Source organism: Anser cygnoides, chromosome 2 (genome assembly GCF_040182565.1).
Source record: "Anser cygnoides isolate HZ-2024a breed goose chromosome 2, Taihu_goose_T2T_genome, whole genome shotgun sequence".
NCBI classification, from domain to species: domain Eukaryota; kingdom Metazoa; phylum Chordata; class Aves; order Anseriformes; family Anatidae; genus Anser; species Anser cygnoides.
In genome coordinates this window covers 159,886,398-160,028,937 of record NC_089874.1, presented here as the reverse complement: position 1 = coordinate 160,028,937, position 142,540 = coordinate 159,886,398, and the positions used below count along the sequence as shown (strand labels likewise).

Sequence of the window (142,540 nt, the reverse complement as noted above, 5' to 3'; positions counted from 1 at the left end):
CCACATGTTTATCCTGGAGCATTTCTTGTTTGCACTGTAGTTTAGACAGGGATAATCATAATCATTTATATGTGCATATAGATATTTATATATATAAAGCACCTATCAACACATTGATAAACACTCTTTGGAACCACTCTGATGGCAGTGGTAAGAACAGAAGTTGGCTTGTTGTACCTTAGCACTTCTGTTTCCAAAATTGATTGCAATTTGGAAAAAAAAAAAAAAGCCCCAAAACTTTGCTGTTTTGCTCTGTGTGCTTCACCACATTTCCTTGCTTAGCCAGAGGGTGAGTAAATGAGACATAGTTAGAGTTTACGTTTATAAAGATTCATAGCTTTAAATTTTCCCTTTAATTTCAAGCAATCAAGTAATACTTCTGTTCATTCAGCAGCTGTTCAGTGTCTCTTTGGTGAGGCAGGTATCTGTGCATTTGGGAGCTCAGACCGTATTTCTGGAACATACAAACCAGAAGGATTTTGATATTTACCACTGAGAAGACTTTTTAACGTTTACCTAGTTATACTACCAAGCCATCACTCCTTAATTAATGACTGTTTTCTGGCTGCATCTGAGGTCTGTTTTGTCACTGGGGATGTCTGCAATTAACATTTAATTTAAAACTCAATATCATTATTTGGCTTTACAAGTGGCATCTTAACTGAAAAATGAATTTAAAGAAAAAAAGCCCAATTTTAAGATGTTTGCTTTTTACTTTTTTTTCCCTTGTCGGACTTTTATTGAACACACTCTTTTCTCCTATAGTACAATATTCCAAATGCTACTAACTTTGTTCAAATGCTTGAACTTCAGAAATGGGCAATTTCTGACCTTCCAAAAATGTCTCTGATCCTCTAGGAGCTCATTACAGTTCCTCTTCCATTCAGTCTCTCCAACCACTTTCTCAGTTACTCCATTCTGATGTCACTTGTTAATAAATGTGTGAGGTGTCACGACCACTAGAGCTGGTTATTTAGAATAAAAGGCTATTATGTGTTTTAACAAAGGAGCTAATGAGATAGAGCTTTGATAATGATCTGCTATATTACTGTGAATAGATTCATTCTGTAAAATGTGTAAATTATTTAGGGACAAAAGAGACAAATTATCTACTGGAGCCCCAAATGGCTAGAATGTTGGCACCATTCTCCCTTTGCCAAAGAGTTTTTCCAAATGAAGAAAGGAATATTACTTCAGGACTGTTAATTTCTCTGTTGAGGTGACCATTAAAATATTTCATTACTATTTTCCTTCTCCCTGTGGAGGACATGAGAACATCATTGATCTGGGGATTTCTGACTTCAAATGAAAGACAGCAGTGTTGATGAAGAGATAGAAATGCCAAGGATAAAGCAGGTGTGGTTATAATTAACATGTCTAGTATGTCCATCCTCATTGCTTTTCTGATCTGTGTTACAGCTTTAAGTATTAGTAGATCTCAGCCTTGAATTTACAATTTCAAGGCTTAAAGAGACATGGTTTCCTCTAAATTTTATTAGAGCTTAAAATACAATTATAAATCATGTATTAAATTACATTAGAATCTCTTTATATACACAGAATATTCCAGTTTGCTTTATCAGTATGAAAGATGGAGATGGCTTCAGCGTGATCTCTGAAATCTCCAATATAACAATTAATTCACCCAACACAAGCAACACAGTCAAAACAGCAATCCTTAAGTGCCAGCTGCAGCAATGAACTCCTTGAGAACCAATTTATCCTTAGAACATTTAATTCAAATTTGGCAAGTTTTATTTAAGGGAGAAATGAGAGGAAACATTCTCTTTGCCAGATTGGTGAAGAAGAATAGGGTGAAACCATGCCCTTAGCTCTAAACATAGAATGAGACCCTGTTTACTGCATTTTGCAAGCATAGGATGCAAAGATGGTCTTTGCCCTAGAGATCATACACGTTGCCCAGGGAGGTTCTGGAGTCTCCATCCCTGGAGATATTCAAAGCCTGTCTGGACAATCTGCTGCAGTGGCCCTTCTTGAGCAGTGGATTGGACTACAGGATGTCCAGAGGTAGCTGGCAACCTCACCCATCGAGTGATTCTGTGGCATTATCTATAGCCACAGTACAACACGGAAAACCACTGTGAATTTAAAATAAATTGATGTCTTTGTCACCATCCCTGGGGGTGTTCAGGTGATTAGGTGGTGATTAGGAACACCGTTTAGTGGGTCACATTGGTAGCAGGGGGATGGTTGGACCAGATGATCTTGGAGGGCTTTTCCAACCTTAATGATTCTGTGATTCTATGATTCTATATCACCAAACTGCTGCTCATTTCCCCACAACAGATCTGATGGGCATGAGTCACCTTCATTGAAGGACTCAACGTGTTGCCTTAAACCACACTCGTGGAGTTGATGTGTTGATGTATAGTTGTACAGCTTTTGTACAAAAAAAAAAAAAAAAAACCTATGTAGCTAGTTCTTACAGTTTAGTCGACGATCAGCGATTTATTAAAATGAACCCAATCAGGGCATGTTTGTTGCCCTTACCTGAGAAGAACATACATGAGAAAAATGGAGCATGTGAGTCGTACTCTAAAAACTTGTCAAGCATTGATATGCAAGGGGGAAAACACGAATCTGTTCTAAGAGAATAAAACCTAGAAAGCAGTCTAATATACTTGCAAGAAGATTTTAAGGTAAGAATGAATATATATATGGAACTTATTATTATTATTATTTTGGGGAGTAATTCTGAAGAGATTTTCAATGAGAAATATAACAGATCTGGAAGGAGACTTAAAGAATATTCCTTTTCCAGGACAAGCAGTTATTCTAGTATAAGCAGGTAGAATGAAGCGAGACAAAGAAATAAAAGTTAAATAACAAAAGAATTAACCTTAATTTACCCTAATTAACCTACAGATAAATTGGTCTCTGCAACTATATTCTGCCATCACACTATGGTTTTTAGAAGTTATTTTTATTGGCCAATCCATCTTCACTTTGACTTTCTTTCTCAAGTCCTCATTACTATTCCACAGCTCAATAGCTTTTTTTTCACTGGACATGTTAAATGGTGGAAAAATAAAATGGATCAATACAGCGACTCAATTAATTCCTCATCTTAAATTCTAATAAAATCAATTTGGAGAAGTGGTGTATCATTAAGCTTACATCATAATGCAGTAATTAGAAACAACTTTCATCTTGCCAATTCCTTTGAAGATTTTAATGGCAATCAATTAAACATGCCTTGCTTCTCCATTAAAGATTTTCAAAATGGAAATGGGATGAGACATTAAAGATAAGCTAGCTGATTACACAAGCATACCACCCATCCCCATTTCAAATATTCACCCCAGAATGTGCAAAGTCACCATTAAAAAGTTTGCATAAATTAAATCCCCTTCTCATAATAACCAACAGTACGTTCTCAGTTAATACATCATGTGTTAATAGACAGAATTGCACAGAACTTTGTGATTTGCATATTTACTAAATGGAAATTTTGGTGTGGCTCATTGTGATCAGTCTGGTTTTTAAGTTTACAGCCAGCCTCTTTTAGAAGTTTAGCTGCATACATATTAAAAGGATGCAATTTAAGATTCACTGTCTACTATTTAAATATCTCTGCAGAATTTAAAGAGAAACGGAAAAATAGTGCATATGCAGATTCATTAATACTAACAATTATATTTTCAGTGGTGATTGCCTTTGTACTTGGTGCTGCAAAAACAATGCAAAAAGACAGCACTGGGCTCAGATCACCTACAGTCTAGGCAGAAACCACCAGGTGCCTCCGTTAATTCTTCTGCCAAGGCTTTAAACCCAGTAGGTATTTGCATTCATAAGGAAAACACACACACCTAGTCAGTGGTTGAACATCTAATTAGTGACCACAGCTCTCCCCTGCTTCTCTCTGAAAGCAGAGAAATCCAGCTTCCATCATTGTTCATGTTTCACCTTATTGAAATGCAGCAGCATCATTCTGACGCTGAGATGTCAGCACTGCACATGCTGTTCGTGGTGAAGTCCCAGTAGGACTGAGCACAACAGGCGTCTCCACACCACCATCCCTGTATTAGCACCCCATGCACCCCAGAAACAGCACTTGGCTTTTTTCGTTCTTTGTTTTTTGGGTGGGGGGTGGCTAAGTTGCTCATATCTTACATATTAATGCTTGCACAACAAATCATCATAAGCAGATCAGAAGTATTGCCACTGAGATAATCACAGGAGAATATATGCTTTGAATTAATTCTAAAACCTGAATACCACTTATTGTCAAGCTCACTACATGGTCTTTTTATGTTATTTTTATTAATTTTAAAAAATATGTGTTCTTTCTACAGTGAAAGAAAATAAAGAAGCTACATTTAAGTAAAAACCACTTCCAAGAACTGAACAACTTGTTCTTTAGTCCATGTCATCAAATTTTTATAGATAAAGCTATTTTGGGATATGTCAGTTAAAGAGACCTCATTGTGCCTACATTTGCAGTCAGCCTGAGTATTGATTAAAATATGAAATGTTATAATTAAAGTTCATTGGAGTTAGATTTCATAAAAAGTTATACTTTTGTTGAAAATGTAAACCTAACTTCTGTCTAACAATTTTAAAACTTCTTTCCTGAACATTTTATGAAATATTAGTATGTGTAAACAATTCTATTTTAAAGTTTTCCTGAACCTTCTTGCATTTCAAGCAGAAAGTGAAAACTTTAAAAAGTGTTCTAAGCAGGAGGGATTTAATACAGTGATAGTGAGGGGGAAGAGGGACAAGAACCAAAGAGAAAGAACAAAACCAAAAATGGAGAAGAGGAATATTTCATTTCATTGTTCAAAAGATAGCAACTTCAAAGAAAACAGTTTTAAAAGTATTTATGTAAAACAATTCCAAATAAAATTGCATTCTTCAGTCTAAACAGACAGCAAAAGGAGCTATCCTTCATTTAAGTTTCAGAAACTGGTTTTGGTGTTAACTTAGCCTGGCCTTCATTTGGATTTTAGCAATGCTTCTATTTTTGACACTGAAGGATCAAATGGTAGGAAACCACCTTTCATTCTTCTTGAGTACTGTTTTTTGCACGCAAGAGTGTATTCTACTTTTACTATAGAAAATTGCTCCAGACAGCCACAGGTTTAAAGTCAAGCATGTTGTAGGAGAGTATGCAGATATCTGGCAAACCAACTCCACATGGGTGCCATGGGGTGTTACAAGGAAGCAATGGGCAGAAAGGGCTGTTGGAAAAGGCATTGCAAGACATCAGGAAGGCAAGGAAATTCAAATCAAAGGCAATTCTCCTGGAAACTAGCTTCTCGCTAGAAAGAAACCCAAGTATCCACCCGTGGAAGAGATCAGGATATTAATGGTTTATGGGAGTGGAGCCATTCTCAAAACAGAAAATGTGGGACATGCTATATGACTTGCAGACATTTCCCAGAAATTATTAGCAGCTGCATCTTCTAGGTCATTGCCTATGCTACAGATATGTTAAATAAATGTGCAGCAGGATGTGGCATTGTTAATTAGTGTATTACAACAGGAGGCAGAACTCCTGTGCACTTCTAGAAAGACACAGCACTAATTTGAAAGTGACCACACCCCATGGCAGGTCCATCACTGAGTTAGGATTTTCCAGACAGAGAATAGATAGCTGTTTACCCAGAAACTTCTGGAAAAATCAATTAGACCAAGTTAGCAGCTGAACTTGGTTCAATTAACCCTGATACACAGTCTGCACTCAGAGTGAAAACAATTGCAAGGGGCATTTGTCATCCCTGAAGAAACTATTTGCTTGCAGAAGTCCAACCACAAGTCAGATACTGGATGTACAGCCCTCAACCTCACGACTGACTTGCTGGTCAAGGAATTAATTCAATTCAGACTCAGCTAGAGCACCAAGTTGGTTTTGAATTCCCACTCAAAACAACTTTGTAGGTACTTCTGAAAAAGTCTTTTCTGCAGCTCTGCCCTGCTAATGTTTTTTATTTATTTATTTTTTGTCACAACACAATACCTGCTCTTTGTGAAAAGAGTTGAGACACCCCAGATTTCTCCTGTTGTCCAGCATAATGAAGCTGTTTAAGTGACAACAATTAACTGCTTTGCCATTTCCATGCACACCAACTTCTCCTCCCTGCTCAGCAGCAACATCCCTCAGAGATGCTAGGAGTCAGCACACATCCATATGGTGGTTGCTCTCCAGCAATGATATTAAGGCCTGTTATCGCAGTGAAAAACATATTAATTTGCTAATGAATTGAGTCTGTCACTGCTGCAAGATTTGCAGGATGCTGGTTTCTAGGAGGTTTGAGGAGACCCAAAGACATAGCTTTTCTCATGCCAGGCCTGTTGCATTTTGTTGAATACTGTGGTTGCCCACATCCTTCTTCTAGAAGTAGCTAATGAATACATTCACCAGCTATCCCCTGCAGCTGGGAGCAGGATGGGAGAGAGAGAACTGAAGGCTGGAAAACCGCATGGCTGGGATGCGAGCACCAATAATAGGCCACTTCCAACAGCATACACAGGGATTTGTTGGACTTGAGGTTCACACTAAATATTGTGATAGCAGTCTAGCTGGACAGCATCTAACACAGATGGCCATTAATATATCGAGGAAGGGACAGTTAAAAAATACTGTTCGTTTGCAGAGAAAATAATTGGAGATCTGATATACTGTGTTTCATGCATCTATTCAAGAATTGCAATCTAAGTGGCCTTAATGGTATCATCAGTCACTGCAGACACTAGGAGAGAGGGCAAGATAAGGCTGATACAAAACATAAAGCCATAAATATCTGAGAAATGTTTACCTTCCAAATATCTGCTGTGGGATATTCACCAGAGTCAGAATTTCATGCTGACGTCCCTTAAGAATTTCATAACGGGGCTCACGGGCTATTGGCAGTCCTTTTGTTATGCTCTGGAGAGAAATCAAGCATGAAGGGAAGATTATTTGAAACTAGAAAGAAATACCAGTATTCCTTGCTGTTATTTACATTCCCACTGAGTATCAAAGTACTGTGCATGTACTCTTCTTGTCTGTGGCATTTCCAGCCAGGTTTCTGGGATTTCACTAGTAAAAAAGTGCAACAAGTCTTCTACTCTTCATTAGCAGAAAGAGACAATTCAAATTTTAAAACAGAAGTCTTATAGATAATTAATTATCTAATGTTTAAAAGTCTCACAGGTGCTGTTTCACGCCTCTAACCTAATGGCATATGAGAGTCTCTGATTAGAAGATGAATTTTTATGTATGTAATGACCTGAAAAATATTGGGGGGAAAAAAAGAATAAAGAAAAAAAAAAAAAAAAAAGAGCTTTCTAGTCTGATTTTATCTTCAGATAAACATCCAAGGCTCTTAAAGAAGTCCACATTTTGCAACCATGTAGTCCACTTGTAGCCACGGCACAAATCCTGTTTTCCTGAAGAAGCAACAATACAGGAAAAACAGAGAAGGAAAGGGATTTCAGGGAGGGAAGTAAATTAATGGATTCTTTGAGAAAGGAATGCAAAAGCATTAAAGAGTTTAATTTTGCAAAACACTTACAAAAAGAAAGAAAAAGTCTACAGAAATTATTAAAACATAACTGGGAAGCTGCATTTCCTTTAACAGAGATGTGTAAGAAAAGGCTAGACTGCCATGGCATCAATCCAAGTCAATACCCTCTTGAGGAAACGGCTTGACCAGATGAGCCCTCAAAATCTTTTCTAGCCTAATAATTCTACAGCATTCTCACACTCTTCTTCACCTCCTTTATGCCAACTAAAAAAAAAAAAAAAAAAAACACTGAAGCTGCACAACAACAATTTTACATGTCTGGTTTCCAGCAGAGGAAGGAGTTTTTCCATGCAGGAACTGAAGGAGACCACAGAGGATATTTTCTACAGATCTATGTGCTGTGGAGAGCATTGCACGGATCCAATAAGCCATTCTGAGTGGGGTAACTGCCAGCACCACAACCTGGACAGGTGGCCATAACTCAGCCCTTGGGTCAACTAAATTTTATCTTCCACAGCCATGAACTTGTGGCTGAGATGTCACATTCATATAGGGAAAGATGTTGCCTGCAGGCTGTGAGAGGAGATTTTTCTCTGCTGTCCATGTGAGAGCCTAGGCATAAGGATCAGATTTTTTTCATGTTTTCTTTTAAACAGAACAAATTATGCTCCTTGTCTATTTTCTGCACATGGAGGAATTCTTGTGCCAGGGGATGGCTAAGATAACAGTCAGCCAGAGGGTGCTGAACTATAGAAATGTTAAATATTATAAATTACTTTTATTTATGCCTCCCATTATGATATTCCTTTCACTGTCTCTTACAGCCATGCTATAGTATAGAAGGGTCTAGGGATCCATGGTATAGATCACTTGGTTTTCTCTCTTTGGCCAGGTTTAGTGGGTTAGATCGTGAACTGAGGGACTCAAAAGCAGGAGTGCGGTGAATTTCAAGTGGTAAATCCATCCTGGAAGTAAAAACCAATATTGTGCTCAAGGTCCTCCTTCTCCCCAGTGGTGGTCGATGCACATCCCACCTCACCATTAACATAGTCCATTTAGAAACCAAACCCTCTTGAACAGCAGCTCATTAACATTGCTGAATACTTTTTTTTTATGAGGGCATGTTTGTGTATGATTTACCTGTTCGTGAAGCCTCAGTAGACTTGCACAAGGATTTGGCTGAGGCTAAGGAGCGCAAATGGCTTTATCTGCCCCTAGTAGCCAGTCTTCTTCCCTCACTCTCACACCTTCTCCACTCCTACTGATTTTAGATGCATATTGCGTATCCCTGAGTGAAGATTTAGTGCAGCAGTACAGGTTTGGGAATGAAAAACAGGCACGGAAACAGCTCTGATGCATGGAGGGGGCAGCTTGCTGCATGCTTGTAGGGTTTGCAGTGGGCACCTGAGCTGGGAGTGTTGCTCACTTGTCATCAAATCCTGGGTTAGCCTTCATAAACTGGTCTCTACAGACCTTTGATGGGATGAAGACTGGCCCAACCTCTGTGGCAGTGGCTGTTTTCCTGAGGAAAAAAGAAATATAATTGGGAAACAAAGTCACAAGAATTAGAAGTTTTCCGCTTCCTTCACAATGTAAAAATCTGTGATATTTGTGCCCATGAGGCTTTAAACACCTGTGGCAAGCAGGACTCCAGGAGAAGCCTCTAGAGAAGCCTCTAGTTCTCCCATCTCTCTCCCAGTTTATCAAGAAAAGCAGGAATAGAGCAAGAAAGTGCAAGGAATCTGCTTCTGCCCTGTCCTTCCTGCTATTTGATGGTGTTTGCTTTCCTATGGCTAGCGGACAGAGAGTTTAGGGATATGATAGGAAACAGCTATTGACTCTTCTCGTAATCATTTATATATCACTCAAAGCATACAGATTAGTGAAAATATAGATTTTTGTCAGTGCCTACTTCACAGGCAGAAACAGCCACAGGAACTTCACTATTTTCTGAGATGACAGGAAAAATAAGAGACATCTCATTGTGCCTGCTGAGTCTGTTGCAATGCGCATTTCAATTACTCCTGTCAACGAAAACATCTTATCATGTGTTTAGTAAAGAATGAACAGCTCGCCTCGCCTGACCCCAGATTTCCTTCTCTTTTTCTTAATCAGCACAGTTGGCAGAAATATTCTTGATTTTCTCCATGAGTTCTGATATTGATTTGAATTAAGTGTCTGTATCTGAGGGGGAGCTGAATGGAGAGAATGAAAATCAGTTCAGATCTCCCAGCAGCCAGCTGCTGCTACCCCCTTCTCTGATCCATTGTCAGAGGGTCTGAAATTCATCAAGAGGTACATCACCCCTTTTTAGAGGACAAAATAAAGGAGCTTAAATCCAGAAAGAAACTACGTCCTTTCTCCACCCCACATGGAAATGAAAGAGATTGAAACACTGAAAGCATCAGAAGAATGAAGCTTCTATTTTTCTCTAGTGCAGAGACTGCAACCCCATGAAGTTTCCAGAAGGCATTCAAGCTCATCTTTCTGACCATCTTTGCCAAAAAAAAAAAAAAAAAAAAGTTCTGCTTAAACTAGAGAGATGCAATTATGCTAAATTGTGCTAAGGTAAATGAGACTCAGCCATGCGCGAGGGCCTTAGAAGAAGAAAATGGGGCAGATCCTGTGGTTTCCATGGAATTAGTCTTCACGACAATCAATTTGATCTGAAAAGCTGGGCTGTGAATTCTTTCAGAATTTCATTATTATAGCATCAGGAAATTGCAATGACTTGAGAGGCTATACACAAGCCAAAAACACTTTTACATTCTCAGACATTTTTGCAGCCTTTCAACAAAATTTAGGGATTGAAAAGCACCTGTCTTTGGGTGTGCTATCCATTTTCTGAGTTTTGTTGTAAATGCTGCCAACTGATTAAGCATGCTGCTCTTATTTATTTTTTTCATCAAGTACTGTCAGAAGTCCTGGCTTTTTACCACCACCATCACCTGAAGTTTCTTTGGGTGTTAATAGGTAGAATAGTGAAGAGGTCTTACATGTGACTAGCAGTTAGAGGTCTAGAAGGTGGGATGAAACACTAATGGATCCCTAGAGAAGCAGAGAATAGGGAATAGTGCTGTACTCTGGCCAGCAGAAGAAAACACCATAAAGGCATACGGAAGCTGTAAAATGACCCAAGGTATGTATAACAATAAAGTACAGTTGAAAGCAATGCTGATGGGACGTTGGAGATAAGGACTAGATAGGGCGGTGAAGGATGAAAGAGTGGAAAGAACATTTTTATGAGTGCTTTTGTCCATGTTGATAATTTGCTTAAATTAATCTCTATGTAAATGAAAAGCTCACTATTTTATTTATTTGGAGGAGGTTTCTGATCTCTGTGCGCTCAAAGACATACGTATGCAAACACAAGTACACAGATCCCAGAATCCCAGAACCCCAGACTGGTTGAGGTGGGAAGGGACCTCTGGGGACATCTGGTCCAGCCCCTGCTCAAGCACAGCCACCTCCAGCAGGGTGCCCAGGACCACGTCCTGGTGGCTTTTGAAGGTCTCCAAGGAGGACACTCCACAACCCCTCTGGCAACCTGTGCCAGTGCTCTGTTAGCTGCACAATACAGATGCGATTCCTGATGTTCAGAGGGAACCTCCTGTGCTCCAGTTTGTGCCCATTGCCTCTGGTCCTGGCACTGGGCACCACTGAAAATAGCCTGCCTATGTCTTGCTTTCACCCTCCTTTCTGGTGTTTATAGACAGTGACGAGATCTCCTGCCCCGAGCCTCCTCTTCTCCAGGCTGCATGGTCCCAGCTCTCAGCCTCTCCTCACCACAGAGGTACTCCAGTCCCACCGTCATCTTGGTGGCTCTCTGCTGGACTCTTTCCAGTATGCCCACATCTCTCCTGTAACAGAGGGCCCAGAACTGGGCGCAGTACTGCAGGTGCAGCCTCACCAATGCTGAGTTAGTGGAAGTATCTTAGGAAAGCCAAGGGCAGGGCTGAGCTAAATCTCTGCCTCTTAGGTTTCCAGGGGACTGGAAGTCAATTGAAATAACCTGTCGGTGTCAGTGTCAGCTTACATACTTCCAGAAAAGTAAAAACTGATGAATCCGTGGGGGCTGGAAAGCCTGGAGGACCCTGGAGAGATCTGAAATTTCGGCCACCGCAAGCACAGGTCAACCTGAGCTCAGCTCTGGGACTCAGCTCTGGAGGCCAGCCTGGTAGAGCTGACAAACTATTTATACCCTCTGCTTTCTTCTACCAGCAAAACAACTGGGACTTCCTAGCCCAGGAAGGACTGCTGTTTTACAGTCAGGGAAGCACAACACAGGTATCAGCACAAGGCAGTGTCTCAAAGAAATTAGTTGGTGGCCAGGGTGTGCCATCTCCCCATCCAATCTTCAAAAAAATCTCGAATGGAAGTCAGGACAGATTTTTCTCTATGTGTTATCACACCTGGTCCTTTTTCTTCCAGTCTCCTTGTCTGCCTGTGGCTAGGCTCAGACTGATAATGAGGTCTCCCCCTCTGTATCCTCAATGCTTTGTGCGTCACAGGCTTTGAAGCCACCAAATCTAAGTAGGAGCTGTTGTTTTGAAAGCTCTCTTGTGCTCTTGTGTCTGTTAGCCATCTGTGGGTTCAGCTCACAACTTCCAGGCCATTCTGCACCATTCTCACAGAAAGAAATAAACAGTCTCTGTGACTTTTGTCCATGGCGTGCTGTAAAGGAAAGCAAATGAATTGTGAAAAATAAATAAATAAATAGAATTTTATTCCCTGCAAACCTGAAAAGAGGAGGAATCGTCCAGTTAGGAATGAGGTGAACCTAAGTTCATTAACTTTTTTAAGCCTGATGAAGTCCATGGGAAAGTGGAACTACAAAATAAAATAAAATAATTATTATTATTATTATTATTATTTTCATAATATTTTTTTTTAAAAAAAAAGGTCATAAATGAACGTAATGCTATCAGGAAAATGAAAGAATGAGACACATGGCTAAGTTACTACAGCTCCACAAGCCATAGGCTACTCACAGACAAAAAATGAAGCAAGTTTATGTTGACACAATTTACCTCTCACTTGCATTAAACAAAAGATTGTGTCGTGAGTGAGAATTGCATAGCTAACGCAGGGTGACCTCACTTGGCAGTTGTACCTCCACTTCCTGATGGAGCCTCCAGAATGACCATTTGGACAAATTATTTAAATATTGATACAATGAAATCTGGTCCCAATGTCTGTTTCTTGAAATCATAGAAGAAAAAATAGCAATATCAGCAATATAACCCAAACCCTCTGTCTACATTTTTGCTTTTCATAGGGACCAAACTAGAACCCCACAGGAAAAAAAAAAAAGTCATAATAATGATGCAAAAAGTCCTGCCTGAATGCTACTATTTTTTCAGAAACTATTCACTTGATTTATTTTTTTTCCTGACAAACTGCAAATGCTTTCTGCCTTCCTCAGCCTTCATGCATAGCATATTTGTAGCGAGAGAGATTCCGTGGGCTAGGTCCATTCGGTTGGCCGTACAGCTCCGATCAGAGATTGTTTTAGATGAATAGAGCCTGTCATTTTTAAAGCAACAGCTGTTGCTCCCAAAATTGGACATTTTCCAGCCAACCGCTGGTATGAACGGAAGCGTAAATAGAATCCATTTAGAAGAGGCAAGAAACGAGGCGCTGGTGTCACAGGTGACAGCTGTCCTCAGTGCTGGAAGGAAGGTCAGGTGGCAGAAGTGTCCTCCCAGCTGCTGCTGCTTCAACGATAATTGTCAACCTTATGGTTTGTGCCCGTGATTGCCTCAGGTAAATCGAGCCTTGGCGCTTCTTGTCTGAAGAAAACTCACGGAAGAAATAGCAGAGTTTTTTGCAAGCTGTTTATCCAAGCAGCCAGGAACTGGAGGAGTTCACCCAGGAAAAGGTGCAAACGCTCCCTAAGAAAAGCTTTCAGAAATTAACCCTTTCATGGAGCCACAAAGCAGCTTCTTTACCCCCCAGTATGCTCAGATACTAACTGACTTGCTAATAAATATGAGTATATTAAAATGGTTAATAAATCAGTGGGCCAGTCTTATTCTTCTCTGAGGGGTTTGTATTCAAGGGTCATGTGTTAGCTGAGATACAGGGATTCAGTGTTGTATTAACTGCTGTAAATACGTGTAATGTAAGTGTCAACACTATGGATGTCTGCCTCTCTGGTGTTCTCTCTGGGCAAGATCCATTTACCTACAGTTATGCATCTCATACTATTTTGGGTTGAAATTATCACATTTCTACTTTATCTGTAACTATCTCCACCTGACTGAAGAATGGTCTGCGACATGCTTCTATGCAGATATTAAAAATTTAGAAGCTCCCACACAGTTGTGTGAATTCTGCCCTATACACCCCAGGACACCACAATTTCCAGTGATCTAAACCAGCCTAAAAAGCTGGAGATTTCCTCCTGGAGAGTTACACTCAATGGTAGACTTCACACACTGCAGGAGAGCTCAGGTCAGCCAAGTTTTCCTACCAGGAGGCCTTACTGATCCAAGTCCCCCTGCTGAAGTCAACACTGGGACAGCATCCCTGTGAATGAGATGCTGTATAATACCAGTGGATCATCTGTAAGCCCTGCAAGGTTTATTTCACTTCTGAAAGAAGCCCTACACACCCTGAGGTCCCTCTCTTGGCTTGGCTGCTTCTGACATTCCCCTGAGTTGTCTGCTGTTACCGTTATGTAGAAGTAATTTATCCTACATCCTACCTTACAGGATGTGGCCTGGCGATGTCCTTCCCAAACCTTCCCAAATAAATGTGTGTTATCCCCATACTTTTGGTTTTAGTGCCATTTACTAATAAATCTACACTGAGACTTACAGACCAAATGAGTCTTGAAGTTAACAACTAGGAGGTTAACAAATTTTGGAGGAAAGTGTGAAAGAGGTCAACTGATGTTTTTCTCCGGAGGCTGCTGCCAGCTGACAAATAAAACTGGCCAACCCAAAATATTGCACCTGTTTCAGTCCAACTGCCTCATATTGTGGATGAGGAACTGAAGGTAAACAGCATGTCCAAAAGTGCCATGATCAAACAACTCAAGGAGCTTTTAGGCCCTCCAGTAAATGCCTCTACTATTGAGCCATTGCTAAAGCAGGTTTAACCAAACCTCCCCAGGATTCTCTCTTTTTTATTCCACGTGGAGGTCTTGCTGTCTCCCAGAATAGCACTGCCTACTGTGGGTTCTGACCCATTCTCAGATAAAACACTTGTTCCACTCTGGATCTCCTGGACTTCAAGGACAGTATGTGCTGTCAGTGGTTGCACATACGATGAAAGATTCATGAGCTCTGTTTTGAAAGGACACACCAGCCTCAAGCACAATTCACATCTGGGTTTTGTTTTTGAAAGAGCTGAATTTCAGCATCCAGTAGTTGGTATCTCTACTGCTGAATAGTAATACCAGATACTGTTGAATAATTACCAGATTGCTCCCAAGATCAGATGATAACTTCAAAAACATCAATGGGGAGAGAATCTGCTCACGGCCATGCATCCCAGATGGCTGCTTGCATCTGATCTTAAGGGTTCTCCCTGGAAAACAACCCCTTTTCTCCACTGCATGGGGGTTTGTCTGGCTGCCTCCCAGAAGAGGTCAGAACTGATGTGTGAAGGGTTCACCCCCTTCGTGGACCCAGAGAGCAACAAGCTTCTTCAGCTCACTTCTTGCAAGTGCTGGAGTGCTGTTAAAGTCACAGAGCAAACTCCTTTCTGCCTCGCATGAAAACATTATTAGCTGAATCTCAGCACTCTATGAAACACAATGAGCTGGGTCCCCAGATCATCTTTTCCTTCCCTGTTCTCAGTGACTGAACTATCGTGCCAGCTAATTTAGAAGGAAAATTCACTGCAAACGAAGGGAGCAAAACAAATGATTTTCCTTTCACGTCAGATGGCCTCCAGTTTCTCAATTCAAACCACGTCCAGGATACGCAACAAGTGGAAGCTCTTAGCATGGTCTTACAGCCACACCTGCTGGGGAAGGCTGCAAACAGGAGAGCCCTTATCGTCTCTCCCAATTCATCATGGTCCCACTCCATGGGACCAGCCCATCACTTGCTGGACATGTGTTGGCTCTATGCCTTTTTTTTTCCAGTGAGCTCTTGGAAGTCTTTACATCAAACTATAGGCAGTGTCATATCAGGCAGATATATGGGATAAGAGGTCCAGAACCATAAGGAAAGTGAATGGCACCATGATAGATATTGCAGGTGGAAATTCCTGTTATTGCACATGTCAATAAAGGATTATCTCTGATGTTCCATCTACAGAGCTATTGATTTCCCAAAGCCAACAAGTTTTGGCCACTGCTTCTGCTACTAGGCAAAGGAAAATGAGGCAACATAACCGTGGTCCTGGTGGCACGGTAGCTCTGCTACACAGGAAAAGAAGGCAGCAAGGAGAAATTTGCCCTTCTTGTGCCTTTGACCTGCCAGCTCCTATGCTGTAACAGTGACCGACAACTTCATGTTAGTGTCCGCATAGTCACTCCTGTTTGATTGTGCAATTATAAGCAGCTCTGTGGAAGAGTGAGAAAAGGGAGAAGCGTGGGCAGGAAATGAGAGAGGAGGATTTGTCAAGAGGAAGAATGCTAATGTGCAGCTGGAGACGGATGTGGCTAGAGTAAAACAATGACAGGGAAAAAAGAAAACAAAACAGAACAAAACACAAAGAGTGGTGAGGGGAACAAACTGCATATGGGTTTGTTATTTAATGAATCTTGTGCATGCTGATAATAGTGTTGGTTGGTCTTCATGAGGTCAATGTCCAGCGGGAACCGAAGGGAACCAACCCTTTCATAAAGACCATCAACAGCATTGTCAACTTCCCTCCTTGCATTGAAGGACTCACTGGGAATTTATGAAATCATAGCTCCTGGAGAGAGACCTGTTGTCTGTGCACCTCACTGATGGCTTGAGCATACAGGTGAGGGCATGAGGCTTGCTCCCTCCCTCCCTCCCTCCCTCCCTGCCTCCATCCATCCATCCATCCATCCATCCATCCATCCATCCATCCTTCCATCTGTTGCGACTCAATGGATGAATGCAGTCTTCTGTCAGCCCGTCAGCTACTTTTCCCACTGCTGCATTTAATTCTTTACTGGAGATGAGAATACAGAGAAAGAGTCTTAGAATGGGAAATTGATTTCAAGTCAATCCATGGGTCAAGTTTAAAACAATCCCAAGGAGGTTCATATTGAAGCTGGGGAGATCCACACCATGTTGTAAGTTCTGAAAGTGGAGGGCATTCATGTGCGTTCTCATCCCTAGAGAGCCACTGATTTTACAAAATACTTAGAAACCACCTGCAGGTCAGGAATTCCCTGAACAGAAAGTGGCTGGATGCCAGGAGAGTACTGGAGGAAAATGTACTATATGCTTACCCTGTTCTTATATTTGGTATCACCCTGGGCCACTGTGAGAAACAGGGCACTGGGTTACACAGCAAAAGTAGCCACTGATATTCTTCTGTTATTCCATGACCTGCTACATCCTTCATGTAAGCAACACCCCCTCATCCCTTAGGTGCACACACAAACTCACAGCCCCTCACTCCAACACACTACCTTTGGGCTTTCAGTATGTCCCACCATCACAGTCACGCCTGTCCCTCAGACCCCTCTTTCCTATATTTCTGTATTTTTCTTCTAATATACACTTTTTTTTCTGATTGCCATTGCTGACATGTTCTCAAAAAGATGCTTTTAGAGCTTCTTTTGTTACTTCCTAAACGTTATTTTTGTTGTGAGATGCATTGAGTACCTAGGAAATCTCTTGTACCCTTATCAAAGAAAGAAATCTATCTAAAGAAGATATATTTTCTTAGAAAACAGCTTGTACCCAGTCCAAAATAGGTCTACGGTACAAAATGACTTCCAATACCAAGGCCTATCTTTGTCTCAGAAGCTGTTGGCCTCAGGCATTCTGTATAAACAGGAAACAAGTGTGACATGTAGAGGATGGTTTAGAGCATCTAGTTTGACAGTATATGTGCTAGAATAGACCAAATGGCATTACCACATTTCTTGTGCTGGAAGGGAGGTGTATACCCACCCAGCTATCCATCAGAACACAGTAATTTAGCATTACCATCCTGGCATTGCAGCATGTTCCTTCAGGTTCCTACAAAATTTTCACTCTGGTGGTAAACATCACCAAAGCGGCAAATATTTCCTCTAATGCAGCATTGTTGGGCATGGTTCTTTTTTCCTAAAAATGATTCTCTAAAAAGGACTCTCAGATCCTGAAACCCAGTCAGGGCTGTGTGTGTTGGGAGGGGATGGAGGGCAAGAAGCCACACCAGTTAATGGATCGGTGATGAATTGTGTGTGTGACCCAAGCCATTATTTTTGCCTTTTGTGGCTCAAATCTGAGAGCTGCCCCAGCAGAACAGCCATCCTCCCGGGGCACTGGCAAGTCACAAAGCTCTGAAAAGTGCACTTTCATGTGCAGAAACAATGGTGATTTTTAATCTGCCTAGCACTTCAGGGCTCTGCGCTGCTTTTCCTGCAGCCGGCAGAGGTAGGTGAGACCCTGCTGAGGATCTGATGGCTGTGCTGAGATTGTATATGCAAGTCCACGCACAGCATATTTATTAAACAGGACAAGAGAGAGGAGAGCCAGTACATGACATGCAGATCAAAAGTTATAGGCTCAGGCTGCCCAATAAAGTCAGAGGAACCAGCTGGAACAGCAACCTGAAGCACTACAGGCTTGTTTCCTTCCAGTAGCAGCCACTGATGATGTATGGCCCTAAAATGTGTCATGAGAAGGATTCAATGACCCCTGGGGATCCCTTCCAGCTCAGGACATTCTATGATTCGATGAGTTTAGCTGAATATTTCTATTTTTTCCCATCATCCTACCACTTGAGAATGATGATGCTCAGACTTAAGCACATATTGGAGGGCCACCTTTCTTTGTGGCAACCCCACTGTATATGCAGTGACCCCACGGCTGCAAGATGTTTATAACTAGGACAAATATGTCTTCTCCATGTACAGTACCTGGGCTGAACTGGCCTGTCTCTGCAGCTCTCTATTTGCACTTCTCACCCTGGGACAGTTCTCTGTCCACAGCCTCCTATGCTGCCCTCTTCAGTTTTACCCACCCAAGTGAAGCATGTGGGTGTCTGCTGTTGACAACAGGAGATCAAGGCAAGGATTCCTAAAAAATCATAGATAGTATAAGTCTAAAACTCCAAACAGTTTGGTCCAGAATCATACTTTTAGCCACTTTACCTTTTCTGTCTCTAGATCCAAACGTTGTCCTTGCACCCTTCTCTTTCAACCTTGTTCCCTGTTTACCTTCCCCAGATCTTTGGTGTCCCCAAATCTTATTTCTTCTTCTGGACCACTAAATCCCACTCCCACCTACTGTTCTCAGCAACCTCCTTTCCTTGTGCTGACCCTCTGTGGTGTTCCATGGTGTTTCTTTTGTGTCCTTCAGGCTGTCGCATCCCCTGGCCTTATGATGTCTTCATCTTGGCTTAGTACCCTAGCTTTGCTTCTGCTGTAGCTCCAGATGTGACCGCCCATGCTCTGATCAACAGCTTCTCCCACAGATATCCAGTGTTTTCACTCCTTGCACTTTATGCTGGATAAGCAAGTAGAGTAAAAACAATTCAGGATAAGGGCTGTTTACAAATTATAGGCTTTGGATTTGGCTACTTGCTAAGGCAACATATCACTGCTTTTCAGCGAAAAGCAAAATCTGACTTTTTTGGCTTTCTGCATATGTTTCCACTGAAATTTTAATTTTCTAAATTAACTCCAGTCAGGCTGAGTTCAAAGACTCTACAGGGCTTTGAACCCAGGAGGGGACACAGATTTTAGTACTGCCTCTGTTGTACTGCAGTGACTGAAATTAAATTATTGCACTTCTTCGTGTAGAAGTCTCTGAGATTTGTAAAGTTTCACTTCTCCATCAAGAAGAGTTGCTTATATGAATTAATTAGAGGTTTAGGACGTGGAATTCCATCAGGAAAAAAAAAAAGATAGAAAGATCCTTCTTGGGAAAAGGTTAATGACTTTTATAAGGACAGTCCTTGGCTCCAGCGTTTGCTGGAGGACCACTGCACCTGAGAGGACTACATGAAGCATACCAAGGGAATGGGAATTACTGATTTTGTTGGCAAGAACCCTGACTCCTGGTTTCTGTGTGAAGGCAGAGCTTCCTGCTCTGCCTTCTCTTACGCATGAGGATGGACTTCGCATTACTGCTGTAATTTTTGAGAAATCTCCTATAACCCTATGTTCCTGTAAGAGTTGTATCCACATTAGCAGAAGTCCGCAGTGAGTGGTAGGCAGCATTTCAGGACAGCCACAGCAGTTGAGTAGTATATCCTTTAATACGCCTTCTAATCAGGGAAAGAATAGAGCAAAAATAGAGGAGGCAAGGGCCAAGGAGGGAGGAAAACAACACAGGGCAACTTCAAGGGTATTCTGCAAAACATCTGTGTACATTATGGGAAGAAAGTAAATGAAGAAGTTGATCTCAGCTCATGGAATAGGTCTACGTAAAAGAAGCATATCCAGCAGCATTCCCATGGGTCTGCACCATGTGCTAGGATAGCTCCTGCATTCGAGTTTTGGATAGCTCACTCACCAAGAACACGCTGAATCCTGCTGAGTCAGGAGGCAGACCTGGCACTTGTTTTACCTCCAGCCAAGTGATTGCCAAGCTAGGCAGAGGGAGCAGTTTGCAGAAAAACAAGTCCATTGACACTTCCTTCCTTAGCCAGCTTTGTGTTTTGCTGCTTTCCTTGCATGCATCCAGACATATGCAGCCTCCTAATACTACACAGAGAGGAGTTGCACTAACTACAGTTCAATGGGATGGTTTACACGGGTTTCTGCAAGGCTGGGATGGGCATTAGTAGGAATTTTAGGTTTTTAGATGGCCATGTTCATCTAAAAAATTAGACATAATTTCTGACCAGTGTTTAGCTTTTGATCAAGTTGCCAAACGAGAAGCAAAATGTATATTACTAAAAGAGGGCTGGCGCTCTACAGGACATAAAGAGAAGCTTTGAAGTCCACAAACATAATTTCAGAGAGAGAAGTAAATAATGAATACATTTTCCCTCCATGAGTAAGCAAACAGATGGGAAGTAATGCTGAAGCTTCAAAAGGGAAAATCACCAAGCCGTGCTCCAAAAAAAAAAAAGACCTGCAAGATCCATTTGGATGCGTCTCTCTGGCTCATCAGACTGTGGCAACCCTACAAGCTGGGTGAAATCCTGCTTTGTGAGATGGAGCTTCAATTTTTATCTTTTGGTCTTTTATCCTCTGGCTTCTCTTGTTTTTCTTGCAGAAAGAGAAGGAGCCCAGGGTGGCCTCTCCCCAGCTCCTTTCCATGTAAAAGCTGTAAAGCAGGATGTGCTCTAAAAGGAACTGGGTTTGCCAAGCAGCATTCACCCCGATGCTCAGGACTCCTCTGCAGCTTGCCATACTCTGCAACTGACTTTTGTTTGTCATGTAACAGCCACAAAATATGAGCATGAGCCCCCACCAGCACAGGAGTATAAATTGCCAATTTGCTGACTCCTTGGACTCTCACTGCTCCCTTGCACTGGAAGGTGGCACGTTGATGCCTCTCTGATGGGTTGTGTCACCCAGGGCAGTGGGAGCATCCATCTCCGCAGCTTCCTGCCCCTGGCCCAGCCAGCAGGTCCTCCAGACTCCTCCACCTAAAGAAGAAAGCAGCAGGCATTCACCAGTTAAGGAAACACCATCAGCAGACTTACCAGAAAACACGCATTGCAGAGACTCTTACCCTTTGATCGTAACGTAAGGGTCTTCAAGAAGTCCATAGGCTGTGATGCGGAAAGCTCATAGCAAAAACTCCTAAACACTCAAGCTCTCAAAATTAAGTAAATGGAGGTCTCCCCAGAGAGAGCAGCATTTCAGCACAGGCTTAATAGTCTTAAAAGCTGATGAAAGAGGAATGAACAGCCAACATCCTATGTGCTTGCCATCCTACTCACAAAAGTCTAGTTTCCATGTTGATCAGGCACTAAACCAACACTGCCTTGCAATTTTAGCCTTCTTCACTCTTGGTAGATTTATTGGCTCAGCACTTGCTTGGAGAACCATGGATATGACGTTCCAGTCACATTACCTACACAGAGCCCCCCCCAGAGCCTCACACCCATCTTCTGAGACCCTCCAGTCACAACCAATTACTATTTCTGGAGGTTTCCCAAGCAATATTATGCACAGGATGTTTGTACGTGCAGAGGGTTGAAAGTACATATTTTTCTTGGTTGAGGTGGATTGCTCACACTCTGCTCAAATTTCTTATTCTAAGAATTCATTTCTATAAAGGGCACATTTCAGAGCAAATTCTCAACAGAAAATGTCTCTTTAGGAGGTATATTCATTACATATAGTATCAGGCAGGGATAAGATTATCTCTCACTTAAGAATGACTCTGATACATTTCAGACAATATAACTACTGATTCTCATGCACAAACAATGGAGTAAACATGACAGATTATTTCATTGCTTTGAGAATTCCAGGTAGGAAGGAAAATAAATAAATTCAAACCAACCAGTGTGTGTTTTGTCAGATGAAATCAGGAAGGAATGATATTTTCTTTCTAAGAGTACAAGAGCATACTAAATACAATGAAGAGTTGGCTTTTGTCTTTTTTTGTTTGTTTGTTCATTTTTTTGTTATTTTTTTTTTTAACAAGAAGGGAATAATAAATGCACACTTGTATCCACTGATAGTCTCTCTGTTGGCTCTGTTGGCAGATACAACCAACAGCTTTCTCCAGTTAAGGACAGGAAATTGAAAGAAATCTTAGGGGAAGTAAGGCAGGCATTAAAAAAAAAAAAAAAAAAAGTATTCTGAGTGGCAGAAAGTCACTCAAAGTTTAATAACAGCAGGAAGACAGCCATGCAAAGTGTAGTATGTCAGCTATGTGCAATAGCTCTGATTTTTTACCTTTCAGATTGTACTCATCTGGTTTAAAAAATAAATAAATAAATAAATAAATAAACCCAGAAGGCCAAAGGGGAATCATTTGAATGGTAGAGGTTGGATTAGAATAAATAATCCTTGCAAGAGAGTGGGAAACCTGCCTCAGGTGGGAAACTTGGAGACACTAAACAAAAGAAAAATGCAATAAGGGCATGTCAAAGGAAAACTCTTTGAATACCTTCAGCAAAGCACCACACAGCTTAGAAAACAAGAAAACCCAAGCTCCAGCTCTCGTGTTTCTTTCACCAAACAGCCAGCCTGCTTCATCTCAGCCTCCGGTGAAGGCTTTAGCCACGTTGGCTGTGCCAGACAGACGATGATCCCACGATCATTGTCAAGTAAACTTTGTCAACTTCAGCACATCAGTACTGTGAACGTTCATTCCCAGGAGACAGATGAAAATGGGAATAACCATCACTGAAACCTCAGCAGCCGCCTGCAAATCTCAGAACTCAACAAGCTGATTTCCCATTTGTCCAAAAGAAAAACACAGAACAAAATGAAGCCCCCACTCGGTTCCTTGTTCCATGACACCCAAGGCCAGGAAACATTGCTGTTTTCCCATCACTGTGAACACTGATCTCTTCAGGTACAAACTTGAAAATACACCTCACACTTCCCTAAAATGCAGAGCTCCTTTGTAGTCCCAAACCCTATGGACAACTCCTTGTTAACCCACCAAGCACACAGCAGTAAGGGCTGGTTGTGGATGATTTTTCATACCAAAGGGTACAAAATGATTTAGAAGGCTGTCTTCCAGAGGCCCAATTTCATCCTGATGGACAGGAATGTACATTGGGAAGGGATCCAGAGAATTCAAAGCGTGGGAGGAGAGCAAGCAAGGTGAGAAGAAGCTGCTAAGGAGACACTAGCAGTGCAGACAAGCAAGTTGTTTGAGAGTGAAAGAATCCAGCCACCTTCCTCAAACCTATCCTGTACCAACAACCCTAATCCCAAGTGGCACTATACCATGCTTCTTATTTTAGTCATATCATCATATAACCACGTTTGCTGTGGGCAAGGCAAAAATGCAGAGACTTATCCTGGGCCCCATTACCTGCCGGTGGAACCTGGCATCAACAAACTCAACAGCTTATACCCCTCAGGAGGAGCTGAGAGCTTCCTAGGGAGTTAGTCCAGACTAAACACATGCCAGAAGTAAGTCCTGCAATGCTCATTTCATATGAATTTCAGGACAAATGCAGGACTGAGCCCAAAGCAAAGGTTTTCTGTTCTTGAGTTTAGTTACAGAGCAACTTCCCAGGTTGGTCTGGTGAGCAGGAGCAACAGCTGCCTTTCAGGAGACCATTTGTCCTCTAAGACCCACAAGGTGTGGGCAATGCTCATTATCACTCTGCCCCAGCCATTGCCCTCCAGCTGCAGCCACCAGGAGAGAGAAAAGCCCTGTGTATTACTGACATACGTGTCATTACTGCACAGGGCATCCAGAAAGACCAAGCAATTGAACTGGCTGACCAACGTAAGATGTGCCCATGCCCTATCACAGGAGTACAGGCCTGGAGAAGGATGGCTTCATCCAGTCTGCTCCCCCTTGGGGCAACTGCATCGTATATTCCCTATCATAGCCCTACCATATGCTTATTTAGGGTTGATAATCGTATTCTTTCCCAAAAACACACTGCATTGTTTCGCCCCTGTCTGGCAGCTTCAGTGAAGCACTGGGGAAGCAGCCTGAATGAATGCATTTGAGCATCACATAAATTCTTGGAAGAAAAGGTTATGCAAATATTTCATCTGCACAGCAGCAGGCTTTGACCTCGGGGCAACCTCTGTGGCTGTGTTGTCTCTGCTAAAGGCTTTCAAGTACTCTCAGATCTGGCATGTGAGATTAATAGCCATGTAAAGGGGATAGGTTTTGTGCAGAAACATTGCTGAAAGGCAGCACAGTGATTCCTCTGACTCAATAGGAGAGAGGTCTTGCTATACAGCTACAGTTGGCCAGTGGGAGAATTTCAATCCAGCTCCAGCTTCAGTACAGCTTAATTCTGCATCACCCAGCTCCTCAAAGGCACTAGGGAACCCCATTCCCTATAGAGAGACATTTAAGGGGAGCAACTACATTCATTTAGTCACAGTCCCTGCCTCGTCCTGGTTGTTGCTCCTTGGCTGGTGATCCCTGACACAAATCCATTGCTTGCACTGGAGCAAGAGCGCTGTCGTCACCTCTCATCTCTAGACTTTTCTGGGGAATTTATCCAGAACTGTGCTGACTGCAGTGTGACTGCCAGAATATGGTCTGAAAATGAGTAATGTCTTTCACAGCAGGCCAGCTCTAAACCCACATACCATTCAAATTATATCTCAGACAGTAAGGGGGAAGTAAGTGTTGAGCAAGACCCAGTATAATTTGACAACAGTTATAAGGCTCAGGGACAGCACACAGTGATGATTTTCCAGCATTAGGGGCTTCCACTGACAAAGATGAGTTCTTTACTTTTAATGTTTTTTGAAGGATTTTCCCCCATTTAATTTACATACTGCTGTTTGACTCCACCTAAACTCCTGGTGTCCTCACTGTCCCATGGCAAGAAATCCAAAATGCCTATGCAAAGTAATGAAAGAAAATCATTTTTAATGTGCAAACACTGAGATCTCTCTCTCTGTCCTTTTATTCACCTAATTTACTGTGAGGTTTTCTGCCATTTTACTTGACAAAGACTCTTTCCTTCTATATCTCTCACTGTGGAGTATACATCCTTGTAAACCACCATCCTCAGACCCAGGCTGTCCCGACCATTTGAAAAAAATTTAGCTTTCATCTCCAACTCTGGTTTATTTGTTCCTATCAAGATGACGGTCTTGCTGTTCCTCTTAATTAAAACAAGCATTTGAAGAGGCAAATGCCTCTCTGCAGGTGTTATCTCCTGTACTTGACTGACTAAATAATAGCTTGCCGCCTCAGCAAAGGGCAAGTCCTTCATCTTCGCCACTACGTACATCTTTCAGTGTGGAGTGCATTTCCTGCTGTTCCTTATGTTTGATATATCCTTGTAGCTGCAAGTATGTGCACAAGCACACTAGATGCAAACAGCTACATGGGATAAGAGTGCTGGTCATGGTGGTGTGGAGTTTTGTGTTGAAGAATGCTTTCTGAATAGCTTTGGATCAAGAATAGGTCATGGATGACCTAAAAAAGCTTTTTTTTCTGTTTTTTTTTCTTTTTTTGTCATCCTTGCTGTCCTTTCCTGCACCTTCAAACTCCATCCAGTTTTAAGAAGTGTTTACACAGGTGCCGGAATTGTAACAAAACCAAAGTCAGAAAGGTCCTCAAAAAATCCTCTGGTTGCTCAGGGTCTTGTCCTATCATTTTTTTAATATCTCCAAGGAAACTCTACAGCCTTTCTGTGCAACGTGTTACTGTGTTTGAACGAGCATTGATAGTAATGAAATTTTAGCAATAGCCATTGGATTAGCATGTTCTGGAACAAACTTTGGATGAGCACCTGCCAGCCTGGACTTGACTTGCGCTATATCTCTGTTCTCTGTATCTCATTAGTAGTATCTCAAAATTCTTCTTCTCAAGGGTTTTGGTTCCAGGGGCTGTGACTGCTTTCAGATTGGTTTTCCATGGTCACTTTTTATTCAGATCCAATTTCAGAATATTTAATGTAGCCTCATAGGCAACAAGCTGGAAATGGCTTCAGCCTTTCTGCTTCTTCATGGAAACTTTTTATTTGTACTATGGAAACATTAATGGAGCAAACCAGCCATATGAAGACACTTTCTACAGTTCTATCTAGACTAAAAGGAAGAGAAGGAGAAAGTTTTGATACCTTCTTTCTTTTTTTCTTTCTTTCTTTTTTTTTTTTTCTTTTAAATCCTTCTTTATCAAGTCTTGAAAAATATCCTGCTTTCAGGTTTCCAGATGGCCCCATCTCTATGATTATTTATTGTGTGGACACGAGGAGGCTGGTTGGCAGTAAACAAAGGTCCACAAATTTTCAAAAGGAATTCATACCACTTGTTGAAAAACTAATTAAGTATCATACAGACTAGATGCATGCTACAGTGATTGCAAATGCTTTGTGTCTCAAGTGCTATCGTAGCACAGACATCAACTTTATAATTTTAATTTCCTTACACTCACCCTCTCTTCAGTTCCGCCCGAGTGATTTATTTGGGCTTTTCAAGTGGTATAAATTAGCATAAATTGAAATGTCAATATCAGGCAAGAGGGAAAAAAGAAAAAAACTCAAAAACTAATCACTGTTGGGAAAACTACGTATCTTTTTTCAGTTGCCTGAAGAGTCCTTATTTTTAACTAAGGAAGCATTACCATTTCAAAATGCTACAACGTCAAGTAGTTTAGTTAGTCTCATAAAGGAGAAGGAAGTGCAGGTCATGGCTTAGAAAACTCTAGCTGGTCTGTCATTCTTAATTTCCCATTCCTATAGCGCAGGAGTGGATCAGTCTTACCACGTATAACACTAGGACAGATGAAGCCTCATCCCACAGGATTAGGGGTTGGACCAGATGATCTTGGAGGTCTTTTCCAACCTTAGTGATTCTATGATTCCAAGAGAGGAGAATATTTCTCTATCTGAAGTAGTCTGAGGCTCATGCAGAAGTCCATGTAATCTTAAAGGATTGATTACTCCTTTGACTTCATATGGAGGATGTTCAGATGGTAATGTATTGGGCAGAAGCAAGGTGTAGGAAATTGCCCGTATGAAAAACAACTCATTGCACTGGGTACGGACAAAAGGCTAGGTACTGGAAAAACCCAGAGATGATCCCTAAGACAGTAAACTTTCCAGCTAAAGTGACAGACATTACAGACACAGACCATGCTATACAACAGTGTTGCATGGGAGGCTTTTTAAAAGCCATGAGGCAATAAGCCAGGGCAATTTCTATTTCATCTTGTACCTTCTCTGGTCTTTAGGAAAACTTCCACTTATTGTCACCATCTGTACCATGAAATAAAAGCTAGAAGCAACCATCTGAGAAGTCACAAACACATGGCTGAGAAGCAAAGGTGTTCCTTCTGTATATACCTGCAAGGGAAGGAGGATGACTGTGTTTCTTCACCGTTCATCATATATCCCACCATCTTTTACCGAAAGTGCTAAATGAGAGACAACATATGGTGACAGCTATGTTAACAAACTATAACTGGGAGCAGCCAGGAAACAAATGAAGTGTCTGAAATCAGTTTTCATTTCAAAGTGCAATCACTTCAAATCAGTTGCAGCGCTTTGGACGTGGCTGTTCTGGTCTGGATGCTGCAGCCACAGCTTTTTCACACAACTCTAACTGGCTCTGACTTTGTTATTTTCCTGCCTGCCATTCGTTATGTCCATCTCCTGTTCTTTATCAAGACCTTAGACCATAAATTCACACACCCTTGCACAAAGGAGCTATCAGTGGTAGTCTTTTGTTATATAGGCATGCAGCCTCCCACCATGCAGCCCAGCATTTCTCTCTTGCTGTTATCCCATGCCAAAGGGAGGAACAGATATCCAGAGGTAGCGGGAATTAAACATTGCAGAGCTGGGACTCCCATTATTTCAATAATGCAGGTGCATTAATGTTCCTCGAGGCTCATTACTTCCCTCGCCTTCAATGAAATCAGAGACCTTGAAGGGATCAATAAGTACATTATTACTCTTGTTCAATTACATTCCTGCCTGATTCCAAGCCATCTGAAGGAAGCCATTCATTGGATTCAGCTTTCACAAGCTGATTGCTACACCGCCAGGCAGCTTAGCTCTGAGGTGGTGCCAGCCATCCCCTCCTCGTACAAGGTACGCTGCCTACAAGGGCAATCAGAACATGTTGTTATCTGAGAGGCAGTAACGAATATATTAGGGATGTGATGCCTAGATGGTAAAACTGCTGAATATACTTTCTGACAACCTATGAGGTCTCCAATTACTCCACTGCAGAATTGCAGCAGTTTTTAGGGCAGGAGGAATTTCACTGCTCGTTAGTTGCTTTGTTTGGTACAAAGTTCTTTCTCTAGCTCTCCTTAGAAAGGGATGGATTCCTGTTTTCTAAGGCAAGTGGTAAGCATATTTGCATGTGCACCCTATTTCTATGCAATAACAAAGTGAGACAAACCTGGGGCCCATTGCATGAGATTCTGTGCCTGTAGGAGTAAAGCTTCTCAAAACAGGAAACCTGACGATTTTCTGTACAAAAGCACTTGTCTGCTGGTTGGTGACACTAAGCCCAAAGACCATGTTCTCATTGCAGTTAAATTGGCATCGCCTGCTTCATTTTCTGTGCTTGCCAAGCTAGCTTCCAGTTTGTTGCTGAGTTACAGTGACCCTTTGCAATTCCTTCTGCAATTAGTGGAAGAGGCAAAACAGGTGACAAGACTTGAGGCAAGACAGGCGACAGGACTTCATTTTTCTTTTGGAAAAGGAGACTTTGGGATGTTTTGCAACCTCTTGCCCTGCCAGAAGTTTTATGCTGGAGGACATTCCTTAATCATGTAAAGCTCTAAATATTAGTTTGAATCTGAAAGTCCACAGAGTTTGAACTGGAAATGAGAAGTTTATTTTAACAGAGGACACTTAGCTATTGGAGCTTATCATGATGGGATGAAGGAAAGTTCTCCACTGCTTGAGCCCCTTAATCAAAGTTGGATATCCTTCCAAAAAGAGTGGCTATTAAGCAGCAACCTAAATGAGATTATAAAACCATGTGGAGTCTCTTCCTAAGACATCTTCCTCTAGACCCTGAGCCTTTGTATCAGCTTATTCATTCACTGAGGCTAATGTTCAGAACCCTAATCCATGGCACCCAGCATAAGCTTTACAAATAAGCAAAGGTCTTGAAAAGCTTTTGGTCAAAAAAAAAAAAAAAAAAAAAAAGAAAAATCATTGCATCGTATCAGTGCCACAACTGGTGCCTTTTAACAATCTGTTGGCAGGCAGGTGTGTTTTTATTGTATGGAGAAATGTAAAAAGCAGCAGGACATGGGGATGTACAGCCCTTGTACTCTGGGCAATGGCAATGACCTGGAACACTGGAAATGTCCTTGATCTCTCTTATTTTCTTCCCAAGGATTTTGGCCCTAAAAATATTAAATTGGGTAGATGTTGGGAAATAGTTTGAAACTGGAAGGACCCAAATCTGGAAATAAATGAACTTTCAGGGTCCTTCCAACTTGGACCATTCTGATTCTATGATTGTTGATTCTGTGAATACTCTTACCCCATTTCTGCGTTCATAATGAAACCTCAGTTTTTCTTCTCCAAAGGATGGTGGAAACCCAGCTTTTTGGTTGCCACATTGCCCAGCTAATGGCACAGGAATGGAGGACTCCAGAGGCTGACAGATACTGACCAGGAGCTGTCTATCTGGCACGTCGTTCAAGTAAAGCAGGCTCCAGAGCAGTTTGCTGAATGGAAAATAATAATAGTAATAATAAATAAAATAAAATAAAATAAAATAAAATAAAATAAAATAAAATAAATAAAATAAAATAAAAACACCCTTCCTCAAGATGTTGCAAATGAGATGGATCAACAATTCCAGTAACAGGTGTATTTTTCCCAGCATTTTCTCCACCACTTCTCCTAACAAGTTCAGTATGTCCTCAACCATGCTGTATTTCTTGGCTCCCATAGACTCATTGCTGCCTACCAGACAGAGGGCTGTTTCAGCCTGTATCCTGCCCCTCCACAGCCATATTAGAAAATTCTGACACTGTTTTTAGCTAAAAAACATGCCTTCATTTGAGGCATGTCTGCCTGGCTACTCAGTTTAGTACTTATGTGGCTTTGTAGACAATCTTATGCTTTATCCATAGCAAAAATTGTCTTTTAGTAGAGAATGAATGAGGAGAAAGTTACTCCCGACTGCATGAAAAATGCAGCCTTTAGCTAACGCAGTTAAAATTTACAGTTGGTGTTTTGAAGGAGTATCTTGGAATAGGGCCTATCTTTCCTCTGCACAACAAAGACCCATTACTGACTATGAGCAGCGTAGGAGCAACACTTAATAAATGTGTTAATTAATCAATTCTCTTTAGGAAGGTATTGCAGAGGATGGTTCCCATACAATTCTCCCAGACAACAGTTTCTGGGACATCAGGAATTAGAGAAAGCTGTCATTGGGTTAAAAGAAGCAAAGGTACACAGACACACGGCTCCTGCAAACCACTGCCTAGATTTACCCTTCCTATTTCAAAACACTGCTCTAAAATACCTCTCTGGGGCAGATTCATTTGATGGGGACAGATTTATGGTAGCACTTTCCCCCAGAACATACCCATTTCATTCCAAAGTAGCTCCAGTTCTGAGCAGTAATAAAAACTAAATTACATTTATAAAATCCCTTGATCCCACCTTTAAGGACTGCCAGTAACAGCATTTTCATAAAAGGAAATGTCTCTCTTAGCTCCAAATCTTTCCATTTCTGTTGGAAATTAAAGTGGGGAATAATTTCTTAAGAAAAGATTTCTGCCATTGACTGACATTCGTGTTAGGCATGGTTAATATTTAATAAAATGTTGAACACACCATGCTATATATCAAGCACTTCAGACACCAGATACTAGATGAGTATCGTATGAGCAACATTTCAATTTACTGAACGTTCGTTCCTATTGCTCCAGAGATTGTGAACTTTCAAATGGCTTTGTGTTTTGAGGGGATTTTTAGAGGAATTCCTACCAGAGGGGAGGCTATGATGGAGGAGATAAAATCCTTCTTGGAAGCAGGAGGGGTTTAGGTAAAAGTCCCACACAACACAAACCCTTCCCACTGGCTTCAGAGTACATCTTGGCCATTTGGAAGCCTTGGAAGGACTCAAGAACATCTGTACAGACCAAGATTAGAGTTCCTGGTATCCTACCCCAGGGTAAGGTGAGCACAGGACAGCTAAAGAGGATTATAAGGACAAGTCATAGAGAAAATGGTTCTTATCCAGGATATCCTCTCATCATCTGGTTTGTTGACTACAGTGATTTTAGTAATTTCCTTACTTGAAGATAAGGCCCAAGTCACTGTTGACGTCCCCCATGTTTAATAACAGAAAGACCAAGAAAATAAAGTGCTTGCTGGATGAGTGCCTCAATCACGTCAATGCTAGGAGGAACAGTGGGTATCAGTGGAAGGACAAGGCACAGGAAAGGTGTTTTTCTCCTAACTGTTCTCTGCTCTGTGCAGAGAGCTCACCAGTCCCTCATTTCACCAGCTCATCACTTCCCATGACAACTAGATCTGCTTTAGGAATAGCCAAAAAATAAGCCCAATAAGCCCATAAACTACTGGTTTCTTGCCCAAGCAACCTGACTTCATTGTGGACTCTCATCTTTTGCAAGTGTGAACAGGAATCTCAGTGACCACCCCACTGCAGCTCCTCTTCTTGTTGAGGGAGGACTGTGAGATAATATTATCACAGTGACGTTCACCAACCAGCTAAGCAGCTTCCCATAGCAGCACATGATGTTAATTGTAAAGTCCTAGCAGAATGCCTGGCACATTTGGACCCATCAGCATCCCACCTTCCCACAGAAAAAGTCTGATGAGACCATCAGACAGTGCTTTCTGCTCTTTCCTGGTCCCACAAATTGCGGTTCTGCTTTTATATTCTCATCATCATCTTTAAAGCCCTTAGAAAAATGAATTGGACTTTCTCAGCAAGCTCATTTTTCTACTGCAGAGCTGCAACAGCTGTAGTTAACAGAGATGTAAGGGCTGAAACTTTGCCAGGATGATAGATGATTATTGACTGTAGAATTCCCTGAAAGTAGTTGTATGATGCAATTCATGTCCAGCAATGGCAGTACATTTACCATCAGTGATGGAAAGAGACATACACTCCAAATTTATCCTGGAATAAAATGCTGTTGTCAAGGGTAAATTAATTCAGGATATCAAAAGAAAGCAAAGGAACGGAAGCAGACTGTGAACAAGTCCTTCATCCTCTGCGTGTTGCCACAACACTGTGATGATGAACAAAAAGGTTATTAACGACAGATATAGAAGCAGAATACCTGTCTCCGCTTCTTAAATTTTTCTCTATCTTTAAATGAAATCACTCTCTAGAATACAATCACCTCCAAATAAAAAGAAGTGTAAGCTTTTTGGCAGCGTATATGAGAATATGAATATACAGACCTGAAGACAAGAAAGGAAGGACACTATCCAACTGTGGTATTTTTTTGTTTATTTACTTGCTTGTTTGTTTTTAGACAGAGTCTTAATGGAATTTGACCAGAAAATATTGTTGACATGCCAACATTAACAAAAAGACTTCAAAATCTCTTTCAGGGCTCTTCCAAAATAAAGTCTGACCTGTTAGGCAATGCCTGTGCTTGCACACAGAGGCATTGGTTTAGTTGTGACTCCAGGAGAAGAGTGCTGCTGCAGGGGCTGAAAGATCCAAGCTTCTGTGGATTTACTGAGAGAAAAAACCCTTAGATCATTTACCTCTGAAGATGAACAACCCTGCATGCACTGTACACACGGGAATATCAGGAATATTGTTGTATTATTACAGTCCTAACCCATTTAATATTTGTTTAAGCAAGAAAAAGTGAAACAATAAAGCTTTCAGAAATTTAAGAGTATTAGATGAAACCTTCATTTCAACAGTTTCCCTCTTTTCATTTACCCACTTCAAGCTTCAGGTATAAAGAGCCTCTGCTCTGAAATAGTCGGGGACATTTTTATGGAAAGATGACAGAATCACAGGGTTTTTGAGGCGATAGGGGCCTCTGGAGATTGCCTGCTCTTGATCAAAGCAAGGTCAGCCAGAGCAGGTTGCCCAGCTGAGTACTGAATATCTCCAAGGATGAAGACTCCAAAGCCTCTATAGACAACCTGTTCCAGTGTTTGACCACCATCACAATAAAAATAATAATAAATTAAAAAAAAGCCTTTTTCTTATGTTTAAATGAAATTATTATATTTCAGTTTGTACCCATTGCCTCTTGTTTCTACGAGTACCAATGACAAAAGTTGGCTCCATCTTCTTTACATACACCCCTAATCCCATCCTGTCCCAGACAGGTACATACAATAAGATCCCCCTGAGCCTTCTCTTCTTCGTGCTGAACAGTCCCAGCAGTCTCATCCTCTCCTCGTATGTCAGAAATTCTCTTCCCTTATTCTTTTTTGTGGCTCTTCGCCTGAGTCACTCCTCTGTGATCACGATTAGATAGCTGTGAGTTGCAGCTGCTGGGTCCTGATCCCACCTGCTTGAAGACAAGCCTTAGAGCCACTCAGGAAGAAAGAGAGGATAGAAAAGAAGCAGAATGCAGCTTCAGCCTTTATGTCTTTCTCCCCTGCAGCTTCACCGTTGGGAAACCGCAAGCACAACACATGTTTTTTTAAGATATTAAGAAAGTACATGGTATGCCAGAAAAGGGAAGACACCTCAGATGGCTAGCCCAGCTTGTAGAGGTGTAGTCAGCATGGGAAAAATGAGAGACTAAAGAAGTAAGGCAGGCACTTTGCAGAGCAACTTTAGGTAGAGATGGGCATAGCCGACAGGGCTCAGTAGAGGACCAGATGTCAAAATCTCTGATGAAGTACTGCTGGTGGTCAATATGACAGCAAGATAAATTACAAAGTGTGTCAAATAGCAGGGCTTACGCATTAAGGACTTCCTCCGAGAGTAAGGGCAGCAGACATGAGCTTGCTACTGCGTAATAGCTTTACAGCATAAAAGCTTGTTTCCCTGGGATGTCTGCTTTTGTTACAAAACCAGACATGCTTTTACCTCTTGACCTGTCTGTCTTTCCTTCAGCACTGAGAAAAAACAGTTTCCAGTCAATAAAGATCTGGCATCTCTTCTGGAAATCATGGAGATAAATTAGTAGAAAAGTGAGGTGGAAGCTTATGCTATTGAAATATGTGCCCGGTCTCCTGGACTGTCAGATTAAATGCTTTCATAGCATTCAGTTGGCTGAATGTTTCCCTTTTTTCACCCTTTTCCTTTTTTTAATAAATATCCATATTTCCTCCAGACTGCCAGATTATCTTCAGGTAGGTGCACATCATTGCGCTAAACGTTTTTTTCTCATTAGCAGCTCAACATTCAGACTGATGTCTGGGGCCTCTGCCAAGTTTCCTTCTCTTCTAGTTGAGAAAAAAAGTCTGTCATTTAGATGTGGAGGATTCATTTTTCCTTTTGGCATCTCTATGGCTCTATTTTTTTTTCCCCACAAACTTAACGTTTCCAAAAGAATTTGAAATAGTCTGACGTATAGTATATGGAATAAGGTAGTTAGGGTGTAATGTCTGTTGCAGTGACTCCAAGCTGAATTCACTGTTCCAGAGGGTTCTTGAACAAGATCTATTCCTGGGGAAAAGTCCTGGTTTGGGCGACTGTAGTTGCTGTGGTTTTAGAAAAAGCTCTGTGTTTGATTTATCTGAAAACAGGCAATGTGAGGAAACTTGATTCTCCAGGCATCAGTGCCTGGATCTTAACACCGAGATGAGTTCTGTTACTTTTCTTTGAATGATAACTCTAAAGTTGCTTCAGAAAAATATTGGAAGAAATCTACATTTTTTGTGTACATTTGTCCATTCCTTCTTAAAGACATGTTAAAGGAAAGCTAGAGGATGTCACTGGCCAGTATGTTGATTTTCATATGCTGTCTATCCACTCATACAGCCATCATCTGGTCTTTACAAATCACAAATAACTTTGAAGAGGCAACCTGATAGAAAAGCATTCTGCATCATTCCCGTGGACTTAATTAACAGATAGGGCTAAGATACGCTGAGATCACTCACACCTGTTCTTCAGCTGAATGAAAACATCGAGTAGCATAACAATATTTGTCTTCTTTTGGATCCCTGGTTCAAAATGATAGCTAAATGCATCAAAACACAATGTGAGGGTACGAGATATCCCTTACTGCAATTACACGTGGCAGCCACACTAATTAGTCATCTCAGCATAGATGGTGGGGAGGTGAGATTATAAATTTAAGCTGCCTGGGTCACAACTGTAACAAAGCCAGAAGACAAAAAGACTTGTGGGAAAGAGATAATATTTTAACTATCTCTATTTTGGAAAAGTTCATCAATTGTGAAATGCCATAGGAGTTAAGAAAACATTTTATCTACTAAAACTGATTGAGTGCTGTTTCTCTGTAGAGAGGAAATTCTTGCCTGTTGCTATTTTTTGTTTCTTCAGAAAAATTTTGTCTCCAGAGACTATACCGGGATTCAAGCCCTCATGAACCATTGCTAGTAGCCATAAGCTTGAATATTTTTTTTTCATTTCTTGTTGTTGTTTTTAAGGAATAAACTTGCTATTTTGACCCAGTCAGTTAAATTAACCTTGCTTTCTGCACTGATCCCCCAAGCCCAGCAGAAAACAAAATATCAACACTCATTTGTTGAAGAAAAAAAAACATCAGAACTAAAAATCGGATTTTGCTATGTTTTTTTTTTCTATCTCTTTTTAGCAAGAGAATTTCTTGCTTTTGCAAAAATAAAAGAAAGCCATTTCATTTACCTACTCCCTGCCTTTGGGCTGCTTTGCAGAAACATCAGTTTATAAATGCTTCAGGAATGTTTTGCCTTCGTCATGGGTCCGGGATGAACAACCCAACCTGCCATAGCTTGATTCCTCTTCCGTGTAAGCATCCATCACCTCTTGACAGCTCTAAAGCTTCTAGTTTTTTAAATTACGTTTTTGGAAGATGGGAACAATGGGATTGCATTCTCTGAGCACACAGCAAAAACATGGTTTTTGAGGGCTTGTAACCAAACGAAAGAGGAGTGATGGGGGTTGTGGCAGCTTTGTCCTCCTCTGCCTCCCAAGCCCATGTTTTCCTCCTCTACCTCCTTTCCTTGACCACAAACAAGGGTTTGTGTCCCTAATACCCTGTGACATTGCCACAGCTCCGCTGCCTCTTTTGCTATAGAAAAGAAGGGTATCGACTACAGTGGCAGTTCTCCAAAATAGATCCCAATCTCTCACTGCTCGGTGGGGCAGCAGGTCCAGCTCCCCAGAGCCTTTCATCACAAATCTCCAACCCATTGAGCCATGCTTTTATTGCTCCTCTTTCCCCACAGGAGGAGCAGCTCAACTCTAGCCCTGTAGTTCTGCTAAAAAGAATTGCGTCACTTTTGATCCAGAAAGACCACAGAAATGGCTCTAAGACACCATCAAAACTAATAAATATGTCCATCTCTCAGAAGACTAGAGGGGATGTAATTATCGTTTCTGATTTAAAATAAATAAATAAATGTTCCAAATATGAATGTAAAACAGAATTCTAAAGTAACTGATGTTTTTCCAAGGCATATATCCACCTCTCTCATCCTCCCAGCAGAGGGAAAGCCACAGAGAGAAATTTTTGCACAGCTCTAAACTCAATGAGTTTCTCCTGCTCTCCACCCCTAAACATTTCAGCTATCTAATGGCTTTTTTGGAGCACCCATGGACACAAATCTTGCTCCAGAGAGTCACCATGTAAACTCAGCCTGTTGGTGGAGCTGGATCACAGCATGAGTTGAACAAGCGGTAATGTGACAGTGGGTTTGGAGTGGGTTTTCTGGGTGGGTATTTTGCATGTTTCGCATTTTGCACACAAAATACACAGAGACTCTGTCTATGCCCTAGGCTGGACCTGCAATAACGTAACTGATGGGGCTAATCCTCAGCAGAAATTTCAAACAGTTTACATAGTTTGGGGCTCATATTGGCTATGCTTGGAGCAGATTGTACACAAGTTATTCTGGACTTTTTTGTCCAAAGGTTGAAAAAGAAAAACAAAAATAGAAGGCACTGAACACTAGCTCTTATTTGTTTGCTCTATTATCAATTTTTTTTTTCCTATTTCATAAAAGAAGAGGCATTGACTTCTGCGATTCCATCCTGGAGATATCCCAAGGGAATTGCACCCCAGAAACCACCTACTAAGACAACCAGCCCATCTTAAAGTTCTTGCAAATGTGTCCCAGTGAACAGCTTGTTTTTTAGCTGCTTGTGGTAACGAGCGTTATGTGTGTGGGGTAACATTATCCTAAAGTAACAGTCTTGTAATGCTCTATAAAACACCAAATTTTCACCAGATCACTGATCACCTTGGCCTAGAAGAGCCTAAAGTACATTATCTCTTTCAGCCAGTTTTATTCATAATCAGAAAAAAATCTAATTTTTTTCCCTTCTTTAAATTGGAAGTAATAAAATTTTCTCTTGCCCTCCCTTAGTTCGTCTTGTTGGTCTAGATAAGGGCTACTTTACAAAACTCTCTGTGCCTGTGTATTTACGTAGAGCTTAGCATAATGAGCCACTAATCTTGTTTGAGGCCTCCAAGCAGTATTGAAATATAGATTGTTATTAATAATGATAGCACTTCTGTATTACTGTTGCTGAAATGGCAGCCCTTCCCACCGTGCTTGCAAATGTTGCAGAAGAGTGTGTTAGCTGAATATCAAATGAGTATGTCAGAAAAACAATGTTAACCACCCCAACTATTCCCAGCTATCCAGAATGAATTCTGGTCCTGCAGATTCCTACATTAAAAAATTAATAAATACATAAGTAAACTGTTGGAAACTTCAGACCAGGCTTGCAGCTGATTGAGATGATGTGAGTCAAACAAGAAACAGTTCCACCAAGCCTGATAAATCAGAGAATACTGCTGGTGTCTCATTGACCTCACTACAAAGTGAAGTGAAGTCTGGTCATGAAGATCCTTGATCCCAGGAGCTGGGAATGCTGCCATGGCTCTGTTCCCTAACTTGTCCAACACTGTTGGTCACAAAGATGCCACACTTCAGAGTGAATTAGGAACAGTTGTCTCACAACAATTTTCCACCACTAAATGACATTTTGTTCAAATGGAGATGCTGTGCTGAAACATGTTGATTTCAGTGAAACTTCAGGTAGCAAAACTGAAGAAATAGAGATGGTTTTGATTTTCTCATTTCCCTTTTATGCTGAAATGTTTTGTTTCATTAAAGTAGAAGGGATCTGTTTTGACTTTCTTACCCTTTTATTTCACCTTAATTTTATGCCATGATCCTTTAAATCCTGTATTTATGTTTGCCTACTACAGTAATAGTTCCTCAGACCATCTGAAAATTTGAAAGAAAATAAGTATAATTCACATTTTCTGAGAATATATTGATCACTTCGTAATGTTCGTACAATCACTGATGTCTTATAAGTGTGGGTGGTTTTTTTTTTTCACTTCACAGAAGTTTCCTTTTGCCTCAAAAGCAATGTTCAGGATGGTAGCTTTTCCCACAGAAGGAAAATTTTACTTACCATCAGAACTAGCATGCTACACTAACAGTGTCTAATCACTGCAATGGGAAGAGGACATGTGATGAAGGTTTGCCTTTAATAGCCAGTTCCTCAAAGTCAGGAGAAGCAGCCCAAGCCCCTGCCTGGAAGTCTAATGACTGACATGCAAAGCCTAAAGCCAGGGCTGGGTATAACCCTGTGTCCCATGCTACGTCTCCTGTGAACGAAGCCCTGGGAATCTCTGCCTTCATTTCTACCCCTCTCTCAATGCAACAAAACACCTCAGCAATGCGATTTCAGGGTGCTCTGGCACACATCTTGATCTTTCTCATGCTTTCACATTTATAACCATTTCTCTCCACTTAACTCTTAATATCCTTCGTATACCTTGTGCATGAAAACTCTGCAGTTTTAATCAGGAGTGGCTGTCTCTGGCCATTCTGCTGCCAAATAAAACACCAGCAGCATAACGATGCCATGGCACAGCTTCAGCTTTAATGCTCTGACAAGTTTTTTATTACTCCAGATTTTGACTAACATATTCATATTTCTAGATGCTTTCCTTGTTCTCACTTTTATTTCCACCTCTGTACTGCTGTTATCTATTATTACCAGGTTGCCACAGTAACTGCATTCCTCAACACTCCTTATTTGCTCCATCCCAATTGTTATATGGGCTCTGTTTGTTCCCACTGTTGCCAAGATCTCCGTCTATTTTGTCAAAACTTTCAGCCTTATCTTTCCCCCTTTATCAGCAATTTGGAAGCTTTTGGCTGTGTGTCACGGGCCAAGAAAGAGGTACCTCCTTGTCTAAGGCCCGTTGTTCACATTTCTAATTGACAATACTGTTATTTTCTGAGGCAGTTGACTCTCAGGCATCAGTGTCTGCAGGGCATTGAGGCTTCTCCATCTCTGAAAACCCCTCAGGGTGGATGGAGACTCCCTCTTCAGCCTGCTGTAGATCACTGGGACTGCTCTGAGGTTGATTTTTAGTAAACTGTCCCCCCAGCAGCTTTGGCCAGGCTGCAGAAACATCCCCACGTGCAGCACTGGGCAGCTGCTGAATCCACTCCATGCCAGTAGACCCCTTGTGAAACTGCTAAATGCACTCCTGCAAGCTCTGCAAGGGGATCTCCTTTCTCTCTCTCTCTATGTTCTGCTGCCCTCTCCTGCTCAGCAAGAAAACCTCTCGAATCTTTCAAACCACAGAAAGCCCCTCTACAGAGACCCTCCCAGAAATTATAGTATCCCTCATGCATATGACAAGTCTTGACAGAGCAGAGCCTGCCTGATGGGAACAAAGGGGCAGAGGCAGACACCAGGTACAAGGTATCAGTGGAGACCAGGGTTAACACTGCCCAAATGCCTGCTTTGGGGAAAAAAAAAATATTTATATATATATATATATATAAACTTGCAAGGACGGTTCTGCAAAAGCCATAATGAAATGCTCCTACAGCTTCACTGAAGCTGAAAGGGGCATTTTTCCAATGCCCATGTGTACCCTGAGGCAGTGAGGATGTTTCCCTCCCTTTTTTTACCATGTTTTCACTGAATTTTCCAGAACTGAGGGTGCAGCAGTGGGGAGGATGGGGACAATGATGGCAATGCAGCCACCAGTGCCAAGCACCTCACCACCTAAGTACCTGTCTCAGGTTTATCGCCTACCCAAGTGGGGTTTAGTCTTCATTTCAGACATGACCAGAGTGATTTCATGATGCTTTCACTGGAATGTCGATGAATGGCTTTGCCAGAAACTTCCTTTGGGGTGACAGAAACCCAGCACCAAAGGCACGGACTGCTGCAACTCCTCCACAGCAGCAGGAACGAGAGCAATTTCCTCCCATTAAAAACCATCATAGGAAAAGGGAGACTGTGGCTGATTTTATTCAGTTTGTTCACTTTGGCCTTGAAAGGAAGGCAAACGGCTTCCTTTAACTCCCTTCTCACAGTCGGTCACTGGGACGTCTCACAGTAACACGGGTACCTGAATCATCTCATCCTCCTCTTGAAAGCCCTTGGCTGACACTGCTGTTGTAAACATTGCTGACCCTGTGCCTTGTTTTAGAGACCAAACTGTTTTCCCCACCTGAAGACAGACTGGCAAAAAATTATACATGACTCTACGTGATTTATGTTCACTGTTTCTTTGTATGATTCATGACTATTTTCTCTATGGAACTGCGGTGTAACGGCTCAGCATGATACCACTGACAGCAAAATATTGAATTAAATTCCTGTATTAAATAGCACCTTCCTTCAGCAGTATATCACATTAGTTAAAATTTTTTGAAAGGCTGGCTTGACTAAAGAGTCAATGAAAATCTGTACATCTTCTCCCCCTGGAAAAGGGCCAACTAAACTAACAGCTGGTAAAACCAAAGGGGTATATCTGCTTCCATCAAGAAAATTAGAAAAAGAGTGGTTGCTGTCCTGCATGGAATATGCTTCCACATACATGGAAAGTGCTGGCTGAAAGCTCTGTCTGAAGCACAAGTGGAGGAATACATCCAAGAGGGATAGTGGACAGGTTATCCTCATGGTCAGGGACATACTGGAGCAGGCAATACCCTGGAGAGGATGTTATAGAGCCTGCCAGGAAAAGCCTGACTTCGCTGTGTATCCAAATTATTCCAAATCTTTCCCAAGAACACAGTCCCTTACGATGTTGTCAATACCTGGAGTTTCTAGTGCTAAGTATCTCCCCGGAACAAACATGTAAGCTAGCATCAGACAGCAGACAGAAAATACATAAGTGGCTGGGAAAACTACTGACAGTTTTGTTTTAAATTCAGATGCTAACATTTACACTGAAGTGTTGAGCAACAGGAGAATGGAACCAACTGAGCCTGTAAAAGCAAAATAGGCTACATTATTAGACAGCACTCTTAAAGCAGGTTTTGATGTTCACTTAATTATATCCCTTTGGTTGAATCAGGAAAACAGAACTGTGCCTTATTAATAATATTTCACATTCTTACGAAGGTCTGTGATTGGGTTGAGTAGATGGTCTTAATGGAATCTGTCAAACAACAGGATAATCCTAATTTAAATGAAAAAGCTCTCTCTCCCAAAGGCGCCTTTTTTTTCTTTTTTTTTTTTTTGATAAACGACTCTTTCATTAAGGCACAAGCCTTGCAAGGCATTGAGTCATGTGTTCAAAATATAATGACTTACATGATTAACACAGAGTTAACATAGAAAGGTATAAGGTACTTAAGAAAAATCTTTTTATTCCCAAGAAGAAAAAGAAGGCTGTGATGGCAGTATTAGTATTTACTGTTGGCTGTGCAGCAACTACCTCTACCCTCAGTATAAATTATTGCTTAAACTCTGCTGCCCTCCAGTAAGGTGGGGGTCCAGGGAACTTAGGACAACAGATCATTTAGAGTTGCGTAAAAATGTAGCTCTATTGGAAGAAAAATCCTTGATAAGCTTATCAAAATCATTACCAGAATGAGTAATTTCTACCAACACAGTGAGAACTCGAGAATAATATCAATCAAATCAGTGAAAGCAGAAAGGTGCATTTGTCAAAACAGTATTACCAGCAAAGAGGCATATTATAGCAAAAGTGCAGAAAACCACACTTTCTCCTCTCAGAAAAGCCATAATTTGGCAAAGAACTTCAGCATGTGCCTAAACTGTGATATATATTACACACGATGGAAACAAAGCAGTGGGGTTATTACTCCCCAGAATGGTGGGACTTAATTTCCCCCATCTGGCAATTAACAGAACATGGAAAAAAAAATACATTAGAAATCCAAGTATAAATATATGCTGGGAAGTGGTAATACAAATCTGATGTACAAGACTGTTGGCTATGATGTCCAAACCTCACAAAGCTTGTACAACTACACCCATTACTGATTCACTTGCAATCGAGCATGCTACAGATCTGCCAATATACCAGTGTGCCTCGGGCCTTTTTGAAAACCCATTCTACATGAGAAACAAGAAAATCCAGGCTTCTGTTATTTATGATTTAAAGCAGAGTCTCTGGAGTTTTGTCAATGCTGAGAAATGCTCGTGCTTCAAGGCATGTGGTAACCTCTGACTAATAGAGGTCAGGAGGAATGCCTCCTCGCTGGTAGATTGTCCTTTGGTGGTAGGACTACCTGTAGCATCTCAAGGCATGTGTGCTTAGTGACTGTCAAAAATACTTAGCTGATCCTAGCTCATAATTTCTCCATCCCTGGCCATGAGGGGCATCTCCATGAGGATCTCAAAGGATGTTGGTGACGGGACATCAGGTCATGGTAGGATCCCTGGGCTGACCCTTGCTTATTCCCCAACCAGATGCAACCTGTCCAGAGGCTTGAGGGTCACTGTGCAATCAATTTCGGCTTTTGGGTTAAACTTGAAGGGTCACAAGAAATGTAGCTGTACACTGGGGGTTGCTGCTGGAAGACTGGGGAGGACACCATAGCAGAGACAATAATAAAGCTGTGCTTTCAGCTAGAAGTAGAGAAGCTAATAAAAATTTGATTGTACACAATTTGATTGCTCTTCATCCTTTCAAGTCAGCCTGGAACAGCCCTATGAGTGTCAAGAGTGCTACGCAGAGACCTTTGGACACAGGTCTCATTGGATATGTCTCTACCATCATTTATCTCAGCTTCCCAATCACCTCCACAGTCCTAGTTCCTGATTATCCACAGATGCATAAACATCAACTTGCTCCCAGGATATTTTGCAATAAAACAGTCAGTTCATTGTACAGAGTACTGGGCATAACCAATGAAGGGAAAGCGGAAAGCGAGGAAAGTATGGCTGTAAATGCTTAAGAAAACAAAGGGGAGAGCATGATGAAATCCCCAGATTTGGCAAGTCCTGTACATCGAATATATTACTCCCACTCAACAGAGTACTGCTGTAGAGCACCATTCCCAGCTGCAGCCCCTGTCCATGTGCTGCTGTCCCATCTCACCTGCAGCAAGGATGGACCAACACAGCAAAGCTGAACTCTGCAGTGCCAAAATTTCTCCTGGGCTGATTACTATGCTATGCTCAGTCTGCCCTGGTAGAGCTGAGTGAAGCTTTGACAGAGGAAATCTGGGCCCAGTCCTCGAGAGTTCATGAACCTTTCAGCAAAACTGGCTCCTGTTCCAAAAAGTCCTGGGCTGACGGCCAAGAAAAACTCCGGCTCCAAGAACACCCTGCCTTGCCATAGCTCTTCTGCATCCATCCACACCAGGGAACCCAGGATGCTCTTTTTGTCTTTAATTGCACACACAGAAGCGGCAAGGGAGCTGGCTACCAGGAAAACAAAAACAGAGAGGCCAGGTGTATGCTAAAACTGGCTAGAGGGAACCTCTCTCCTCTCTGTTAGCTGATACAACAAGTGGGTAATAAATGGTGCTAAGTTGCAGATGCATTCCCACAGAATTATAATGCTGTAGCCACACCTGGTCTTGCACTGAATGCCGAGGAAGAGGGAAGGAGATGCTGTCATGCTTTTCCTCCCATTCTGCAATCAGAACAGTTGGCTTCTCACATTTGTTAACCTACTCTGGGAAAGTGACTTTGAAACACATGGTCAGGACCCAGGGAGCCGCAAATAGAAAAAGGGATTTGCTGGCGTGTGCCCTTGCAGACAATAGCTGTTTGCAGGCATTGTTAGATCGGGCACAGGCAACCCGCAGCTCTCAGGCTTCATCTGCTGTCCACATAGTCCAGAAATGGCTCTCGAGTTATGTCCCTGGCCCTGCAGGAGTGCCAACCACCGGGACTTCTGAGGGTGTCTGACCCCTCCATCGCAGGAGGAGATAAGCAGAAAAGGTGAGCAAGACCACCATCTCCAGAAGGCAGCTGGGACCTGTCATGTGCCCCAGCCAATGCCACCCTGATGTCACTCTGTACCGTGTCCTGCCCATGGACTACTCCTGGAGCTGCTCCAGCTCTCCAGACATACAAAATACCCACATTTTTCAACCCAGAGCCATGTGGAGTGCCTGGTAGGCTGCTAGGAGGAGCAGGAAGGTTTGTACCCTTGAATGATGGAGGGCACCTATGGGGTGGAGTCGTCTTCCAGCTGGGACTCTTAGGACAAGGTGGGATGTACTCAGGGGACGTGGACATCCATCATACAATAGCAAAGAGCAGAGTGCTCTGCACCACAATTTGAACTTCTTTCAACCAAAGAGCCCAACCAGCAGGCCAAGGGTTTACAGAGAACTGGCAGATCAAAGAGCCATCTATGTGGATTTTTTCAGGTATAGTCAGAGAGGGTTAGACAGGGCTAGGCAAGCGTGCTGGTCTCATTTGCACTGCATTCCTGGCTACTGTATGTTCAATGAGCAGGAAACTCTGCCCTGATATGTGTAACAAGGACTTTGCACAACATCACTACATAGCCTATACCACTGACGCTGATTTTCCTTTCATTCAAGAAGAAACAGGGGAAATCTCTGTTTGTGTCCCTGCCAGCTCCAGGAATTTCCATTTGTCCATGCAGAGAAGCACTTTGCAAACTGTCAAGGAAGCAAAACTCCTTCTGAGGAGTTGACACGCAATGCCAGCCCTCTGAGGAGCAGGTTCAGGTCTTCGTGCCACCGCTCATTTCCTCTGTGGCTCCGAGGAATTTGCTTCATCTCTCCGTGTCCTTCAGATCTGCCTCTGTAACACGAGGTTAACGCTGCTGACCCAGCAAGGAGAAAGGTCTTCGATTGTCTCTGATACCACAAAGAAGGATCCAAGGGAGAGTTTAACGAGAGGAGGGGATTATTTTCAGCTCTGTTTCTTAATTGTATAGGCTGCTATTTGCAAGTAATTGGGGGAAAACACTCAAGTGTCTGTGAGTGGGGACAGAGAGAGGAGAATTCCTCCAATTTACATCTCATTGTTGCTAACTGAGATAAATGTGCTTTTCTCTTTCTTATCAAATTGCTGTGAATGGTGGCCAAACTGTGTCACCCCAGTCTGTCCTGGGTATAGATAGATGGTGTAGGTGCTTCGCACTGGCTGGACAAATGATTAATGAAACCTTCCTTAATGGTGATGCCTTTTGAGCTACAGTTATCACCTAATGCTTTAAACTAATGGGTAGTTAAAGCCTGGAAGCGTCACCTATTTGTTTTATGACCAAAGCTTTCTCACTCCGGCCTCCCATGCAGTTCCACTTATAAACTCCAGTTCTGCTGCAGATTTACCCAGTAATGGAACTGGGAGAGGTTTGCGCCTTTTTACAGCCCTAATACTGAAGTCCGGAGGAGTCTATATAAACTACAAGAAGAAGAGCAGGTCTGACCATGGACATGATGTTGCCAAGCCTACTCTGGAGGTAGTCAGACTGCAGGTGGCCCAGTTTTAGAGCAGTCACATCATGGTTACAGAAAGCCATGCTCAGATACCTTCTCATGAAGAACAGACAAAGCATGGTCCATCTGTTCACGCTGCATGAACAGGCTCTTGGACTTCTCATGTTCTTCCACCCTCGTCAGACCGTTTGTATCTCAGCCTTCTCAAAAATGATGGAAACTGTGGTTGAGGTTGGGCTCACATCCATGCTGAGCTAGCCGTGTGAGCAGAGCCTTGATGTGAGCAGACCCAAAACCCATCTGGTTTTGGATCAGGTTGGAACTAAAATAAATAAATTATTATTATTAATAATAACGATAATACTAATGATAATAACAATAATAATGATAATAACGATAATAACAATAATGATAATAATAACGATAATAACAATAACAATAATAAATAATAAATAATAAATAATGAATAATAAATAATAATAATAAAGGAGCCTTCCCAGTCATCTGACATCTCAAGACTCAGGTTTAGGTAGGTATTGGCATCTACCTGTGTGCTAGTGTCTGAGCTACCTTTGTAGTCAATGGTCACCGTGGGCAGCAAGCAATTGCTTTTACAGAGGTCTTTAGTGCCATTTTAGACACCCTACACAATCCTACTTGGCTATAATTACGGTTTCAGATGAGCACAGCTCTCTTTTATGGCCTCTGCTCTGTCTACCAGCCCCATGCCAACTTTTAGGGTGCCAGGGGCTGTGCCAAATGGTACTATGAGCCTGTGATAACCATGTACTACCACAGGTGAATAGTGCCAGCTTCGTCCAGAGGGCGATGTACCCTAAAGCAGAAACCTTTGAGTTACGGATCCAGGAAAGAGCAGGTCACTCAGAAGACCTGTGCTATTTCTGCCTGCCCCACAGAGATTTCTGGATGCTGTTGGGCATTTCAAATGGCACAGGGCATTTGTTTTTGGCAAATGAATCCTTTGTGCTGTCATCTGCACTATCAAAAAAAATAAGAGAAAATAATCCCAAAAAGCAATCATATCCAATGTCAATGCAAGCGACCTCGTGAAGTATAATGCAGTGGGTAAACAAATCCATCCTTTTGGGTCAGTTATTGTTTCTTTTCTCTGAGCAAAACTCCTACCTGACATTTTAAGCTGGCAAGTCCGCATTAAATAATAGCACCTCGCTTAACTCATTTTACATTTATATTGCCTCCCAGACGCGTTTGCTGCATGGGATGTTAACTGCACTCCTTGCCAATAAGCCATCCAGAGAAGCAGAACAACATTAATGATCAGAAAAAACAAAAGCAAGTCAATAATAACCTCAGTGGTAATTTCATGATGAGAAATTCACTCGCGCCCTTATTTGTGCCTGGGAGCTCTCATTGTTCTTATTAGGAATCCTCAGGCATGAAAAGTGGATGTGATTTCTAATTTAAATAGAATTTGTATCACCCTCTAAAAATGAATCTTTCTGAAATGATTAAACAGGGTTCCAACCCTGCATTTTGAAGAGGGTTGAATGTTCTTAATAAAGTTGTGGGTGCATAACTGAATGATGGAAACAAGCACCACTGCCCTTCACAGCACAGAAGTGGGACCTTTAACCACACTTCATACACTTCATATAGCTGCATGACAACATGGAGGGGATGGAGGATCTGTGCTTCTGGAAGAAAAGCAGAATGATGTGCTATCTCTCCCACTTACCAGATAATCGATAAGGTGCCAATAGCCCTGTTCAAAGGAAGCCCACATGCTTAGATATGGCACGAGAAGTGAATTAGCTTGATAAGGGTAAAGTAGAAAAGCAAGAATTTATCTGAAGATAGACTTGAACCACTAGAGTTACAGGAAGTTATGGTGTCAGATCGAGTTATGGTTTAGCTGAATAAAAAAACTTCCTTAGCAGTAGAAATATCTCAGATAGCTTCTGTCCCTTCTTCTCCCCAAGGTGAGGTGGAACCTCCATCCACCAGCTAAAGATGGATTCTCCACTATCTACAGAATTGTCTAGAGCAATTTGAATGCCAACATTTCTAAAGTGACTTTTACACATCCTAGCCCCTTTTCTTTGGTGAGAATGACAGAGTTGTGATATGAGATCTTCTAAGGCCACTTCAATTTAGCCTTGCCCAGCCTTGCCCACCCCTTCCTCATGGGCATTTCCTTCCCATTTCCTATCATCAGACCCGCACATGCCTGGCCTCAGGCTCCTTGTCTCTGCTACAGCTGCCTGAAACACATTCGTATAACTCCTGAATGTTGTAAGACCTATTAAACATAATTTCTTGTTACATTCATAATTATCTTCTTGCTGTGACAGTAGCACCACACAGTACCTATCAGGAGCACAGTGATTAAACCCTGTCACACTCCACACCTCAGGAACAATGACTGGGGACTCTTGCTATGGTGGTTGTTTCATTAATCATCCGTCAAGTATAAAACAGTGATGCAGAGCTGCTGCTCATGCCCATTTCTGCACATCAGGCACTCTGGGGCTGCTCTGCATCACCCAGTGAATTTTCTGCCAGCAGAGGTGACTTTAGCAGGAAGGCAGAGCAGGTTTCTCCCAAACTGGTCATACTTCCACATCCTGCCTCCAGCTCCATCCATTCATTTACTTTCAGGAAGGCCAAGTACCTATTTTTGGTATTTTTCATTTTTTTTTCCAAAATAACTGTTTACTTCCACATTGAAGGGCGAAGGCACAGGGATCAGGGCCAACTCTATAACCAAGGAGCTGTGGTCTGAAAAACATCAGCTCTGCAAAGGATTTTGAGTTCAGAACAATCTCCCACAGCCAAATAAAGCCTTAGGTGCATGAGGAATTAAGCAGGACCAAGAAGAGGTTTTAACCACTGTGTACTGCAATCTTATGTACAGTTTTGGTTCAAATAAGATGAAAAATATTTAAAACCATACATCAAACACCTCATTGTTCAAAAACTATCAAAAGGTATTTTAATGAAGGGTTTGAGGTACAGATCACAAAGGGATGGGGCTGAGCTGATTCTTGCAGAGAAAAATGTGGATATTATTTAGTTATTAATTAGTTATATATCTATTATATATAATATGGGAGAAAGAAACGGCAAAAAACTGGTTTGTGAGTTGATTGCACATCTCCACATACCATTTTTTCCTTCACCCTTACCTCTAGAACTTTGGAAAAATTATTACCTGAAGGACCAGCATGCCTTCACTGACAGATTAAAGCGAAGCCTTTACTCCGTTTTCACCAGCAGCAAATAAATAATTAATTAAATGCTTAAAACAGTACAAACTGTACTCCTCTGATCCTGTGGCAGTGTTCAGGACTCTGAACTGGCAGAAAAAAAAAAAAAAAAAAAAAAAAGCAGAACAAGAGAGAGATGGAGATCCAGGACCCTTGTGGTGTCCACCCCTGGGATGCAGAAGGGTGAGCTGGTCTCCAGCACATGGCTGAAATAATCATTCCCACTTCCTTTGCTTCACAGAGCAGCTCAGGATACTGAGCATGGCCTCGTAATACAGCAAGGGACAAGTCAGACTATAAAAATGGTGTTCCTCTTCCATCTCAGAACGTAAGAGCGTGTGCTTTGCAGACTCAGCATCAAATGTCAATCAATGACCCAAACACCAGGTCTTTCCAGTGCCTCCTGGGTGTTATGCTGGAGGTTAAGGTGACCTTGAAGGAGTACGGGCTTATAGGCATGAAAAAAAAAACCTCTTGAAATCAAAAGGCCTGGTACTGTTGAATTCTCCATCCCAGGACAAGACAGTTCCTGGAGGCTCGAAGCTTTGCTGCTGGGCTCACATGTGAATTAGCCCCTTCCTCTGGGGCTTCACTTTGTGATTTCCAGAGAATCACAACATAGGCAAAAAGAACAATTCCATGGTTGAGGTCATGTCAAAATCCACTTTAATAACAGTAAAATATGGTCAGAACAGGATCAGTATTTCCATCACATACAGAGGGAAATTGAGGCAAAGAAGGGGAGTGCTGACAGCACAGACAGGGCAGGAGGGGGAGCTGCAGGGGTTCAGAGCTGGCAGTTTCTCTAAGTGCCTGCGCAGCCTTTGGGGCCCAGAAGTGAATGGTAGATATGAAATTTCCAAGCAAGAAGAGCAACAGCAGTTATAGTCTCATCAAAAATGGCTCAAAAGGGGCACAGAGCCTGGAGATCTGAATTTTCAAATTTGCAAAAAGCACTGCTTCAGCAAATCTAAATCCACATATCTTTCCTCCCCCCTCTGATCCCCACCTCCCCCAGCTAATGACTTTCCAGGACCCTATAAAGTCAAGCGAAAATGCTGCGTTTAAGCAGATTATCATGGGCCAGTGCCAGGGCTGTGGAGGTCACCTCTGAGGATTGCTCTTTTACAGACGACAATTTGTTGCTTCGGTGGCGGAACGTTTTTGCCAGTGTGCGCTTTTGCCCATGAGCAAAGTGCTGTTTAAATTCCACCTGCCACAAGACATGCCATAGGACTCCTGATATCCACAGAGCTGTTGGCACAAACTGGGGTTTGAGGAGAGGCAGAAGTTGCGGAGCAGCGACACTTCTGTCTGACCATGGCCACATTCAGGGTGGTCTGATACTAAAGCCTTCCTCCCCATCTCTCCGAGTCATCCTCTCTGTGCTGGGGGTCACACAAGTCATGGCCACAGACTCCGTTATAGGAAACCCAGTGAGTCTTGCAGGGAAAACTTGTGATTAAATACACAAATAAACCATTGAGTTATTCCTGAACAGTAGTTGGTAAGAAGCAGCAAAGCCTCCATGAGCAGGTCAGTGGACACCTGTTGGGTAGGCTCCTCCGGCGGAGCATCTCAGCTTTGATCCCTGCATGGACATCAAACTCTTATTTCCTTGAGGCTATTATGGCTCCATGCCACATTAAGAAAGTATTTTTTTCCCCAGATTTGGGCTTGTTGGAGGAATCTCTCTCCTGCTGCAGTTGCATGGTTGCTCGTTGTCCATGGCCACCAGGACATGTCCATGAAGAAAATCTCCAATTCTCCTGCCCATCCCTTCAGGTTTCATCTCTCCCCACTCAATGCTGAAGAGTCACAGCCATGGGATCTGCCACGTTGTGCATCAGCCAACCACCCAAAAGCCGCTACAGAGGAGAGGAAGGGGAGGAAGGGACACACACCACGGGTGTTCTCTCCTAAATACCTTTCCCTGGCAAGCGTGTGGGCTTGGGCACTATTTCCAGCGCCCTCATCTCCATCACTGCTGGGAAATGCCTTATTTTTCTTGCTGCTATTTTAACCCCTAGCAGAACATTTTGAAGGAGCAGCCTCTCTGCTAAGCATGAGCAACATGTACCAGGGTCTCCCCTCTTATTCCTTACCCCTTCCCAGATGTGGTTGAATTGGACACACGACCAGCACAAGGTTTTGGGGAAGTGCCATCCTGCATAAATTTGGTCGTGTGCCCCCACCCCCCACCCCCCCAGCCTTTTATAGCACAGCCGAGCTTACTTTTCTTGCATACCATTGTGCAGCTTCAGCCCCTCCAAAGGTAGCTTTGTTATTCTGTATTTTTGTATATTATTATTGGATCACAGATATTCTACTGGGGGTAAATCTGTATCAAAGACACTTGATGTTTTCATTGAAAAGGTTTAGTTGGTAAATAAAGCTAATCTGGCTAATTAAATGAAGAAAATGAGAATACACTCCCTTTTACCGTGCAACAAACTGGGGATAGCAAGGTAATAAAACACAAAATTAATTATCACGGTGGAAAGAGATGTTTCTTCTCACCTTCACATCTTTATCTCAGAGAAGGGCAGGAGTCCGTACTGCTGAGCATCCAGAACCTTCCCAGGGATGGTGGATGTCTGCACACTTCTCCTCCCATGCCTCTCCTCTTGCATATGTCCAAGGAGTTTGGCAACCACAGATCACCCTCAGCAAGTGTCCCTTTAGCTGCTCACTGAACCCAATGTGCAGCATTGTGGCTTTCTCCATCCCAAGAACACTCAAAGCCATAGCCAACACCACACTTTAACAAGGTGAAGATGCCTGTGGCTTCTGGGCTAGCAGCAAAACTCTCTAGTTTAGAAAACAGGCTTTAGGAAATGAGTGGAAGCAGGAAACAACACACCAGGCACCCATCTACACATGCAGCCCAGAGGTATCTATGTAAGGGTGCACCCTAAGAACGGGTCCCCCACATTTTCAGTGGGGTAAGTGATGGTAAAACCCCTCAATCCACAGGTCTTGCTGCAGGAGCAGGGAGCCCACGAGGTAAATCCCAGGCACCACATGGGCAAAGCTCCAGCTCCTCGAGTCCAGCCACATACAGCAGCGAGCACAAGGGCGGGCAGACCCGAGATGAAGTTTCACACGACCTTCCTCCCTGAACCAAAACTGCTGACGTCTGCCCGGCCCCGCGGCTGGGCACAAAGCCAGGGCTCGCTTGTGAAAGTTTGTCCCCCTTCCAGCTGGAACCGCTGAATCCCCGAACCTGCTCTGCTGCTGATCTTGCTCCTCCTGCAGCCAGGCAAGGATGACCCCGGGCTGCAGTTCACCTCCTGCAAACACACCCTGGGTCTGCACGAGTCTCCAGCAACAAGCTGAAATCAACCCCTGCTGTACCTCCAAAATACGGAGGCAAAAAGCAGTTTGTAGACTCACTCCAGAAATAAGCCTGGAAATTAAGCACCGGCATTCGCAGTTTGTGGCCAAAGCCCTGTCTTGCTACCCTGTGCCCACCACCACTTCACTATCTCCATCCTTCGACCTCCTCCTTTGCAAGTGCAGAAAGGAGCAGATCTCAGCTGCACAGATTACAAGAGAGACAGGAGAAATGAGCTGATGACTTTTCCTTTCCTTTTCCTTTTCCTTTTCCTTTTCCTTTTCCTTTTCCTTTTCCTTTTCCTTTTCCTTTTCCTTTTCCTTTTCCTTTTCCTTTTCCTTTTCCTTTTCCTTTTCCTTTTCCTTTTCCTTTTCCTTTTCCTTTTCCTTTCCCTTTCCCTTTCCCTTTCCCTTTCCCTTTCCCTTTCCCTTTCCCTTTCCCTTTCCCTTTCCCTTTCCCTTTCCCTTTCCTTTTCCCTTTCCCTTTCCCTTCCCCTTCCCCTTCCCCTTTCCCTTCCCCTTCCCCTTCCCCTTCCCCTTTCCCTTTCCCTTTCCCTTTCCCTTTCCCTTCCCCTTTCCCTTTTCCTTCCCCTTTCTCTTTCTCTTTCCCTTCCCCTTCCCCTTTCCCTTCCCCTTTCCCTTCCCCTTTCCCTTCCCCTTTCCCTTCCCCTTCCCCTTTTCCTTCCCTTTTCCCTTCCCCTTTCCCTTCCCCTTCCCCTTTCCCTTCCCCTTTCCCTTCCCCTTTCCCTTCCCCTTTCCCTTCCCCTTTCCCTTCCCCTTTCCCTTTCCCTTACTTGTTAGGGTCACCTTCCATCTGAAATAAATAAGGAAGTTATTCCTTTGAGAGGTATCCTTATCATTAACAAGACGCCTGGATTTCCATACCAAGGGCCTGGCTCTTATTTCTCAGAGTTAATAAAAAAATGCCCCAGGGACTTCTGATTTACATTCAGCTGCTGGTGAGAAACTTATTGATAAAGTTAATAAATAACAGAGGAAGAATTGGACAGATTGTGTATAAGGATTATCTCTAAACCCAAATAGGTATGACAAATAAATAAAAGCAATAAAGGCCATTCCACCTAAACAGACTGGCTGCTTTTGCAGTAAGAAAAACAGTTATTTCAGTCATTATTCTTCAAAAAGATGAGCAAAGAAGAGCTCAAATCCATAAACTATCAAGTCAAGTTGATTAAATTATCTATAAACATGAAGCAGTCAAAATAGGAATGCAATTAGGACAGTGAAGGAGGAAAAAAAAAAAAAAAAGCACTGAATTGCAGGATAACTTCACAAAACAACATTTCAAATAGCAATTTAGCTTCTCTAGTTAGAGGCTGGAAGGAAATAAGCTTGAAGAAACCTGATAAGCAGATAACTGAATTATCACAATTCATTCCTCCCTCCAACATAGCTCCATTAATGGGATCTTTGAGTGTTGGAGAGGGTTGGAGAACTGGCTATCATCCCTCGGATAACAATTCAAATCCTCTTCTCTATGAGAAGTTTAATCCCAGATCTGGTCAAGAATGGGGACGGAGTATCTACCAAGCTGTGTTGTGCCAACCAACCTCTACCAACCCTGCTGGCCACCAGTTGGCACGTGGTCAACACCTGGCCCCCTTTGGTCCATCCCATGAGTAGATTCAGATGCTCAAAGTCATCTCCTAATCTAAAAACATGGACCTTTTGCTGGAATTCAGCTCGGAGATGGTTTGTCCTGTAAATGGAGGCTCAGATGGGGTGTGAGATAAACTCTATGTGAAAGCATTTCCAAGGCTTTAGAGAAAAAATCAAATTTAGTTGCAAACATTCAGGGGTGCTCACATTTAGCATTTTCTGTTCACAGACTCCTGAATGAGTACAGTCCCTGGTGGGCACCTTCAGCAGCACATCATGATAGAGCCAGCACCAGTCTCATTATAGAGCTAAGAAAAGTAGTAAACGGCAAGAAGCACAAATCACCCAGAAAGAGGGTGCTCTTCTCCTCCTTTATGGAAATGTGAAGAGCTTTTGTGACATTAACACAGTTTATAGGGGAGATTTCCTTGGGAGAAATGCAGTTTCTTGGAGGTGAAGAGCATCACAGTGCAGAAGGTGGCCCAACTTAATTCCTGTGCAAGCCCTCAAACGGTTAAAGTTCTTACAGATGTAGTTGTCCACATAAATAATGACATTATTTATGGATACTTATAACCTTTATTCACCATAAAATAAATAAACAATTAAATGACAGCAACGATTGAGGCAGAAAAGTAATATTTTCCCCATATCCCCCCTGGAGTTTAACCCTGGGAGAAGGAAGGTGGTGATGGTGGCTGATGGCTCAGGTCACAGGCACTTCCCAGGCAAGCTCTGGCAAAAATAATCCCAAATCCAGCTGGAAACTTTACAGGGTACAGAAGGAGAAGAAGCAAAGGAGGCGGGATGTTTTCAAGACAGGGGATGCACCATCTCTCGAGAAGCCAGACATCTGCCTGCTTTCCACGGGGAGAGCTCTGCATCTTCACAGCCTTCCCCCGGGGTCTGATCCATGCTAACGGGACTCTCCCAACACCCCATGGGGTCAAATCTTCAAAGATTCAGGATTTAGATCACAATCTGGGGATGCACCACAGAGGCCTTCAGATCTGAGGGATTTTCAGAGCACACTGGAAAGGGATGGGTGACTTGGAAAGAAAATTAAACAGCTGGTTCCCTGCTTGGCCTTGATTTTCCTGGTGGAGGCAGATGTTTGATTCAAGGGTTTGGGCTGATAGCTATGCACCAGAGATACGGAGATCACAGAAAGGAGAGGGCACATTTTCAGATATATCTATGCTGAATCCTAAGCACATTTGCCTGAGGGGGGGATGTCACATGTATAATAATTTTAGCAAAATGCCGTAGCCTGTTAATTATCTGACAAACTAATAGAAAACAAATTTATAATAGAAAATCTGTTACTTTTTTTTTAAAATAAGGCGTACCCTTATTTAAGTGTTTTGTAAGCAAACCCAGGTCAGTGGAAATTTTGCGGCTGATTATATGAACCCTCGGCTTTAGATAGTTTATTCAGGATCAGCAATGTCTTATTTATCAGCCTACAGCTGAAGAAACGAAGAAATGAACTGATAGAAAGTAGGTACCCACTCTATACATCGGAGCAAGCTGTACTGACGGCTCCCACCGGGGCGGCTGGCACTCAGAGGCACTTGCAGCCAATTCCAGACACTGAAAAATCCTGAGTCAGCCCTTAAAACTCAAATGCCTGGCTTCAAAACCCACAAGAGACTTTGACATTTATGAATAATAATAACAACAGCAGCAGCAGCAACAACCTTGGCATCTTTCGGCTGTATTCCCAGCTTGCGTTTCCCAGCCAGCATTCACTTTTTGATCATGAAACCTGAGAATATCATATGTTAGAGGGTCCCAGGAGCTAGATATATCAGGGAAAACCTCAAATATTGCAAAACTAACAATAAAGTTACATGACTTGACACCAGCGTTGTGCCTGGCATCTTTATGAAGCAGGCTTATGTATATTTCTTTCACCTACCTAGACAAACCTACCAAATATCTGTCCTCTCCAGCAGCTAAGGGATTTCACAAGACAGTAAAACTCCAGTGAAAAAAAAAAAAAAAAAAAAAAAGTAATAATAAAATAAATTAAAAAATAATAAAAATAAGAGTAATAAATGACTGTCTTTGAAAAAAATATAATAATCATGTCATGTAAAATACTGGAGCTACTTAAACACCATCAGGGAGGAGTTGAGAAGTTTCCTAGCTGATTTCTGCACATGAAGGGATTCTAGCCCTTCTTTCTCTTTCGGGCATGCATTTCAACATGTTAAAGTTTTCTGCTTTTCTCAATTTCTTTGAGTTTTGCCCTGAAAAGGCGGAATGAGAGAGAGAGCAGGAAGAAGCAGAAACAGGAAAGCCAAAAATATCCTTGATTTTCGTTCTCCAAAAATGGCCAGTTTGGAGGTAAAAAAAAAAAAAAAAATGTTTTGCTTGGTGGGTTAAGGCAAATGCCCCTTTTTGAAAAAATAAAAATAAAAATAAAATGCTGCTTCCTATCCAAAAAAGCCTTCTGGCACTAGGAAATACGTGTTTTGATGCACTTAGGGCAAACAGAGAAGCAGGGGGCATGTTCAGGACTGCAGCCACAGTGCTGGCCTCTGTCCCCATCTCTGTCCCTTCCTCAGTTCTCCTGCCTCAGTTTCCCTCTGTGCAAAACACGCTAAAAATAACATCTCTCCTCCCAGAGGAAGCTCTGAGGAATAATTAACTAATGTTTGCAGAGTGTCATCAAGCGCTAATTGCTGTCATTAGGCAGGAGAGGAACAGTTGGGGTTTGCTTTGGTCCTAATGGCGCGTGTTTTCCTGGGTTCAGTAAGCCACTGATGGGGCTGTAAGTGGCTCCCCAAGGCTCTGAAAGAGTTTCTGCAAATATAAACACCAGCAAATTAATTTAGCACTCCGGGAAAGTGGAGGGTCCAGCCTCCACACAGCATGACACGTTAGGGATGAGCCAAATACTCTTGTTATTCCCGTTATTTTGGGAAATATATTAAAGGGCCAAGGCTGAGCTGTCTGTCTCCATCCTTTGATTTGTCTGACCTTTTCCTTCAAGTCTACCCTAGCAGATCACCCCAGTAGCAGCAGGGCCATCTGGAGCTGTGCCCCCGGAGCAGGCTCATCCCTCCCTTTCCTGGAGGATGTGCCAGAGACCAGCAGAGAGAGCATCCCCCAAGAGCCTGACACCCCCAGAACCTGCAGCCCTAAAGGCATTCTTCATGCTGGGAGGAGAAATAGCCACGGTCAGGCTAAGTGCATACCGGGAGCCACAGCTCTCATTTAATTGCTTTCTCCTAATAGACAAGTGGGGAGAAATAGTCTTGCTGATTAGCTTCTATTTGTGAAGACCTAACGAAGCAGGGAGATGGGAATAGTCCTTAACATGGACCTCTTCCAAAGACGTAGTGGAGGAGTCCTTCTTCCCAGCTCTTTGGTGTTTTGCAAGAGTCTTTTTAAGTACCTTTATACGCATATGTGCAGAGGCACACATACACTCTCAGAAAGCAAAGCAAAAAGTCAAATATTTGTACACAAAGCAAAACATCAAATATTAGTATTTGAAAAGTGGGTCTTGCCAAGCAAAATGTATTCAGCCCTGAGTTTTCCCTTTCAGTGCTTTAAAAACGGTTTATTTCAAAATACAAACTGACCGAACTTCTTAAGTGCAGAGTCTTTTATAGACCCAAACCCCAAAATTTTAAGCAAAACTTTCAAAGTCACTTCCTATCCCCAAAAAATGTCCTGGAGATGGGCGAGCCATTCAAACCCACCCTCCCTAAGAAACAAGGTTCCCCTGATGTAAAAACAAGTTTCTTGTTTTCTGCCAGTGAAAAATTAGCATTGATTGATTAGCATTGAGGAAAAATTAGCTAATTATAGTTGTGGGGCACAGGGTTGGTGGCATGGGGACATTGGGCAGGTGTGGAGGAAAAGGCGGCTTGATCCTCACTGCAGGTGTCCACCGAGGGGGGAAGATGGTGCCCCCCTTGCAATTTGTCCCCTGGCAGGGGAATTTGGGGCAGATCCCAGCAGGATGGCAGCGGCGCAGAGCAGCCCGGTGTCTCGATTCCACGGTGCGAAGCTGGAAGTGAAATGTTGTGAATATTCTCCTTTCCCCTGCGAAGAAAGTGCCCCTTCAGAGCCAGATGGGCCCGATCCTTCCTCTCACACCGAAGCCCCTGCAATTAGTAGGATTAAGCTTGGAACAAGCAGCCTGTGTTACCCCAATATGACATTAGATGTCACCCATGCACTGCATTTACTCTCTGTCCCCCCTGCCCCGGTCCCCACATTGGAAAGCCATGGAAAACCCCTTTCCCTCCCCAAAATCCGAGGTCTGACCGTTGGGTGATTCGGGTTGGGGTGGCCCTCAGGAGGTGTCCTGGTCCAGGCACCTGGAGATGGTCCCGACACCAGACGTGCTGACGGCCCAGGATCTGACACCTCAAGGGGGAAGAGGGGATGGGAGGGGGATATCTCACTGCCTCAGGCCACGGCCCTAAGCCTTGGGGTGCAGAGGGAGGTACGTGGCTGTAACCCAGCAGAAATGGGATTTTGGCTCACAAAATGGTCCGCAGCCCAGATATTTAACTCTCCATGCAGTCTGCGAGCTGGCACTGCTCATGCCCGGGCACCCTTCGATGGGGACTGAAGGGTTTGGAGACAGGACCCCGCTGGGAGGCACCCCAAATTCAGCAAGAAAGCAGGAAACTGTACAGCTATCAGCTGTGCCAGGGACAGGACCGTGGCCAGTGAGGACACAGGGCTCCCTCCCATTTTGTAAGGCAAGTGGGGTGCTCTCCAAAACCAGGATGGAGCCAGCTGAACCCCCCCGGTGCTGTTTGGGTGCTGTCCCAACCCTACACCGGGTGGAATGGGACATCTTCCAGCATCGTCTGGGGCTGGTGGGAGGAATCCTGGCATCCTCCAGCCCCGCAGAGGACCGAAGGAGGCCGACCTCATGGAAATCCCCTTCCACGTTCCCGGCAGCGGTGTTTCCTCTCTTGCAAGGGCTTGCGGTGGTGGCAGGCGGTGGGGGGAGAGGCACTTTAGGGAGCGTGTTTACAGAGCTCCTGCCAAACCACAGGAAGTCCCAGCTCCTGGGGATGAAGAGCAGGAGGAGGAGGAGGAAGAGGAAGAGGCCAAGGCTCTGTCAGCTCCTCTCCACCGCCACCGGCAAACGAAAGCCAGAGCACTGCGCTGCTGCTTTGCAGAGCCATGTGAGAGGCAGGAGGGGCTGAATCCTTCTCTCCTCACTGTTTTATCTCGGAGCAGCTCAGGGGGTGAAGGCTGCCAGCAAAAGGAGAAAAAAGCACCTGGGAAATTCATTGTTCTTCCACCCACATCTGCTGTTTGAGCATGGCCAGGGTGGCTTTGCTCAGACACCAGAGCCCTGGCAGCTGGGGGCAGACCCTTGCAAATAAAACAAAACAGCTCACAGCCCAGAAAGCCGGTATTTATTTGTTATAAAATCAATCTGAACTGATTTGGATATGCCGTTTATTTGTTGCATTCCTCTTTACTCACCTGGGGCTTGTTGCCTTATGTGGTTCTCCCAGTGTTTGAAGGGCTGGCAGCAGAGCAGATCGAGCAGCTGAGGGACCTGCTGCCGCAGCCACCGCTCCCGGCCACGAGATGCCTCTTGCCCATTGAGGCTATCAAAGTCTTGGACAGCGCGTTTGAAGATGCTCCTGCTTGATCAGAAGGCACTGAACACCTTAATCAACATATGTGGGACTGGCATAAGAGCTCTTGGGACCAGGCACCATGGGGATCTCCTTGCTGACACCTCCTGAGCAGGATTTGGGCAGCAGGTCCATGGCACGGTGAGCATTTCACATTCTTCCTGAGATTGCAGGGCCTCCTGCTGGCAGCCCTGGGTGGCCTTGGTTGCACCCTTGGCGAAGACCACGGCCTTGTTTGCATCCTTGGTGAAGACCATGGCCTTGCTTGCATCCCTGAAGACCACGAAGACCATGCCCTCATCATATCTAAAGGGAAGCATGGCTCAACGTTCGCTGGAGGAGCACTCCCTGTCCTCACCATTTGACTCGTTCAGCGAGGACAGATACTCCACACCCTGATTTATCTGTTCACATCTGCAGGGGCACAGACAGGCAGAAAAACAACCCATCTCCTGAAATATTACCTCATGCTGCTCGAGCCATTAGGAACTGCAAATTAATCTGTAACAGACTGGATTTAAGAGCGAAAGAAAAATATAACTTCATTTGCTGGACATGCTATTTCAGAATGAATAATACCGCTCGGTTTTAATAGCCATTAAACAGCCAGGCTCAATAAAAAGAAAAGAGCAAAGTTCCCAAGAGATTTCAGCTGACAATGAATATCATACTGAATATAGGCAGGAATAAGAGTTATGCTGGCATCGTTGCTGCACTGTAGTCTATATAATTAGTACATCTCCGCACTCCTTTTTGGCAACGGCTTTATCAAATCCCAGATGTCCACAGTGAGTTAAGAGTTGCTGGAGCACCTCGCAGTCAAAAACTTTGCTCAGGCTCTCATATCCTGCAGCGTTCGTAATCATTAGTTATCTGTATGTGATGCTGGTTCCCAGAAGAATGGCCTCTCCTATTAACTGAGCCATATTTAATCTCAGGAGAATTCAGGATGTATTTGTAAGAGAAATTCAGCAGGCTGTGCCAACATTTCTTTTTCTGTTACAGTGAATTCTTACATCACGAAGACCTCTGTGATAACCCAGGGGGACTGGGCTTCTCCTTCTTAAGCTAAAAACCCCAGTTCTGCAAGCTTTTCCTCCTACGTTAGATTTCCCAGCTCTTTCTATCATTCTTTTCCTGACTTAGAGCACGGTGACAAAAATACACTGCCCCACTTCCAAGCACGTAACTTTGACTTTCAGGCCGGGCTATGTGCTTGTTTACACCTCTCAGCGTGCTCTCTGCTCCCTCTAGAAGCGGGTGGATTTCCTGACTCACATTCGCCTGGTAACCCATTGCCCAAACCGGTTGTTCCCCATTCTGTATTTGTGCAGCTGCTGCTGCCTTATTCCACCCCGTGTCTCTCCCAGCTGAAGCTCACTCTACTTTCTTTTTGGCTATTCCTCCCCTAAGATGAAGCCGCCCTACATCCCAGCTTCATCCTCCAGTGCCATTCGCGGTCTTCGTCACGTTCTGCAGATCAAATAAGCCTCCTCTCTTAGTTCATCCACCCTGCAGAGCCACGCTCACCTTTCCCTTCCCCTCTAGGAGGCCACGTTAACAAGCATCCGAGCCATACATTTTAGATGGTTTGGGAGAAAATCAGGGATGAAAGCCTTGCAGGAGCCAAGGCACATGGCAGCTGCTGCTTCTCTCCCTTCCAGAAGGACCCTCACAAAGAATTTGATGGATGTGAAAGTTTCTTCTTGACCAGACCCACCTCTTTGGTACCTACCATTTATTTGTAAAGAGGTCATTTGATTGCCTGTCCCAGCTTCTTGCTTCTTCTTTGTAGAGCTATATGTTTCCTACTGTCTTTCCCCTGCTGGCTCTGTTAATCTCATTTTACTGTACTTGGACACCTCATCTTAATGGCACTGTGCCTCACCATCCCTCATCCTAAGCATGAAACTGCCCCGTTACTCGGAAAAAACTGCCCAAAACCCTGTTTGATCCTATGCTAAACATTAGCACTGCCCTCAGAGGGTGCTGGGGTCTCATTCCTAAGCCCATCAGACCCTAAGGAAACCCTTAACCTTAAGCACACAACACATCACGAGCTTCACCACTGGCTCACGTAGTTTTGGCTCTGGCCCATAACATTGTCGGGTCTAAATGTCTTCATCAGTGGGTTCAAAAATAGCCAGCGATGCTTATCTACTCCAGGGAAATGGAACAGATAATTCATTTCACACCTGTACAGTGGACTCGCATCTGACAAAGGTTTTCCACGTCCCAGAGGGAAAGCACGTGAGCCAAATCCTGCTTTCAAGCTCAGGACTTGGTCAACCCATAGTGGCTGTGGGTACTGATGCCTGGGCAGAATTGGGGCTCTCAGCTGTGATGGGTCATGATGACTGCCAGCAGAGCACCCTCCCGTTTCTTACCCACCCCTCCAAGATGCTCTTGGAAGCCCCCTTCCCCAACAGTTAAAAAATTAAAGGAAAATAAGGGACAAGGCTAAGTGGGTGCCTATGGACACTGCCTGCTCTCCCAAGACCACCCAGGTCCAGCTTGGAGGTGTGATGCAGAAGAAGCACTTCTCTTGGAGGTTAAGAAAATTTGGATGAGGATTACCAGAAGTTTCCTGTCTACCCTCCAGAGATTTCCATTGGTGCTTGCAAAGTCAGCCCCCAGGGAGGGAAAAAGCAGTGGGAATAGGTTACGGTACTTTTTCCACGCTGGGAATGACTCGTGTCCTTCCTGCTGGAGAACCAGGAACCTTGGATTTCTTTGGTGCTTCCAAGCCAAGCTCATACCCCATCCTCCTGGGAGGGAAACTGTTCCCACAAAGACTGGGCAGAGGTGCAGGGGACGTACGAGTGCAGTGGAGGAGCTGCGGGTCCAGATCTGTGGGGTGTGTGTGCATCAGCTGCCTGGTACCTGGTGGTGTGCCAGAGAGCTGGGGCCTCGGGGGGATTCCAAACACGTTCAGCTGAAGCACCGATATTTAAAAGTTGGCTCCCTAGGGTCCTTATACAAAAAAAAAAAAAAAAAAAAAAAAAAGAGGCAGAGCATCACTCCTGGAGCTTCTTTAAGGATCTGTAAGATAGAAAGCACGATCCCCATCTCCTTGGGTGTTTTTTTTTCTTTTTTTCTTTTTATTTTTTTCTCTTTTGTGGCAAATTGTTCCCAGTCACGACAGGGAGGAATCAGAGCTTGCATTCCACCCACCCTTCAGCCGAGACCTGCTTCAGGCTGCTCAGCTCTTCTGAAGGGAGAAAAAATCCATCCCAAAGCCCTCAGTGCCAGAAGGTGGAAGGGTTCCAATGCAAACGACGGGACAAATAAGCCGGCCAGCGCCAGCCCTCTGTCAGTCAGCCTCCTCTCTGAACCAAAAAGCAAAGCAACTCCCAGAGGTCTCTCCCGCTCCGGGCATGGCTTTGCAATTATAAATTATCCCAAGATTATCTCTGGCCCCAGCGCTGCCGTATTCACCTCCTCTGTGCTTGCCGGGAGATTAATTGCTGCTGCATCGGCTGCGCTGCGGAACAAAAGCTGGGGACGCAGCAAACTCCTAATTACCACCATCGTTCAGTGGCAGCAAGGGCTGATAAATGTAAGAGTAAATAGGTGAGGAAAATGCTTTTCGTTTTAACACGGTCTGCTGGCAAGGACATCAGGATGAATGGGACCAGCCACTCATTAGGGTTGTGTTAGGTGGGGGAGCGCTGCTCAGAGCGGATCCCAGAGCTCAGATGCGTGGCATCAGCAGGCAGCAGCCAGGTACCAGGAGGTGCTTCTTGCTTCCACCACATCCTAACGTGATGTTTGGTGATGCCTGGCTGCAGCACCCATCCTAACCCCTGATACCTTCCTCTCCCACGCAGTCTGGTGGGCTCATCTGCGTCGTAGAGCTGACGGGGCATCTGCAACTGGTGGGGCGTCACCGTGGTGCCAACCTCAGTGCCCAAATTCAACTTCTTTTGCTGGTGGATCTCATGCCTCGCATGAGGAAATGTGGAGCCGCCTAAGGATACTGGTGCTACTGGTGCCCATTCTGAGCTTGCTTTCCCACTCAAAATCCCTGGTTATCTCCTGAATACCCTGCCTGAGCATGAAGTGCCCAAAAGAAGGAGCTCCGTCTCCCCTGGCCATCAATAGGAAGACCGCTGGTCTGCAGAAGTCACCCTCATCACCTTCATCCGTGGTGGGAACAAGCAGCAAACCCACACTGCTCTTCTCTGTCTCCAGGCTGGAGCAGAGAAAAGAGAAGCTCCACGGGACTGCTGGAAGCTTCTGGCCCCCAGTATCAGTGTCGCTCTGGTGCTGTGGGATTTCCATGCTCCTGGAAGCACGGCGAGAGCCCGGGCCCCAGGGGCTCGGAGGAGACACCAGGAGAGCTCCGCGGCCCCGAGCGGGAGCGGGCTGGCAATCTGCGAGGCTTTCTCATGGGATTTCCTCTCTCCCTCCTGGTTCGGCTTGAGCTGGAAACACCATGAGAATGACTTTCCTCCTCGCATTTCAGCAGTTTTGCTTCCGGGCCTGGGCTAAACAAGGAAGTGCAGAGGCGTGGGAACTGAGGGGAGACGCAAACACACGAGAGCGTGGTCTGAACCGATCCAACCCTCCCCGTGCGCCTCCCTGCCTGACCCGCCAGGGCAATTCTCCTGCCAGATTAATTCCTCCACCCGGCCTGACGCCTCCAGGTGGAGATGGTTTTCTCTGCTTTCCCCGCGGGCCAAATCCTGCTCGCCCTCGGACACCAAAGCAGCCCCGGCAATAGCCATGCAGATTGCAGTGGTGTGGGACGAGGACATTTGGAGCAGGATTTCGATGCCCACAGCCCGTGGACTCCAAAGCGCTTGGACACGGGGACCAGACCTCCAGAGAACCTCAATCCTTTTGCTGCCTACCATGAGACAGGGTAAAAGGGCTTGGCTTCTCAATACGCTTGGTGTCTCAGCAGCCCAAGAGCAGTGTGTATTTCAGGTGACTGAAGTGAAACCACAAAACAGTTCAGGCGAGGCTGACCCTATCCTCCAGAACCGAAATCCCTTCCCTGACGCTCGCCTTCAGCACCCACTAACCAAACAAGGTGTGCCCACAGCAGGCACGGCATGTAGGGATGAATAATGCTCCTCTCACCCCTCGCGTATGTCAGAATAAAGTTCAGCCATCACCACGGGCTAAGGCACCGCACAAGGGAGGCTAAGACCAAACACGCAATACCTCGAAGCTATGAGGAATGAGGAAATGGAAAGGACTTGTTCCCACCCCAACCGACTTGAGGCTCTGCTCCTTCCCATAAGCCTCCACCAGATTGGCAGGAAAATCTCTTTAGGATTATGGGGATCTGTTCAGGAGCTCAGAGGTTAATTGGAGCAACACCCTTGGGTGTTTACACGCAGAAAGGAGGGGACAGCTTCTGGCAGTAAGGTCACGGAGCTACCGAGCACATCCCTCTGGAGCATTCGGCATTATTTAATTATTGCTGTACGAATAGCTAATGTGATTTAAAGTATTCAAGGTCTCTCAGGCTTTGCAAGAGAAACAAGTCTCTTTTTTTTTTTTTTTGAGGACCTCTCCCAGGGGATGGGTGTAGCAGCATTTTAGCCCAGCAAGCCCTGTTGCAGCACTGAGCACTCAAAGCCAGATGACTTTAGGGCTTCTGGGCAGGATCTGGCCCAGAGCATGGGCAAAGCAGCTCGGGTGCATCTCAGATGCTTAAATGTTGCCATTAAGAGTGTCAGCACCAGCCAGAACAGGACTTATAGCAACTCAAGAGGTCAACTCCAATCCCACCTGAAATTCTGTGTACTGCTCAGCACCAAGGGATCCCCATCCTCCCAGAGGCTGCTTGCTGAGTGCATTACATCTGAATTTGAGCCCAGCAGTCAGCATTAGTACTGGTCGCACAGCTGTCTTCTCATCCTTGATGGTGCTACCTAGCACTACCATCACCTAGCCAGGCTCTGCTGCCCTCTCCTCTACGGCAAGCACCATCGTGTGCCCGCTCTGCACACTGGTCTTAGCTTCACGTGCATCCCCATGTGCATAGTTTCTCTGTGTCCTCAGCTCAGAAGAAGCACAGCCCTGGCCAATGGCCCTCCCTCCCCGCCTGTTAAAAGAAGCAAGAAAGGTAAAGACATGGCCACGAGCCGTCCTGTGACTCTGCTCCCTGCTGGTTCCCTCCCATCTGCCCTGCCCAAGGCGCTTTTCCCCGTCACGGTCTGGCACATCTATTTCAGCTCTCAAATTCAGACGACTGTCACATATCACGGGGAACAAGAAACAGATTCCCACTGGTGAAGGAGGGTCCTAGGGCAGTGTGGCGTCAATGACGTGCCCTTGAGGTTCAGAGGAGGAGGGCCCGACTGCTTATTAGTCCCATTTCCCAGCTGGAAGTTTCTAGGGATAACCTAGCCAGGGAATTCTAGGGAAAGCTTTCGAAAAACTTCTAGTAATGCACTGGGAGAAGAAAATCCCCAGCCTTAAAGCTGCTCGTTGCACAACAAACCACGTGAACCACTGGACACGGATCCAAAACATCAGGAAAAATGCAGGAGAGTCTCTACACCCTTCTAGCAAAATCATCTCATCTCTAGAATAGAACAGAACAGAACAGAACAGAACAGAACAGAACAGAATAGAATAGAATAGAATAGAATACAATAGACCTGACCCGACCCGACCCGACCCGACCCTTGGACACGGCCTCTTGTGCCGGGATAGATTACACAATCTCTACAAGTCTACCTTTCAGTCCCGTTTCCCCTGATTCTAGGATTTTCTCGTTACCTTGTGCTAGATGATTTCTGTCTTTGAAAGGACTCAAATTCGCAGTCTCATCGCCACTGCGTTCCCCTCCTTGCTCCTCTCCCAAGCCCTCTTCTCCAGCTTCCCTGGTCAGCATGAGCTCTCAAGCATCACATCATGACCTCTCAGCATCACAGAGTTGAGCTGTTTTGCCCGTTAGCACCTCCATTAATTCAAAGATGCCTTGTCTTGGAGGACAGGAAGGACAGCAAGATGGAAGCATGAGGTAAGGCCACAAATGCTCCTCCAGAAGTCAAGCACATGCTCGGTGGCCAGCTAGATAATACCTCGCATAGTCCTGCCATTGAGAGCTAGGAAATGAGTCAATAGCACCGTGCTGCACCTTCACACTGGCAGGAAAAAGAGTCAGGGATGAAGGCGAGTCATGAAATCAGAGCAGCATTACTCAGCATGGTCAGCCTGTCACGGCATCGTGTGATCGACCACTTGAGTCACAGGAGAGGAATTCATCTCTGTTAAGTTTATGCACCTAAAGTGCAGTCTTTTATGCCTGGCCACACGACTCCGGCTTCTTTTATAGCCTGTGATTCATCTGACCTCTCTCAGATACTGTTGAGGATTGAATCACGCTCTGGTTCTTCCTATTCCTCTGCATCGGAAATAAAGGGAGCCGACGGTGACTAGTTCGTCTCAAGTCAGACATCTCACTTTTAGGTACCAAACTAAGAGCAAAGGAATCCCACTCTGGGTATTGTCATTTCTCCTTAATTGAAGGGCTTAAAGCTTTCAAAGCAGGAGGACAATGACAGTCGAATTTGTGGTTGGGCTTTTCATGCCAACATTCAGAGACCGTTCCTCCCCTGCCAGCTTGCTCAGCTTAATTCATGGGAATGTCTAGAAACAGGCACCCCTGGAGCACAGCAAAAATGAGCCCAGCTCTGGCATTTGTGTGAGCAACCCGTCCTTTATTATTTGAGAAATGCCAGCATTGTGCAGCAACTATAGGCACCGGGGAGCCTACAGAGGCTTCTTTGTCACAAAGACCAAGTGCAAAGTTCCATGTGGAAGGTGTTCTGCTGTTTCTGCAGTATTTCAGGTGCAAAGGCACAATGCACAGCTGGTTTCGGGGGTGTTTGAGGAGTTTAGAATACATAAGGAATCTGCCCTGAAATGTCATTTGGGACAGGAAGGGTTGGAGAGCCAGGAAAGACGGGGTAAGGCTGGTTAACTAAAAGAGGTATCGCGAGCGCGGTGCAAATCCTCCTGTGCTCCGGGGAGGACAGGAGCTTGAGGGCAGCTAAAGTGATAAGGAGAACCACAGGAGTGGGTTTTTCCCCCCCGAAAGGACCCAATTCCCCTGAGAGGATCCTACAGCACCACAAGGCACGTGGATGGAGGTAAATCATTCCTCAGCCCCTGAAGGATGGATCCCTGGGAAGTAGATCATAGAGGAGTAGGAACAAGGACCTCATCATTTCAGCTTCCCACCCCCAGAAGCGTTGCTTGCAGAGGAATTTGAGGCACGGCAGAGCAAAGGAGGGAAGGAAAAGGCTTGGGCTGTGCCCACGGGCTGCACTCAGACCCCAAGGGGCTACAGCAGGGCCAGGAGGAGAGCGCTGGGGAAGGAAGTCTTACGGCAAGGTCGGACAGCAGCTGTCTCCAGGAATGAATCCAGGAGCAGCATCCTCCTGGGATGGGCCAGGAGGATCTTGCGTTGACTGCCTGCCCTTCCTGAGTTCGGGAGGAAATTAATCTCCCACCGTGGGCTTCGGTTTATTTTTACATTGTGAGTTAGCCCAAAGGGAAAAAAAAAATCATAAAAAAAAATAAAAATCTATTCCCTAAAAGGAATAGCAAATTTCACAGCGAACTAAGGAGATTAGTCAAATCCCTGTGACCGTCAGCAGTTTCACTTAGGTCAAAGCCTGGCATAACTCAATCTCTGTGAGAATGGAGAGGAGCAGCTCGGACTGCCCGGCTCTGCAGGCGGAGCAGCCTCTCCTAAAGGGCCCTTCTGCAATATCTGGAGGGAAACGTCCCTTCTGCAGCCCCGGAGAGGAGAGGCAAAGAGTCAGGCTGGCCCAGAGCTCAGACAGTGAAAGGGAGCATTATCTCTTGCAGATACCACAGGGAGACCTTCCATGCTGGGAAGCAGAAGGGGAACCGATTTCCCAGGCTAGGAGACATCAAAGACTGTGTGAAACCTTCCGAAAATGCTCACCCTGAATTTCTCATGCCTGGGTGGGCACGTGGGATGACTCTCCATAGGGTCAGGGAAACGGAGACAGCGGGAGCTGTCGGGTTCTGATTCGCCTCTTGCTCTGGGGGAGAAAAAGGAGAGAATTTGGTTCAAAAGCTAAAAATAAACACGCCACCCGCAGGTTTGGTTTTGCACAAAAAAAAAAATCGGCTTGAGTGAGGTAACCTAGGGCCCTTTCTGGATGAAATCATTCCCTTGCCCTGGCCAACACGCCCGTGCTAATGGGCTCAAAGAGCCATCAGCCTTTCAGGCTGTGCATCCAGCTTCATCCCGGGGACCAGCGGGAGCTGTCACGCCACCGCCGCACTGCACGCAGCGAGCAGAGAGGTGTCGGAGAAGGAAAGCGAACAATTTTTTTGGATTGCTCTAGGGAGAAATGGGGCTTTCAGCTCGTACGCCAGGGATTTTAAAGATCTGTAGCCCTCTCGGTGCGACAGTCTCCCTCCCTTTATATGAATACAGGCAGTATTGTTTTAAATTGTGTCCCGGAGCCAAATAAGATGGGGAAGCCCGTGGTGTCTGCAGAGAGGCTGGAGGCTCTTTGCAATTGTTTCCCTTTCCCTGATAAAGCTGCTGGTGTGGTTTTTTTGAAGAAAGTAGCATTTTTTCGCAATTCTGAGCTCGCCTCACAGGGCAGCTCGTTCTCTCTTTGTGGCTTCTCTGCCATTTGAACCCTTTCAGTAGTACCAGCCCTGAGGTTTTCAAAGTCATGAGTCAGGCACTGGGAAATCCTTACACTGATTTAGAAACTACAAGATTCAAAACAAAACAGCAAAAGACAAACCAAATGCGGGGACTTTCGAGTCGCTTCTGGTCTTCGAGCCTTTAACGCTGAGAGTGGAAGGGTCCCATCGCGGTGCTGCTGGGCACCATCACACCTGCTTTTCCATCTGCTGTTTCTTTTCTTGTGTTACGAGCTCTCTGGGGCAGAAAGCATCTTCCTGTCCCGTGAATAGGCAGAATTTAGCACAAGGCGGTCTTCAAGCAGGATGCAGCCTCCTGGGCAACAGGGGAATGAACGAAAATCATTGCAGTCAGCTGCTTTACCTATGAAATACACATCTGAGGGGAAAGCAAGACAGCAGACAGGATAAGGGAAGGCAGCCAGCACCCTTGGCCACCACAGCTGCTGGCATTTTCAGCTTTTGTATCAGCTCCTGACCCGGTGAGAGCTTTGCTGCAGGGAAAAATAAAAAAAAAAAAAAAAAAAGCAATAAAGATGATTCTAGTGCTGCCGGTGTCAAAGCACAGTCTGCATAAAGAAAAAGACATTCGGGTCCTGGTTTTAGTAGCAGACATTGTGGGAGCCCCTGAAAGCCCTCTCTGCCCAGGTTCCCAGTTTGATTAGTGCTGTTGGAGCAAGCAGGAAGATGTTCCCACTCCCAGAAATTTACATCTCTGACGCATGGCACAAAAGCAAAAAATGTGGCCCTCACCTCTGCAGCTGGAAAAAGCAGATCCAGAAGGATGGCGTGACCGCATGGCTCTGACCTCCAGTTCTCCTGCAGATGGTCTCTTCCACCACCAAATGTCACCAATCCTATGATTAAAGCTTATTTTGACCTTTCTTTAAAGTCTCGGAGCATGGAGGAATGAGTGAGGAAGCCTGAACGCTCTTGCCTGCTGCAACAACCTGACCTTGGAGCCAGAAATGCAAGAGAGAAAAGGAAAACCTTCAAAATCTTTGATCCAGATGGAGGAGCAGGATCAAAACCACAGTAGTGCCTACTTGGCAGATCTACCTATGTCAAGGCTGAATTTGGTTCTGGACCTGTGGGAATAATAATAATAAAAAGGGAACATCCTCTGCTATTTCCGTAACATGGAGCTGACCAAAAGCGTGAGTTGGGCTTTGCCCCCATGGGGTCCAGGCTGGGCAGAGGTAAGGGCCCTTTGCCCCTGATGATCTTACCCGTCTGACATTTCTTCTCATGCATTTTCCCATCCTCCAGCCCCCCCCCCCCCCCCCCCAAAAAAAAAAAAAAAAAAACAGAAAACACACCTTTCAAAGTAACATTTTCCAGACTGCTTTGCTAAAGGTGAAGTGGGATGCGTTTTTTCAGCACGGCTTTGGCAGAAGCTCGCTGCTCTTACCTGGCCCCTCGGTGTCTGCGCCCCGACAGATTCCTCCTGCAAATCTCCAGCTCCTCTCGGCTTCGCCTTTTTGTGGTGTTTGTTTCTTTGCCCTTTTTAAATAAACCATTGGCAGTTACTATGGTAACACGCCTCATTCTCTCTCCCTCCTCCCCAAAAGTCTATTTCTATTTAACAGGCTTTTAAAAAGGCTCTATTTATACTTTCTTTTGTTATCCTGCCCCTGCTTCCTTGCAGCCAGCCAAGGGCAGGCGCGGAGAAGTGCAGGCCCTAGCCTCTGTTACTAATAATGGCCATCCATAAACACGAGAGCAAGCCGTGGGGATCAAAGCTGTGACCTTCATCAGGAGATGCTCCGCTCCTCAGGCGAACAAAAAGGAAATCTGCGGCACGGCACACGGCGTGCTCGGGCGGAAAGCGATGCTGGCAGGGGCCATCCCCACCTTCCACCCTCCAGCGTCACATCGAGAGGCTGCAAGTCCTCCCCAAAAGGCCAGCAGGCAAAAAGCAGCCTTGCTGTCACTGCAGGCAGCTCCCACCTTTCCTCCTTTCTCACCGTCACACATTCGTCTGCTCTGCTGGTAATTGCATAAAGGGAAAAAGAAGAGCCGTGCTGCATTTTTTTTTTTGGCTTCCCAGGAGGCAAAAAGAAAGGCTCCCTCCTTATGCTTTTTCATTTTAACTCTCAGGGCTGCTAGCAAGAGTCAAGGTTTACTTCCTTAAGGCTCGTTATATCATTTAAACGTGCAGGTTGCAATTTATCTTAACCCTTCACGGAAGCTGTAGGTGCCCAATTTTTTTTACCATGGCAGCTTTTCTCCTACTGTCTTTCAGGCCTTTCTGCTAACAGAAAACAATGGGTGTGAAACAGTCCAAGTCCCATTTGGTTCCTTTCTCCATTGAGAGGTTTCACTTGCATGGTCAGGCTGGTGCCAGAAACCACACGTTTTTTGGTCATCTTTAGGGTGTTCCAGGAAACATATTGTTGACAGAGCTCAATTTTTCAGTAGGAAAAGCAAGTAGAAGAAAGAGTTCCCAGCCCTCCCCTTCTTCCCTCCACATAAAGACAGCTTTCGGGACTTCTTTGCTGCCAAAGCGTGACCCCAAAAATCACAAAACCATTTTTCTTCTCACTCCCCAGCCTGCCCAGCGCAAGAAACTGTGACGTTCCTCCAGAAAGGGTTAAGATATCTAAAACTTCAGCCTCAATGAGCAGCCAGCAAAAGTGTCCTGTCCCCAGGGCAGGCTCAGTGTATGAGAATTTGCTCAGATCATGTAATGTTTGTAACTCGATTTCCTGCCGGAAAGCTTCAGTGGGTGGAGTTTCTGCTGAACCAGACAGAACTAGAATTATTTCCTTCTCCGGATTGCTTGTGCATGTCCAGTCAAGCTCAACTGAATTAACAGCAACCGGCTCGTTTCCCCCACACCCCCTTTCCCATTCACCTCTGGCAGCGGAGGCACGGGAAGTATGCGATAATCCTGCTGCCAGGCCGAGTGCCTGAGGAGATGGGATGGTCCCACAACCTTCTTCAGGCCCAGCCTTTTTTTTTTTTTTTTTTTTTATATTCTGGAGAAAGGATGTCCTAATGACCAGCCTGCTGCCCTACTGATTTCCTACACGGCCCTGGGAAAGCCCCTTAACCTCTGCCTGCCCCCACTTTCTGTGAAATGGAAAGGAAGTTTGTGGGAGGCCTGGTCTCCCTGCTGCCACCGCCGGTATCAAAGCAAGGCCCGCCAGGACCGAAAGCAGGAACTTCTCCAGTTTAAGCTTAAAAACCAGTCGCCTTTTTTTTTTTTTTTTTTTCCTGGAACAGTGCAGACCTGTGGTGGATTGCCACAGAGGCACTTCTGCAAGGGAAAAACAGCTCCCACACTCGCAACTGCAAACTGATTCATCCCTCCCCTGCCTCCGCCACCCCAGGAGCCACGAGTTTCCTTCACATCCCTCACCGAGCGCAGCCAAACCCCCTCAGGAAGGCCAGATCCTGCCCCAGGTGCTGGATTTTTGTACCAAAGTTCTGGGTTTCACCTAATTTATCGCCAAAGAGGTCTAAGCTGAACCACAGCAAGGTGCTTTCGTCTAGACTAAGAGCATCCGCGAAGGGGTGAACGTGTGCCTAGCCAAGTGAGATCCTACAGATCTTGTAGGAGAAGGAATTAGAGCCCAGGGCAGGAATCTACACCACGTACAGCCCCAGGACTCTGCTGGCTTTGAATGGTGCCAGATTAAGTTATTTGCGGTTCATCTGGTAATCCAGACACTTCACCATCGATGTTAAGACTAAGGTGAACAAGTCCCTCGGTCAACTTCCGGAAGCGTCTTTTGAAAATCCTCCCCATTCACCCCAACCAAAAAAAAAAATGAAGCACTGTTATTATTATTTTTTTTTTTTCTCACGGGACCAAGGAGGAAACTCCTCCGAGGCACAAAGACATTTCTGAGCTCCATCTTTTTCTCTTTCTTCCAGTCGCCGTCTCGGCACCAGCCGCAGAGCTCGTCTCTGCCGGATGCCCAGGGCACACCCTCTCCCCTCCGCACCGATAGTATCGTGCCCTTAGGATGTGTCTGCACTCCCAGGTAGAGCTGGTTACGCAGAATAGTCCTTTCCTTAGGGCTGGCTAAGTCTGGATGTCTGGGTGTGAGACAGAAAGTAGGCCCTGCTGCTTATCACACAAGGAAAATTATGCAACTATGTCCTTTAATGAGGAGAAGGAAGGCTCTGAATAGGTCCATGAGGTTGGCTGCAGGTAATTTCTGGCAGTGAGCAAGGCTCTTGCGGCACGTACCAACGTTTCCAAGTGCCAGATGAAGTGGGGCATGGATGGAGCAACCAGCTGCCTCCCACCAACCTCCTTAAATCGAAGGGCCACTACACCATCTGCAATAAAAAAGGACAAAGCTTGAGGACCATAGCACGTAGCATCACCAGGACAGCCATCAATTCATAAAAGTCAAATGGTTTTCTGTTACTGCTACTCAGCGATGATCCCTGTACAGCTTCCCCATCTCTCGTCCATGCAAATACAACCTCGTAGAGTCTGGGCCCAGCTCTTTCTGGTCTGAAGGCTTCGTCGGCTATTAATAATACCCAGGGAAGCCGTGAAGTATGCAAGCGAGGTTTTGATGAGTGTGGGAACAAGAAAGGCGTTAGCACGTATGAGTGAACTTCAGTTTCGCTCCTGGGCTGAATGCAACTCAATTAGTCAGTGCCTTCAAGTGAAGTCCAAGTGTTGGTCCAGTGACTCTTCAGGAAGAGGCCAATGCTCCATTTTCGGCCTCTCCTGGAGGAAAAGCTAACTTAATTTAAAAAAAAAAAATCTGAATCAGAACGTTTGCTTTTTTTTTTCTTTTTCCTAAACTTTCTCAGCTCTCCCAGAAAGAAGAAGTATTTACTAGTCACTGCCCAGCAGCTTCCAGGAGCTGTGCAAGCTGGAGAAAGCCAGGCTGCAGGTGAACGTGACGTCTGTCAGGAATGCTAACCAGAAACCTCATCCAGCTGTTGAAATCCCAGAGGAACACGATGTGGTAACTGCTCCGCCAAAGGAGCTGAAAACTACCTGCTCTACTCGGTGGAGGACTTGTTCAGTTTAATTAATTAGTGGATGGGAAGAAGGAGTGATCTGTGTTGAAGCATTAACACCAACATACCAGGAATCCGTGTTTCACTTCCTACCCCGGTGGAGTGGTTTCTCCTGCAGCCTTCCCAAATGAGAATTATCATTTTTCTGCTCCTTTCCTCCAGCAACTACAAGAAATATTCTCTGCAGGTGGCAAAAAGGAGAGTAATTTTTTCCATCAGTTCGGTGTTAGAGCATCCTGGCTCAAAGAAAGCTGCATTTGGCTGAAATGGAAACGACAGAAGGGATAGGGAAGGACTAGGGAAAAAAGAAAATTACAGAAACTCAGAAAAAACAGGTGTATGGCTGCTGCCCCCTGGGATTAGTACCCGCACAGAGGTTACAATCCTTCCACCTTGCTTTTCAGTGCCTTACACTGAAAAACATGCTCAAGGATGCTACCACGCACAGGATATTGTCGATATTTGTGCTGCAAATCCATTCAAATTCAGGAAATTACAGCTAACGTGAAGCCTATGTGATCCTCTTAAGGCAGTGACCTGATTGTGGAAACATTTCTCTCTGCCTGTTTTTTTCTAAAGTATTATTGAGAACAAGGCAGGGTTTGGCTGAAGATGGACTCAGGCTCGCCAGGAGACCTGAAGGTGTTCCTCCAGTCAATTTTTTATATTCACACACAGTAAAGGATACAGAAAAACAAACACGTTCCCACAGAGCCTAACGCAGCTCCCCATCACGCCTGGGAAACCCCAGGGAAGGAAAAACGGTTGTGCTGCTTCAACCAGAAAGGATTTCACCAAAAACACCCAAGTAAAGCAGCTGCAAAGTTGCTTTTCTTTGTTCTTTTTTTTTTTTTTTTTTGGTTTTGAGTGTTTTGTGGTTTTTTTTTTCCAGTTTTCAGTTTTTTGCTTTTAAAGAAAGCATTTGCAGGTGGGTTTTTAGTCAGTCCTACATCAGCAGCCCCAGCACAGCTGTGGCCCTCCAGAGCTTTTGCTAAGCTCTGCTGGACTGATTTTAGCACCCCAAAAAGACGTGCTCCAAGTATTTCATTGAACAAACTGACGTGAAGAACAGATCTTCTTCTCGCTTAGAAAGCACAGCGGGGAGTCAAAGAGCAAAACCTAAATGTTGGCAGCAAGGGAAGTCACGGTTTTGTTTCTGTTTTCTGCAGGGCTCCACTGCAAGGTGTGAGTTCGCTGCTGTCTCATCGAGGTTAGGCTGATGCTGTGCCTCTCCCTGGAGAGGGAAAGGCAGGATTTCGGCGTGCAGGTGGATGGCCCTTTTATCCAGCTGCCTGTTTTCAAGCTTACCAGGACTGAACGTCTCTAACATCCTCTGAAATTCACCAAGAGAGTCAAAAATTTAGCAAAAGACCCATTTTCTCTGCTTACCCAGATACGAAGACTCATTACATTAAGACTGGTAAAACTGACTTCTCTTTACTAATTCTGTGTGTGTGTGTGACGTTTTAAGAAATTCAAAATCTTTATTTTCATCTCTTTTTTTTTTTTTTTCTTATGGAAACACTGAGCATCAGACGTCCGCAGGTTCTGCTGGAGGATAAGCAGAGGCTGTGGCCTCCTGACCCTTTTAACAAGGTGGGTTCTCAGAAAATACCCAGCTTTGTGAGGTGGTTCTGGACACAGGCTTAGTGCCCCTGAGGGCCTGAACATCCCTTGGGGAAAACACAGCCTTGAAACGGGAGCATGTTGGAGGCTCTCCCAATATCCACCTCCAGCGCCTATTTGTGCACGAGGCCTTTTGAACCCCCAAAAAGCCCCACGACCCCACTCCTTCAACGCCTGTGACGCCCTCGGCATCTCCACAAGGAGCCCTGCCAGGAGAAGCCCGCGAGAAATCAGCAATAAATGCGGAAAAAAAGGGAAAAAGGGGCAAAAAGAGGGCGACAGGCCTCCCTCCCCCCGCCTCCCTCCCTCCCTCCCCTCAACTGGCCCCGCCCACCCACAAGCCCCGCCCACCCCCCGTAACCACGCCCCCTCACGCCAAAAGCCACGCCCCCTCCCTCCTCAGCCCCCCCCCCCCCCCCGCCGCCGCCGCCGCCACGTGACGAGGGAGAGCGCGGGGGGGAGGGAGGGGGCGTGGCCAAGCGGGAGGGGGCGTGGCCAAAGCGGCGGCGGCGGCGCGCGCGCGGGACGGGAGCGGAGCGGCGGCGGCGGCGGCCTCGGGACCGGGAGCGGCGCCGGGAGCGGGTCCGGGACCGGCGGGGGCCGCATGTGCGGGCGGGGGGCGGCGAGGGCGGCGTGGGGCCGAGCCGGGAGGCGCTGCCGGAGCTGCCGGAGCCGGCGAGCAGGTCGGTACCGGGAGAACCGGGCGGCGGGGAGGGAGAGGAAGGGGGTTTGGGGGGGGTGGAATGGGGTTAAAGGGGGGGAAATGGGGTTAAAGGGGGGGGAATGGGGTTAAAGGGGGGGGAATGGGGTTTTTTGGGGGGGCACGGGGGCAGCGCGGGGTCGTTCCACGCGTGGGAGGCGCTGTGGGTACGGTGAGAGCCAGGAGGGGGCGGTGGGAGGGGGGGGGGGGGGTGCTGCACGGTGCGGGGGTCCTGGAAATTTTGGGGGGCGGGGGGGGGTGTTGGGGGGCACGGGGCAAGAGGGTTCGCACGGTGCGATGAGCCCCGCACGGTGCTCGGCACGGTGCAATAAGCCTGGCGTGGTGCAATGAGCCCTGCGCCGTGGGAGGCTGGTGTTATTGGGGGGGGGGTGGTGCTGCACGGTGCGGGGGGCCTGGAAATTTGGGGGGGGAGGTTGGGGGGCACGGCGCAGTAAGGCTTGCACGGTGCTCAGAGCCTTGCGCGGTGCGATAAGCCTTGCATGGGAGGGCAAGCAACGTTGCACGGTGCTCTTAAGCCTTGCACGCCGGGGCTATATTTGCTGTTTTTGATCGGATTATATATATATTTTTTGGTCGGATCATTGATAATAGCGAGCTCTGAAACACCGGCGGGTGTACGTAAAGCTGGGGACTTTGTACCCCCACCAGCATCCAGCACAGATACCTGAATACAGGCAGGAGCTTCATCTCGCGTTGTCAGTAGGCTTCAGAGTTAACAGCCCAGGTGCTGGCCGTGCCAGCAGCCCGGTACCTCAGCCAAGTCCCTGGCACGGGGGGACGTCAGATCCCAGCAGGGACCGTCACACGTGGCACCAGGGCAGGTGGAGGAAGCGACTTTTACCCTTCGGGGAATGCCCTGCGCTCCCTCGGGGAGGCCCAAAATAGCCGTGTCACCGGAGCCCCGCGAGTTTTCGGCCCCGTTGGCTCCGCTGGCAAAAGGCGAAACCTTTCGGGGAATAACAGCGTGCGTAAAGGTTGGGAGGGGACCTCTGGAGGTTGGCTCCTCCACCCTCCTTTCTCTATCACTGCTTTAATTTCATTTTTTACGTGCGCCTCGGTGACTGAAAATCACGCGCCGGCTCCCGGTCCCTGGCGAGAAGCATCCTCTGCAAAGTGCATTTCTTTGCATTGTGCCTGTAAAGCCATCAAAAAAAAAGCCGCATTTAGGCCCATTTCCAGCTTAATCATCCCTTGCGAGCGCTGGAAATCTGCGCCTTGAAATCCAGCGGCGCTTGGTATTAAAATAGCCGGCAGTAAACACAGGCTCCTATCAATAACCTTAATTACGGTTTGGGTTTCGTCTTAAATAGATGCGCGTTGCCACGCCGTAGGGAAGTGCAGGTTTAGCATCGGGGGCGTAACGTGTTTTTGTAGTGTCAGTGGAGAAGACAAACAAACAAAACAAAACAAAACAAAAAAACCACGGGGGTTTATCTATAATGTGCTGTTGGGGAAGAAAATGGCAAATTTTGGGGTTGGGAGTGTGGGACTTGTTTCTGGGCACCACGTGGGCGTTGGGTTGTCCCACCTCTGGAGGTGCAGCATGCGCATTTGCATCTCAGGAAGGCTTGGATGGGGCGAGCAAGTCTTAACGCTCGGCAAAAACCCACTCAGATGTTTTTTTGGGTTCTTTTCCCTCCGATTTTGTCCCAAATTCATGGAGGCGAGCAGCGCCGCCGCTCCGTTACGGGCTCGCTTTTACCCGCTTACGCCGCTTGGCGAACGCGAGAAGGGCCCGGATTCCTGTGGCAAGGAGCCCTTAGAATTTCAACAGCTCTACCTATAAATATAGGCAGCGTGAAAGGCAATCCGCCTTCCAAAAAAAAAAAAATTAAACAAATAAATAAATAAAAGCACCACGCTCCTTTTTTTAGTCCGCCCGTATCTGCCCGACTTTGGCGCAATGCAACGCGTCTCCGGCTGGGAGCCTCCCATGCCTCTTGCTGATTTCTGTACAAATGAAAATGGGTGTAAAGGTGGCATTTTAGGGTGAAACGCACCGGGATGCGATGGCAGGAGGATGGCAGCGGGGGCAGCTTTTGGGATGGCTCGGTCGTGGCGGAGCTGCGGCGCCGTGGGGCGGCGCGCGCGGAGCCCGGAGCATCCCTTTGGGTGCGAGGTGGTGCCTTGGGTGAAAATCGAAAAAAATTATAAAAAAGAAAGCGATATGGCTGGGAAATCCCCCTCGGCAAGGTGTCTCCGGTGAGGAGCCGTGGGTCACCTTGCGGGGCCAAAGCTCGGGGTTGGGGAGCGGGGGCCGGCGGCGCGGGGAAGCGCTGCGTGTGCACTTCGCCCCGGCGCGGAGCAGACAGGCTCCGCACGTGACCGTCTGCATTTCAGCTGATCGCCGGACCACTCTGCCAGCAGGCTCTTCTCGCAGCTCGGCGGCTGCGATACCGCTTCTTTTTCCCCTTCCCTTCCCCTCCCCTTCCTTCTTTCTCCCCTCCCCACCCTCCCCCACCCCAGGTCCTCCGCCTGCTTTCCGGGCCCAAGGCTGCGACGGGGAACCCGGCTGCAGCTGCGCGGGGTCCGCATCCAAATGGTTTCCTGGAAGGCGAGTGTGTTTTTTTTTTTTTCTTTTTTTTTTATCTTAAAATGATCCTTTTCCCTTCGTCTCTACACTGGTTGCGTGTCGGCTTTCGTGGCTTTCGTTCCTCGTGGCACGGGAGGATCGGATGGGGGGGGGGGGGGGGGGAAGGAGGGGCCGAAGGGTGTGTTTTTTTTTTTTTTTTTTGCCCGCTGCGGTATCGCGCCCGATCGATGGCAGCTCTGTCCCCTGTCGTCTCTGCGATAGTTGCCGGCGATTTCCTCTTGACGTCAGTGCAGTTAATCAGACGGGGAACGTGGGAGCTGGCAGCGCCGCTGCCTCTGAGCGCCTCGCAAAGCCGGGGGGGGGGGGGGTTGGACACCGGGCGCCCGCATGGGCTTGTGCCGGGGGAGATGGCATCGAGGCAGGCTTTCGACCCGGGGAGAGCTGGCTGCAGAGCTAAACCGGTGCTCTTCACCCTTCCCAATCCTCCCTGCATCTGTTTCTTCCCTTTAAAAAATATTATTTATTTTTTTTTTCCTATTAATAATAAGAGAAGCGACGCAATCCCTACACCTGCTGCATTGCCGGAGGCAAGGGCTCGAGAGCCCTCCTTGATTTTTAAGCAGCCTATATTTGCCTAGCTAAACCTTTTTCTTATTTTTTCTATATATATATATATTTTTTTTTTACACCAAAGCGTTACGTGAAGACATCCGGCGGCTATTTTTTTTTTTTATGGCCGGGCTGACAACGCGGGTGGCGGTACCCGCGGAGCCAGCGCCACCCCCGGCACCCCGCCGGCCGCTCGGAGCCCCTCGCGTCGCGCTGCTTAATTACGGACTTAACGAAGCGTCTCGGCGTTTCCGCCGAGACGCAGACACGCTCCCTCCTGGCCGCGGTTTTTCACAGGGCCGGCTCGCGGAGGGAGGGCGAGCTGGGCAAGAAAACGCTTCCCGGCAGCACCCTTGGGAGCCGCGCGGCGAGATGGAAACGCCCGTGTCCTCCAGCCCGGCCCTTCCCCGCCGAGCCCTTTCCTTCCCCGCTCCGAGCTGCCACTCAAAGCCTCTCCTCGCTGCTCTGGTTTTCCACGGCCGGCTGCCGAGCGTGACAGCGGCGAGAAGAAAGGCGGCGCGGGGGGCCGCGGAGGCCGCGGGGGCCGATGCTATCGGCCGCCGCCGCCCGGGGACGCGGCTGCGCGGGTGGGCTGCGGTTGGGTCCCCCCCTTCCTACGCCCTCGAGGGTGTTTGGTGACCCATCCCGCCTCTCCCAGGGCTCCTTCTCCTCCAGGTAGCCCAAGCAGAGCAGCCGAGATGCCCCGAGATAGGTGAGGAGCAGAGAACATCCCCGTAACCCTACAGGGGCAATGGGGAGAGTGATGGGGCTACGGGGTGTTGCTTTAGGAACGGCCCCAACCCCTTGGTGGCATCTCCCAGTGCTTCCAGGCTTCAGGCAGGACCCGTCACCAGCTCCCCACCACCTATTTTGCTCAGGACCCCCACCTCTTTATTTTATTTTATTTTAAGGTCAAGGTGCTTCCTAGCAAATAGCTGGAGGAGAAGCACACGGCGGGTTTTGGGGTTCACGGGGCATGCGGAGCAGACCTGGCCCCAGCCTGTTGGCTTTGGGTTTTTGGGGTCACAGCCCCCAAGCCCCACTCTCGCTCCAGGGAAGCAACGTGGCCGGGTGCATTTTTCAGCTCTCCAAGGCACAGGGGCTTAAAAAAACCCCATTGCCTCCGAGCTAAGCAGGGTAACACTTCGTAGCTGGGCGCAGGAGTTAATTTTTCTTCCCTCTGCCGTGCCCTTTTTTCCCATGCAGAGGGAGCGGGGGGAATTTGGGGGTGCGAGTCCGGGCGATCCCGATGTCCCCTAGGAGGGCGGCCACCCCGGGGCCCCCTCCGTGTGAACGGGGGTCAGCAGCTGGGAAATGGCAGAGCAGAGTGGTAATTCCCAGCTGCCACGAAAGCGGCTCTCAAATAAAATTCCCTCCGAGAGCAATTCCAAGTATTTGAGGGTTTGAACTTTTCCGGGGAGGGCTTTGGGAGCTGCCGGCTGCCGCGCTGCACCCTTGGCACCGCGGGGAAGAGACCCCGGGGGAATCGGTTTCGTTATCCCAGCCTCTAAAAGATTTTTATTTTTATTTTTTATTTTTTAATGTATAAATCATTATTTTTATTTGGTAGCTGCGTGCCCGCCGCGACGACCCAGAATGGAGCGCTGCTGGAAGCGAAGCTTGCCCTAAACCCCGGAGGGGCCCCGGGGGTTGCAGGAGATGCCCGTTGGGGCTCGGTGGCCCTCGTGGTGCCCCCGTACCTGTCCCCGCACGTCCCCAGGGGCCGGGCGCCCCTTGCCGTGCATTCCTCGGCCGGCACTGCTTGGTAACGTGGGCACAACAGAAAACAAACTTTGCCGCGAGCTTTGCTCTCCCAGAGCCCCTGAAGCTCGCTTTCAAAAAAAAAAAAAAATAGCAATGTGGTCTTTTTTTTTTTTTTCTTTTTTTTTTTTTTCTCATGCTCATGAAAATTCTCATACCAAAGCCGTAACCTCCGCTGCCCCCGGTTTCGTTGTTTTTTAAGGTGGCTTTTGGGGGCGTTTAAGGGGAGGTGTATCCAGCCCCGCTCCCTAGCCCCTGTGGGTGCCAGATTACAGTGTGCGCAGGAGGCAAAAAAACAGGGGGTTTGGTCAAAAAATGACCAAAGTGCAGCCGGGGACAGGCTGGGTACCCCGAAACAGGGACAACGTGCAAATGCAGCCGGGCTGGAAATTGCCCCCAGACTACAGGGATCCAGACTCTAGGGATCCCCAAAGGGATGCTGATAGCGGGGCCGCATCCAAACTCACGCCTCTGCTTCCCCACCACCCCTCCTTTGCCCTTTTTAGAGCGAGCTGGGGATGAACCAAGCCTATTTGGGGCAAAACCCCGCTAAAAACCCATTGGCAGCAGGGTTTTTCCTCCCCGTGCACCCTTCATCTCAAGATTTTCTCGGCTCCTTGTAGACCCCTTTCCCATCCTTCCGCCAAGCCGTCCGTCAGCCTGGCAGCGTTTTAATAATCCTTGACTCCTTTTTTTTTTTTTTTTTTTTAAAGTTATTATGATCGTTTTTCTTTTCAATTATTATTTTTTTCTGCAGGGAGGTGGGAGGAACGCGTCTCCTAAGGCAGGGAAATGGCAGAGACCTGCGAGTCCCAGGGGGAGCTTTGCCACGGATGGGAACAGCCCCTGCGCTCCCGGCCGGGTCCGGCCTCCCGGCCCGAAGTGGCATCCCTCGGACCACACACTTTGCTCTCTTTTTTTCTCCCTCCCGACCTAATCCCTCCAACCCCTTTAGGCTTTTTTGTTGTTGTTGTTGTTGCTGCTCCTCTCCGAATTCCTCCTCATTCGCAGGCTCGCTGCCAGCGTACAACACGCTATAAAAAGGGGACTTGTTCTCCAGGCTCCCCTCCGGTACAGAACATTTACACAAATAGCCCCGCCGCTCGGTCCCGTTCCCCCTGCTAGCGCTGAGCCGCTGGGAGGGTGCCTGGGGAGCGGGGCTGCCGTCTTAAGAGAAGCCAAGAAGTCGAATTTCCCGAAGCCCAGCCAGCGTTTAAGTTCCCCTCCTCCTCCCGTCAGCTGGAAAAACAGAGCCGTGCCTTTATTTTGTTTTATTTTATTTTATTTTCGCCCCTCTCAATCCCGGTGGAGCTTCCCCGAGAGTAAAACGCAGCGGATGCGCTTTGCATCCCTTCGGGCAGGTGCGGCCGCGGGGCGGGATTTGGGCACGACCACAACGTTTTGGGCCCCAGCAAATCCTCCGGGAAAGGAGTTACAGAGCCGTAGGTCTAAAAAAAAACCCCGATGCTTGTGGTTCCAGTGTGGTTGGGACGGGCAGGAGGGTTCATCCCTGCGGTGGGGACGGTCTGGGTGAGTCGTGTTTGCTCCCCCAGCTTCATCCCACTGCTGCATCTAGCACGGGGACCCCGCTTCGCCACCCATTTTGCACTTTCTGGAGGCTCTGTGTTGATTTGTAGGGTTGCTGAGATGCTTGTCATACTTTGGGCCATGCAGAGCTCTCACCAAGCTTCTCCTTCCTCCAACCTTCCCCATTACACCATCCAGACCTGCAGAAGGATGCCCCACACCAGCTGACAGAGGTGCTCCCATTTGGAGCTGATTTCCTTAGCACTCTTCTCTTTTGCAATGCAAAACCCCTTTTTGGCAAAAGAGAGGGTTTTGTTTTTTTTTTTTTTTTTCCTAAGGCAGCCTTTGGTAATGTCCTTCCTTCTCCCTCCAGCTCGCGGCCTCGGGTGGCGACGTGAGGGCTCGCTCCCGGCCGTGCAAATCTCTGCCCTGTTCTCGCGAAGCAGAAGTTTTCCTGCGCGGGGCTGAGCCAGGTGCTTCGCTCAAAGCCGAATTGATTTACGGCATTTAACTTCATCGGAGCAAAACGCACGCAGCTCCCTAGCACGGGTCCCCTCTGGGTGCCTAGGGCCTGTCCACGACTCGTTAGGGTGTGATTAAAACCTTACCAAGCAGCCTTGAGGCTCCGTGCATGAGACCCTACAAAACTCAGCACCATCTGAGCCTGCTCCAACGTAGGATTTGCCGTCAGGGCTCTGCTTGCCCCCTGGGGGTGGTAAATTCCCGCTTTGTCGCCTCATTTCCCCCGCTCTTTCTTTCTGCTGCCACGTTCGCCGTCTCTGCTGTGGGTTTTCTTGGCCGGTGGGTGCGTTTTTGCACTTCTTTTGGAGGCCGTGCGGTCATTCCTGGGGATGCTGAACTGCTCCTTCTGGTTTGGACCCTCTCCTTGGCAGGTGGGGCTCGGTTCCTACCCTCCCTGCCTGGAAATCTTCTCCAGGTGCCCAACTTCTCCAGCCTCCTGACCACCACCAGCCAGCTCCCTTATTTTCCCCAAGCTTTCCTTTACTTAAAAGCTGATTTCTGTGGTTTTTTTGTGTTTTTTTTTCTTCCTGCTTAACCTAAACTGCATCAGCCTTTGTCTGTCTGAAGCAGGGTTTTACGTTCATTGCAGCATCCGTCTGTAGGGCCGTGCCCTCGTTAAACCGCGCGTAAATTGGCATCGCCGCGGAGGAGCTGGGCCCTGCGGTTCTTAGCAGGATTATTTTTGGCTCTCCACTCTCCCGGCGAAGCCGCTCTGCTGGTGTAACAGTTCCCAGCCTCGCTCCTCTCCAACGTCAGGTGCCAACCCGGCGCTGAGCAAATTCCTGGGAGCAAACCAGAACCCGCTGCATCGCTCCACAGCGAGTGGGTTTCCGCCCAGAGCATCTCTTCTCTGTTCTACGGTGGTTTTAGCACATCACATCAGGCATTAAACTCTCCAAATCCTTTTTAAAGGCTCCTTTACAACCGCAGCTCCAGCCCGGACCTCCCGTTGCGCATCGCCTCCTGCGCTTTTTGCCATCGCTGGTCTTGGTGGTGCCGGTGGCATCGTGTTTTCTCACTGCCTACATCACCATCCGCGGCTTCCAGCACTTCTTTTAGGTGCAGCTGGCCTTTTGCTCCCTGCAGTTGCTCTTCCTCTTTCCTCTCTCCCCGTTTCCTTGATTTCTCGCTGTGTTTGAAGCCAGGGGTGGTCGGGGCGTGTTTCGCAACCCTTCCGCTCCCGTTAATTCGCTTTCTTAGAAGCGAAGGGGAAGGAACCGCAAGCAACAAAGAGCCCGAGCTTGGAGGACTGGCTGTTTATTTGTCAAAGCTAGAAAAGCCGAAGAAGACGAGAGGAAATCCTCAGCAAAAATGTACCTCAATTAACTTCAGGCTTGGGCGCGTCGGTTCTCGGAGGAGCAGAGCCGTAGCAGCGGGAAGGGGGGGACGTCTTCCTGATGTGACTTTAGACGGAGGTGTTCCCACTGCAATTACTGCAAATAACATTAAATATAACAAAATAACGTCTCAGGTTTGCGTTTTGCACCCCGGGCTGGCCTTTTTTGCATCGTGCACCCCATCTTGGTGGCACCTCCTGCAGTGGGTTTGCCATAAGCCAGCCCCGGGGGTGCAAATGGGGTCGAGGAGACTCGAGCCAACCTTTAGATGCTCCGAAGAGGGGATGGGGGCAGCAGGATGGCTCAGATACCAAGGCAGAAGGTGCTCCGAGGTCCAAAAAGGACAAAAATAAGATCCTTAAAGAGCCTTGAGGATGGCTTAAGATCTTCTCCCTTGGAAGCAGCAATTACCAGATGAAAGAAAATGTCTTCAAGCCGGCGACCAGACATCTTGGAGCATCTGGTTTGAGTTTTGCCCGTGCGCTCGGGGCGGCAGGGAAGGCTGCTCGCTGTGGTTATAGCCGGGCAAGGCGGAGCGGTGTCCTTCGGGGAATACGGCCGGCGCTTACGAAACGCCCCGGACAGGGGCGATTTCCACATCCCATCACAGAACCGTTTAGGTTTTCTCTTGCCTTTTTGTCCCTCCTCGCTCCCGAGGAGGCATCGCTGGCGTGTAATTACCGCCGGCTGTAACGCAGCCAGACCGATGTCTTCCTGGCAGAGGCGAGCACAATAGGAGCCAACGGCTATTGCGTGCCCCAAATAAAACGATTCCAGCCCCAGGGCCTCACCCAAACGCGAGGCATCCAGGACCAGCTCGGTGCAGTTTGCTCGAACCCACAAGACTCGCTCTGCTGGCAGCTGCCCCTAAATTCGTTTTTTTTTTTTTTACTTGGTTTCCCCCGCGAAGCCACCTGCCCGCTGGCCACATCTCGAAGTGCACCTGCGGCTGCCAGGAGCAGCACATCTGGCTGCCGTTAGCAGGCTCCGTTCGGGGCTTTCTTGCTAAAAAAAAATTATTCACGGCTTTAATTGAAAGCAGAGGCCGAGGCACGGCACGCGGCTGCGCCCCGCCGGCTGGCGCGTGGCTTTGCCCGGCTTTGATGGAAGGATGGAGACACCAGGTTCCCCCGAGGAGCCGTCCTGGAGCATCCCACCGTGCTTCTCTTCCTGCTCCCAGCTGGGATTTACACCGAAACCCGAAGGATTTAACTTTCGAGCCCTGAGCAAAGACAGCCCGAGGTGATGCAAATGCGTGACCTGGCCCAAATCTCGGGAAGAGGTAAATATTGCATCGCGCGGAGCGGGCTGTATCCTTTGCCCCAGCTTGAGGGGCTTTGCTTTTCCCTCATCCTCCCAAGTGGCTTTGACGGGGAGAAGATGTAACCAGCAGCTGGGCTCAGCTCCATGGACCATCCATTTGAAATTTTGGCGGTTCTCACCCAGCTTGGGAGCCTCTGCCGCTCTTATTCTGATTCAAATCACCTCCGCTTTGTGCACATCTCAGACGTGGGGGCTCAGACTCAGCCCCCTTCCGAGCAGGGGGTTTGGGGAGGAGACGCACGGTGGGAAAGGCTTTCTCCTTGCTACCCAGTTTAATTACGGGTGCTGTGCTGTTTGCAGTAGGACGGATCCCCATCCCGTCCCCGTGTGAGGCTGCCGGCGGGGAGGAATTGGGTTTCACAACCCATCTTTCCAGGCTGCCACAAGATTACTGGAAGGAGAGGAATGTGCCGGAGAAAACGTCCCAGTTGCTGTTAAAAGGCACGGCTTTCTCTCCTCCTTTCCTCCCCGCGTCACCCTGGGGTGCCTTTGCCCTCCTGGCCTCCCCTTCCTGTGCAAATAATTGCAGGCGCGATAAGCGGGAGCCATTTGGCTCTTGTGTCAAGGAGCTCATTGCTTTTGCTTGCGGTGCTCCCGGGACGGAGCTCAGCCCCTTTATATCTGAACAATAAATCTCAGGGCTCTCCAGGACACACCCTTCGCGCGAGGCACTAGTGCCTCTTAAATAATGGGCCTGCCAGACGCTTACTCCGTCTGGGTGAAGAGCACGCCAGCCAGTTGTAGCATCTGCAAATCATTTTCCAGGAGAGCCCAGACAGCGCGGGAGGCTCGCTCGAGTCCCTTTCATCCAGCCCTTTCGAATCCCCGCAAACATTTCTGGGCTGCTTGGAGCAGAAGCGTTTGCGCCAAGAGGAGCTGCTGGAGCCTTCTCCCTGTGTGCTCGAGGTGAGGGACGAACCCTGCACGTCTTGGGTGCCGGGGAGCTGGGTTGAGAAATGCTTCGGAAAGTCTGAAATCCGTGCCCGGCAGAGGTTAATTTAGGCTGTTTTCTCGGATCCATCCCTTATGTCCACTGATGCTTGGAAGTACTGGGAGCATCAGATGCAGAGCTGTGGTCCTGCGCATTGGTTGAGCTGGTCTGGCACTGGATCATCTCCTTCTGGATGATGTGACACTGAAAAGGCTGAAAGCGGGGACAGCTTTCTCTGTTGTGCCCCATTGCTCTCGTTTTGGGGCACTGGGACCCCAGTAACGTTTTACCTCCAGCAAGAAGAAATCCTGCAAGTTCTCTGCAGGTCTCGTTGCGTCTGACGTGCCGGGGGTGAGAGCTCCGCAGTGCACTTGCCCTGGTTTCTCTCCCAGGCTAATTACAAGCCTCTTGGACTCTCTCAGGCAGCTTTGGCAGGTGCTCTGCTTTTCTAGCTCCAGCGCCGGGGAGCCCCGGCCACAGCCGCGAAGTCTTTCCCCGGCTATTAGAAAGCGCCTTCCGCTGCTGGAAGCTGTGAAGTGAAAAGGACCTACACAAATAAACTTCCCAAGGGCAGGGAGTCAAAATATCCCTGGGCATGTTTGGTGGAAAAAAGGTTAGCCAGCCCCAAGTCTTGGACTCGCTGCTGGCCTGACCTTGTTGACAAAACACGGGGTTATTAATTGGGGTTTTAGGCATACGGCCCGAGGATATTCAGCAGGAGCTTGTCCATCACAGCGGCTGAGATCTCCCAGGGCAGCGCCGTGAGAGCAAATCTGGCCGTGCTCTTCGCAGACCTCCGCGGAGAGCTGAGTGAAATCCCTTCAGGATGCCGTGGCTTGCCAAGCTCCCCCGAAAGCCAGGCGGCAGATTTGGAGGCTGGTGCGTAACGTGCTCTGGACCTCGGGTGGAAGGGATGCACGCTGCACAGCACACTGTGCTGTCTCCTGCTCCCCTGCTGATCCTTTTCCAGCCCCAGCCTTCGTCTCTCAAGGGCATGATGTGTTTGGAGACGCACTTAGGGTCTGGCCGTGGCTCTGGGTTGGGGTTTTACTGCTGAGGATAAGGCGTGCAGGGGTCTCAGATTCCCGCAGTGGCCACGCAAGCATGGGGATTCCCCAGTAGTGGAGCTGGGGCAGAAGCACAGGAGGTGCCCACTGAGAAACTAGGCACTTTAGGGTCTGCTGAAAGGACTCTGTTGGCCATAATCGAGCTCTTGGCTCCCTAAATTCAGGTTTCTTCTCTCAAACTGAATCCTACCCGTAGCACTGTAACTCCAAGCAGGAGCTTCGTGTTCAGGAGCGCGACCTGTGCTGCCCCAGCACGGTCCTAAACCTCAGCAGCCACTCGGTGCTGCTCCAGCCTTTGACATGCTCGCCGTCCCGTGCCAATCCCCAAGCTTAGTGGTTTTTCTTGGGGCTGCAGCAGGGCGGCTGTGGCTACTTTGGGTGCACCCGCAGCGTTTCAGCCGGAGAAGAGCCGCCGGAGCGGCTCAGCCGAGCGGGAGCAGGAGCCGGCTGTTCCTATCGCGGCTGGCGAGTTCATTCACAGGATCTCACGGCAGCGAACAGCCCATCTGCTCGCTTCCCTCGGCTCGGAAAGCAAGCAGAAACCAGCGCTGGCGCCGGCCCAGAACAGAAGCTATGGGATTCCTCCTCGACAGCGTGACAGCAAACGCTCGTCTCGCACGGGGCCAGTGCTGGGCGGCTCTCGCCCGCCGAGCCCGCGGCAAAGCCCGTCCTGTTTCAGGAAGAGCTTGCCTTTGGGCTGCCAGCTTTCCTGCACCTGAGTGACTAAGAGAGCTGGAAAGCACCTTTGGTGCGCGCCAGGGTGGTGGAAATTCGGCTGCCAGCAAGGAAACATGCCAGCACACATCCCACCGTGCTGCGAGGAGGTGGGCAGCACCTGCGAAGGGGCTGTGCCCTCTCCGCAGCTCCCTTGAAAGGCTGGCAAAAGTCTCTAAAGGGCCTCGTTCAGGTTGTGCCCTGTGTGGGTGAAATGTGCTCCTCGAGGTTTTGCCAGGTCCAAGCAGCCCCACAGCTGAAGCCCCCTTGCCTGGGATGCTCGGCTTTTCTTGGCTTCCTTACTTCAAGTTGCTCTTTGCAACCGAGCGAGAGGGATCGAGGTGCCTGTTCCTCTCACACAGCCTCCCGACGTGGTCTTGCCCACGGTGAAACCAGCGCAGGGGTGGAGCAGTCCGTCGGGCAGGAATTCAGAGCAGCCCAACAGCTCTCCGCAGAGCCGCGATGGCAGGCGGCCCGCATTTCACAAGTGGGGTTTTCCCATCAGACTCTCCTGCTGCTATAAATAACAGGAAACGTTCTGCCGTCTCTGCTCTGGAGAAGGTCAGGAGCTGGATTCTGTGGTCTCTGGAGTTTTAATGAGATTGGAGGTCCATGCAGCATACCCAGAAGTCCCCTGGGATGGCCTGCCTGAGGCCCTTTGGTTCCTTGGATGGCGAAGTCTCAAGCACCGGCCTTTGGCAGAGTCGCCTTAGCCACCCTTTTGAGATGTCAGGTCCTGCTAAACCCTCCACGTGCTGTTCGTCTCCGAGACCAGATGTTAACTCCTGGATCGCTGCCGAACCTGCTCGTGAGAGGTTTGATCCATCCCCTGCCTGCGGCAGGCAAAGCTTCTGCTGTGGGTCCCGGGACAGACACGCAGACACCAGCTGCTGCTCCCCTGAGCTTGCCGGGAGCTCGTCTTGCGATTTCCCTCACCAGCACTTGGTATAGTACTTGTGGTGGGCAGATTCCTAAAATTTACCCTTTGCCTTCTCCATCAAGGAGGCTGACTTTTCCTGAATCTTTGTTGGGGCTGAGGGACCAGCCCTTTGACTCCCGGGCTGTTGGTCAGAGGTGGGAAGGTGGGGTGGGAAACCTGTGTCCTCTGACGGCCAACCATTGTGGTTGTCAGTGCAACAGGGGAAAAAAGAGCCCCTAGTGAATGAAAGAAAACTTGGCACTCAGTGAGCCAAAATTTCTAGCTTTTTTTCAAATCATAGTATTTGTCTTGCAGTATTCCCCCAAACCAATACTCAGTCAAGAGTGAGGTGAAACTAGCCATGCAGCGCTCTCCTATCTCCGTTGTTCAGGTCTGCTCCTGAATGTCTCCCTTCAACTACGTTTTTTCTTGGCAACATCTCGCTGCCTATAAATGCACGCGTACCACAGCAAGGTTCCTACCCAAACTCTGGTTCCTCAAGGTTGCTGTCCTCCATCCTCGTGGGCAGGACTTTGGTTAACATCTGGTGCCAAGTGGTGGCTGGTGAGGTGGAAAGATGGTCTGAACAGGCATAGACCACAATAACTTACATCTCGTGCAACTGATGTGTGCAAATAAATCTCTTAAAATAGGGATGTGGGTGTCCCATGCTGCTGCTGTAGTTAGTATGAGGGATGGGGAGTTACTTCCAGAAGTTGGCTTGCTCCTCAGCCCTCTGTCTCTGTATTAATTAGAGAAGGAGTGAATGCAAAGGGTAAATGGTGTTTCTCCAGGTCTAGCTGGCATGGAAAAAACTCATGCACACCTTCCCTGGCTGGTCGCAGTGGTGGGTCTCCGTTGGGCTTGTATTTCCCGTTGGGCATCCCCAGCTTCCCTCCTCGTGGTTCTCCCCTTGGGCTTGCGGCAGGATGGAAATGCGACAAATCCACCGGGAAGATCTGGCTCCGGGAGTCTGCTCAGACATCTCAGCAGCTTTTCCTGGTCGTGGAGAGCTGTATCGCCCCAGCAGCCACGCGGGGAGGAGGCAAAGCCGCCGGCTGCTGCCTCTCCCTTTTCCCCAGCAGCTGCAGGAATGCTTTGATGTCTGCTCCTCCGGCCCGAGCACCCAGCACCAAGATTAACCACCCGTCAGACCCCTTCGCTGCCTCCAGATTAATCTCCTAAACGCAGGCAAGCCCCGCTCAGAGGGCTCCAGGTATTCCCTCCTTGTAAAAGAAGGGTTAAAAATAGTTTCTTCCCTTGCACCTGCTCCTCCAAAGCCGAAAGTGAGTTTTATTTTTACAGCCCAGATTTCCTGGTGGCTGTCTTCTCTGGTGGGGTGTAGGGGAACGGGGCAAATAGAAAAATCATCAGTCTTAATAGCGCAAAGAAAATAGGCAGCGTGGAAAGTGCTTGTGCTACACATGGGTTGGAGGGAGCCCTTTCCCTCCTTCTTATAACCACATGCTTCAAAACTGGGGCAGAATTGCAGCTCCAGTGTTGGTCCTCAGGAAAAACACCTGATTTTGCTCTTCTTTTGTATTTTTCCAGGCCAACCCTTCAAGGGACAGGAGGGCTGAACAATTGCAAATGGGACTATGTGTTTGTGGGAGTGTTATTTGTGGGGTTTCCTGGGTCTAAGTTAGCATCCCCTGTGCAGAGCTCTGAAGCGGAGAAGGAAGCCTGGCTCGGCCCTGATTAAACAGTTTCAGTGAGGGCGAATTATTATTTTTTTTTAAGGCCTGCATGTTTACATTTCATAAGCTTATTTTAAAACACGTGTATACAAGAGCAGGCTTATTTATAAGGCAGAATAGCCTACTGTGTCCTTACCTGACTTGAGTGTCAAGGAAGCAGCTTTTTTTTTTAACTTTTTACAAGCGTGGTTTAAAATAAAATCCTGGTTTGTTGCACCCCAGTGAATCTGTGCGGGAGGAGGTCAGTGCAAGGTCTTGTTTTCTGACTGTAAAAAGCTCTTCTGCTTGTTTACAGAGCTTCTTCTTGCCAGCTGTCATTTTAGGATAATCTGTTAATGACAGCTATAGGTAAAAAACTCATTTCCATCCCCCAGAGTCCTGGCAAGCCTGCACTGCCAAAATCCCAAACTAGCCCAGCTTCCCAGCGAAAAGCCTTTGGGAACTTTCCATCTGTAGAGCAGGATCTGCTGGGTGACCCATTCAGCCGAGGTCTTGGCAAGGTTTCTGGCTCCAAATCCCCAAGGTAAATACATAAGAAAGCCTTTTAGGGGCGATGGGCGTTATCTGCCTCTTAGTCCCGCTGGCAAAAACCGCGGGAGAGGCCCCGCTGGCTGCCCCCGAGGGGTTTCTCCAACAAGGATGGGGTAATCCTGAGTGAGGAGGAGGTGGAGGAGTGAGGGGGTGCCAGCAGCCAGGGGAGGATTTTATTCTTCATTCACTGTTTTAACTCTCTGAACTGGTGAGGAGCACCTTATGGTGGTGCAGAAAAGCTTCAGGTGAATGTTAAGTGTGGTGAGATGTTAAGTATGGGCCTTAATGGCAGACCCTAGGAGTGAAGTCAGTCACTAAGTCTCACAAAAGAGAAGTGAAGCAAGTAAAATTTCTCTCACATGGGAGGAAAGATGTTTTTATGCCTATGCTGAGAGAGATTTTTCTGCTTTTAGCAAACTTTCACGAAGCCCGTGGTCCTGGTGGGTATGCTGAAGGCCTAGGAGGCCGGGAGGTGAGCAGCTACCTTGTGTACCCAAGGAAATAGCTGAAGCAGACATAGGGCGAGGGCCGGGTTTCCATCCAGCAGAGCTGTAAAACCAAAGCCCTGACCACTGGTGGTTATTTAAAGACTTCCTGCGATGGGAAGGTGCTTGGCCTACGTTCAGGCTGGGCGCCTGCTCTCTGCAAAGCCAAATAAACAGAATCCACTTGAACTTTCCACCTTGCGGGCTCGGCCAGATGCCTCATCCCTCGCTACAAGCGGGCCTGCTCCGTGCCTTGGACGGGCTCTGCCTCCAGGCCTCCACAGGGGATTTGGGGTGACCACCACACTGTGGGGTGCTTTTCCCTTCACCCAAAGGAGGAGTTGGGCGCTGTCATCCCACTGCTTGGAGCTGGAAGGCGGCAGCAGGGCGGGAAGGCCTGTGTCTCCAGGATGGGCTGGGATGTCCTACGTGTGGTCTGTGTCCTCAAATGACCATGGGCAGGGCAAAGAGAGAGGAAATTATATCCTTTAACTCTAGATGTGTAGTTTCAATGCTGATTTCCCAAGAAGGGGACAGCTGAGATGTTTCCGTGTAGTCGGGTGCAGGAATTTTGTCCATCCATCATGGACCTACTGGACGGAGTCCAACAACGGGACACAAAGATGGTGGGACAGGAGCAGCTCTCCTGTGAGGAGAGGCTGAGAGCTGGGACTGCTCAGCTTGAGGAGGAGGAGGCTCGGGGGGATCTCATCAATGTGCACAAACACCTGAAGGGAGGCTGCAGAGAGGACAGAGCCAGGCTCTTGTCAGTGGTGCCCAGTGCCAGGACAAGAGGCAGTGAGCACAAAATGGAGCACAGGAGGTTCCCTCTGAACATCAGGCAGCACTTCGGTGCCGTGCGGGTGGCTGAGCACTGGCACAGGTTGCCCAGAGAGGTTATGGAGTCTCCTCCTTGGAGATCTTCAAAAGCCACCAGGATAAGATTTGATAAGATTTATTTAACGTGGTGCATGTCTATCCTTGCTTCTGCCCCTTCCCTGGTGACCCAGGACATTTTGGCAACCCAGTGAACTCTGCAATGGATGCACCTCCGTGGATGGCTCCCTACTGCCAGCAGCAGCCCAGCCCCATGGCCTGGGAACTTTTGCAAGACTTGGCAGCGGGGCCACTGCAGGCGTATTTCACACAGGACCCAAAAATATTGCTGTCAGTGCAGCGTTGGTCGGTTTGAACGCAGGGTCAGGTCCCTAAGAAATCAAGACTGTTGATGGACAAACCTAAGCATATTCGAATGTTTCGTCTGATTTTCTTGGATTGCAAAGTTTCCAAGGGAGCCAAAAAGCTCGCTTCTCTTCTTGTTTACTTTGCAGACCAGAAATACAGCTGGGTTCAGTGAAATTAGGAAGCTTAAGTTCTTGTAGCAATGTAGTAGAGGGGGCAACTGGAAAAGCTCAAATGTCTCCTTCAGAGCCCATAAAATAAGTCCAAGATGTTCTTCCCCAACTCTGCTGCCCTGTTTCTGCTCTGTGCCCGTGTTTGGCATTGATGCTGATGATTCAGGCACAGGGCAGCCCCGATATCAAAATCCTGACTTGACATTCCTCTGAATTTGTAGTAAGGCAGCAAATCTGGGGGCTTTTCTCTCGATAAAGGTCAATGAGTTGGGGCCACGCAGATGTTTCCAAGCACATGAGTGCCAGTGCTGAGTCTGGATGATAGCACGGGAGACGGCGGATGCAACCAGAGCATCGTTTTAAACTGCAAATGAACCCTGAAATGACAGCAAACTTGAAGCAAGCCCACGTTTCAGGGCCAGGCTGGCCGTGAATCAGCTTCGGAAAATGAAAGATGAAACTTTCTGACTTCAGCTCAAGTTATGAACTTATAAACTCCCAATTATCTGATTTGCTGGAGGCAAGCCAGAGACAAACATTTTTCGAGGCGAGCATGTGGGATGGCTTCCTGAAAGTGAACTCATTCAAAAAGGCGTGATTTGGAAGCAAGAAGTTAGACTCAAAAGCTGATATTTTGAACTGGGTTAATCCCACATGAATGTGGCTTACTGTGGATTCCTGAGCTCCTTTTGAGCATCCTCTGTCCTGTTGCTCTGTGATAAATTGTAGGGGCACAATACACCACTTTCAAAAGTTGAAAAAATGCCTCTTTTTAAGCCCATCTGAATGATGTCAAATGTGCAGAAAATTTCTTGGCTTGGTCTTTTCCCCCCAGATACCAGGCTGGTGGCTGGCCGTGAACTACATACAAGTGAAGGCCAACAAGGCAACCCACAGCCCGACTTTTTTTTTTTCATAGCACAACTTTGTGGTACCCGTTTCCCCTTTAAAAAATTAATTTCTTTTCTCTGTTACTTTAAAAAATGCTGTGTATTCCCCAAAACTATTTTCAGGTATATATTCTGATTTTCTTAATGGTTCCCCCCTTTGGTCAGCCTTATATTTTTACATAATTTAAGCTAAAAAATTATGTATATGTTTATGTATCTCTAAAATGCTAACTCAAAACTGAAAGAGGAATTTGGGAAATATGTTCAGTAGGCAGGGGGGGGAGGGAATGGGGAATGGCATTTGTAGGCTCAGAAAGTGAAGCGTCCTTAACATGAATGGGATCAGTGGGATGGATTTGGAAATGGGACAACAAAAAGATGCTCGGTGGTCTTCCATGCTTCTCCAGCTGTCGTATCTCTCCTGCAGATAAAATGCTGAACGTTATCCTGCAGGTGAAACGCAGGAGAGGCATCGTGCAGGCAGCTGGGCAGCAGTTCCCCCTGTGAACTGCTGGAAGTGCCACCTGCTGAAGTCAGTGGAGGTTTTGTTGAGCTCTGTTTGTTTTAGTCAAGCGGCTGGGTCAAGGACCGGGGTTTATCATCAAAGGGATGCACCCACGGCGCCGGCTGCTGGGAATTGTCCTCGTCCTTGGGGCTGTGGCCACAACCTGGGGGGATTGCCGGGGTGTGCTGTAGGTGAGGAGTTAGTGACACTGTGCCACTGCCTATGGCCCTGGTGCCTGTCCCCTCTGCGTCTCCATACCAGCAGCGGTGCTCACATCTCTGATTGTGGCAGCAAAATGGGTGAGTTCGAAGTTCTCTGCATCCACCAAAATCTCTTGTTCCTACCCCAGTACAAGACTCGTATGCTGGGAGCAGATTTTGGGTTGCACCCCTCTGCCTTGGAGCAAGGGGAAGGTTGCGTGGTGCACCTACATGAGACTCACTGCTGTCCTTCCAGCTGGCAGGGGCCGTGGGTCCAGCTTAGCAGGAGAAACCTGCATCGCCAAAGCCCCTGAGCAGCGCTGTGACCACATCCCCTTAATCCAGCGCCCGCCTTTCTGCAGGGAAGCCTCGTGGCAAGGTCCCCGAAGTCTTTTAGGTATCACTGCCAGGCAGAGCAGACGCAGCCCCTGGGTAAAGCTCGGGGGAACTCCTTTTGCTGTGTTTCTAGTAAATGCCTGCCCAGGGCAGGGTAATGACTGCAGAGAGGATGTGCTCCATCCAGCTGATGGATGCCGTTTACGGTAGATCTGGAAATGGGGCGGGGGGGGGGGGGGGGGGGGGATTGTTCTCATCAGGAGGCTGATAAAATGCTGGGGAAATTCCTGCCTGGGAACACGCAGCAGTTTCGTGCTGTGCTGGTGCCTTCAATTACAGCGCTCATTTAGCAACCCTTGGCCGCCCGTCCCAACCCCGTGCTGCCCACGACGCCGTGCCAGGACAGCTGCAGATGGGCTGGGAACGGAGCCAGCTGAAAATCCACTTTTTTTTTTTTTTTTTTTAATTCCACCCCCCAAGGCGGGATCCGCTCCTGGTGCAATCGCCCAGGAGGGAGCTGCCAGCGAGAGCCCCTAAGAAAATGCCGGGGTCTGCGGGGATGGAGGAAAACCCCAATGCTGGAGGAAAAATATTCAGACTCTTGCATGAAATCTGGCATGGATGAGGCAAGCTTTCACGTGTTTAAAAGCTGGCTGTTGTGGTTTCACCAGTCCTTGTCTTTTCCCCCTGTCCTTGTTGGCATCCAGCGCGCTATAATCACGATTTACCAGCAGGGAAGAGGAAATACCCCACGGGAAGGATGTTGCAGCACATTCACCCCTTGCTCTGGTGCAGGATTAGGGATGCTAAACCGTACCCGGGAATCCAGGAGCCATCTTCTCATCTCCACCGCCGTGTGGGTCAGGAGCAGGGAGGTCGAGCCCAGCAGAGTGCTTGTTAGAAGGAGGTGAAATTAGTAGGATGAGCTGCCCCACCCATGCAGGACGCTCGCTTGGCTGTTTTCTTCAATTAGGTATGCTCCTTTTGCTTTTCCGTGCAGAAAAAAAAGGCCGTTTCAACCTAAAAAAAAAAGACACAATTTGAGGAGCCTGCCTCATTTGGTGCTTGGTTTCACCAGGAACTTCTCGATGCTCGGGGCTGCCCATCCCCTGGCCGGTTTTGCTCTTAGCTCTCGCGTGCGGGGCCAAAGCTGCGGGACAGATTTGCAAAGTTAGCGAGGCGTCCTTTGTGCTGGCTGCTGCGAGCACTCTGTGCACAGCTCCTGTAGGGCGCTGTAATGCATTTTTTTTCTGCTTAGATAGTTAAAATTCTATGGGTTTCAGCCAGGTGTATTAATAGGTATGCCCTCCTTTAGCTGCCTCTCCGTACGGCTGATTTTGTAAGGGAGGAACTGATCCAGCGCTAAGCATTGGGTACGTCTGCGTGGTCTCCGCAGATTTTCCCTGGTGTTATATTTTCTGTTTGCTGTAGCCGGGCTCTTTAGGAAGCAGCAGAAAAAAAGAAATGGAGAGAAAACCTCCCCGGAGAGCACCCGTTATGGGGTGGGTTGGGAACAGCTGCGTGTCCCCCAGCCTGAATCCATCTCGTGTGTCCCCATGCCCCAATCTCAAGCCAATTATTTAACCCGCTCCTAAAGACCTCTGTTTCCCTAAGCAGAAAGGGGTGATGGGGATGCCCAGCCAGCAGCAGGTTTTCTGCCAAAATGCATGGAGGTGAGCCTGAAAATAAATATTTAATATCTTCGGCAGCTGGCTGCTGGCTTCATCATCAGAACTGATGAATTGAGGCTTGCAGCTTTATTTATCCAAGCCGGGGAAGCTCGATTGCTTTTGGCCTGCTTAGAGCCTGCTCCAGCGCAGCAAGGGTGGTCAGGAAATGCCACCCACGCCAGGGTGTCAAGATGTCCCTGAAACCACGGGGAGCAGAGCAGCTTGCGTGTCTCCAGGCCATCAAAACGTCCCCCTGGGGCCGGGGAGGACGTGCAGAGCGCAGATGAAACGCCGCGTCCTGTCTGTCCCGTCCCTGCCGGCTCCGGCCCTAGGAGCTGGGGAAGATTTCCTGCTGAGCAGGGCGGGGAGGCTTTCGTATCTCAGCCTTGATTTAATTTTCAGGTGATAAAAAAGCGTTGCGTCCCTGCCCGGCGCAGCTCAGCAGCCAGCACGTCCAAACGCTTCCCGTTCTGCAGGGAATTTGCATTTCCCTAAAGGCAGCACCGGTTTTATGCAAAATAGCCCCGATGAAAGAAATTCGAAGCCAAAGCGTGCTCGTGAGTAAGCAGTTCTTGGGGATTTTTTGTCGAGAAATCAGGTGCTCTCCTGCAAGCCTCTCGGCATTTCAGGGAGCAGCAGCATGCGCTGCCAGCCGGGGGCTCCTCCAAGCCTGAAAAGCTCCGGGTGAGGAGTGTTCCACCTCCACGTTGTCCCAGGAACACGGAAAAACGTGCTTTGGGGTAGCAATGTCTTGCTGCTGGGTTTGCTCATTGCTGCACCATTCCCACTGGACGTGGCATCCCGAGTTGTTGCGGTGTTCACATTCAGCAGTGTCTGCTTTGTTACCGTAAGCAAAGGTTTTCCTGACCGTAAAGCTTTAATCTCCTCTTTTCTTCCCTTCTTGCCATCCCTGGAAGACGTCAGCCTTCTGCAGTGCTCTCCAAAATCACCTGGGCACGGTGCACTGCAGCCAGCTGCACAGTGCTGCACAACACCCCCCTTGCTTTCTCTACCAAGCCGGGAAGATGAGTGAGCAGCAGCATCCCGCAGCATTTCGGGCCTCTCCCACTCAGAGCAGGCTTTTTGCTCACGCACACGGTTGTGATTTCTCTTTCCGAGACGCCAGGTTGTTTGCTGGCTTTTATAAAGCCACCGATGAAGTCGGATGCTGCTCCTGGAGGCCTTCCACGCTGGGTGACCCCAGTGCACGTGGCTGGTTGCTGATCTGAATTCTGGGATTCTGGGATCTGGGAGGTTGGTTGCCAGAGAAATCAGTGCTTAAAGTCTCCCGGTGTTTGCAGTGGTTTTGCTATGCAAAACATCTCCTTTCCGGAGAACCATCTACTTGCTGGCTCGGGCTACTTCTTCCAAAGCAATGCTTGGTCCTGCCTCCTCCTCCTCCTCCCAGTCTGGCCCCCCATCTACCTGACTGACGGGATGTCAGGGGCGGCTGTGACTTCCAGCATTTCGTTCCCTTTGATCTTTTATTTAAGAGAAAACCACCTTTATTTGCTCAGCCAGCTCCGGCGGGTGGGGGACACCAGCACGGCGTCTCTCGGCGCTGGGCGTTTGCGCAAGAGCAGCGGCGGGTCAGACCAAAGCCCTGCGAGGTTTTGTCCCCGTGCATCAGAAACCGGCGCCTCGGAGGCGTTCGCAAACCCACTTTTGCCAACCCACGTGCTGTGGGTGGTGGAGGAAACCTAAAAGTGGGAGCAAGGACCTGCGAAATCCCTCTCAGCCTGCTGCCATTAACTCAGAGGAGCTGCCTGTCTTCGGGGCTCGGCTTCTCTGATCGATGCTGGCTCGCTGCCACCAGAGAAGATCTTTCCATAGGGCTTATCGCAAAGCAGCCCAAACATGTTTCCTCCTATCCCACGCTTTGCCATCCCCGGCACGTTGCGGGACAGCGTGTGCTTGCAACACCCCCCGCGGGTCGAAATCCGCCCCCGTTGGGCAGGTTGAGTCCCCTGGAGCCCCCTTCTTCGTCAACAAGCGTCCGGCGGTCGGCGGCGGGGTTGTGCAAGACACGCCGGTGACGCAGAGAGGGCTGCCTCTGCCCTTTGGTCAGGGCTTGCAGAGGTGGCAGGAGCAAGAGGTGTGGGTGCCCTCCGACACCTACGCACCGGGACCCCACCACCGAGCGGGGCCGCGCAAATCGGAGAGCGAAGTCGGGGTCCGGTTGGAGACGGGGGCTCAACCAGCGATTTGGGGGCGGACGGGGGGAAAAAATGCAGAAAATAATGCTATTTTTTCCCCAAAAATAGCTTTCCTGGCGCAAGTTTGAGCCAGGCTTTGATGGGAAGGTCTCAACAGCCCTTCCTGTCCTTCCCATCCCCACGAGCTGCTGCCAGCGCTCCTGGCGCTTCCCATTTGCCCTTCAGGCACCTGCCACGAATATTAGATTTGCTCAAAACCGCAAGAGCAGAGGGGCAGACGTTCGGCCACGATGGATATTCGGGGTGGTAGGGGCACGTGGTGGTGGTGGCCAAGGGGCCCTGCCAGCGCCAGGGTCGGTTGTTCCTCGGGGCGAGGATGATCCTTCGGGTTTTATCTTGCCGTGGATGCTCTCGAGCAAGCCTGGAAATGTCCCAACAGAGGAAGAATCCTCTTTTTTTTTTTCTCCCAATTTCTCTCACCAAAAGAAATCCCTGAGGGGTGTGAGCGGACACAGCACCCAGTATTTGGAGTTCCCTGTGCATCGGGTGCCGGAGCATAGGGACTGGCAATCCCCAAACAGCCAAACCCTCCCCAAAAACCCTCCCTGCATATCTGGGAGGCAGCCAGCTTCCAGCGTGCAATTACCATTCCCTGCAGAGTTGGCCTCGCCCCCCCCTACTTCTTCTTTTTTTTTTTTTTTTTTTTTGGATTTTTTTCCTCCTTTCCCTTCACATCCAAGCCAGGAAAAGCCTCTGACGTCGGCGCCGCAAGCCGGTGGGGGAAGGCGGTGGAGGGGATCTCCCGGATCATAAAACCAGGATCACATTGCCCGTGAGTTACCCATGGGGAGGGGGACGGATCGTTTTCCCCCAAATGCTGAATTTTTGGTGCCTTCTTTGCATTTTTCATGAGCGTCTCCCACTGGCCGAACCTCTTAGAGTGCAAGCGGGAGTTGGGCTAAAAGAAAGCCATCTCTGCACACCCAGTATTTAGGTTGCTCGGGGAGGGTTGTAGGGGGGGTGAAACCCGAAACAGCAGCTAAAGGGGTGCCAAAGGGATGTCTGCAGCATCTCGTGTTACCTCCGGGGCTGTAGGTGCCTCTTCAAAGAATAAAAGTGCAAATAAAAGATAAAAAGGAGTCGATTGTGTTACCCCGGCCTCAGGTGCGTTCCCTGCTTGCACAACGCTGGGAGGACCGTGCTGTTATCTGTCTGTCTGTCTGTCTGTCTGCCGAGCTATCTGATCTTCCCCAGTCCTCCCTCTTTTCCCTGCCTCCCAAGTGCCTCCTGCTTGCGAATCTCCGCTCTGACGTCGTGCCAGCATCCCGGCCTCTTTCCTAAATACCACCAAAAACTCCTTCAACCCAACCGAGGCTACAAGATAAGGGGCCACGCGGTTCTTTTCTGCGAGTGTAGGTGGGAGCTGGTGTCTTACCACCTGCTAAAAGGGAGCGGAGGGAGATGCAGGAACTCCTCGTCCTCGTTTTGCAGCTCAGCACCTGGAGCAGGACGTGCTGGTGGCCGCCTGCAGCTCTGCCCCCAGCCGCCGGGCTCCTGCGGGGTTTCTTGTTTTTGTCTCTCTCCTCCCGGACCTTTCCTGTCCAGTTCCCGTTTCCTTCCGCGCGGATGCGGCTGGAGGAAATCTCAGCGCGGTCGCTTTCCTCCAGCCGGCCCCTGCGATGGCCCCGCGTCTCCTCCAGGTCCTGGGGCACAGTGGTGGTGTCGGCAGCCCCAAGATAAGGGGTGGGTTTGTGCAAAACCGCTACGTGGGAATGACTGGGACCGCTCAGAAACTTGCGTTCACTTTTGGGGTTGTCGGGATGGAGATGCTCTCGGTGGAGCTGCGCTTGGGAGCAGAAGGACTCGGTCGTAAGGGGAAGAAGAGGTTGGTGGTATCCTGCTGCATGGGCTGAAACCCGCCGAGCAGATGTAACAGAGATGGGTGTTTCGCTCGTTTTTTTCTGAAGGTGAACGTTGAACATGAGATGAGTGCGCTCGGGGATGGCTATATTTATCTACGGGTAAGATGCGCATTGTCTGGGTGAGTAAGGCCCTTTGTTCCAAGTGAAAAACCCACGTGGAGCAACAATTTGGCTCTGTGGAGCTTCCTTTTCCTTTGCTTAGGGAGTTGCTGTGTTTAGGAAAACCTGACTTTAGCAGCTGCATCCCGCTAACCCCCGTCACACCAAACACCGTCTGTTCCTGCAGCCTGCCTTCTGCTCGTCGACCAAGCCTTCCATTAGCTGCATCGAGGAAGACCTGCCCTTTATTTTGCGTCGAGGTACGGGGAGGACAAGCAGCCCCATCCCTGCCATTGCAGGGTTCTTCCCCAGATGGCCGGGATGAGGCCGAGGTGTGCACCACGGAGCCACCAGGCTGCAAATAAATAATTAGGAAGGGAGCCTGGTGCTCCTTTCCACTCCAGGATGTGTGCTTGGGGTGGTGGCTTGGTGGTTCCTGTGTCCTGGAGCAGCATCCCCATCCACTTGGGTCATAACAACCCCAAGGCAGCTTGGGGAAGGGTGCCCAGGGAAGTGGTGGAGTTCCCATCCCTGGAGATGTTCAAGAGACATGTGGACGTGGCACTAAGGGACATGGTTTAGTGGTGGGACTCGGTGGGTTGGTGGTTGGACTTGATGATCTTGAAGGTCTTTTCCAACCTAGGTTGTTCTGTGATTGCTTCCTCACCATGCCAGAGTGCGTTTACCCTGTATCCTCATGGGACTCTTGTCTACAAAACCTCTTGTATGCTTGAATCTCTAGAAGGGGCATCCCCATGGCAAATAGGAGCTGGAGATTTCCAGCTCATGGCCTTGTTGGGTGACTTGCTCCACGTTTGTGCCATCCCCAAATCGGGGCTCTCTTTTGGGTCTGAGTTCTGCAGGTCACCCTTTTCTGGGTTTCTCAGACACAAACGACAGCACCATCCTCTTCCCTGCACCCTGCTGTGCACCAGGATCCGTCCATGGGCATCCCATCCCCGTGGGACCCCCAACCTGGCAGCATGTCGTGGTAACACAGCAGCTCCAAAATGCACGCAGACAATTTCGGGGACAGGACTTTGTCCATCCAAGCAAGCTGAAGTCCGTGTATGCATGCAGAGATGAAGTTTTCAGCACAGATTGGGGCAAATGAAACTCTGCTGTCATGTCAGCCAAGCTGAGCTGCGAGGTGAGGACATTTGGGACCACGTGGCGAGTCCCCAGTGCTCGCCCCTTCCTTCGCTGGGCTTCACCCCGATGAGCTTGAGCCTGGAGGACCAGCACCGCGCCACCGCGCATCCTCATCCAGGGCTGATTTACTGCTTGTGCTTCCTCCTGCTCCCCTGGAGCTCTCGAGTCTGAAGGGTATTTATTCACTTGGCAGGTTATTAATATGAGCTGAAATCCCCTTGTCCGCATTGTTCTGCCGTACTTAATATGGTAATCAACGCCGCAGCCTGTATGGCCGGGGATGATTTGCGATTGAAAATCCATTAGGAATTTATGGGCTTTGGGCTGAATTGCTGGGACGTGCAGTTGCCAAAATACTTGAAATGCTTCCCCTGGAAATGAGACCTTGTGGGAAACGAGTGCTCGTTTTTCTCAAACACAATCGGTTCCCAGTGAGTCTCCATTGCTGGCAGCAAGTACACCCAAGGCAGTAAAAAAATACCCTATAATATGCAGGGCACCTATGGAGCACGAAGCGAAGACCGGACTATGGCTCCCGACGTGCAGTGCAGAGCTGCACTCAATCCCTTCCAACCACGACCAGTCTGTGAAGCGGGATATCAAAAAAAATAAAAATAAAATGCTGAGAGGCTGCTCGAATCAGACCCCAAATGCAGCTCTCACCCCACTCCCATCCTTCAGCCGAACTTGCAGCGCCAAAATGGGATTTTCCCAGTGAGGGCTGCAAAATCCCCCCTGGGACATCCCACTCACCCCCACAGCCCCAGTACGAAGCCCATTTTTAACGAAGCTTTGCAGGGAGCAGCAGCTGCCCTGCACCCATCACTGCAGCCGGTATCACCCCATAATCCAGGCTAGGTTTGAGTTTTGCAGAGCATCCCCGCAGGACAGGTGATTAATTATTTTTCTTCATCAAAAAAACACCGGTGTGGTGTGGATGCCACCGCTCCCATCCTCGTGTCCTTCCTGCTTCATCCCTCACCCAGAAAAACTGGGTTTGGTGGGACCAGGGTCTGCAGAGGGGATCTGTGCCGAAATCCCCTTCAATTTTGGTGCCTGGCCCCCTTTAAACTCCTTTCCATAAACCCATCCCGGCTCTGTGCTGCACGCCGGGGCAGTGCCAGGGCTGGCACGTGCTGCAAATAATTAACAATTAGTGCACCGGCAGCGGGAAAATCCGCGATTTGCACAGCCAACTCGGGCACGTTTCAGTCGGAAAGCTTCCCCTTGCCACATCACCCGCTTCACGGCTTTTTTATTTTCTTTTCCCATTTATTTTTTTTTCATTCAAACCACTTGGAAAACAAGCGGGTGGGATGCCTGGAAATGATGCCTGGGTGCCGAGGAGCCCGGCGGCGATGCTGGTGCTCAGCCACCTCCGGGACCCGCTTTGTCTCTTTGCCTCGGAGCCTTTTTGGGGTGAAACGATGCAGGGGAAACTTTCCGGGAGATGAGAGGTGAGGCGAGGGGGCGCGTGCTTGCCCGGCTCCGGTTACTTATGTGCTTATGTTCTATTTTGAGGCTCCGGCCACGCGGCGCTAAGCAGCCGCTGACCCAGGGACGGGACGGGCTTCAAAACAAGAGTCCGGTAGGTGACGATCTGGGGAAAAAACAGGTTTCTCTCAGCCCGGCACGGGGCTTGCAGCGTCCTCATCTTCCTCCAGGTCCGTCCTCTCTTGGCTGTTTGCGTGGTGGTCGTCGTGTTGGGTTTTGCTCCCCCTGGTTTAACCTCGGGGAGAGGAGGCTGGGGTGGCCAGGGCGACATTTAATGCTGAATTTTGCTGATCGTGCCCACCTTTGGGTGCTCTTGCACCCTGAGGAAGGGTGCTGTGGCTGGGAAGGACCTGGCTCCTGGCCAAACCCCGTGGCTTTCTCCTCCCCATCACCATCACGGAGGCAAAGAGGTGTCCCCGTGCTGCCGGGGTACCCCGTGGGTAGCGGTGTGCCGGCAGCGGGGCGAGCGAAGGAGCATCCAACCCCGGACACAGCAAAACCACCCGCCTACCGCCCCCTCCTCCGCCAACCCCCTCCCCCCCCAAAAAAAAAGCTCATTTGCAGGCGGCTTAGTCGGCCTAAGAGCATTAGGGGTGCATTTGGTTGACATTAGCCGCTCGAGTCGCACCGGGAGCGTGTGGCTGCTTAGGGGCAGGCTGGGCGCGTTGTGCGCTGTGCCGACGTTGCCGGGACGCTCGGGTAAGGTCCGGAGGGACGGGATGGGTGAGAAATCGGGGTGCTGCCCCGACACGCCGCCCCCACGGGGGTGCTGCCAGGGCGGTTACGAAAACGCCGCCGAGTTGCGTAAAAAGGCGGGCGGCTGCGGAGGGATTGGGGCGAGCACGTGCCGGCCGGCACAGCCCGCACCCGCGGGGCAGGAACGCCAGGACCCCTCGCCCTTCACCACCTCGGAGCCTCCTCATCCTCCTCCTTGCACCCGTGACCCCGATCGTCGGAGCAGGCTGAGGCTGGGGATGCTCAATGGGGACGCAGGTTCTGGCGCAAGCCATTAGGGCTGTGAGCTCCATCCACTTGATGCAAATAGGGTTTTATCTCCACATCCCCATCCCATCCACCCTGAATCTTTTGGAGACACGGAGAGCGGTGCCGGGGGTTCCTTTGGTTTGACTCACGGGGCTGCCCTGACCTCCGCGTTGTACTTTCCCTCCCCTTAACAGCCTCGCTCTCCGCCGGGATTTATGGAGGTGCCGAGAAGCAGCTCTGAGCACTGCAGCCCCCGGCCGCCTCGCCTCGCCCGGCGTCCCGACCTTCGGATTTAACCATTCAAGGCTCCCGTGCATGGATTGCCCGAACCAGGCACCGCTGCCGGCTGCCGCCGCCGCCGCCCCGTAGGCTCCCGGCCCCCCTTGCCGCCCCCAAGTACTCCACATACCCCGATGGGGTAACGTGACGGGGCCACCGCCGTGCCACCACCATCCCCATACGCAGAGGCCTTTCTAGAGGGCGGCACCGGAGGCGACAGCCGCTCGCCATTGCACACGCCGAGGACGCCGACACTACAGCAAAGGGATTCTTATTATTTTTTTTTTTGTAATTATTATTATTATTATTATCGTTAATATTATTACTACCGTTTGGCTTTCACCCCGGGGGGGCTTGCGGTGTGTCGAGGAAGCCGGCGCGCTCCCAGGAGCTCGGATTATTTGCACAACGTTTGTACATTGAGTTCTCGATCCTGTTTTTGGTGTTTTTTTGTTGTTTTTTTTTTTTTTTTAAGCGCAGAGGGGTGTTGGGTTTTGTTTTCCCCTCCACGCCACGCTTTTCTTGGGTTTTTTTCCCCCTGCGGCCATCAGCATCACCTCTGCGTCACCGTCCTCCCATCCCACCATGGCCCGGATGAACCGCCCTGCGCCGGTGGAGGTCTGCTACAAAAACATGAGGTTCCTCATCACCCACAACCCCACCAACGCCACACTCAGCACCTTCCTGGAGGTAAGAAGGATCGTGGTCCCGTTGCACTTTTGGGGGTTAAAGCTGCAGTCGGCTCATTGGGATGCAATGGGGATGGATCGTGGGGTAGCTCATCCGTAGGACACCGACACAATCCTATTGGTACCCCCCAGCCCCCATGGCATCCCGGATGAGGTCCTTGTCATCACCAGCTTTTTAGGGCGGGATATTTTGGAGGACCCCGAGTATGGGGTTTGTCAGAGCTTTGCCAACCCCATTGCATCCCCGGCCAGCTCCAGCAAAACGTTACCTCGGGAGCTTTGCAGCGAGATGCGCAAACGCACGCCACCTCCCTGGCACCTCGATAAAGGATTTCCCACCCCAAATATCCCAGTGCCTCCGAGAGAGCAGGAAACTCCCCCATACCCAAAAAAACACGTGAGCACCAGGGACACATGTGAACACGAGGGAGAAACCCGGCACAGCCGCCCCGTGCTGGTGGCAAAATTCCCCTTCCTTCCAGCCGCTGCGATTTTTGGCTGAGCGCGCGGGGATTCGCCGCGGTTTGGCAGCCGCGTGCTGGGAAGGGATCAGCGGGATCATCCGAGCCCCCGGCCCGCCACGAGCAGGCACCGGGATGATCTCAGGCGGCGCCCAGCCGGGGCTGATACGCCGGCACGTAATCCAGGGGCAAGCCGCGCCACGGGTGCTAAGCCCGGCTGGAAGGAGACCAAGTCCCGGCGTGCCCGCTGCGCGTTCGAGTAATTAACTCGCGGGTTACGGCAGCAAAATGCCTTCGTCAGTCCCAAAGAAGCCCCGGGCAAGATGCTGAGTGCGTTCAGAGGGATGCGCCAAGCCCTCATCCATCTCCAGGCGCTTCTGCAAGGGGAGTTTAAACCTTGCTGAACACCGATAACACCGCTTTTGTTGGATTTGTCCCTTTTTCGGGGATTTTTCTTTGGGGCATCCGTTGCAGCTCTGCATCATGTCCCATGCTGTGGGTTTTGGTCTTGGTGCTGGGACCTCAGGTGCTATTTTAGTCCTGGTCTTTTAGTCCTCCTATTTTGTGGTCCTGGTCTTTGTCTTGGGTGCTTACATGGGGAATTCAGTGTGTTTCCAAATACCTTCATGGCTTTGAAATTAAATGGCTCCATTGGCACTCGGGATAAAAAATCCAGCCCCATGCCCACACAAGGGGTTTGGTGCCCTGGGCTTTAAGGTTTCCTTGGGATTTGTTTTAATGTTTCCTTCCCAGGCCAATCAGGCCATGGGAATTTCTGCTCGAGCATCCAGAGAAGTGGGCATGATGCAGTTTTAGGGGATTTGTGGGTCCGTGTGGTCATCACAGGGCTCGGCCACGTTGGGGATAACCAGGGTGCAACCCAGCGGGATTTTTCCAGCTCTGCCCATCGTAAGACCCCTCGTCTCCTTTCCTCCCCAGGATCTGAAGAAGTACGGTGCCACCACGGTTGTGCGAGTGTGCGAAGTGACCTACGACAAGACCCCCCTGGAGAAGGACGGCATCACCGTCATGGTAGGTGGGCGCTGGAGGGGCACCTCCATCCGTGTCCCCCACGTCCCACGGGTGCAAAAAGCAATGAGGCTCCACGGGGGGACACGCAGGAGCTCGGGGTCCCCCCCGGTCCCGTAGGGTAGCACCAGACAGCGATGCTTTATACTCAGCATCTCTGCTTCGTGTCCGTGCACGAAGGGGGGCTTAAAAATGAACAAGCTCCTTGCTGGGAAAGCTGGAAGTATCTGGGCTGTGTTTGGGATGGATATAGGGGGTGGCAAGGGAGAGGTCTGTGGGTTTGGGGCCATTGCTGCCTTTCCAAGGGACTGCAGAAGCCTTTGGAGGTTTTGTTGTGTTGTCTGAGCTGCAGGCTCCCTGCCACGCAACTGAGGCTTCCCACTGAGCTCGAACGGGATTTCTGCAGCAAAGCTCCCCCCGCAGCCGGCACGGGGAGCGTTTGAACAAGCGGGGGGAAATTCTTTTCAAAATAAATGAAAAATCACAGGCTTTCCTTGGTCGGCGGAGGGGAAAAGCTCCAAACAGGAGAAACTCAGCTTGCTTTGAAACCAGCCCGCAGCAATCCAGGCGTTTGCTTTGCCATGATGCCCAGGAGGAGAGAGATGAGAATAATTTCCAAAGCTGAGCACCAAACCCCTGGGTCTGCTCAGCATCCCTCCTTCGGCAGAGATCGTGCTTGCCCCGGAGCTCGAAGGCAGGGTTCGAAGCCCAACTTGGGCCTCGGGCAGAGGCGGGCGAGCTCCCCGCTTGCCGGCGTCGGGCTGAAATTGGGCTGGTGCTTTAAAAAAAGAAAGCAGTGCCCACGCAGCCGAAACTGTGACTCATGCAGCCGAGCCCGCAGCTGCCTGCGCTGCCCGGCGCTGGGGCTTGGAAGCAGCCACGGGAGCCACCGAGCCCACGTGGAAGGTGCACGTCGTTCCCGTCACCCTCGGCGTTACCTTATCAAAGTGGGATCAGGAATCGGGAGGCTTTTTTGCTTTTTTGTTTTTTTTTTTCCTGGGGAATCGAGGGGAGCGAGCAGCGAGGAGAAGAAAGGCAAGGATGCTGAGCTGGCAGCTCCCAGGCTGTATCTCGCTGATAAATAATTGGAGGTGATGTCAGGCGGGATTGCCGTGCCGGGGATTTGGCACCGTCAGTGCCAGGTGAGCTGGGAGCCGCTTCCCAGCCTCGTGGGGCAGTGAGGAATGGGAGAAAAACAGCAAAGGAGCTTTTGGGGGGATGTGGGGCAACCCCATCCTGCCCTTCGCAGAGCAGGCGTGTGGTTTTTGGTGGGCTCCAGCCTTTCTCCAGCTGAAACACGAGGGTTTTCTCCCTGTTGGGAAGGGTCTGGTATAAGGGACATCCTAAATATCAATATAGTTACACCCTAAATATAAGGGACATCCTAAATATCAATATAGATATACCCTAGATATAAAGGATATCCTAGATATCAGTATAGATATATTCTAGATATAAGGATATTCTAGATATCAGATATTTCCTAGATATAAGGGATATCCTGGATATCAGTATATATATATCCTAGATATAAGCCTAGATATAAGACATCCTATATATATAGATATAAATCCTATATGTAAGATACATGTATAGGTAGATACAAATGCATCCTTTGTATAAGATACATTCTAGATGTAGTGAGATATGTATCCTATATATACCTATATCCTATATATACCTATATCTTACAGAGAGAGATACCTATTTCCTAGGTACAGAACCTCAGCCTGGAGGACTCCAGCCACAAATGGGGTAAAAGGCAGAATTTGATCTGTAAGACAGGAGAGACTGTGCCCTACATATGCATCCTATATGCGGGATATCGCTGTCTCTCTCTGTAAGATATGTCCTATATAGAATGGTATCTACATCTTAGATCTGCGATATCCTATAGGACATGACAGATATATCTTACATAGAGAGATATCTATAGATATAGGTTATATCTATAGATATCATCAAGCCACGATGATTCTGGCCCCGTGCTTCCCACTGCTCAAATTTCTCTTCATTCCATTCAAGTGTAGCTCTCCTGCCCATCCCTGCCTCACAACCCGCTTTCCTCCTGCCAAGAAAAAACATTTTGGGATAGAAATGTCCCCATTCTGGGAGCGATGTGCAACCCCAAGTGGCTGCCAGTGCCCATAGGGAGAGACCATCCCTTTCCCAAAACTCTGCAGCATTCGAAGGCAAGGAGGAGGATGCTTTTTCCCCCCAGTAGCAGAGCCTGGGTGGGGGATGCTTAATGCAGCGCCCATTTTACCTGCTACATCACCAAGGCCTGATGTGGAGTCTGTGCAGCTCGAGGACCCTTTCTGATGGCCAGGAACACGATGTGGCAGCGAGAGAGAGAGCAAAGCTTGCCATTTGGCTCTTGCCCCCAGCAGCCTTTTGGAAAATCAATTATCCTTTTTTTTTTTTTCCTTAATAGCCTTTCTGTAAGGATGCTATTTAAATGGACCCGTTCGAAGGGTCTCCTTCTGGAAGGACAGAGCCCTTCAGCTTCTGCTAGAGCTGCGGAGGGGGTCCCCAAAGCAGCAGCCTCCCAGATGTCCTGAGCATCCTTCCCAGGCTGTGTATTTGCTTTTTCCTCGCCTTCCTACATCAGGCTGAATTTTGGAAGTGGGAGATGTCGGCTGTCTCCCGATCACCTTTGTTAAATTCCCTGCGAAGCGGCTTTGTGCTCCTGGCACTGGGTGTGCTGGTGAGGGGAAGGATGGGGCTTGCAGCTGCCCCCAGCTCGGCGCAGCCATCCGGATGGCGGCTGCCAAATGCAAATGTGTTTGAGTGAAACCCCAAATGAGCTTGGAGGAGGCAGGCAATGGGCTCTGGAGGCAGGCGGACGTGGGGACAGGACCACGCTGGAGGCCATATAGGTGCTTCTGAAGGATGAGCCTCTTCCTAAATGGAAAACCCTGAGCCTAACACCATCCACCCACAAACCCTGAGCCCAAGCAGTGCTGCAAAACCCCAAACCCACTCCTATCCCCAGCTAGCTGCACCCTGAGCTCAACTCCCAGCACACAGCATCTCCCCAGGATAAAAGCAATCCCCTCTGGCTTTCCCCGCGGGGATCTGACGGTGGTTTTCTCTTCGCCCGTTCCCGCAGGACTGGCCGTTCGATGACGGAGCGCCTCCTCCCAGCAAGATCGTGGAAGACTGGCTCAACTTGCTCAAGACCAAGTTCTGCGAAGACCCCGGCTGCTGCGTGGCCGTGCACTGCGTGGCCGGCTTGGGGCGGTAAGTCAGAGCCCAGCACGAAAAACCTCCCTGCTTCCCCAGTCCTGTCCCCTTTTTAGCAGGGATTTTGCAGCAGCGGAGATGGTGGGAATATAGGCAGTGATGTGCTGCTGCCTGAGCTCCTCCTTGCTCTTCTTGCCTCCTAATTTTGGGTACCAGGGGTACCGGGGATGCTCAGTGCTGTGCTGCGGGTATTCAGCAGTGATTTTGCTTTTGTAATCTTCTTGCAGTCCTTCCACTGAGACCAGGAGCCCCTGCTGCAGGTCGGGGCTGTGTTTTGCATGTACATTTGTATCTGCTTGTACAAAGATTTGCTTCCGAAATCCTTCCGCTCGTGAAAAGAGCAGCAAAAAGCTGCCAGCTCCATCCTGTGGGTTTGACCTCCAGGATCAGCCACTCTTTGGGGCAGCGCTTGCAGCTGTACATTTTAATTCACAAATTAAAATCCGGTGCTGGCGACTGCCCACAAAACCACTGTTACAGCCCCATGGTCCCCACGGTGTCACCACTCCAGGACAGGACATGAGCTCCTGGATTTGGGCTGTGTGGCAGGGAGGTGACCGTCCTGCCGTTGCCTTTCAGCGCTCCTGTCCTCGTCGCGCTGGCCTTGATCGAGAGCGGGATGAAGTACGAAGACGCCATCCAGTTCATCCGACAGTAAGTGCCCCAGCGAGCGGCGTTTCAGCACGTAAACCCCAGGCTGGTTGGGGTGGGAAGGGACCTCTGGGGCCATCTGGTCCAGCCCCTGCTCAATCAGGGTGCCCAGGAACATGTCCTGGTGGCTTTTGAAGGTCTCCAAGGAGGGAGAAAGCAGACCTGCTCCAAGGGAATAGAAAGATCTGGTGCAGCTCAGCTTTTCGGAGGTTTCTGTTACAGGAGGCTGTGCCAGCATGTTGTCCTGCAGCGCAGGATTTTAGGGTGACTCCAAACAAATCAGCCTCAATGCCCTCACAGAGCAGCCCAGGGCACTTGCAAGGAGCTTGCACTGATGGGCCCCGGTGCCACTGCTGGGGTTTGTCCCCATCGACATCCCTGCAGGGTGCACCTCATCCTCCAAAATCCCAAATTACGGCTCCAGGCAGGGGATTTTTGCCCCACAGTGGGTGGGTTTGGAAGGGTCTCGCCCCGCACCAACCCCTCTCTTCTCGTTCCCCGCAGGAAGCGCAGAGGAGCCATCAACAGCAAGCAGCTGACGTACTTGGAAAAATACCGACCAAAGCAGAGACTCCGATTTAAGGACCCTCATAACCACAAGAACAAATGCTGCATCATGTAACCTCAACGACCTCTTGCCAAAACCCGTGCACACAAACACCCGGGCACTCGCACGCATCCCCCTCTCTCCTCCCAGCCCCGCGCACCCCACGCACTGCCCCGCTCGCGGACCCCGCTAATAGGGGTCGGGGTTTTGGGGGACATGGAGCACCCCCCGATGTGTGCCGGCACCCAGAGCACGCTCACCTTGCGGAATCCCCCCCAAAAAAGGATGCTCGGTCCAGCCCCAGCCCCGAGGAGGGAAGGCGGTGCTGCCCTTTGACTCTCGGCGCTACCAGGCAATGAGTTCCCGTGGTGCTGGTTCTTTGTCGCCTTCCTCCTCCTCTTCCTCCTCCCCTTCCCCTCTTGTTGCACTGAGAGCAAGTCCCGGCATGAGGAGGGATGGATGGGCACGGGGGCACTTGGTTTTGGGGGGATGCAGGCCGGGCTGTGCCAGCCAAGGAGGGATGGGAAGCAGGAGGGCTGGGGCAACCCCAAAAAAAAACCCTTTACCACCTCTTCCCTAAAAATAAGGGCTGCAGCAGCAGGGATAAAGGTGGTGATGGCAGGGAGGGAAGAAGGGGGCTCGTAGCATGGTGCTGGCCCTGTGGCCATCGAGAAAGGCTGAGAGAAGTCCCCCCAGCACCATTCCCTTTCTCCTGCCCCCTTCTCCATCACCAACTCCCTGTGGGGCTTGCGGGGGGTTCGCTGCTCTTCCGGGTCCCACAGGGCTGCAGCGAAGGCAGGGACACCAGGAAATTTGGGGATCGTGGCAGGGCTTTGAGGCACCCAGATTTTGGGGACGCAGGGTCAGCGCTGGGTCCCTCCAAGTGCAGGGTGCTCTTATTTATAGCTTCCAAACTCAAAGTAGAGGGTGGTGGTTTCTCTCTCCCCACATCCCCCCAGCTGAGCTCGCAGCGATGCTGCAGCACCGAGCGTGTGCTCAGCATCTTTCCCATTGCATCCCCAAGCTGCAGAGCAAACCCAAATTCTGCCCGTGATGCCCTGGGAACACAAAGTGCATCTCGGGGCACATCCACATCCTCCAGCACTGCGTTTGCTGGCCGAAGGGCCGGGCTGCAGCTTTCCTGGGGGATTTGGTGTGCTCCTGGCAAGAGTGCGTCACCAAATTTTGCACCTGCCTTTCCCCCCTCCTCCCCCGAGGTATCTGCACCGTGTGCGCTTGGCACCCCAAAAAACCTTGGTGCGTGCCATGGGGTGTGTGCAGAGCTGCCCCCGAGCCGGGATGTGAAACATCTCTCAACTTTCTGCCTTTGAACGCTTGCAGCAGTGGGAGCGGTGGGCACATAGGGGGCACGGGGGTGGTTTTTTTCTTTTGATGAGGGTAAGAAGAAATTTGCTAATTAAAGGAAAAAAAAAAAAAAAGTTTGTCTTCCGCACGTCCTCTGGCCTTTCTTTCTCCCATCGCTGCCCTGCAGAGCTCGGGAGGTGACCCACAGCCCCCCAGGCTCATCCTCAGCGCTGTCACCAGGGCATACATGTGGCCCCAAGGGATGCTCCAGGGCTTCTGTGGGCTTGCAGTTGCCCACCCCTCGGCTGCAGAGAGCCAAAGATGTTGGGGCGAGGTGGGCTGGTCATCCAGCATCTCGTGGTTTTGGTCTACCCAACTGGAGATGCCTTCAGCGCCCTGTGTTGGGCATCTCCAAAGATCTCCAGAGTTTGTGGGCCTTCTGAAATGCAGACAATCCAGAAATAATTGCTTCAGAGGGTTCGTCTCTTGGGATAAGCAGCGATGAAGGCTGGTTAGACACCTCAGGTACCTGCAGAGGGATAGGGGATGGCTTTGCACCACCAGACGTGGGGATGACCAAGGATGACCTTGGAGCGCTTGCCAGCACCGCTCCTGCTCTCCTGCTGAGAGCCAGCCCCAACCCATGGCACGTAGCTCCCCTCCTGGGGACATTCGTGGGGCCAAGCAAAGTGGTCCCTTGGGATGGGACAGAACATGGGGTGGGACAGCCCACAATCCCTTAGGTTTCTCCACCCCTTTCCAAGCTGTCGGTGCCCACGTCTCACGGGGAAGGCGGTGGTGGTCGAAGGGTGATAAAGCGGGCAGATAAAAGGGCCTGATCCCTCTCGGTAGGTCACCATCCCATTCCTGCTGATTTTCCCGATCATTCCTGCTGCTAAAATAGGTGCCGCTTTGTCCCTGAAGATGTTAGGAGGGGGCTCGGCACTGCAACCGGGGTGGCCCCAATCCCTCTTGGACTTGTGGAAGGTTTAGGGTAAGACTGGGAACCACCACGGAGGGCACAGAGGTGTTTCTGCCCTGGCAAAGGGAGGAGAAATGTTCTCACCCATTGCACGTCAGATTGCCTGGGGCAAGATTTCGGGGATAACGCAGGGGGACAGGCTTGGCGGCGCTTCTTCGCTTCATGTAGCATCCACCCAACACCTTAAAAATAGGGAGATTTTAGTGTTAAGAGCAGTCCTTGACCTGGAAAAATCCACGTGGCCAAATCCTGAGCACCCCTGGCTGGCAGAGCAGCGCTTTGATGTCCTCTGGTTTTGTGAGTCACTGCGAAAGAAACCATGCTGCTTTAATTGCCCTACTTTTTTCTTCTTTTTTCCCTTTTTTGTCCTTTTTTTTTTCTTTTTGAATGGATGTGTTTGCCCGTGCCGGAACTTGCTGTCACCTCCCACATGCTGCTCCATGGACAGGACACCCAGGAGCTGCCACCCTTGCATGGAGGGTTTGAAACCTCTCCGAGGTTTCTCCATGTTGGACTGCCAAATATTTGGGATTTTTTTGTTGTTGTTTTTTTGATGTGAACTTGGGCTCCTACCTCTGAGGTACCAGCTCCTCAATGTTTCAGCACAGAGCCAGTTACAGAAACAACAGGCTATGGAAATGGAAGGGTCTGCCAATTGGGTTTTGGGTAAGAAATCTCAAAGAACCCAATTCTTTCCATGTCTCAGGACAGTAAGAGGGAAAGTTGGAGCTCAGTAGATTTGCAGTGCCTGAGCAAGTCCTGAGTAACCAGGCGCTCATAGCCTGGGCTGATTTTGGGGTCCCTCTTTACGGTAATCTACTCCCTGTTTCACCTCAGATGCTGAGACATGTTGAAAGGCGAGATGTAGAAAATCTGACACGTTTACCACTTCCGTTGCTGCTTCAGTTGTCTCCCCTGGGTCTTGCAGAAGTCATAGGGAATGCACACCCTGTGGCTTTGGCTGCAAGTAAACCACGTTAACCTGCCCTTATCTGCAGAGGCAAAGCCACAACTTGGGTTTTAGCTTTCTGCGCCCCTAACCCCCCTCCATGGAAACCCCCCATCTGTCCAGCATCAGCAGGGACTCATCTCCAAACCACCCGCAAGGTCTCCAGAGACCCAAGTGATGGCAAAACCATCAAGCTAAGAGCTTGTAGGCTTTGCCCAGGAGTAAATCATGGCTGAACATCATACAGGGGATAAATCCGAGTAGGAATTCATGGTTGGAAGGAGGACAACGTGGCCATTAAAAATGGGTAGATCTTTGTTTAGGGAAGGTCTGGTGGCAGTCTTTGCATTTCTAAATTCATATTCTGAGTCTTGCAGCTTGGGCTGAGAGCATCGGATGAGGTTATGAGTAACAGATTCTCCGAGGATGCAAAGGGTCTTGCTCTATCTACAACAGAACGAGTCAATTTATTTTATTTTTCTTGGGTTTGTTTGTTGTTTTTTTTTTATTAGTCCCAGTGGGGAAGCACCCGGGGAGATTCATGACTTCCATGCAGTTTCCAGGGGCTTCTATCTCATTTCCTTCCAGCGGGCAGGGTAGGTGCAGTTCAGTGGGTGGCTTTGGATGGGATGCTGGCTGGTGGGAGAAAAATGGGGCCCATTTCTTTACACAGTGGGGGTCACAGGCCCATTATGATCCCACTCACAGACCCCAGCAGACATTCCTGGGGAAGGGGGCATTTCGCCGCGCTCGGCTTCCCTTTAGACGACTATCTCCAAATAAACCCGCGACTTCCCTGCTGTTTCTTTCTGTGTAACAAAGGACTGCATATTTTCCTTTTTAACTCCGTAGGCAATCGTAGTAGTATGTAGATTAAGCCCAGATGATTTTTTTTTTTTTTTTCAGTCTGAGCCATAGCTAAGTTATTGTACCCAATGCTTTTTGTATCAGATGGCGTCACTTTAAATATGCAGATGAGGTATAGGATCTCGACACTTTATAACCTTTTTAAAAAAGAAACTTGTCTGTTTACTTATGTCTTCTGTAAAAAGGAAAAAAAAAATGTATGCCTTTTAGTTATCACTTTTTTTTTTTTTTTTTGAGTTTTATGAAATTACAGTGGTTTCACTCCAGCAGCGGCGAAATAAAAAGCGTTTCACTGTTTTGTACATCCCTGTGTGCTGCAGTGCTGCTGGGGTCGGTGGAGGGATGCACAAGGAGGGTGTATTGGGGTCCTTGGCTGGCATCTTCAACCCTCTCTTGTCCCCCCCAAATGTGTCCCAACTACACTCCCTGGGATATTTTTACCTGTCTCATCCCCCTCCCCTTTCCTCAGGGCTCCAAGGACAGATAGCGGAGGTGGCTGGGAAAGGGTAGGACCTACTGTGACCTACTGAGACCCCGGAGCACATGCTCGATTAATTACATGCTCGATTGCCAAAGCATGTCATGGTTTGTAGGTATCCACCTCGTCATCAAATAATTGGCATAAGGAAAGCCCACGCACATGCCCTGATCCAGTGCCTAGCATGTCTCAGCTGATGGAGTTGGACAAATGCTGTTGCTACTGATGCTTAAAGGTCCAGAGGTGCCTTATCCCATATAGAAAGAGCTGGCTTCACAGCAAGGCTGTAGGGTAGCAAAGCTGACCACCTGATGGTGCTGGTTGAGACCCCAAAGGACCATAGCTACTAAGCCATACTGTGCAAAACCCTTCAGGTCACCTGTGCAGCGAGTAGCCCTTGTACCAGAAACACCAAATACTTGGATCAACGATGACTGGCCTCTCTGGGCCCTATAATGAAGCAGCAATGGGAGGAACTAGCTCCCAAATAACCATCACCCACCTGCATGACCTGGCATGGGTTGGGAGCCTGGGCAGGGACTGCAGCTGGAGATGTGGTGGCTGCTTCTCCCTGTCTTTCTTCTTCTCCCATTATAGACCAGTTGAACAGCTAAATCGACTGGGTGGAGAGCAGCCACTGCGACTGAAGGCTTGAGGCAGCATCTTCCAGTTGAGCAATACCAGCTGTGTTGACCTCAGTCCACCCAGGAAGGCAGACTGGGTGGACTGGTCAGCACACCATCAAAGAGGAGACAGGCTGGATGTCTGGGCAGGCTGTCTGCTGGCAAGAAGAGGACTCTTGCAGGGAGGCCATGGTGTCCAAGCCCTCGGAGGAGTTTAAGAACAGAGCTTGTGTTTTGCCCCATCCAAGTTCAGGACAGGAGGATGACCTCTGCTATGTGATTTTTATCCCAAGCCATGATAATGCTCTGGGGTCAGCTGTGGTCAGCCCAGCTCCTCTCCAGGCTCAGGACACAATGAACAAATTAAAACTGCTGAGATAACTGAGCTAGGCATGACATGGGCACTCAGAAACATGATGGATATCTCAGCATTGCTGCAAGAACTGGAATGTGTTTTCTATGGGAAAATATCTTCCCTCGACTGGGAGAGGAAGAAGGCTGAAATGGTCAGGACTCGTAATGTTTTCTGCAGGACAGGCCTGCTTGGAAAGGAGCTTTGGAAGAGATTAAATGGGTTTTACATACCCGCTCTCACCATCCAGGCCTAACTCTAAACCTCTCAGCTATGCCCACGGGGACTCCTTGAGGAACCCAGTCACTATGATGTACCAGTTGAGCAGCAGAAGAGGTGGGCTTTAGAATCAGAGACTCATTAAGGTTGGAAAAGACCTCCAAGATCATCTGGTCCAACCATCCCCCTACCACCAATGTCACCCACTAAACCATGTCCCCAAGCACCACGTCCAACCTTTCCTTGAACACCCCCAGGCACGGTGACTCCACCACCTCCCTGGGCAACCCGTCCCAATGCCTGACTGCTCTTTCTAAGAAAAAATGTCTCCTAATTTCTAACCTGAACCTCCCCTGGCACAACTTGAGGCCATTCCCTCTAGTCCTATCACTGGTTACCTCTGAGAAGAGGCCGACCCCCAGCTCCCCACACCTTCCTTTCAGGTAGCTGCAGAGAGCAATGAGGTCTCCCCTGAGCCTCCTCTTCTCCAGACCAAACAACCCCAGTTCCCTCAGCCTCTTCTCACAGGACCTGTGCACCAGGCCCTTCACCAGCTTCGTAGCCCTGCTCTGGACCACTATATCTCAGCAGGGCCAGCAGGCCCAGGAAAAGTTTTGACCCTCTCCAGTGAGTGCTGTGCTCTGCAAAGCTCTGCCAAAGGCAAACCCCCACCGGCCTCATGCCCAGTTAGGGCAGGGAGCACAGGCCCGGGGCTCACTGCACAGGAAGCTGCTGCAAGGTGGGTGCTGACATTACTACTTTAAGGAGTGTCATCAGTTTTCCTTACACTTCCACTGCCAGATTGGTGGCTCAGAATTAGTCTTGATGATTGAACTGTTTGAAACAGGGCTTGTAAGGGCCATTTGTCCACCTCTCTGCCCCAGTAATTTGAATCCAGGGATTGATTACACCCCACAGAGCATGAGAGCTCCCAACATCACCACGTTCCTACAGGGCCAGTAACAACAGCAGGTAAAGGAAAGACATTCTGAAGAAATTCTTCACTCAGAGGAAGGTGAGGCATGGGAATAGGTGCCCAGAGAGGTTGTAGATGCCCCATCCCTGGAGATGTCAAAGGCCAGGCTGGATGAGGCCTTGGGCAACCTGATCTAGTGGGTGGCATCCCTGCCTATGGCAGGGGTTTGGAACTAGATGATCTTTAAGATCCCTTCCAACCCAAGCCATCCTATGATTCTAAGCAGTATGTCCAGTAGACCACAGCTCAACCTTTGCTGGACACGAGAGTCCACCTAGAAGAGACACTGCTCACACCTCACCCATGTAAGACCTGCTCAGTGTTTCACCACGGGCAGAGACCAGCCATGGGGAACAAAACCAGGCTTTGCTCATGAAACCAGCTGGCTTTTCCACTCTGCCCCCCATGGCCAAGGCAGGAAGGCAAAGACTGGAGGCTCCATGGAGGCCAAGGAACAGCAGTTTGCAAGAACAGACTGGTAAGGAAGGAAGGCTGACGCTAATTGTGTGAGCTCCTGAGTAATTACAGGGGTTTGGGTGGGGTAAGCAGGGAAGGGGGGAGGAAAGTCCCCTTGCACTGCTGTAGGCTCAGGGAGACTTTTCAGCAAGATGCCGGCTTGCAAGAAGGGAGAATTGCAGGTCAGATCACACCGGGGCACCGTAGCCAAAGATGTCCTTGGTTCGCCCCAGCGCTCCCCAAGCGCTCTGCAAGGCAGATCTTTATCTCCCCACCCGCTTTGAACCAGGCAGCTGCAAGGGGCACTGCCTCCAGGTTTGTGCAATAAGCAACTGGGCCTTCAATCAGCCTAATTGCTGCCTTTCCTCCCCACCAGAAGGGCCAGGGGGACTTCTTGAACGCAAGCATGTGTGCTGGAGGAACACCCGCCCGCGCTCCTGCCCGTACATGCTGTCTCCTACCTGCCTGCATTCCTCCTCGCCCTCCGTCACCAAAAATCATGCACCCCTTTGCAGGCCAGCCCCCAACTCTGCTCCAGGCCAGGCTGGTGCCTCTCCATGCACCCGTCCTCAAGAGGAGCATGACAGAAGCCCAGCAAATTGGGGTGTTTGGAAGGGTCTGGGTTGGTCACTCGTGGGTCCTGGCATCTCTTCCCAACTCGCAGCTCCTCGGTGGAGGAGTGGGTACCTGTGAGCCTACCAAAACCACATATCTCAGAGCCTTCAGTCATGCCAGAACCAAAATCAGTGAGATCCAGCCAGCTCAAGGTGGGCATCCATCGCGTGGTCTCATCCCCAGCTCTCCAGTCAGCAGGTATCTAGTCAAGAGTCGATACTGGAGACTCATGAGGGACCAAACTCCTGCAGACATCCAGCTCACATGGAGACCCACTCTGGAGACCCGCAAAGCCTTGGGAGATGACCGATCACTCTAAACTCACTCCATCAACATTATTAACCCATGTCAGAAAGCCAGCTCTCAGCAGAGCCATGGAGGAAAAAGCAGCAGAGACTTCAGTGAAGCCATGGTCCAGGTTCATGAAACTGGATAAAAAATGCTTCATGAGTGCCACTTTGTTCCCCGTTTGCAGCACACTGAGCTGTGACAAACCTCCCCTTGTTTTTTTCAGAGTGTTATTGGATTTCAAAGCCAACACCACCTTCTCTTGGGCATAACACCTCTCTCACTGTTCCCATCAACCTGCTCGGGGTTTGCAACATCTCCACCTGAGGACATGGAGCTGTCTGCAAAGGGACTTCCAACAACAACACCAACAGCATCAGGGAGAGGCTGTGAGGTGATGGCAGGCTGTGGGGGAGAAGGTCCCACATCTCCCTGGGGTCTGGAGAGCTTTGTGGGGCCGGGGCATGTATCAGGCACAGGAGGATGGGAGGTGCTGCCCCACTTGCACTGTGGTATCTGGAAACTCCCGTGTTCCTAAGGACGAAAATGTAGGGCAGATCTTGGGTTGGGAAGAAAATTAAAATGTTCTCAAGAAATGCAGCTAAAAAGTCAAGTGAGAAATTAAGTGCTGCTTGGCAAAGGTACAGGGACTCGGATCGCTGGAGGTGGGTTTTGCCCTGGGAGCTTTCCCTGCAAACAGAACAAGGAGGGGAAAGAGAAATGCTTTGCCCAGGCACATGCCACCAGCCCCACGCTTCAGAAGGGATTTTTGCAAATCGCTGCTCCTTGATGTGACCATGCCAGGGAGTCATGCTGCCCTGCTCGCCAGGCAGGACCTGAGGGGCAGAGAACTCATTTCAGCCATCAGGGAGAGAAAATGTTTGAGTGGCAGGAGGAGAAGAGGCTTGCACGGAGCCTGGAAAGGGCTGAGTCATTTGCTGACAGTGTCAGCAGCCAAGGAGAAAGCGCCGCTGCCAAACAGCCACCTGGATCTGTGTCAGAGCACCCTTAAAAAAATTATAATAAAAATTTAAACTGACAGCCTCTCCCGCATCCCGACGGAGAGCTACGTGTGCAGCCAGGGAGTTCCCTGCAGAAAGCAGCGGCGGTGGAAAATGCCTATCCCTGGCTGCAGGTGCTGGTTTCTGTTGCAACATCTCCCTTGGGGCTCGCGGAGCAGGGGAGGCTGCGCGGCTCTCCCACAGGAACCGGGCAGCCTCCAGGGACGTGTCACGGCCAAGCCGGGGCTCGGGCCAAGGACCGGGGGTGGGAGATAATTAGAGACCTGCCAGCTGGGTGCCGGGAGAAGCACGATGCGAGGGCTGCCTCCTCCGCCTCGTGGGGATAACCGCGGCGCTGGAAGCGGTGCTGACTTCAGCCCGGGACCGATTCACGGTGGGTGACAGAGGGCAGGGATCCGGGCTCAAGGCACTGAGAGGGGTCTTGATTTTGGTGTGTGGATGCTCAGCACCCCGAAGCAGGGCTGTAATCAAGAGGGATCATATGAAAACTCACCGGGTGCTGCCAAATGCCAGGGGCAAAGGTCTTGGGGCTCATTCTGGGTTTTAAACCTTCCGCGTGTGCTAACTGGAAGGAGATAACTCAACTTGGCAGTGCAGAAAACATCCAAAAACAGCCGAAAAACAGCCTGCTGTGACAGCTGTATCTACCCCACCTGTAGCCAAGTGGCCCAGACACAAAGTGTGGCTGAGTCCTTGTGGGTGCAGCTCCACAGCCTGTTCATCTGCACACTCCATCCTGGGAGGGTCTCAGGACAAAGCCCTGAGCAGGCTGGGATGACCCCAGTAGCTAACATTGCTTTGATCAGGAGGCTGGGCTGGGGTCCTTTCCAGCCTGGGCTATCCAGCGGTCCCACGGTGATCCCAGCAGAGAAAAAAATATCTTACAGCTTATAGGATGCAAAGCTGCAACAGACTCCAGAGAGCTATTCCTCTTGGGACATGCACCTTCTCCTAAAGCTGTGGCTGTCTCCTCCAACACCTTGTTTTAGGGTCAAGGCATCCCCAGCTGTAGAGGGACCTATGTCCAAACTGCATGCTCCCCACAAACACAATTCACCAATAATTATGAAGGCCCAGCTAATATGACTTTCTGCACAGCATGGTCCATGAAACAACTTTACCAAGCCCAGAAAGCTGCTTTTGGCTGTGGAGAGAAATGCAGCTTTTCTGTGATCAGCATGGTCCAAGGGATGGGCAGACATTTGTTGAGCTGCAGCAGCCTGGTGGGATGTCCAAGTCCTCAGCCTCTCACTGTTACCTTCAGCATCCTCTATGGAGAGCAGACACCAGACCCAAACGTTACACCCAATCTCAGACACCATCCAAAACAGATAAATCACTTTCCCACATGCACCCCATACTCAACCTCTCATCTGTTTTGAGTTGAGGGAGTTTTTCTCCTAAGATGAAGGTTTACCAAACACAAAGCTCTGCAGAAAGATGTCTGGCTCCATCAGCTGTTCCCACACGATCCATCGTGCCATCGACAAGGCTGAGCTGCACACCTCAATCTCTCCAGCCCTCGCTGAGGTCCCCTTCCCCAGGGATAAAACTTTTCTGCCTGGCTGGGCTGAACTCTGCATCCAAATGACCACTCCCTGTGGCTATCTGTCCACACCGCTCCACTATTTTTAATCCCTTCCCGGCTTCACCAGGAGCAATTTAGGGTTCATTTCCAGCCTGCTGGTGGGAAATACTGCGTGGCTTTGGATTTTCCTCAGAAGAAACAGATCCAGTCATTAACGACTCCCCATTGATCACCGCTTTTTGAGATCTGTCAGTTGGCCAATGCTTAGCTCATTTCACATGTGCTCTACTGATGTTGTATGGGGCTTTTTTCCCTCCCCTGCAATGCCACGTTGTACAAATCAAGCATTTTACAAGCATGTTGCACATGCAGTAACGTTTATAAACCAATCTTACGATCTAAAAGAACAAAATCAAGTTGGTACAACGAGACCTTTTTGATATAAAACCACATTGACTGGCATTTTTTATATTACTGTTCTCTATGTTTTTATGAATCAGATCCTACATCAGACTGTTATTATTAACCATCAGCCTGTTATTATTAGCCTGACATCACTCCTAGACGTGTCTGGCCCGTAAAGGCAGCTGAGCTGTTCAGCAGGCTCCCGAGGCTTAGCACCACATTAGTATGGGTCCTGGAGACTGAGAGGAGATGCTGGCCTGCTCATCAAAGCCTTTGCATCTCCCATGGAGCTGAGCTTCAGTCTTGCTCGGGTTGAGCTTCAAGCAGCTGCTCTTTGTCCAAGAATGGGTTTCCCTATTGCGTGCTGAGGTTTTTTGGGAAGCCCAGGTAGGAAGTAGGTGCAATTTGGCTAGGCTCACGGGGGCTCACAGCATCCCCCTGTGGCTTTGTAGAGCTGCCAAGGAGAGGAGGTGGTGGTGGTGGAGAGATGCTCCAGGTGCAGCTGGGTGAGGCTGCAAAGCCCTTTCTGGGTGTTAACAGCGTGCAGTGGGCTCTGACTCACGGGCTGCAGGATGGCAAGGATCGGGATGGACTCTAGGGTCAGACATGATGCTGGAGGAGGCCACCCCTTCCCTGAGAAGCTCAGGAAGACATCAGTCCATAAAAGAAGATGTCTCAGGTTTTGGACCCAAGACCGAGCCAGATCCTAGTGCCCAGTCCCACTGCTGTCTTGGTGCCTGCACCCACCCCATTTTTCTCTTCTCCTCCAGCAAAATCATCTACAACATTAAAAAGCAGCCGGCACAAAGAGCCATCTGCCCACCCATGCTCTCAGCCTGCCACCAGGGTAGAGAATCAGCGTCCTTAAGGACACAGCCTTGAACAAAAGCCAGGGAATAAACCCAAAACAAGTTCCTCTGCAGCCTGACCTTTTATTGTCCGCACAGGGCTGCCAAACCAAACTGCGCCGCGGGGCCCTCACGCTCCTTGCAAGCTCAGCCCAGATTCCTCCCACCGAGGCTCGCGGGGACTCCCCGGGTGCGAGGAAGGCGATGGGGGGGGGGAGGAAGACAATGGGGGGATCCTCAGGGTGGGCAGACAATAGCTGGGGAGGGGTCGCTTCCTCTGCCTCCATCCAGGGAGGGGGGTCCAAGGGGGCTGGGACCCACAGCTCCTGGCAAACGGGAAGGTGAAAGCAGATGCTGTCTTTGGGTTTGACTGCACCAGGAGGATGCAGCGGGTTTAGTTTTCTCCCCTCTGGGGTCTGTTTGGGCCACACCGAAAAAATAAATAAATAAATATAATTGTCCCCCTATGAAAGTCTGGTGCTGGAAGAAAAGCTTAGCTCTGGGCTGTGCTCACCCTAGAAAATCAATTCCTAGCTTTGCTTTTGCTGCCCTGCATTTTTCTCCATCGCCGCCCCGCTCAGCTTGCGAGCTTCTGAGGACACGAGCAGAGCTCGAGCGGCCAAGGAGCCCTTTGCTTGGGGGGGACAAAGCCTGCTCCCCCCGCCTGCGAGCACGCAACCAGGGCTTGTCCACATCAGTCGGAGCCGGCTGCCTCCAATTAGCAGCGGGTGATAAATCTGGAGGGGGGAGATGACAACCCGGCAAGATGAATCCAAGCGTCCTGCCTTTTCGGTTCTCTTCTGCTCATCATCACAGGGCCGGGTTTGCCCATTCCTGATGGACTAACCGAACAGGGAACCTGGTTTGTGTCCTCCCACCAGGCAGCAGAGCACTCCCAGCATCACTTGTCCTGCTGTTAGTGGAAGGAGATGCCAAAAGCATCCCCTGTTAGCCCATGGATGGGCTCAGTCCAGCATGGACACACAGTGCCAAGCATGGGACCCTACCCCGAACCCACTTTGGCTTGGTGGACAGTTTGGGTGAGAAACTACCTGGTCCCATGGTCTCCTTCAACATCAGGCTGGTGCAATCACAGGCATGATTTGCAGAGGATGTGGGCAGCCAAGAGAGGTGATTCCCAACTTTATTCCCTTGTCCAGCCCAGAACAGGAGAGCTGGGAGCCCTGAAAGCCAGAGTGATGGTCACGATGCCGCATGGAGACCCCACCATGAGGAGCTGTCAGTGCAAGACCTGGCACCACCGTGACACACAGGAGCCTGGGGCAGGGCACCCCAAAACATCACTGCCGTGTGTTTCCAGCGGGAGAGCTGCTGGCATGGGATCAAGGGGAGAGGAAGAGCTTTGGCCAAGCAGACAGGGCGGGGTGGCCCAGCACTGCCCTTCCAGCCCTCCCCGGCTTCTCCCGGCTCAAGGAGCTCCACCCCGGCTCATGTGGAGGCCTGGCTCGGGTCTCAGACTGTTTTTTGGGGTTTTTTTTGCCCCGTGGTTTTAGGGAGGCTTCGCCCTGATCCTGCCAAGCAGAGGAAGGTTCCCCTCAATGCCATGCTCCCCAAGGGCAGTGGCTGCTTTTCCCCCGAAAATCTGGAGGGAACATAACCTCCTTGAGGGCTTTTCAGCCTCAGCGTCATTTGGGTTGAAACTGCCCAGGATGATTCACATAAATCTTGCTTCTTTAGGAAAACAAGGGAAAAAAAAAAAAAGCCGGGGTGTGGTGTAAAAGCAGCTCGCTGTGCCAGCAGCATCCCTGCTGGGTTTGCTAAGCCTTCTCTGGTGGTTTGCAACCCAACTCTGCAACTGGCTCTTTTGGGAGGCCATAAACCATCCTTGTGACTGGCATGGCTTTGGGGACTGCTAACCCCGGGAGTGATGGAGAGCAGTGTCTGCTCTGCAGACCTCTGCAAACTGCTCCGTCAGAGCCCAGCCTTGCTCTGAATTCATCCCCCCAAGGAAAAAGGGGGCTCACGACCATTTCTCAGCTCTGCTCCCCCCTAAACAAAGTGTGCAGCTCAGCAGAGAGTTTCATCCCACAGCCTTGCATTTGGTTTATGGTGCATTTCCCATTGTGCCAGCCTTTATTGCAGGGAAAAGAAAAACTGGGAGGGGATGTAGGAAATGCAGCCCTAGGGCTTGGGTCGAGACCAGGGTGGGATGAGTGGTGCAATGGGGAGGAGAGGAGGAGAACCTCATGCGACGTGGTTTCACAGTGATGCCCAGCACCATCTGTAGACACCTCGTTCAGGACTGGAGGCTTGTGGAGGCACTGCAGATCCTGCCAGCAACCCAGAGAGGCAAAAATCATCATTAGTTGGAGCAGGAGGCAGCGGGTGAGGGAATGGATGTAGAGCTGGTAAAGCCTGGAGGTGTGGGGTGTAGCTTTGAGCAGCTGCTGATCTGCCAGCAGATCACTTCTCCTCTTATGGAGCAGCCCAGCTCCTGTTTTGGGGCAAAAGCTGCCATTTGGCTGTGCTGGGGCAACACCTGGCACGGTGGGGACAGCAGCAGAGCTGTGACATGGGGCACGGATAGGAAAAAAACGCTTGTCCAGCCATCGTTCCTCCAGCCCAACACGGGGCTGACCATGCATGGTGCATCAATGCCCTCTTCAGGAGCCATGCCGGCACCATCACACCCTGCAAGGATGGGGCTGAGGACTGCAGGGCTTTCTCCCCATCCTGGATGGCCAGGGCATGGCCCTAAGGCAAAGCTCCCTGGGCTGGAAGAGGGAGAATCGAGAGAGGGAGGTAGAAGGGATGCAATTCCTGACGTGCCAAATTCATTTCCACTTCTTTCCTTCCTCACCAGAAAAGGGTTGGGAAAATAAAATAAAAATTAAAAAAAAATAATAAATTAAAAGGACAAACAGAAAATAATTTTTAAAAAGACCAAAACCACACAGATTTTTGCAGCTCCCAATGGTCTGGATTGTCCTTGGACATATTTTTGTAGGGTCTACCCAAGGCCAACCCGATCATCTCCAAAGTGGGCCAGGTGAGCAAGCACATTAGAAAGTTGGCAGCTCTCCCTCATGAGTTTCTTTAAAAAGGAAATTGATAGGATTAATTGTATGCTAATTAAGCATGCCAAACAACCACTGGTGAGACCTGCCACCGTCTTGTGCTGTCATGAAACACAAGAGCCGTAAAACAGGTCCATGGCTCCGAGTGGGAGTAACAACAACACGGGGTTTGCCCTGCTCCGGCACCGCAGACCCAGCCCAACCCTTCTGCAAGAACAAAACACGCATTGCAAAATTTTTTTGAGCTGAAATATTTCTGCAGTTTGCTCTCCTGCAAGCATATCTCATGCCAGCTGCAGCTGGTGTGGTGTGCTTGGGGCTCAGTGATGTCCCACAAGACTGGGGTGGCTTTAGGCAGGAGCAGATTTGGCTTGAGGACTGGTATTGAATGGCACGGGGCTGTCTCAGCACAGTGCCCTCCACATCTCCTGTCTTTCCTGCCTCAGGTGGGTGCCACCGGTGTTGTTACCAAACCTTCCCAAACCACGGCTCTGGGATGTAGAGGTGAGGCAGATTGGTTTGGTTTGGGGTCTGTATCTTAATCCCATAATCCGGATGCTCCTGGGAGGCTTTCTCTGCTTTATCCATTGCAAGTTGATGCCTTGTGTTTACAGGTAGCAATCTGAGGTGTTTGCTTATTGGGCTATTAATGGGAATAGATTAATGAAGAGCAGGTGTTGGAATAGTTGTTTCAAGTCTGTTTTCTTTGGGTAAACAGAAAAGGTTGAGTGTCTTCATCACTGGATCCACCAGGTTTGGGTTCCCTGTTTTCTCAGACTAAGCTAACAAAAATTTTCAGACTGGGGCTCAGATTCAGCACAGCACTCAGCCATGTGCTCAAATCTCCTTGGCCTCCGTGGCACTTCACTGCAGCCTTGTGCAGTTTGCTAAATTTGAGGACCTTGGGTTTTTCGGATAACAAAGATAACGTGTCCGTGCCATTGCCATGCTAAGGGTCACCAAGTCATATTGCTGGCTAGCACCAAGCTCTTCATCACTTTGTTCTCTCTGTAAGTGGTAAAATAAATTATAAGAGGATTTTTACCTGTTTTTATGTGCAAAAAAAGTCGTATGTCCCTTCCGTGAGGCTGGTGGAGCAGCAGCAAGCAAGCCATGCTGATCTCTTTTATTAAGCAAGACTCAGGCCTGCCTCAGCCTGTTGGCCAGCTGGCGTTTCAGCTGAGAAATGATGAGAGGTGGCTTCCTGCAGAGAAGGGTTCAAGATCTGAGGCATGACTTCGGTGGCCTATGTCCCATTTGGTGCTCATGTGACACAAGTGAAGAGCACCTGCCCTCCTGGAATTGTCCAGGTCTGAATACCAGAACATCTTCAATAGAGGACCAAGTGCCCAGGGAACCTGTGGACCACGCTATAGCTGCTGAAGCCAAGTAGTCTCTCCAACGTGATGCGTGCCCAAATAAATCAAGTATTTCTGGAACAGTTCACCATCATTCGTATTTACAGGTGAAACACAGCTTGTGTCCGTAATGTTAATGTCTCTTTGTGTCCTGGACAGTGGTTGTGTCCAGCCTGCCCATTGGGAATGCTGTCTGTCCCACATACACTTGGAAATAAGCGGGGAGAATTGCGGGATTGCTGAGTCAAGAGCATGCTAGGGGCTCTTTTAACAGCTTAACATCCCATTCACCTCCCAGGCAGCTCCTAGCACTCTTTCATTTCTTAGTAAGGATGTAACCGAGGATGTTGGGGAGCCCACTGATAATTGTTATTTCTCCAATATCCTTCCAGCCAGGCACTTCACACTGGAAGTGGAGTGATAGTTTGGAGGCTGGAGGACAGAGCCAGCATGGCCATGCTGAGGCCATTTGCCATGCCCAAGGGATGCCACTTATTCTCCTCCAATATTTAAAACGTGGCAGTAAGATTTGGAGAAGGTTGTCATCTGTCTTTGGAGCTTCTCCCATCCCAGGGAAGTGACCACACTCTAGAGGTGCAATCCAGACCTCCAGTAAGCATTGGCTTTCTTCTGTAGGATTCGTCTTATTTTCTAGCCAAGGAAAAAGGGTTCTAACATACCTCCTCCCCTCTCCCAGGAAAAGATACTTGTCCACACCATTGAAGTCACTTTTCTCCAACACATGGTGGCCACATCCTAGTTGCAGCTCTTGCTAAATCCTAAACCATGCTAGGGAGAAATACGCTGGGTGCCTCAGCACAATTCAGGACCCATTCTGTTGTTCACCAGGGTGGATGGTCAAGCACCAGTGCTCAGGACTGTTCCTAGGTGCTGTTTATTTAGCTAATGTGTGTGGACCTGGAGCCTCCGAGAGGGATGATACTAAGTCTCCCTGCCACAACAGACCGTGGTCATTTGCTGCTGCTGTCCTTCACACCCAGCTCTGTGTCCTGTTATCTGAACCACGTTCTTCACTCCTGGAAAAGAAGGTGGTCAGGAGCCTCTGGGTCAGGAAGGCTGGGATGTCTGGGGAACAAGACAGGAGAGGGGTTGTGAATCCTGATTTCCTACCCTCCTGCCCCAGAGCTGTACATGGCTGTGTTTCTAGGCTGCAGTTTACAAGGGCGAGAGAAGGAAATGCCCTGAAGCGGCACCTGGGACTGCTGTTTGGTCTGTGTTCTGTTTTTCACACCCAACATGAAGCAGCATCTCCAGGACTTTCTCCAGGACACCAAGACGGGGTTAACCCAGCTAATTTTCAGGCCAACAAAGCCTTCTGATTGCCCAGTGCCAGCTGGCCGAATCCATCCTCCTCTTGCTGTCCTAAGACTCCCCCCTTCCTTCTCCACCTCTACTGCACCCAGCGTGCTCGGAAGGAGCAAGCACTGTCCCTCTGCCTTGGCTTTTGTCCCCTGCAGATTGGGATCCACCTGGGAGATGAAACCTCTTACATTGTGTGCTCGCTTCTTTTTCCTTGCTCTTGCACTCCCTCTGCCGTCCCAAATGATCTATTCACACAGAGAAATGCTGCTTTCAGAGCTAAAAAATGCAGGGTGTTTCTGTATAACAGAAAATGAACCCGTTGATCTGAATTGGAGCTTACCTGTTGTTCAGGAAAAACGGGGTGAGAAATGGAGATGTGACAAGTACAGCCCCAAAATGGGGGGTTCAACTTGAGGAAGGACTTCTTCAAAACCCCAAATTTCCCCCCATGGAGTCCCCCATCTCTGGACAAGCTCAAAAGCAGCGGCAGCTTTTTCAGTGGTCCAAGAGCCCATCTGTGGGGTTGTCTGAGCTAGCACTGAGCTCCCTTTTCTCTCTAGCAGTGACCATAGCAGGGGCAGAGGATCATGAGATAATCCAAGCTGAGAAGGACCTCAGTCTCTAGTCCAACCTGCTGTCAAAGCAGAGTCAGCTACAAGGCTCAGCCCAGGTTGCTCAGGGCTTTCTTCAGTATGGTCCTGAAAACCTCCGGGGGGAGGGGGACCACACAACCTGTCCTGGTGTCCGTCTGTCTTCACAATCCAACTCGATCTAGCAGATCTCTTAGGCTCTGTAGTTTGGGGCTGGCACTGCCAAAGCTGTATCAGGCTGAGGACACTCCTGCATATCTGCCTTCCTCATCACTAAAACTAAGTCCTTCTGGGTGCAGAAGAGGAGCTCAGCTGAACCTCTGGAAACAAGCAAGTGCCAGGGTCTAGAAAGCAAAGCTGCCTGGTACACTCTTACATTAGCAGGTGGGGCCATTAGGACCCATTTCCCACCACTAACAGATGCACCATCAGCAGAGAAAATGGACATGAGCTTATATCAATGTCAGCAGCTTTCCCGTTCAGCTTGCAACTTGAGGAGCTTCACCATCTGAGGACCCTTTGCATGGCATCGTCCCCCAAACTCCTCTGCCACAGGGACCCCGGACTGAGGTGAGGTGGTTCCCAGACAGGTGAGAGATGATGGCCAGGCTCAGAGGGCCAGGAGGCAGCTCTCCACCCCTCCATCTCTCTCTTAGCAGCCCAAAGCTACTGTCTTCTGCTCCCTTTTCCTCTCCCAGTCTTGCAGTGATGGCTCAGGTCATGGTGGCTGTCAGGAGCCCAAGGGATGCAGTAGAAGACAGGGCAGGAAGGGGGCAGGTGGGATTTCCTTTCCAAACCATGGCCGAGGCAGTGACATGTGTCTGTCTTTTATCCACACTCCTCTCTCTTGGTCCTTTGGAATGGACTTCTTGGCTCTACCACCACGTTGGGCACCCATCCCTTCAAAAACAGGCCCAAAATAAGAAGCCTCATAGTTCAGCTCTGGAGGCAAGCTCTGGAGGCCAGAAGAAACATAACCCCCAGAGGCTCTGTTAACCTTTCCCCAAACCGCTTTGCCTTTCAAAGCCAAAAAGATGAGAACTAATGGGGCTGCTGGGAAACGAGGGAGAGCACGGAATTGCTCTGCGTGTCCTTCTGAAGGTCCCAAAAGGAAAAGGTCTCTGACAAGGAGTTTATTTTCATTAAAAATGACAGGCCCAGCTCAACCACTCAAATAAACAAAGCAAGTCTGTAGAACAGCAAGTGCAAAAGGTCCTGGGTTATTTATAAAGGGCTTTTAAGTATATTAGGCCTAACACCAAGATAAATCAACCCTGCTAGGATTCCAGAGGCATATCACATGTGGCTCTAGCTGTTGTCAGCTTTGTGCCGGAATATATTTAGCGGGCTGCTATCTTCCAAATCTTCCCTGCTTTTTCCCTAGGGACTCCGCTTTGAAAACTAATACATTGAGACCAAACACAAGTTCCTGTGGTCAGTCACATATTGACCAGCTCAAATCCTTCAGAAGCATTCAGTTGCCATTGCGTTCAACAGGTATTTTGCTGCCCAGCATGTTGCAGAACAGCAAAGGATCTTGTTCAAGACCAGGTTTGCTCGGTCTGGCTGGCAGCAACAGGTTGGTTTTTATTTTCTGTGGTAGGCTACTTAGTTTAGAGGGTCTTCAACTTCTAACACTGTCAACCCACTTTCAAATAAATCTGAGGGATTACTTCGCAGCTGGCCATAATGAAGACGAGGATGCCTGGGGTCTTGTGGGAGTTGTTGAAACGACCAGTTTTGTAGGGTGGGATGACATGGCATGTCCTCAGCTGTGCGGAGCAGAAGAGGGTTTCAGCTGGAGATTGACCATTCATGGGTCTACATGTAGGTGCCTACTGCCTTCTGGGGGTGCAATTCAGTGTCCTAACACAGCTGTTTCATACTGTATGAGATATTCCCACTGACCTTCAACTGCCACAATGGCAGGATGTGGGTGTCCTATGGCTGCTATGCCACATCTGGCCTTTTCTACATATCTCTCAGGTATCCTGAGGCACCTCAAACTGTACCAGATGTCTAAGCAACTGGATTGTTCTCTGTAAGTCCCAGAAACTTGGGTGAAACTTGTCCCATATAGTGCCTTGCAAAGTATGGCTAGGGATAGTCGCATTTCTAACTATTGGCATTAATTCCTCCCAGCCTTGTTTGGAAAGGACTCCACACCAGGGAAGGGGACTTTGTGGGGAGAGGAATAATATCCTAGAGCTATGTTCAGATGGGTGCCCAACTTTGGGACACCAGTTTCCCTGCCAAAAAACAGTTGCTTGTGCACCTCTGTTGGAGCAGTCTGGACAGTTGGATTCTCTCTTCCAGAAGATGTAGGACAGGTTTTTTATCTTTCTTTGATGATGAGGCCAGAGTGTGTGTGACTGCCTGGGAAAGTGATGATGTTCTTTCAACATTGCAACACCGGCATCGTCGATAAGATTCAAGAAAACGAGCAGAGAGGGAAGTACTTGGTTTGGGGAACACTAGTGGAATCCTTTGGATTTGCTTTTTGATGCCACATACCTCATCTGTTTTCAATTTATTGAAATTAACTGCAGTTTAGAAACACCCAGTAACTGCCTAATTGGTTTGAACTAACTGACTACATACAACCCAGAAGATACCAGCTGGTGACCCCCTGCCTTTCTGAAATGGCTGTGGGAATTGTCTGCAGGAACAATTGCTCAGCAGGGAAAGCAAGCTTTGCAAAATCAGGCTTCACTGTGAGAAAAAGATGTGGTTTTGTTCAAGTTAATTCCAAATTTTTGTTATTAGTTTGATTTTTTTTTTCTTCCCGGAAAACTCAATTCAAGTATCCTGCTTTGGGTTAGTTTAGTGCCAGACATCTGCTTTTAACTTTGTGCCACGACACACAGCGTGGCAGCAAACCTCTTGCTTCAGCTGTGCTGTGCTGGGGTTGCCCAAGAACATAGCTCTCCCCTTTAGCCAGACAAGAAGCAGATGAAAGAACTGAGGAGATTGGGGAAAATTAAAATTTGGCCATCTCATCTAGGGATTTCTGTAGCTTTTTGCCACCATGGATGGGAAATAACACTGTTTTTCCAGAGTTTCGCTCAGCTTTGCTAGCAGCCATCTTAAAGATGACAGTCAGCCAAATTTTACCAACATCACAGACTCAAACATTCCCTATAAAAGACAGGGGTCTGGCCTCCATTGCCAATCACTTTTCTTTCTTTCCTCCATCCCTGCACTTAGCACTTGTAATTTGATGCTCCCGGTATTTCTGAGGGGGAAGTCAGCCTGGAAAATGTCGAGCACCAAGGTGATGTTCCCTTGAGCCATTCAGCCCAGCGTTGCTGGGCTGGTACCATCAATACCAGCACTGCTCTGACCAGCTATAAAATCCCAGGCAAGTGTTTTCACTCTGGGACTGCTCAGAGTCGGTTAATTCCTGGAAACTTGCACCAGATGGCGGTGCCAGCCCATCTCCGACTTCATCTCTTAAATAACTACAAAGGCAAGCTCTGCAGTTTCCTGAATTGGTGGGGTTTGTGCTGGTTGCTGATGCCTGATGGAACACCCAGGCCATGCAGATGTCCCAGTGCAATGGTCCGTGATAAGGTGGACCTTCTTCAGCACCACTGTCTGCTCTGTCTTCCCAATATCCTGGGAGAAATTAGATACATACATACATACATGGAAGAGAAATTAGATAGCTAGACAGATAGATAAATAGATGATTGAATGATTGATAGATAGATAGATAGATAGATAGACAGAAAATTACATAGAAAATTACAGAGAAGAGAAAAGAGAAAAGAGAAAAGAGAAAAGAGAAAAGAGAAGAGAGAAGAGAGAAGAGAGAAGAGAGAAGAGAGAAGAGAAGAGAAGAGAAGAGAAGAGAAGAGAAGAGAAGAGAAGAGAAGAGAAGAGAAGAGAAGAGAAGAGAAGAGAAGAGAAGAGAAGAGAAGAGAAGAGAAGAGAAGAGAAGAGAAGAGAAGAGAAGAGAAGAGAAGAGAAGAGAAGAGAAGAGAAGAGAAGAGAAGAGAAGAGAAGAGAAGAGAAGAGAAGAGAAGAGAAAAAAAAAGAAAACCTCTGAAATACTGTCCTGAAAAGCAACAGCCAGTGAGCCAGGGCTGGCCCAGTTGTCACACTGGGGATATGTAAATTGCACCATATAGGTTGAAATACACAACTCCCCAGCCTGATCCTTCTCTGCCCAGCATTTTAAGCTTATTATTTCCACTTGAGCAACACTGGGAATGTGATTTATCTGGTCAGAGAGGAGACTGGCCTCCCCCCCACCCAAAGGTGTCTCTGGGTAGAGGCAGAGAGAAGATGAGGAAACCAGTCTGGCCTCACTGGGACATGGCTTTTGCCATTTCCCACAGCAGTAATGAGCACCTGCTCTGTGTCATGGTGATTTAAAAGCTCTGGTTGCGGCCAACAGAAATTTCAATCCCTCATTTGCCCCTGCAAGCACAACCTGATCCCAGGGGAATTCTGCATCGGAACGAAAATGTGTCCTAATGTTAATGTGTGCAAAGGTTTAGAGAGGCTGTCAAACAACCCCTGATCACTCATTGTTTAGCAGTTATGGATCCAAGCTACATAAATCAGTAACAGAGCACACTGGGAATTTGTCCACCTTTTTCTGCTGGAAACCCTCAAGGAATTTAGGCATGATGTAACTGAGGACCCTGCTCATCTTTCCAGTCTGTCTCCAGGTGGTGCCAACCCTCTGCAGGATGGGATGAGCACCATCTGAGCAGGGAAAGAGTTCAGGAAAGGACCACAGAGGGCAGGATGCAGGCAGCTTAGAGATAGGTATTTGCCCAGGGCCATGCCTCCTGCTCTATTTAATGGGGTAGGTAATAAAATGGTTTCCTTATTCTCAGAACTTCTGAAGAAATTCTGACCGAAAAGGAAAAAAAAAAAAAGTGAATGATGCAGATTCAACTTCTTTTTCTTGGCCAGCCCATAAGTAGGTCACTGACATGCCCTATGACAGCTACAGCTCTGTATCACTCTCATCCAACTCGACTACCCAACTTCCAACCACAATATTTACCCCTACTATTGCCTAATCATGGGCTGGAAGGCTGCCAACCCTGTTCATGGGCTCAAAGCCAGAGCAGGTTGCTCAGAGCCCTAACTGGTTAAACTTTGAACATCTCTCAGGCTCGAGATGCTACAGGCTGTCTGGGCACCTATCCCAGTGCTTAACCACTCTCAGGGGAAACTTTTTTTCAAGATTTCTCATTGGAAATTCCTTTGCTGACACTTGGGCTTGTTGCCTCTTGCACCTTTGAGACAAGATCGGCTCCAGCTTTTTTCTATGTCCCCTTTAGGCATCAGAAGCCTCTTAAGTGCAAAATAAAGGAGAATAATCAATTTCCCTGACCTGCTGGCCATGTCCTTGCTGAAACAGCCCAGTATGTGGTTCATCTGCATTACTTCAAGGGTGCATGACTGACTCCCATCTGTGTTGATTTGCTCCGTTTTGTTAAGAACTAGTGTTCACTGGCGCAGGGATTTGAAGTTCCCTCTGCTATAGGATTTCTTATCCATCAGGCTCAAATAAAACTGTGTAAAGCGTCCCTTCTTCTCTGGCTTTGACCACAGATTCACTGTGGGACCTGAGAAAATTTTCTCAACTAAGGTTTCATTCAAAATGTTTTGTTCCATGGAAAGGCTCAGTTTCAAATAAACCTGCATTTTTTGATTAAAAAAAATAATAATCAGAAAGCATTTCAATCGGTTCTAGACAATTTTATTAATATCTACCTCAAAAGAGACACTCATGGAAGAGTTTTTCTTCATTACCATGATTTTTGGGAAAGGCTCTGGACTTTCAGGTTGTAACCAGAGATCATCTTTCTGATGTAGAAATATGACATGAAAGGTTTGGGCTTGATGATTTTATTGTGTCTGTCTTTATTTCACTAAGAGATTTAGCATTGACCTTCCTTAGTTTTGCTGAAAAAACAAAACAAAACAAAACAAAAAACTCCTGGATTCAAAAGAATATTTACTGCAATCTCTAAATTCTTCATAGCAGAGAAAAGAGTTTGAATCCTTAATAAAGTCTTCCTTCCTCCCAGTATCATTCATTCATTGGATAAAGGTAGACTAAAACAAACATAAATGACTGGTAAAGACAGAAATTTCAGTGATTAAAATATGATTCTCCCATTTGTGTGCCACATAAGTTCCTTGATTCTTAGGATACCGTTTCTCAACCTCTCCAGTTCAGCCTGAATGACCTCTGATGGCAAACAAAGCCAGCCTTTACCATGAATAAGGGTTGCAGGACTTTGGAAACAAAATATTCTGACAGGCATGGATGGTTCCTCTGATGCCCCCAGTTTGTGGATCAGCTGTTCGTCAGAGCCCTGGTTGGATAAAGTTCCTTCTGCCTGAGCTCCTGTCATATTGCAATGGTTGTGTCTGTTGTCCAGCCCTGCTCCTATGTCAAACATTTGTCCATGTGCTCTGCATTTCTGCCTGAAAGGTTGTCACTCCCTGCTTTCCTCAACAGCAGAATAAACATCCCTCTTTGGAAAAGGCTTGATGATTAGGAGCAGAGCAAAGCTGACAGCCTGTGTTGCCTTCAGGGTTGTTCCTAGTCCTTTCCTAAGGAGGACATTGCATGGAGCTCATTCTTTAAGCAGACGTGAAGCCCTTTTGGGCATGGTTTTATGGCAAAATACTGATTAGCGCTTGTTGTATGGAAGAGGCATATGTTCAGCCCAGAGTGGTCAGAAAGCTAAAAGGGAAGAGTTCAACTTGAGGCCGCTTGAGCAATTACTGGCAAAAACACCTCTTATTTTTGTTGAAGCTTCTTATGTGTTTAGTCCTCGGAAAACCAGATTGCCTGAGGAAAAAAAGAAGAAAAAAAAATGAGAGCATCATTTGACTTTTGAAAGAGAATAAATGAGAAAACAACATGCATTTCGTCTGGCACATGTCCACATCCAGCTCCCAATCCATTGTGTATTTTGTGCTGCAGAAACACTGTCATTGCAGAGGTGGAGCTCCTTGAATTAGGACCAGCAAGGGCAATGCATGGCACACATGGCTAGAAGGGAGTGATTGCTGACTGCTAACCATGCTAGAACCCAGCTTGTACCCAAAGAGAGTAAGGCAAAGGTTTTGATGCCAACAGAAGGAAAGGTCTTTTCTTCTATGTGATACATACAATAAACCTGTGGGACTTGTCACAGGATGTCATGGGGGACAACATTATGAATGGGTTCACAAAGAATTTCTTCAAACTCATGGAGAATTTCAGCAGGACAACTTAGCACAGCGATCTGGCTTCAACTTCTGCCTTAACAAGCCCCTAAAATACCGAATAACAAAGGCAGAGCCTATCAAGTATGTTACTCTAGGCACCTGTGTTTCTCTCAGCCCAAACATCTGCTCTGCTGTCAGAAGCAGCATACTGAGATGCACGACAGAGACTGTCATTTGTTGCCCAGTGTAGAAAGGAAAGAATGGGGGTTAATGAGATAATCCTTTATTTCACAGGCTGTGGAGGGCAGATTTTCAGCTGCTGTTAATCAGCCTAGCTTCCTACTTATCTGTGAGGCTCTGGAGATTTACCCCTGCTAAGGATCTGGCCCTGTTTGTCTTTTTCAGACTGATAGGACAAGAGTTTCCAGCATGCCCTCAAGAGTTCCCTTTGCACTGCAGAGGGTCCTAGCAAAGCCCTTGAGGCTTGCTGAAGGTGACCAGAGGAGTTTCCCCGTGTCCCTTCAGAACTGCCTCCAGCAGGGAGAGAAGGATTTCTTAGAAGTGCCTCAAGAACAGCTAGTCTGGGAGGTTTTCAGTGCAGCATGGGCTTTTCTTAGCAATGAACAATGTCCGTCTCTTGGGATCCATCAGACATTTGAACGCTGGGTGGCTGGGCGGAGGTATACATCATATCTGTTAAGCTAAACATTGCAATGCAAGCCAATCCTTCTCAAAAACAAATGCAGAAACATTATTTTTCCAGCAGGAAAAAATAAATAAAAATAAAAAATCACGCATAGACAGCACAATAGGGGCGGCTATTTGGCAGCCCCCACCCGTTCTCATGGGACCAGCCTATCTGGTCCTAAAGGAATTGCCACCATCTCATAACATTATAAAGTTTCTTTCCCTGTAAGTTGCTAAATAAACTTTTCTAATAACTATAACGTGAACTGATCCCAGCTGCTCAGAAGACAGATGGCCGTATCGCAGATCAGTATCAGACCCTGACGTAACACTCGAGAGCTTTGCCTCCCCTGGTTCCCACCCCTTATGATATCCTATTTCACAAGAGTAATTGCTAGCAATCCCCGGCCAACAGCTCAGAGGCTGGAAATGATATGTAGAGACGAGCTCTGCTCCTGCTCTGAAGGATTTACACCAGCTGGCTGAGCTGCTGTAGGCAACCAGAGAGAAGTGTTGCCTCCCGATGATATTAATGGGGCAGGGAAGTTTTGAGGTTCCTGCTGGTTGACACAGGGTCAGCCTGGGGTGGGGGCAGCCCATAAAGAACAGGTGATTTCAGCCCCATTTCTGCTGGGTTAATTACCTGCAGAGCTCATGTCAGCTACCAAAAGCTTCGCGATGAACGGCTTGGGACTTATTGTCCTCTGAGACCGAAATACCACATTGCTGCTAAAGGCTGTGCTTTCCACAAAGCATTGGCAGGGCAGTATGAAGAGGATGCTGTGAGGAAGGCATTCTGTGCAGCTGTAGGTGTCAGGGCTTTATTTTTGCCTGTGATAACACAATTCGCCTGCGTGCCAAGGTAAAACCTACCACCTGGTCCTTGGTTGTGTTAAATCAAAGACAGTCAGTGGGCCTTAATGGAAGTGTTATGCTCCCAGCAAGCTTCATGTGGGACTTCCTCCTTCAGTTCATCAGCTGCAGCCTATCAGTCAGCCTCGCAGGGGTCTTCCAGGGGTCTGTCCCACAGAGGACAGCCAAAGGTCTGGCTCCATCCGTCTTCCATCTCCCACCAGAGCCAGCAGTCACCTGGGAAAGTGAGTACAAACAGGGACAAACTGCAGTACAACTCCCCCAAAATATTCCCACTTCAGTCAGAATAGTTATATTTCTCCCTAAGGATCCTGACTGTATTCTCCTTGAATGGATTCGTCCAGGCATAGGAAACCTTTTCTGCATATACAAAACCCTGTGGCGTGGAGATCCATGTTCAGCTGCACACTTGGTGAGGAAGGAGCTGCAACCAGGACCACTTTAAATATGAGACAGCTCTTGCCGTTTCCAGAAGGACAAACCTCTCAGCCCTCAGGAAATGGTGTTAGTTTTATGTATTTTCTGTGCCAGAAGGCACCAAATAAATCCTTAGGATCTAGGATTTCTTAGGAAGGTCGTCTGGGTGTCTCATCTGCCCAGAGGTGATGCTGGGCATCACTCAGGGTACATGGGGAAGGCTGAGCCACAGCAGGCCCATTGGCACTGCAGGAAAATACCTGCTAGAGGATGCTCTAAAGCACCACATCTGCATGAGACAGAGTTGTAAATGTCTACATCAAGAGCATGGCCCACACTATATGGCATTTCAGCTTCCCTTCACTCCAGACTGGTGAATCCCACCCCACCTGGCCACACGCACCAGCCAAAACGCAGATATCAGTGGCACAGACACTAAAACCTCTTCCTGCCCACCCATATGTGCTCATGGCCCAGCAGCTGGACGAGTCTATTCCATGAGCTCAAGTAACAGAGATGTATTTGGGAGCTAAACATCCTGCAGTCCAGAAGGGGCTGCCAAAAGAAAAAAGTTTCCTTCCTTGCTTCAAATCCTACAGGCTTTTTGCAGCTGGAGACATCCCAGTGTCTCGCTGTTGTTTGTTAGCCTGCTCTCCTTGCCCCCAGCAGATGGGTGCATCTCTGAGGTAGCACGGGTCAGGGGTACGAGTATATGGACCCCCTGAAAACCCAGTGCTTCATACCTGGAGACTCTACCCCTTGTCCCCAGTGCCAGCTCTGAAGTCCATTTGCTTTGTGATCACAGAAGCTTTCGTTCCCATTTTGGTACCTCTGGCAGCACCTCCTTTCCTAGGCATGCTTTGGGGCTCTCACCCATAGAAGTCCTCTTCCATAAAAGAGGAGGGCACTGGGTCAAGCCTATGGGGAGAATTCAGGTGCCCTGGCACCTGGCCTGGTTTTCAGCATCAATTTGATTCACTGCACCAAAAGAAAACTCACCATGGCACTGTCCACAGCTCTCCAATATCATCCAATTTTTTTAATGTATATACAAAAGCACTTTACCTCCGTGTGGGCTTTACCAGCCTTGTGCCCTGCAAAGTGCTCAGAGTAGCCCCCAGAAAGGTGGAGGCCATTTAATAAGAGACCTTTAATGTATTAACCTTCTCTTCCCGACCATTTAACAAGACACTTTTAATGCATTAACCTTCTCTTCCTGACCTGCTTGTGCCAACCCTGCGGTGGTTTCCTACCCAGTCCCAGCAGCTGATGGGTCCTGGTGCAGCCCAGCCCCTCTTCCCAAATGCAAAACCCTGCAGATACCCCTCTTCTTCAATATTAAAGAGGAAAAACCCTTCCTTGTGGACATAGCCAGGACTTTTGTGACCCTGGGAGGCTCCAGGCACAACTCCTCACCCTACTGCCCCTCGGCAGCCTGCTGGGTCCAGCCACTGTCCCACCAGCATGGGCGTGAGCTCCCCCAAGGGAAAGGAGACCGAGGTGCCAAGGGATATTGCTGCACTGGCAGCTGGATTTACACTTTCTCCATCTGGGCCAGACGTCACTTCTCACAGCTCATTGCTCTGCTTTGTGTCCAGGGCTGCTTCTCCCTCCCTCCCCTCCCTTTATGTATAGATATTTTATTGCAAACACTCCGGTTTTTACGACCGGATTTTTCACGCTCTGGCCCACTTCCCCCATCAATTCTTTTGTCACTTTTACTGTCAGCTGCTCCTGGATAAAAATAACAAGAAGGGCCAGGTTTCGTGAGCCTGTCTGCGTGCTCATGGGAACCTACAGAGAACAAGGGGAAAATTATTCTGAATAACCAGGCTATCTGTCAGGAGAAGCAGTCACTGATAATAATAGGCTGGTGGGTTGTAACTTACGATTTAATTGAAATGCTGCTCTATTCTTCTTTGAGGTCCTCTTGCTGGGTGTCCATTAGTTCACCCCAGCCTGAACTGGGAGCCAAGAACTGCCGCTGTAATTCCCAGCGAGACCCTGCTGCCTTCAGCTGCTCTGCCCTGCTCCCTCCCAACCATGAGACCAACCCACACCTCTCCCAGGCCATCTCTAGCAACCGATGTGAAATACATCAGCATATAAAGTCAAATCCGGAGGAAAATTCATCCTTCCCCTGGTTGACAGATGCAGAGCAGGAGGGTTTCATTAGCAAAGAGAAAACCTCCCGAGCAGCAGAGGGCAGCTGGTTCTCCTTGGCTCGGTCTGTCCTCGCTGCACTTTGTGAGATTTGCAGCAAAGAAATCCAAATAATCCCTAAATACAGAGTCAGAGCAGCTAATGCTGGTTTTCATCCTCCACAGAATAACCACACCACAGTTCTCACACCAGGAAATTTGCATGCAGCCACCTTGTCTTGGATGTAAGGAGAATTTAGCAGTCCAGACATGCCTAGATCATTCCCATTGAGCTCAAGGGAATAGAAAATACCCTGACACTGGTGAATTTACTGTTGTAGACATAGGTGGCCAGTTGGCATTGCAGCTTTGGTCCTTCTGACCTGAGCATTGCTCAAACTATGCTTTGTAGGACTGTTCTTATTATGGGACCAACCCAGAACTGGGTTGCAACCCAGAACTTTGCTGCTGTTTTTGTTTACTTACAAAAAAAAAAAAAAGCCACCACCATAACTTATTCTTCAAAGCAGTTCCCAATTGCAAATCTGTTCTCTTCTATGTCCAAGAGAGCTCCGTCTCCCTGCTTGTCCTCCTCACCCAAAGCTGTGCTCCTGGCTTTCTACTTA

General features: G+C 48.3%; 1 protein-coding gene and 2 long non-coding RNA genes across 5 annotated transcripts; 1 reads left to right on the top strand and 2 right to left on the bottom strand.

Moving 5' to 3' along the window:
- Positions 1–62,837: 62,837 nt before the first annotated feature.
- LOC106042182 (uncharacterized) lies at positions 62,838–72,846 on the bottom strand. 2 transcript variants are annotated; one of them, XR_010828845.1, is made up of 4 exons: positions 70,740–72,846; positions 70,174–70,375; positions 69,522–69,736; positions 62,838–68,798 (listed from the first exon to the last, which is right to left on the bottom strand). It is a non-coding gene; the product is annotated as an uncharacterized lncRNA (long non-coding RNA). The 2 variants fall into 2 exon arrangements; XR_001210954.3 differs by having other exon boundaries at positions 70,832–72,846.
- A 3,713-nt stretch (positions 72,847–76,559) lies between these two features.
- On the top strand, positions 76,560–113,406 carry PTP4A3 (protein tyrosine phosphatase 4A3). 2 transcript variants are annotated; one of them, XM_066990785.1, is made up of 6 exons: positions 76,560–76,724; positions 105,676–106,450; positions 107,850–107,942; positions 111,052–111,182; positions 111,765–111,839; positions 112,341–113,406. In XM_066990785.1, exons 2-6 carry the CDS (start codon positions 106,346–106,348, stop codon positions 112,456–112,458), a joined length of 522 nt encoding a protein of 173 aa, XP_066846886.1. In that variant the 5' UTR covers positions 76,560–76,724; positions 105,676–106,345; the 3' UTR covers positions 112,459–113,406. The 2 variants fall into 2 exon arrangements, with proteins under 2 accessions (XP_066846886.1, XP_066846887.1); XM_066990786.1 differs by lacking the exon at positions 76,560–76,724 and adding an exon at positions 79,187–79,316.
- Positions 113,407–136,320: 22,914 nt separating this feature from the next.
- On the bottom strand, positions 136,321–141,827 carry LOC136789812 (uncharacterized). The gene is made up of 3 exons (XR_010828844.1): positions 141,663–141,827; positions 139,357–139,572; positions 136,321–137,434 (listed from the first exon to the last, which is right to left on the bottom strand). It is a non-coding gene; the product is annotated as an uncharacterized lncRNA (long non-coding RNA).
- Between the last annotated feature and the right edge of the window lie 713 nt (positions 141,828–142,540).

Bases quoted from the DNA above. Each gene is read 5' to 3' on its own strand.
- PTP4A3 (XM_066990785.1), top strand. From the start codon at position 106,346: ATGGCCCGGATGAACCGCCCTGCGCCGGTGGAGGTCTGCTACAAAAAC. The intron at 106,451-107,849 runs GTAAGAAGGATC...TTTCCTCCCCAG, and splicing joins CACTCAGCACCTTCCTGGAG to GATCTGAAGAAGTACGGTGC. The intron at 107,943-111,051 runs GTAGGTGGGCGC...CCGTTCCCGCAG, and splicing joins AGGACGGCATCACCGTCATG to GACTGGCCGTTCGATGACGG.